This window comes from Strongylocentrotus purpuratus, unplaced genomic scaffold (genome assembly GCF_000002235.5).
Source record: "Strongylocentrotus purpuratus isolate Spur 01 unplaced genomic scaffold, Spur_5.0 spur5_scaffold_13, whole genome shotgun sequence".
In the NCBI taxonomy this organism is placed as follows: domain Eukaryota; kingdom Metazoa; phylum Echinodermata; class Echinoidea; order Camarodonta; family Strongylocentrotidae; genus Strongylocentrotus; species Strongylocentrotus purpuratus.
The window spans coordinates 10361124-10505302 of NW_022145598.1; the positions used below are offsets into that span (position 1 = coordinate 10361124).

General features: G+C 38.4%; 7 protein-coding genes across 7 annotated transcripts in view; 2 read left to right on the plus strand and 5 right to left on the minus strand.

Moving 5' to 3' along the window:
* Positions 1-20786: 20786 nt before the first annotated feature.
* On the plus strand, positions 20787-40292 carry LOC100891832. The gene is made up of 10 exons (XM_030982883.1): positions 20787-21328; positions 24214-24439; positions 32562-32747; positions 33655-33766; positions 34411-34590; positions 36366-36522; positions 37042-37208; positions 37759-37895; positions 38675-38841; positions 39302-40292. The coding sequence occupies exons 1-10, from the start codon at positions 21017-21019 to the stop codon at positions 39902-39904; spliced, it is 2247 nt and encodes a 748-aa protein (XP_030838743.1). The 5' UTR covers positions 20787-21016; the 3' UTR covers positions 39905-40292.
* Positions 40293-44721: 4429 nt separating this feature from the next.
* On the minus strand, positions 44722-52155 carry LOC105445756 (ubiquitin-protein ligase E3A-like). Its single transcript, XM_030983501.1, has 6 exons — positions 51940-52155; positions 50726-50830; positions 49932-50053; positions 47800-47997; positions 46568-46746; positions 44722-44981 (listed from the first exon to the last, which is right to left on the minus strand). The coding sequence occupies exons 1-6, from the start codon at positions 52126-52128 to the stop codon at positions 44722-44724; spliced, it is 1053 nt and encodes a 350-aa protein (XP_030839361.1). The 5' UTR covers positions 52129-52155.
* Positions 52156-54646: 2491 nt separating this feature from the next.
* Positions 54647-62002, minus strand: LOC115923176. The gene is made up of 4 exons (XM_030983502.1): positions 61851-62002; positions 58864-58945; positions 55543-55801; positions 54647-54819 (listed from the first exon to the last, which is right to left on the minus strand). Exons 1-4 carry the CDS (start codon positions 62000-62002, stop codon positions 54647-54649), a joined length of 666 nt encoding a protein of 221 aa, XP_030839362.1.
* An 8377-nt stretch (positions 62003-70379) lies between these two features.
* LOC115923177 lies at positions 70380-89899 on the minus strand. The gene is made up of 10 exons (XM_030983503.1): positions 89249-89899; positions 87924-88146; positions 76755-76940; positions 75690-75801; positions 74611-74789; positions 74228-74384; positions 72839-73005; positions 72216-72352; positions 71695-71861; positions 70380-70871 (listed from the first exon to the last, which is right to left on the minus strand). The coding sequence occupies exons 5-10, from the start codon at positions 74685-74687 to the stop codon at positions 70380-70382; spliced, it is 1197 nt and encodes a 398-aa protein (XP_030839363.1). The 5' UTR covers positions 74688-74789; positions 75690-75801; positions 76755-76940; positions 87924-88146; positions 89249-89899.
* A 10585-nt stretch (positions 89900-100484) lies between these two features.
* Positions 100485-102079, minus strand: LOC115922987. Its single transcript, XM_030982884.1, has 2 exons — positions 101955-102079; positions 100485-101144 (listed from the first exon to the last, which is right to left on the minus strand). Exons 1-2 carry the CDS (start codon positions 101961-101963, stop codon positions 100668-100670), a joined length of 486 nt encoding a protein of 161 aa, XP_030838744.1. The 5' UTR covers positions 101964-102079; the 3' UTR covers positions 100485-100667.
* A 36-nt stretch (positions 102080-102115) lies between these two features.
* Positions 102116-118394, minus strand: LOC115923178. The gene is made up of 8 exons (XM_030983504.1): positions 118309-118394; positions 112960-113145; positions 105144-105255; positions 104060-104239; positions 103680-103836; positions 103138-103304; positions 102494-102641; positions 102116-102121 (listed from the first exon to the last, which is right to left on the minus strand). The coding sequence occupies exons 1-8, from the start codon at positions 118358-118360 to the stop codon at positions 102116-102118; spliced, it is 1008 nt and encodes a 335-aa protein (XP_030839364.1). The 5' UTR covers positions 118361-118394.
* Positions 118395-132210: 13816 nt separating this feature from the next.
* The window catches only part of LOC115918557, a 24698-nt gene continuing 12729 nt past the window's right edge, over positions 132211-144179 (plus strand). The window contains exons 1-3 of the mRNA XM_030982885.1: positions 132211-132318; positions 134041-134263; positions 143805-143990. Of these exons, the coding sequence (XP_030838745.1) occupies positions 132295-132318; positions 134041-134263; positions 143805-143990 (433 nt within the window). The 5' untranslated portion in view covers positions 132211-132294. The remainder of the gene's footprint in view (positions 132319-134040; positions 134264-143804; positions 143991-144179) is intronic.

Here is a 144179-nt window from a genome sequence, read left to right on the forward strand (position 1 = left end):
CATCCGTATTAAAGAGAAAGCAAATTTCTACCGTTTCATTCAATTCAATTTGTAGACTTGTTTCTGCCAATACTTAACAGACGACACATTCAGTCAATTCTACTCCATTTTAAAAATAACAAAACCAATCACGACGGAATAATAGCAAATTCTATCATCCTTTCTTAACCATTTCTCCGTTTCATTCCATTTAGTTTCACTCTCTTCACAATTCTATTATCTCCTTTTCCATGACAAATACTTGACTTTACATGCAACCTATTCATCCATCTACTCCTGTCTTGGAGCTTACTAATTATAATATAATTTGCATAGTCATGAGCTACAAGGGTGAACAAACTTTCTGATGTGCACAGCTGATGTCGATGGTACTAGACGAGATTGTTATCTGCATGATTCAAGCGATGGTTTTACGGAAATGTTTTTAAATCAATATCTATTTCAGGAACTTTTCCTGAATCTTCTACATGTAGGTCTGCTTTAGTGTCGGGAGGACGTTGATTAATAACGACATTTATGCTCTCACCAGAGCATTCAAGTCTCATCTTCAAGCCTTTACCAGTTCACTTGTAACGAGTGCATGAGATAAATTCAAAGAGGAAATTAATATGATTTAGATATTCATGACGTGACTGGGTGAACAAACTTTCGCATCAGCCATCACTTGTGTTTGACCACGGTTTGACTGTACCATGTCTGCATAATAATTATGCAGTGCCCACGTCCTTAGTTTCGGTGCATTCAGAATATTATTTCACTCCCTTCCCCATGCATAATCATGCATGTTTTACTACGATTACTACGATTATCATCACATCCTTATTATGATCTTCTTCCTCTCCTCTTCCTCGTCTTTCTGTTCCTCCACCCCTTCATGTTTCTTCTTTCTACTCCCCCTTCCGTCTTTCCCCCTCCCTATTCCTCTTATTTTCCCCTCTCCTCCTCCTCGTCCTCTTTCTCATTATCTTGTCCTACATCTTCCTCCTTCTTCTCCTCCCCTTCCATAGGCGCCGGAAGTGGGGGGGCAGGGGGGCAGTTGCCCCCCCCCCCAGTCAAAAAAGTGGGGGGGGGGGGCAAAACGCATTTTTGCCCCCCCAAAACGCCCCCCCCCCCTCCAAAAAAAAAAAAAAAAGCAGTAAAGGAATAAACATGGTTTGTATTTTTAACCCAAAAGAACATAACAATAATAAAAACCTGAATTAAAGCACATATACCATTCCATTCAAAGAAAAGGAAAGTTCACAGGAATTAAATTTTTATAAACATTGCGCATGCTACCTATACGGTTTATAATAGCGATACGCGCATATCGTGGACATATTGTGCGAGAATGGGAAAACGTGTCTGTTTTTTTGGTTTTGTTATAGGGGTGAGAAGACATGAGCCCCTGAACGCTGGCGTACTGATGGGGGGGGGGGGGTATATCTATACGATACCAGTGATTTACACATGTTGCTGTTATGACATGATTTTCCGGTATTTTTTCTCCATTTTTTTTTAAGTCATACCTTTTTATGCGTTTGTTGGAAAATAAGAAATTCCCAAATTACAGTCGGGCGAAAAATACGCTTATTTAGAAGCCTTTATGACATGGTCTGCAAAGTGGCTGGGCTCGAGCCCCTCCCCCCTCACTTTTTGAAAAAGTATGTTAAAGAGAAAAAGAAAGAAAGACGGAGAGAAAAAATAAGTGACCTGCCAATGTCACAAATAAGGCATAAAAAATGCTCATCTGACCGTAATTAAATGCCTAAAACCCCAGAGCTTACGGGTGCTCCGCCCCCGGACCCCACCAAGGGCCCTAAGGCGGGCCCCTGGATGCTCATCTGACCGTAATTAAATACCTAAAACCCCTGAGCTTCCGGGGGCTCTGCCCCCTGGACCCCACCAAGGGCTCTAAGGCGGGCCCCTGGATGCTCATCTGACCGTAATTAAATACCTAAAACCCCTGAGCTTCCGGGGGCTCTGCCCCCTGGACCCCACCAAGGGCCCTATAAGGCGGGCCCCTGGATGCTCATCTGACCATTATTCAATACCTAAAACCCCTGAGCTTCCGGGGGCCCTGCCCCCTGGACCCCACCAAGTGCCCTAGGGCGGCCCCTGGTTGCTCATCTGACCGTAGTTAAATATTAAAACCTCTGAGCTTCTGGGGGCTCCCCCCCCCCCCTCTGGAACACGTCAATGGCCTTAAAGAGGCCCCTGGATGCTCATCTAACCGTAATTAAATACCTAAAATCCCTGAGCTTCCGGGGGCTCAGCCCCTTGACACCCTGCCGAGGCTGGACCCCACGCCAATTTACGCTCTACCTGATCGTTAATACTTCACTTTGAAAAACGTTCCGCGGGACCTGCATGTAACGTGTAAGACTGGTGGTGATGCAGATTTTTCGTCTGCCCCCCCCCCCTTCCGAACGTTTTTTCTCATTACGTCACTGCCCTCGGAAGGTGAGCCCCCTGGAATGTTTGCCCCCCCAATCCCAAACTGCTTCCGGCGCGCCTGTCCCCTTCCCCTCATCCTTCTCTCCCACCCCACCCCCCAATCTCCCCCTGCTTCTATGCCTCCTCCTTCTCCTCCTTCTTCTTCTTCTCATTCTTTCCCATCCCCTTCATATCACTCCTTCTTCTCCTCATTCCCCCACGCAGGGTTGTAAAAACAAAATACAACACAATCATTATTAGTGACACACAGGGTTTTTGCAGTGGGGACGCTCCTTTTCATAGCCATGTATACAATGTAAAATGTTTTCCCTTGTCCCCGTTTGCCAGAGATCGATAAACAGTCGATAAGTAACGAGGATAATCTTTACCTCAACTTCTCAAGCAAAATGAAGATACGCCTACTCATACAACTGTGACAAAGATACAAAGATGATTGATACGATGCTACGATAATATCAACAGGATGATTTCTTTCTATTTGCTGATACCCCCCCCCCCCCAACCCCCATCTTAGGGCAAAGACATGTAGTGACTAAAGAAAAATTCTATAGAATGATGCATAAAATAAGTTTAACGTTTGAGGGCAGCAAACCAACATCAAGTCTAGGAGGAGCGTAGTTTTATATACAGTCATGTAAGTCGTCATGTAGCTCACATTTTTGTTATAATTTATTTGCAAGGCAATCATGGGTGTAATATAAATGTCTAAAGTGAACACCCAATTCTGATTTGATAGGTTCACTGACAAAAAGAGAAAGAAGTCAAAATAATTTATCTTCCAAAATTGTTTTGTAGGTTTTAGATTTAGAGTCCATTGCGTTAATGCACGTATCATAAAAAAACAAACTGCTACCAATTGAAATAAACAAGTAAGAGGCGTGATGGCTCAGTGGTAGAGCAGCGGTCTCGAAATCGTGAGATCCCGGGTTCGAAACCCTATAATGTCGTTTAAGCCACTAATCTTTGTTACCAAGTCCCTCGGAGAGGACTTGAAGCCGTATGTCCCCTGCATGGTCGCTTACTTCCAAGCAAACACATGCTCTCTTTGCAGTCGGGTAAAACAAAAAAACACCCACCAAACCATCAACATGGCTTTATAACTTCCTCTTAATAATTGAAATGTGAAGAAACGATCATAACCATGATTAAATACGCAGTAGTATACTCAAAGTTTCTTAGGTAGTCAAGAGATCACGAGTTTAACATTTGAAAGACTTCCAATAATGAAGTATCATGATGATTATAAATTTGGCCAGTCACTGCAAGACAGTGATAGGATATCACTGGTAGTCCCATCTACAGTCCAAAAAGTATTTTATTAAATAATGATAAAAAATACAAGATCACCATACTGCAAGTCATGTCAAGTGTTAAATCGCTGATAATATAGTCGATACCGTTTACCGTTTGAAAACCTTCTAATAAATAATTTGAAAAACAAATGACTCACTGCAAGTGGTGAGGTGATGAAAGTCCCATTTACTATTGGAAAAAACTTATAATGAGCAGTTCTAAAAGCAGATGATCATGATATGCATTTTGCCAGTCACCGCAAGTGGCATATCAATTGTGTCCTAAAACATGGTTTTGTGGCTCTGCATATTATGAATAATTATGCTCTTCCTCTTAACAGGATGCACGAAACCTGATTTAATTGTAATCATTATTTTTGTAATTGCCTCTCCGTTCCTCTAACAATGGAGGGGAAAGGCTTTCCAAGTGGATGGATATTCATGGCAATACCATCGACAAACTTTGTGCCACGCAGACAATGGTGAAGTTACGGGTGGGCGCCCCCCCCCCACCCCCATAAGAAAATACATGAAATATAGGGGAAAGGGAGAAGGGACAATAGAAATGAAAAGGGGAAGATAAGAAGATGGAAAACAAAGGAATAGGCCCCTTATGCATCCCTTAATCGATGGCTTTGATAATTCGCATTCTATAATTACGAAGTGCCTCTCCCCCTAAAAATGCCAATGTCCTCCTCAAAGGCTGGATCAACGCTACGCCAACTCACGCAGCCCCCTTTCCAGTTTACCAATTATGCAACACTCCTCCTCAATAATTTTCATAAATCCATAACATGTTTCTAAGGAAATCAACATCTTTGAATACCTTTTTGAATGTAGTATGAGCAAATATGTTTGTGAAGATATTTTTGTATAAAGACATTTTTTCATTTTAAATAAAAATTCATTTCAATTCAATTCAACTGAAATTCCCGGCACTGCTAATTTGCAAAGAGCAATTTCTAACACACGTGACGATAATGAAAGACTAAGGTGGTAGATCAGAAACTGATTTTGATTCACCTCTCAATAAAAAGTTTCAAATAGTGTTTTCAAACGAAGAAGTAGTACATTTTAAGAAAAAAACAATAAATAGGAATTTAAAATAACGTCAAGCGCAACATTAAATCACCATGCAAATGTACATCTACATCTAAAATTCGAAAGATTTAACAAATAATTCGAAGTAAAGGATATTGAACTAAAAATTGTGTTTTTAAGAGAAGTAACAACAAAATCGCTAAGCACGTAATTTACAAATCTCATCAATGCATAATTTAATCCTTTTTTTTAAAACTTCAATTAATTCCCTGATATTAGCAAGAAATTGTTATTTTCAAACCAGTTACAGTAAAAGAAGTTAATATAAACTTTGAACTGTTGGTCCAGTATTTTATGAAGAACACAATATAGGAGAGATCTCATCAGCATACTTACAGAAAACGCAACGCAAAACTGAGGGCTCTGAAGTGTTGCGATGAGGAAATGAAAATGATGAAGAGAGAATTGTAGCATCTCCTTTTTCATGACCAAAAAGTGACTTATTTTATTTTATCGGGCGTTCTGACAAGGGCGGTCTTGGAACCCTTATCAACAGTGGAGTTCAAAACAAGTCATTAGTACCGGAACAATAGTTTAAGACTGGAACTTTGCGTCCTTGCCCGGAACGTTCCTTTTCAATTCCAAATGGAAATGAGTCTATTCTATTTTCCGTCTTCAAAAGCGCATTGGAAAATCGAAAGACGCCGAAAAAATATTTCCATCTTCTTTTGGAATTTTGCCAGTGGAATTGACAAGCCACGCGACACCATTTACTTAAATTCCACGCGACTTGGCAAAGGGATTGGTAGAATGCATATACCCTAGATATGAAAGGTTTATCTCATATTATGGTTACCCAACAAACGTCCTCGAGTTCCAAGACAAAAGATAACTTTATCAGTTTTGACATATCTTTCGGTGTCTTAAACGGGTGACTGTGAGCTCAGAACAAACATAATTAGGGTGCAAAATTAACAATCTCAAAAAAGTTGTCAAAAAGTCCGTTAAAGATTATCGATTTTAAGGCCGCCCCACAAAACAGATTATGAAGAGCACACTTACTGAGTGTGCATATTTCAATTTATAATGCATTCAAACCTCGAGTAACTTCGTGAATTTAGCAGACATGCAGCTTCAAAATGTCAAAATATTGCATCCATCGAAGTTATTCAATAATGATGTAATCAAGATAGGGAATGGACCTCCAAGGGATAATCATCCATGCATGGTTTTAATTATCTCAAAACGAATCAGAGCTGAAGTTTTCAGATTTAGGCTTTGTAAAGGCACAATCCATACGTGAACGCTTTTAAAAAAAGAAAACAGCTTGAAAAAGAGTCACGAGAGTAATTAAAGCTAATAAACATTTGGCTTTTTTAATAAATCCGACCTGGTTAATATTCTGCCAATTTTTAAGTAATTATTGTGCTTTTTTGTCAAAAACTGGACAATACATTACTCAAGTTGGGTTGAGAAAATGTCCGATTATTGGTTGGATACATTATTACCCTCGGGCTGGGCCATTTTACCCAATAGTTATTAAACATTAATATTGAGCGAATAAATGAAAAGAGTCAATAGACCTTTAATCACTATCAATATCATCTTAATCTTATAATGTAACTTGGCGGCAAACATTACACGCTCTTGTCTTATTTACCTATTACATATTAATATGAAGACATGTCATAAGTACACACAACTATAACATCTTTTGCTGATAATAATTGTTTAAACAGGGTCGATTTCTATTATAAATATGACATTATTATTGTGGAGAAAGAACACAATGATGAGCTGAATCTATTCATCATAATCAACTGAGTTCATTGACTGCACTTGATACAAAATTAAGATCTTTATAGAGATTTCTTCAAATTCTTTTAAAATTCATTATGCCGACTACGGTAGCAAGTATGAGATATAGCCTTATGACTTTAGTTTAGGCCAATTACAATAATTGATTTGTTTCTTGCCCGAATTTTCGGAAAATGAAGAAAAGAGTGTTCCACAGAATTTTTATTTCATATTTTCTGGTACTTCCATTAGGAATAACTATAGTTGGTCCATTTCTACACAATTTTCCTTGATTTAATTAAATTTGAACATGGGACTAACTATACTGTGGAACAAGAAAAGGTGAAAATAACATCGATGATTTTATTATCTCGTTGTCAATTTGTACTCAGATTGTTTTTCATTCGATTTCAGAACAATATTTTCAAACAATAAAATACCGAAGAAGAAAATGAAAAGAAAAGAAGAAGAAGAAAAGAAGAAGAAGAAAAGAAGAAGAAGAAAAGAAGAAGAAGAAGAATGAGAAGGAGCAGTTCGAAAAATGGAGTGGACGAGAAAACACGAATTAATTTACTTTGCCAAGTAGAAGGATTTAAATCATTGCAGACTTTATCTTTATACAAACACTTTAAAACTATCGCACTTTGCAAATGAAGTCGAGTCATCAAGGACGGTTCATATTGGAAGACTATACAATCACACGTTGAATACGTGCTGGAAAATTTCACGCTCCTTTTGTAGTTTTGAAAAGATCGCGATGTTTTGCGCTGCCGTTTACACTTGCGCTAAAACATTACCGAATTCGTTTAAGAATTAAAAACCTTATGCTGGGGATTATTAAGAAAAGCTTATCTGCATCCAAACTATGGATTTATTTGCTGAAAGTCAAAGTGTGGAACTTTATGCGCTTTTCAAAAAATTGCTTTTGCACCGTTTTTTTTTTCTCTCTCTCTTTTTTTTCTAAGCGATTACAGACGGTTGAAGGGATTCTTTCAACTTGGGTTCGTAAATAAGCTTATAATGTATGGCCAAGGGATGCTTAGTGAGGAAGGACGGAGGAAAACATGATTAATACTAATAAAGGTCTTGTGCTCACGATTTTATTGTATTTATTAGGAGGGAGCAGGGTAGGCTGCCTCGATGGACACAAATATCAACGCCCCCGCTGAGTAAAATGTTCTAGAATAGAATAGAATTAGCATTGGCCAAAATAGATTCTCTATAAGAGGGAGGGGGAGATGGAATTGGGGAAGTATTATATATTTCTTTAAATCCCCCTAAAAAAAAACAGAAATCGACTCTAAGGTATCCCGAATATGGTGTAGTCGGGGTTGCCCCATCCCCACATCCTCTACCACGTAGTGCAGAGTACAATGCAAACTTTGCCCTCGTTTGATGCAAGCTCCGATCTTTAAAATTTAACTACGATTTCAATTTTAAAACAATATCTTTCCATAATTTCGCACTTACACCTAATAGCCGGTATAACCATAACATAACATTTTCCATTGAAATAAACATTTAGAAAACTTGGATGAAATACTATTGCCAGATGCAGCTATTATGTTAATTATGATTAATATTCGACAACATCCATGCCCTTGGAATCCCGTGTAGTAGTAAAGTATAGCCTTCAGAAGGTGAGACCCTATTCATCATGCATTATGGCGCATTCTTTTTTTTTGCTTCTTTCCAATCATAGACCTATAAACAATAGCGTAACTAGATTTCAAGAAAAAGTTGAGCTCTGGTCTGCATTTTGAAATAAACGGTGTGGAATCGATCAGACAAAGTTGGTCATGTAGCATATAAGTATTGGTGTGTACTGCAAGGTTCTGGAATCATCAAAATGATGAGAGATTTGGCCAAATCTTGGTAAACGTAACATGTACTGTACACAGACAGACGGATATGGGACTACACAAATATGCGGCATAAAAATTAGGCCCAAGCTGTTGCATGTCTGAAGGCATATATGAAGAGCCATGGTTTTCAGAGAACATTTTTTCTCTGATGTTCTTCCACACTTGCAAAAGAACAATACAAACGTTTACAAATAATTTCCAACCTCTACCCAGAACTCAACCTTCTCTTTAAACTTGACGGGGGGAGGGGGGAACCGATGGTGATCCAACAAGAAAATCACTTTCCAACTTTGAGGTCCGGAGGGGGGGGGGGGGGGTCGGGGTCAGAGACAACTTGTTCCTTTTTAATTTATCCATAACTTGTAATTTTCGGAGATTTATCAGACTTTACTTTGAAAATATTCCTTAAAGTCTTCAGTAATTGTATATACATGGTTGATATGGCTATTTGAGTGTTGGAGGTGGGGGGGGGGGGGTGGTTGGTTGCCCCTCCCTCGGAGTTCCTATCCCTTCAAATACGCTATACTACCTAAAAGGCTAAACACGTTCGGCAAGATTTTGTTATTTCGTATTCTCATACTTAAAACATAACCAATTAAAAATTATCCATATATTCTTTTAACAATTATCCAACAAATTTGGAATTATTATTTCAAACTACACCCCCCCCCTTTCTTCTCGATATTTATTTCAGTGGTTCGTGAATGATAACTTTTACTAGCTGCAAATTAAACACACATTATATCATAAACGTGCCGGCACAAAAGCACATAATATGATATTCTACACAAAGAGCATAACGAGAAAATATAGGGGGAAAAAAGTTGCATGCATGCAAGTTCACGAACTTGCGACCCGTTGACACTACCATACATCTGGCACCTCGAGTACTAGTCTAAAATACAGACCTTGTCTGACATTTATGAAGAAAATGTACAATTAATATTGAAGGGACTAGCTAAAAATAGGAATCAATTGAATGATGAGACATGAACAAATCTTCACGAGCTTTTGAACTATATCAAAGTCTGATATGTGAATATTTGTTCGATATTGAACTCCAAATTATCATAATGGCTTTTAACAGGTCTGTTATTGAAAGCTGCAAAATAAATGAGTGATGAGATATTGCGAGACTCTCAAAATAACAACAGCTGTATTTCATACAATGTGATCTTCATGGGTTTTTTTAACTGGTAATGGTTCAAACTTCCAGAAAAGTCTGCGGTTGGGGGTATTCAGACTTTTGATATCGCAAGCAAATAGCATAAAAACATGTTTACCTTGAAATACTCTTCGAGTCTCGAGCCATTAAATAACAGGTCCAACATCGAAGCACTCATGCAGTTCGAAGTATAGAAAAACATGGTACAATCAAGGAGATACCTACGAAAGACCATTAGTGCCACGAAGAAAAAAAAACACACTTTCTACTAATCTGTTTAAACAGATTACGATATTTCTTCTAATCTGTTTAAACAGATTATAATCTGTTTAAACAGATTACGGTATTTCTACTAATCTGTTTAAACAGATTACGGTATTTCTACTAATCTGTTTAAACAGATTACGATATTTCTTCTAATCTGTTTAAACAGATTATAATCTGTTTAAACAGATTACGGTATTTCTACTAATCTGTTTAAACAGATTACGGTATTTCTACTAATCTGTTTAAACAGATTACAGTACTTCAACTAATCTGTTTAAACAGATTATAATCTGTTTAAACAGATTACGGTATTTCTACTAATCTGTTATAACAGATTACGATATTTCTTCTAATCTGTTTAAACAGATTATAATCTGTTTAAACAGATTACGGTATTTCCACTAATCTGTTATAACAGATTACGATATTTCTTCTAATCTGTTTAAACAGATTATAATCTGTTTAAACAGATTACGGTATTTCCACTAATCTGTTATAACAGATTACGATATTTCTTCTAATCTGTTTAAACAGATTACATTACTTCAACTAATCTGTTTAAACAGATTACGGATCCTACTTTTGTCACTTCCCCTGGCCTGCGCGCGAATTTTTTTTCCGTACTCGAGAGGGCAAATACCCCATGTGCGCATGCGCGTGGACTTGTGATTTCTCTGCTACTTCCCATACGAAATGTACATGTATTCGCATGTACTGTGCACGATTCGCGTTCTACGAGTAAACGATGGCATAGTAGTCTTCAAACACAGACTCTGATTTGCCAGTTTGACAAAACAATTACGCATATATCGTGCGTAGCAATAGTACTAGTATTCAAGTCTGAGTAGTTGTATGATTCAGACATTTTAGTGCTTACAGAAATGCATCCCAAATTGAATAGCATGGTATAGTAGTCTGCAAGCACAGACGCTAATCGGACAGTTTGACAACATAGTGTCTTGAGTAGTGCTTTATATTCAAATATGTGTAGTTTTATGATTCAGACCCTACTGGTGCGTGTATTGGAAAGGCATCTCAACTTGCAGAGTGGCATAGTAGTCTGCAAGCACAGACGCTAATCTGACAGTTTGACAAAATAGTGTTATTCAAGGCATTCGTTGTGTTAAGAGTTAACATCCTTCTGGCTCTCAGCAGACCATGATTATAAATAAAAGTAATACAGAGAGTGCGAGCATACTGGAGGGAGGGCTAGAGAGAGAGAGAGAGAGAGAAAGAGAGAGAGATATGGAGAGAGAGAGAGAGAGAGAAAGAGTGTGAGAGAGCAGTGGCACAATACATAGGCCTACCATGGGGTCTGGAATCATTAAACTACACAAACTTGCATAAAATCACTACTCATCAATACACAATATATTATTATGTCCTTGCAGACTACTATACTACACTCTACACATTGAGATGCATTTCTAACGCACGCACCAGTAGGGTCTGAATCATACATCTACGCAGACTTGAATAAAGTACTTCTCAGCACACTACTAGTATGTTGTCAAACTGTCAGATTAGCGTCTGTGCTTGCAGACTACTATACCATGCTATTCAATTTGGGATGCATTTCTGTAAGCACTAAAATGTCTGAATCATACAACTACTCAGACTTGAATACTAGTACTATTCCTACGCACGATATATGCGTAATTGTTTTGTCAAACTGGCAAATCAGAGTCTGTGTTTGAAGACTACTATGCCATCGTTTACTCGTAGAACGCGAATCGTGCACAGTACATGCGAATACATGTACATTTCGTATGGGAAGTAGCAGAGAAATCACAAGTCCACGCGCATGCGCACATGGGGTATTTGCCCTCTCGAGTACGGAAAAAAAATTCGCGCGCAGGCCAGGGGAAGTGACAAAAGTAGGATCCGTAATCTGTTTAAACAGATTAGTTGAAGTAATGTAATCTGTTTAAACAGATTAGAAGAAATATCGTAATCTGTTATAACAGATTAGTGGAAATACCGTAATCTGTTTAAACAGATTATAATCTGTTTAAACAGATTAGAAGAAATATCGTAATCTGTTATAACAGATTAGTGGAAATACCGTAATCTGTTTAAACAGATTATAATCTGTTTAAACAGATTAGAAGAAATATCGTAATCTGTTATAACAGATTAGTAGAAATACCGTAATCTGTTTAAACAGATTATAATCTGTTTAAACAGATTAGTTGAAGTACTGTAATCTGTTTAAACAGATTAGTAGAAATACCGTAATCTGTTTAAACAGATTAGTAGAAATACCGTAATCTGTTTAAACAGATTATAATCTGTTTAAACAGATTAGAAGAAATATCGTAATCTGTTTAAACAGATTAGTAGAAATACCGTAATCTGTTTAAACAGATTAGTAGAAATACCGTAATCTGTTTAAACAGATTATAATCTGTTTAAACAGATTAGAAGAAATATCGTAATCTGTTTAAACAGATTAGTAGAAAGTGTGTTTTTTTTTCTTCGTGGCACTAATGGTCTTTCGTAGATACCAGCATATCCCTTTGGTATAATACTCTGCACCGGCACTGCACCAATTTTTTTCACTCTACGGTCAATCTTATGATTGCAAAATTGGATAGTTAACAACAATTAGAAATTGACCTCAGTCTTTCAAGAAAAAAAAGACTGTATTATGATATTATGACCGTAAAATAGACCAACGCCAAATTAATTATGTGTAATATACGTTATATCCCATTCAAAAGAAACGAAAACAACTATGCATTTATATTGGAATATATTTTTACATGTTCACTCTTTTACGCAAGATGTGGCCGTTAAAACGATGGAAATAAATGGATCGACAAATGAATTCTTGGTTTTATTCTAGATCTCGAAAAATCAAGGAATTGGAATCACTATGATCACACTATACGAGTACGAGGTAGATCGAGTCAAGGCTATTGAGCCAATTATGAGCTACATAACAAAACAAAAAAAGGGAAAACAAGAGAAAGACCAGCCCCCCCCCCCCCCCGCGTCTTATTGAAATTAATCGCAATTATGGATATGAGAGATAGGGGACTGCAAATTTGGTATTGATTAGATTAAGAGGACTCTTTAAAATTATACATTAAAGGAGGGACCCTGCCCTGTATAGTCCTACTAGAATTCTAGATCAAGTGTAAACTAATTTTATGACGATTCAGAGGTGTCTATGCATAGGAATAATGCGATCTATAGGTCTAGTTGGGGGGGGGGGGGGGAACAAGGGAATAGAAATATCAATGCAAGCCAAGAGAGAGGGGGTTGAGAAGTAGTGAGGGAGAGGGGGAGAGGAGAGGGTGAGAGGGGGGGGGAGAGGAGGGATAGAGAGAGAGAGAGAGAGAGAGAGAGAGAAGGGGGAGATGGAGGGTAGAAGAAATACACCAGGAAGCATGAACACAAATCGGGTATGTACTGCAATAAGACGTCAAAGAGTTTCCTTCCTAATATTTGTTATGCCGCTTGCATTAATTTTAATTATGCAGCCAATACTATGGACAGGAAAATTTGGGTTTCGTTAGTTTTCGAAGGTTTCATGTCGAAATCCCTGACAGAAATACATCTAGTCATTTGGATTGAAGACAGTCATGACAGTATACTTCGCTTTATTAAGCAGTGAAGGCGTGAAGTATGGGATTGTCGAGTTACAAACCATGCAAACTGGAATGAATCGTGAATTGTTTGGGGTTATCAGTCTTGATTGGGGAAATCGTCACAAAATGTCAGTACCGTATAAGATTATCATTTGACAACAGAACCATCCAAGGGAGTGATTTGCGGAAAAACTCAACATGCTAAAGTAAATTCAGTCGAGTGGACACTTATTTCTACCTGGATCCCCCAACCCCCCCCCCCCCCCCCCCCCCTCTCTCTCTCTCTCTCTCTTTCCATCTCTCTATTTGAGAAAACAAATCCTTTCTTATAATACTATTTATAGAAAGATATAAAATGTCCTTGTTTTATAATAGGCCTATAGGTCGAACCAGGGAGGTGTTTACCCCTGGTCGAACTCAAAATAATGGCTTTACGTGTTCAGATTCAATCTATACACAAATAATAATGTATCAAGCTTATACTGTTATATGACAAGTTCTGTTCATTTGCCATTAAATGAAGGAATATTTTGTCAGATTTATCTCAAATTCCACGTGAAATAATCATACATCCGTGGCACATTCAGAGAAGCGCGCGAAACCAGTGCAACGCAACAAAGGAAATTATTTCACCACTTCTGCAACACCAGCTGATCGCCGGATACCACTCACACACACACGTGGCATGCATCGTCTGCAAATATTACAGGGGTGGTTTTGAGGTTTTTTTTACAAAATTAATACAAATAGTAATTTCAGTACTTACCAACTCTTAACAAGACAATCCTTCCTTGGCCAATATGATAATCGTGAATTCATAGACATCCAACCAATTCTTTAACTTGTAAATTGAAGAACAGCCTCTATTTCGGAGGTTAAATTTGGTATATTCGCCGTCCCGATTGGTTTTGCGTACTACCGGTGTATTTCGGAGCGCGCGCTCGCGTACCGACTTTCACTGCGCACTTGTGAAAACCATTTCCATAAATGCATATTCAGTTATAAGGATGCTCATTGGTCAGTTTGTTGGTTTTCTCCCTGAGTTGACGACAGTGATTGGCCCTATGCAAATTCGATGTAAATAATGTTGATATCAGGATGGGTGAACAAACTTTCGCACCATGTGCTTTTTTGCAGGTTCAACAAACTTTTTCTACGCAGGTTCGTGTGATCTTAAAAATCGTATTGGTCGTAATTCGGACAATAGTACATAAAATTCGCCTTTTAAGATTAAAAAGTCGTAAACTAAAGCGCAATATATCGTGACTCACATAAATCACTGAAAATTGAATCAGGGATGCTTTTCTTAGGCTTACACAATATGTTACGTATTTAAATGAAGGAACTGGAAAAGAAGAAGAAAGAAAGAAAGAACAGAGAACATCATGGGAAAGAGGAAGTGGACACAATTAATTTGAGAAAGGCACTCGAAGAAAAAAAAACGATAAGAAGAGAGAGAGAGAGAGAGAGAGAGATACATTATAACGAGACTCGCAAGATAAAATTGTTTCTTTTATATTTTCTAAATGGGCCCTAATGCTAGATCATTTCTTATTTCAATTTTCATTCATGAAATTTGTCAAAATAGGCCATTATTGTGTTTTAAATTTAATCAAATTATATACATAAGCCTTTGTAAAATCGTTTCATTCACCTGTTATGAAGAAAAACACATTTTAAAAGTCAGAACTCAGAACATTATGTGTTGCCTAACCTCACAACACGTAATGTATGCAATTCGCATTCTGACTTTTTAAATAGGCCCTACATTATTTTTATTCTTAACACATGAGTGAAATCATTTGTAATGAAGCACTTAAGATAGGGTTTAGGTTCATAACACATTTTTCATGGTTTGATCATGTCCCTGTAAACATGGTTTGATTCACAAGGAAGCATCAAAGTACAAGGCAGGGTGGATATGTGGTTTATAATTAGGATCTGCGTTTGTTTATGACCTGCAATTGAAAGTGACTTTCACCGAAATGGGTAAACATTATAGTTTACGTTTCAGTATTCACATAAATATTTTGATTGTAATCTTGACTAATTCTACCAATTCTCGTGATTCATTGTATACTCGTGTGGTTATTCTGTTACATCCAGCGATCAGGGTTAATGATCTTTACTTTGCTTACTTTTCTCCATGCCAGTGTTCACCTCTTGAGCTAAACATAGCTCCTACACTCGTTTCATTTCTCTTCAAATTACACTTTATTGCATACAGGATTATAGAGAGAGTTCAATCATTGAAAACAAAATGCAGCTTAGTTTTCACGTTTCAACGTATAGGGCCAAGGCTATAACTATATACCGTTAAATGCATCGATCATCAAGTAGTTACATAATACTTGATCTTGAGTTCAAAGCTACAGTATCGTTACGTAATGTAAGGAACCAAACCTTTCGACAGAGGCCTATTCAAAGACCCATGAGCTTCAAACACAAAAGAGCCCTTCACAATAGTGCAATCGTGGGGGGGGGGGGGGGGGGGGGGGGGACGTTCTCGAAAGCGTCTCAAGTCTAATTTCTTAGATATCCCATTGAAACGTGTGTTATAGAATTAACACGCGTTTCTATGGGATGTCCACGAACTTAGACTTATGACGGTTTCGAGAGACTGGCCCCTGGAGTAGCCAGAACATTATAGTGGAGCTCACGAAATACTCTCCGAGATCGGGGGGTGTGGGGGGGGGGGGGGGGTACTTGAACGGGAAGCCTAATGAGCCCCTTGATTTAATTAAGGCCTACTATACCTTATATACATACATAGGTTTTTTGTCTATGAATGCCATTATTAAACAACTGCGTGAATTCTGATGGAAGGAAAAGGACGAAACTCGAAAGGGATACTTTAAAAAAAAGTTAATGAGATAAGCTTTCAAAATTTGAAGAAGATGTTACTCGAGAAACGACAGCAAACTTCGCAAATGACTAGAGGGAAAGAAAACATTACAATCAAAGAAACGAATAAGACCAGGGATTTAATTGGAATGGAATACCACACACACACACACACACACGCACACACACACACACACACACACACATACACACAAACACCCCCCCCCCCCATCATAGTATAGAACTACATATCAAAATAGGTCAAGCTTAGACCACGAAGAAAGAAAAATTGTTAAAATAGTTTAGCTTTAATTATTGAGGGCATTTTATCGCCTCAGCATTAATATCTTTTCCAGATCGAAAAGCAGAAATCCTTTTATGTCCCTATTTTTCTTTTCGGAGGTTGATTAACTGTGTTCGTTTATTGTTGCCATATAGTTACTGACGAATAGGACACGTGGCTTGACACACTAGTATGGTCTAAAATTGAAACAAACCATTCCCAAGGGGAGGGGTGCTATGTATTGATTCAAAAAATTTAGGGGGGATAGCAAGAGAAAGAAGAACAGCAAAAGGAAGGGGAAGATGCAAAATCAAATAAAGTAGGAAAATCATTCGTTAATATTGTATATCTTACTACTACTACTACTACTACTACTACTACTACTACTACTACTACTACTACTCTTACTACTACTACTAGTAGTAGTATAGTAGTAGTAGTAGTAGTAGTAGTAGTAGTAGAAGTAGTAGTAGTAGCAGCAGCAACAGTATTAATAATTGTTGTGCTGTTAGTAGTAGTAGTAGTAGTAGTAGTAGTAGTATTAGTAGTAGAACGGTAATAGAAGAAATAGTAGTAGAAGTAGTAAAAGTAGTGGTGGTGGTAATAGTAGTATGTAGTAGTAGTAGTAGTAGTAGTAGTAGTAGTAGTATAGTAGTAGTATATAGTAGTAGTAGTAGTAGTAGTAGTAGTAGTAGTAGTAGTAGAAGAAGAAAAAGGAGAAGGGAAAAAAGAAGAAGAAGAAGAAGAAGAAGAAGAAGAAGAAGAAGAAGAAGAAGAAGAAGAAGAAGAAGAAGAAGAATGAGAAGGAGGAGAAGAAGAAGGAGAAGAAGTGGAAGAAGTGGAAGAAGTGGAAGAAGTGGAAGAAGTGGAAGAAGAAGTGAAAGAAGAAGAAGAAGAAGACGAAGAAGAAGAAGAAGAAGAAGAAGAAGAAGAAGAAGAAAGTCATGAGCAGGAGCAGCTAGGATATTAAAATAGTTAAGAAGGAGAGGGATATGTTTTTCATATCAAGAGAGGAGCGGACCTAAAATCTATTTCCGCCTCAAAGTTTTTTTTGAACATCTTCATGAATTTAATTCACAAGTTTACAGTTAATACTTTTTTTTTTTTATCATACATGCAGGTTATACATTTCTAACCACACTTTGATACCAGAAAATGCATGTACCTGCATCCGCATTATTGGTTCACTACCAGCATGTGTAGTTCGAATTTCCTGGAGGAAATATCATGGGGAGGATAATTACAAAGGGATGTGTATGAATTACTCATTATCAGAAGATCCAGCTGCCCGTGGCGTACCTTCAGTCCACCCGTTGAAGGGGTACTATATTGATCGGGGGTAGTAATCGGGGGAGGGGGACGTCCACGCCGGTCTCACTCAGAAAATTAAATGCGAAATAATATACAAGAGGAAAGGGTGCATGAGATTGGCCGTGTGTCTTCTTTTCTTGTTCTTCCCTTCTCTCTTTTTTCTTCTTCACAACTTTAAGTTTTACCTCCTTCCTTTTCTAGCCTTTGTTTTGCTTCACAACTTGAGGTTAGGGGGGGGGGGCATATATCCCCATGCGCCCTGTAGACCGACACTACCACCTGATGAGACTATACATTTCAAAGGTAACACTTAACTAAACAAGTATACCAGTGGAAATATACAATGTGCATATACGATCACCGGTCACGGGGAATGCCCCTGTTAGTTACATTGCGTAATGGGGGTCAACAAACTTTTCTCCGTTAGAGCAGTCGACAAACTTTTCCACTTTTTCCGGTAACTTCCCTACACGCCGAAGATGGCGTTTTTTTTAATATCAACGAACTCGAATGCCCAGAACGCGGGTCAATCGCGAACCGTTTTACGCGTTTCTTCCGGGTGTGTATGTGTACAGCAATATATCTCGAATCCCCGGATATCGATTTTCACCATCCTGGATCCGCTCCCCCCCTCCTTGTTGGCGCTAGCAACAAATCCCTTTTAGCCGCCATCATGACTATCACCACCACTTTACCCCATTTCCCAAGAACTTTCTCCGCCCCTATTTCACTGAACTTCAGAGCGGATGACATTGCTATTTTGAAAGTCACGAGCGTGGTTGTTTATGACCTTGAGGAGAACAAGTACATTGGCCCAACCACTTCCTAACAAGGATACACATTCGATAGGCGTTAATGTATAATTATAGAATATAGGCTACTTCGTTTGTATTCGCTGATCAGTGTCGAAAGTATAGATAACCAATGGGACAACTTTTCTTGTCATGCGCAAACTCAAAATATCTCTGTGACTTTATAGGTACTTTCGTAATGTAATCCTATGTTATGCACACAAAAATGTTCGTGTTTGTTAAATATCTCATTACAAATTATTTAATTGAAGGATTAGAGGGAGAATATCGGAGTGAGAGAGAGAGGAAGAGAGAGAGAGAGAGAAGGTGAGAATAGAGGGAGAGAGAGAGAGAGAGAGAGGGGGGAGAGTGTGAGATGTGAGTGAGAGGGAGAGAGAGAGAGGGAGAGAGACAGACGGACAGAGAGAAAACAGACACACAAAGAGACAGACAAAGAGACAGAAAGACAAAGAAAGGGGGAGAGAGAGGAGAAGAACAAAATGTAACTAGAGGAACACATTTTAAGCACGATCTTCTTTCTACCCATCACCAACCTGACCTAGATAGGGGTAACAACAGAGGGCGACAATCAAGAAAGACATCCGTGTTCCATTGGAAATAGGTAGAGCGGCATATCATGACTCTGCTACAGGCGGAGATTATGTTCTTTTGTCTTCATTTAGTTATTTTGCATCTACAAAATAAAATGTAACGTTAGTAATTACGCTTCCCATCTCCATTCGATCCCAAATTAGACATCACAATCTTAATTTAGTTAAATTGCCTTTATAAGCTAATTCCCAGCGAAGAACTGACGTACAAACTTTGCTCTTCGCATCAAGCTACAGTTTCTATAGTGATTCTGCGCTTCGCGCGGGAGGGGCGAAACAAGAATTACGAGTCGAGAACGGTACAACGGATCGTCTTCTTTCTCTAATAATTTAATGAAGTGTCAAAGCTTCCGCGCTTTGTGCGCGAGGGGAGTAAACTGAAAAATAACTTAGTTCCTGGCCCCGGGTTTATACGGTTAAATTTGTAGACATTGGCATTAATATATTTGTCGGTAATTGGTGGCTAGTTTTGTCGGTAATCGGTGGCCTCTACCCACCCCCCCCCCTTTCCCCACTGAAAAAGGTCTAGCGACGCCTCTGATAACAACACAGTCGAGATAATTTTTGCAAGTACTACTGGTGAAGCACCAGACCACCGTCTTTGTGCATTGTGCAGCAACGAAGCATATACAACGTCTCACGACGTGACAGATCACATTTCTCTAACTTCTAACCAATCAGAAGGCCTCGTTTGTGTCAAGAAGTGCCGGTGGACATTAAGGGGGGGGGGGGGGGGGGTAGGGGGGTAGTGAGCACATTTTTTTTTTTTTTTTTTTTTGGGGGGGGGGCCTTGGAAATTTGAAAATTTGCATGGGCCGGGCCCCTCGGCCCCCCCCCCCCCAGTTCCGCCACTGCTATTTGTACACAAATTACACGGATGTCCGGCGCTAAAATTAAAACCCGAACCATAAACAGGGGGAATCAAACAATTAAGAGCCCTCCGCGGCGGCACTTTGCAAAATTACTCAATTTACATAATAACACATATTCAATACACTTCACATGTATATATTGTAGTTATGTGAACCATAACCATTTTCGAGCTCATTATAGTGACGGACGGAAAAGGAAGACGGCAATCATTTTGTTTGGCGAATTGAATTAAGCTTTTCTATCTGTAAACTGATCAATAATGACTGAAACTCTACCTTAACCCTGAGCATTTGTTTATCTCCTCATCACTTTATCAGATCATGGAGATGATGCTATTTTTTGGCGTCGTCCTTATTGGATGTTTTACATTATGCAGCGGATCAGTTTCAAGACAAATTTATTGTCTGTACCTGTAGCCTGTTATCAAGCTGTTTGGGCGTGTCTCATTAAAGGGGTCGAATATATAGAGTCTGCGGTTAAAGACTATTAACGACACAGAAAATGTGCATGCGTATAATTATGTTCGTTGGATAACTGGTATTCCCCATCGACAACAACAACTATTGTGAAATGCAGGTTTGTCGGCCATTATATATCGGGCAGATGTAGTAATACCTGTACATGTACTAGGCCTATATATAGTAGCTTTGTGTACCGGTAGCATTTTCCCGCCATTTATGGTAACGGATGGATCCGGAGAACGGCAATCATTAATTTTGTTAGGCGGAATAAATCAAGTCTTTCTATCTGTAAATTGATCAATAATGCCTGAAAATCTACATTAATATTGTGCATTCGTTAATTTTTTTCTCGCATCGATTCCTCATCACTTACTTATCAGATCATGATCATGGAGACGATGCTATTTTGGGGCATCGTGCTTATTGGATGTTTTTCATCATGCAGCGGATCAGTTTCAAGCACATCGCGATTTTGTGTGATCGCAAATCGAGTGGGGAGCAGTGGGGTTGGAAGCCAACGCCTGCTTGCTTTCAGATCAAATGCTACAGCTTCTCCAGTTTCCGTGGAAGTGAGCTACGGAGATGTGGACCCCTCCTCGGCTGGGTGGAGCCCGTGGAAGAATCTTGGAGCTCCGTTGGCCAGTCCGCCGCTGTCCAACCCTGTATGTGAAATGACAGAACGAAATCAAACCCAGGTTTGTCTCTTTTATTACTTTTTTCAATTATTGAATAATAATTTTCTATCATGAAGCAGGTGAAGAAGTGGGGGGGGGGGGGGGGGGGGTCACAAGTTTTTTGTCTTTTTCTTTTTCTCCTCCTTCTAAATAGCTTCTCCGTCTTCAAGTTCTCATTTCCTTGAGACTTTAGCGCTAATAACGCATTTGTAAAACATGAGAGGTTCGATCAACAGCTTGTTCATGGTGTTATTTTTCTAATATTATTCTCGTGATGAAAGTGTAATGATGATTATGATCATTATTATTATAATTTTCAAAGCCTGCACCGTTTCCGCTGGCTCGAGAAATTGATGATTTAGAGAATCAAAGGCTTTTTTGAAATCGAGACTTAATAAAATACCCCCGATTTGTTTTAACCTAGAGTAAAACATAGTCTCGATCACTGTTCTCACAGATTCTCCGATGTATCTATTTTTAACAAAGGCGACTTGGTCTGGGTGAATTATTGATGATAAAATATTTTAAAGTCTCCGCGCTAAGGCTTTAGAACCAATCTTAAAGCTTATCTGCCGTAGTTTACTGGATGGATTAGACTGCCCTGCAAAGTCACTGGACAGGTGGTTATCTCATCAACTCAGCTCTCAGTTAACATAAGAAAAAGAGGATCATGGGGGACCAATGGTCACCGATTAGGCATTGTTTGTTACATAGAGGGCGCTAGTAGCTACAAGTAGTGCAGTGGGCCTTTAATATCGGCGTTTAAGAGCGTTATGGGTCTATAATTTTCTATAAACATTTTACTCTTGCCGTATTTTGCTATTAGGGTTATTATGCCTTGTCTCTGCGATATGGGCAGCTTTCCTCGTCTAAAACTGAAATTTAGGGTGTCTACGAGCAACGGTCCCAATATGTTCCAAAATTTACAATAAAACTCGACGGTTATTCCGTCATTGCCGATTTGTTTTTAGCCATGGCTAATAAAGAAGCCGTACATTCAGCAAGGGATAATTCTTTTTCACGTGAATCTTGTTGGTTGGGAGATAATTTTGGTATGTTATTTTGCTCCAAAAAACTTACAGTTACTAAAACTCTTGGTTCTTCTGCTTTGTATAAGTCTGAGTAGAATTTGTTAATATGCGTATTTACTTTTAAACTGTCAGTTAGAATTTCATCTCAACTTTTTAACCTGTAAATGGTTGATCGAGTTTTGTTTGCCTTTTCCAGGTTTAAAAAGAACTTACTGTTTTTCTCTCCGTACTCGCCCCAGTTGGCCCGGGACCGAACTATTATGCCATGAGTAATACGATCCATGTGTGTTTCGTAATCTAACTTAATCTTTTACTATCCACTATGGTCTAATGATCATTTCATCATAAATCATGATAATCATCAAATGGTTATTTGAACTTACAGATAGTACACGTACTGGAGAAAAGACCAACTGGCTATTGGCCTAAATTGTCATTAGACCAGAATGTTAAGTAGACACAATCATTGTTAGACCATGAGGATAGTAGAAAGTAAACCAAACGGCAATTTACCAAGCATTTAAATCATGAAAATATATAACTTGCCATGGATGACTCATGAGAGGTAACAAAACATTTATTTCCAATGTTTGGAATCCAAACAAATATGTAGTTAATTCATAAAGCTATCAAATACTTGATTAAAAATGGTTGTCATGTAATAAAAACATTAAACCAAATTTAAAAACAATAAATAGATAAAAGATATAAATTAATGTTTAAACAAAATTGATATAAACAGAATAATAGGAAAGAACTTATCTAACATTATTAGTTGTAGCAATATTTACATGTTCATTCTGGAACTTATTTCTAGATACGGTGTGAACTTAATTTGAAATGTGAAACAAAAATCAACAAAAAAGAGTTCTAAAATACATTATATATATATATATATATATATATATATACCCTGATAATATGTTTTCCTGATTGTTCCCGAGCGCTTGAGGGTGGCAAATTTATACCGTCCATTCTTGTTTAAAGGTACTATGTCCCATTTGCAGGCCAAAAAATTGAAAAGGTTAAATTCCAACAGCATTTGAAAGATAATACTAACTTAGAATTTCCCTTAAAAAGAGGGAGCTTGAACATGTCTTTAAGTGGAAAAATAACGACTATTAGTTGTCGAATCGACTTAAGAGCTATAGAGCCAGTAAGTAATATTCTGATTTTCAGACCATTGTACGGAATGGTCGTATGTTTTATGCACACAGATTCAATCAGTTTAATTTTGGCAATTACAAGAACTGGGTTATTGGTGTAGAGTGTAGACAAATGCTCATGTACCCTTTACAGCTCATTTTATGTATGTTATTACCAAAAAGCCAGTCAGTCACTCAATAGTGTCTGACAGTGAAGTCTAGCAAGTAACCGGTTTCCTTGCATAATTTGAATACTAGGACATTGCTAACGTTTAAATGTCACAGATAGGACATACATGACATATTCATAATTCCTTCAAAGTTCTACAGAATTTGATGTTGGCTGCAAAAGGTACATAGTATCTTTAATACACGAATATTAATGTCTTGCACACAAATAAATAATGCCTATTTAATGATCTATATCTGAATTATATTGTATGTACATCGAGCGAAACAATTTGTATTGACTTTTGATCAAGTCAGCTTTTCAAGTTCACTGCTCCCAACCAAATCCAAGATTTGTGTTTAATTATCTCCGACTGTATTGAACTGAAAGGCCGTCGAAAGTTTGAATCACATAAATCATCAAGTAAACTTATATTTATATTTTTACAATAATTTATTGTCACAGTTCCGAATTCAGTGATGTATATGGGACAAAGATTTATACCCATACCTTATAAATCGGGTAATAAAATGCCCTCGCACTATCATTATTCTAATGTAGATCTTTGTGCAAGCATCCGATGGGCAGGTCTACTCGGTTATTCAAGACACCCTTAATTTTTTGAACTTCTCCTCGTGGAAGAAAGTCGGTTCCAACTCCATCCCGGTCATCTTGCCCAAGCGATCCACGCTCGTAGATTCCGTATCTGCAGTCTGGTATCACAAGCAACTCATGGTTTTTGCTCGCTCGATCAGTACTACTACTTCAAGGCTGTATTGGTGTAAAGGTATGTACATTGAATAGAGAATGAGTAACCTTATAATGATAACAATAACGATGATGTTGATGATGATGATGATGATTATGATGATGATGATGATGATGATGATGGTATTGATAATACTTATGATCGTAATAATGATAATAATAATAATAGTAAGGACAATAATGGTAATAATAACAACAACATTAATAATCACATACAGTAGGCTGACAGTTGCACCATGTAGGAGAGGGGAAAGATTGGGCATTTGGGGGAGTCCTGAAAAGGACTGTCGGTACATTTTCTTTCCTGAGTGTTTGTGTAGGACTGTTGGTAGTCCTGAAAAGTTCGTATATGCTATTTATTGGTATCCCTACCATTATTCCGATTCCAAGCGGTAACACATTCGTTTAACAGTTGATTACGCTCGGTTGATTCAATTGTTCGGATTATTTAGCAGAGAGAGAGAGAAGTGAATATTCTCATGACTAACAACCATATAGTATTGTTTTTATTTGTTCATCATTTCTACAATGCTATGTGAACAGTATTTGATGACAACAGAGGGCACTCTCATTTAGCGTCATGTACGAGGCAATAACAGGCTGATAAATGATCATTAGTACCGGGTCTACCGTCTAAATCTAAAGAAAACTGAATATGAACCCGGGCCACATTCTCTCTCTCTCTCTCTCTCTCTCTCTCTCTCTTTATCTCTCTCTTGTCATTGCCTTCCTCCCCCTTCGCTTACTTCCATCTTTAATACTACGGAGTATGTAATGTGTACGTGTATGCCTCAATCACAGATAATATAATCACTAATATCACCGAAATGATTCTTCTCCTTCCCCTTCATCTTCTTCATCCTAGTAATTGCAGCAGTATCATAATGATCATCATATCCCTTCTATGAATATTCATGACTTTTCTAAATACATGATTGGTCAATTGGTGGTCACGTAATAAAACATAATTTCACTATTAAAAACCTATGAAATCCTGTTCAGTGATTGGTCAACATAGCATCACATGACCAAACATAACATTGCTATGATGTAACCGTGACGTCATCCATGGTATAGTGCAAACTATACCATGGATGACGTCATATAGATCGATCAAGATCAATGTGCTATCGGTCGCGGTCGCGGTACTGTCGTTTGTGCTGCTCCCACTGCACTCTACACTACTTCAGTGACAGTTAACATAATTATTATCATTAATATTTTTATGAAGGTTGGTGTAATATCCCGCAGGTATATACTGCCAGCTACGGCAGGGAGTACACACAGACATGCACGGAATGTAAGTGCTCGAAACGGAACGTCAAGATGTTGAATAAATAAACTCACTTCCTAAATACCCTAGTTCAAGATGTATCTTTGTTAACTACATAAAGATAGAGATTTTACAATGGCGACGAGACGGGATCCACTTTGTGCTCTACTGTTCGACAAAAAAGTGAACTTTTGACTTTTTTTCCACAGACGGTACGTACACGTACGTGTGATGGTGACTGAGTGTGTACCGAGTAACTTTTGTGCCCCACGTATTGACATTCATGTGATCCAGTGAATAGCCCAATATGTCTATGCCCATTCTACCACCGTTTGACCCTCACGGGGACAGTGCATCTTTGAGTCAGAGATGGGAACAGTATATAAAAAGATTTGAAGGAGCCATGGTTGGGTTCAATATCATCGGACCAAAACGAAAACGGGCCCTTCTGTTGCACTATGGAGGTGAACAGCTCCAGAATGTGTTCGACACCCTACCTGATACAGGGACTGACAATGATTATGAAAGGGCATGTGATGCTCTTAAAGCCCACTTCGTGCCGAAGAAGAACATCATTTACGAGACGATTTTGTTTCGTAGACTCACCCAAGAAGCTGATGAAAACGTTGCACAATTCTGCACCAGATTACGGAAGGAAGCGGAAAAGTGTCAGTTCACAGAGGTGGAACGTGAATTAGTCACTCAGATTATCACCGGCTGTCGGTCAGGACAGTTACGTAGACGCGCCCTTGAGAAACAGACATCTCTCGACACACTTATAGAGCTAGCTCGATCACTTGAGTTATCACATGAGCGGGCGGATGGAGTCGAAGCAGACAAGGTTACACAATTCCATCGCGTTTCTTCACAACAGAAAGGGCGTGCACGTCCCAACCAGAAATCTTCACAGTGTGGAAATTGTGGCTATGGCTATCCTCACACTGGAGACTGCCCTGCAAAGGGCAAACGCTGCAACACCTGTAATAAAATGAACCACTTTGCATCAGTTTGCCGCAATGGCAAACCAGTCAAGTCTGTCAGCGATGATAATGCCACATCACTCCCAAGTGCAGACACCTCGCAGAACCCTGTTGACACGATCCATGAGTATATGTTCGCAGTGTCAAACACCAAGCCGCCAACACATGTAGGTATAACCATCGATGGCATACGCTGTTCTATGATTATCGACTCGGGATGTTCGCGAAACATCATCGATGAGCCTACCTACAAGAAACTGAACGTGAGCCTTAAGAAATCTTCTATCCGCCTCTTCCCGTATGGTTCGAAAACACCCTTGAGTGTCCTAGGTGTGTTTACCGGTAGCCTCGAGTCACAGAGAAAAACCACTGCTGCAGAAATATATGTGGTGAAGGGCTCATATGGATGTCTTCTTGGGCGTAGCACTGCTGAAGATCTCAATTTGATCATCATCAACGACACCGCCAATGCTGTCAATGCAGAAAATGACTATACATCTGCATACCCAAACCTATGGTCGGGGGTTGGGAAGCTGAAAGACAAGAAGGTGAAACTCCATATTGACACCTCAGTTCCTCCAGTCGCACAACGGTTTCGCAGTACACCATTTCATCTGCGAAAACAGATTGAGAAACAGCTTGCTGAGCTACAGGACGCCGACATAATCGAGGATGCTACTGGGCCGACTCCGTTCCCAAGCCAAATGATCCACAGAATGTTCGGATTTGTGTGGACATGAGGGCGGCTAATAAGGCTGTCATCAGAGAGCGTCATCCTACACCTACAATGGATGAAATCATCACTGAGTTGAACGGGTCCAAGGTATTTTCTAAGTTGGATCTGAAATCTGGATACCATCAGCTCGAGCTTGAACCTGAGAGCAGATACATAACCACGTTTGCAACGCATGTTGGACTGAAGCGCTACAAGAGGCTGAATTTTGGCATATCCTCTGCGAGTGAAGTTTTTCAGAACGCCATTCGTCAGACATTAGAAGGCATACCAGGAGTCCTCAATGTGTCTGATGATATTCTTGTACATGCACCTGATGAAGCGTCACACAATGAGAGGCTGAATACACTCTTTCAACGTCTGCAAGAGCAAGGACTGACCCTGAACACGCGGAAATGCCAATTCAACAAGACAACGATTTCTTTCTTTGGCCTTGTATTCTCAGCAGAAGGAGCGTCGCCTGATCCTGATAAGGTTGACGCTATCCACCAGGCTGCACGTCCGCAAAATGCCCAGGAAGTGAGAAGTCTTCTTGGCATGGCCAGTTATAGCTCGCGTTTTATTCCCAATCTCGCGACAATCACTGCACCTCTCCGTAGCCTCATGACAAAAGGAGTGAAATTTGAATGGAATCAAGAGCATGAAGCAGCGTTGAAAGCGTTGAAGGATTCCATATCAAAAAGTGCAGTATCATCATACTTTGACACAGCCAAGCGTACAATTCTGTATGTGGACGCCAGCCCAGTGGGACTGGGAGCCATGTTGACCCAAGAGGGAAGTACAATCATATATGCTAGTCGTTCCCTTACACCAACAGAACAAAGATACAGCCAGATAGAGAGAGAAGCTCTTGGTATTGCTTGGGGTGTTCATCGTCTTCACACATATCTTTTTGGTCGGAACTTCACGGTGGTCACCGACCACAAGCCTCTGATCCCTATCTTTGGAAAGCCAAAGATTGTACCATCAGCACGCATTGCAAACTGGATGTTGAAACTCCAGCACTACGACATGGATGTAATCCACGCCCCTGGAAAGACAAACCCAGCTGACTACATTTCACGGCATCCCTGTAGTGATAGCGCTAGTACACCAATGCCAGATGTCGAAGCCTACATCAACTTTGTGGCTCATCATGCAGCTCCAAAAACCGCCAGTCTCGACGACATACGATCAGAAACAGCCCGCGATTCTGCATTACAAGCTACGATCGAAGCCTATCGCAGTGGAAAATGGGAGAATCTCAAAGGCTCTCATCGCGCTATGTGGAATGTTCGCAATGAAATTGCAGTCACTGAAGATGATATTGTGCTGAGGGATAAGCGTATTGTGATACCAGAAGCCCTTCATAAGCGTATCATCGATATCGCACACGAGAGTCACCCAGGTATTGTGCGTACGAAAGCATTGCTCCGCTCAAAGGTTTGGTTTGAATCGCTTGATAGTAAAGTGGAATCACTTGTGAAAGATTGCCCTGTATGCCAAACCGTACGCGATATCCGTACGCCTCTGGAGCCCCTCAAGATGTCACAAATGCCACCCGGTCCTTGGCAGAATTTAAGCATCGATTTCTGTGGTCCGTTACCAACAGGAGAGTATTTGATGGTACTCATTGATGAGTTTTCGAGATACCCAGTTGTAGAGGTTGTAGGTTCAGTGTCCGCTAGAGCTGTGATACCCGTTCTTGATAAAGTGTTGTCTGTATTTGGATTTCCGAAAGTCCTAAAGAGCGATAATGGAAGCCCATTCAATTCGAGTTCATTCGCCGATTACGCGTCTCACTGCGGATTTCAGCATCGTCGAATCACTCCTCACTGGCCTAGAGCTAATGCTCAAGCAGAAGCATTTAACAAACCACTCATCACAGCCGTGCGCGCTGCACACCTCGAAGGAAAGAATTGGAAACAACAGCTGTACATATACCTACGACAATATCGTGCCACACCACACTCTTCAACGCGAGTAAGCCCATTTCGATTGATGTTTAATCGAGAACCGGTTACGCGCCTCCCAGAAGTAGATGTTGCACATGACAACACATCATCAATGGTCAACGATGAAATTGCTGCCAGTCACTCGAAAGCGATAGCGAATGATCATGTAGCGAAAGCAAAGCAAAAATCCTACGCTGACAAGCGACTGCACACAGTGAAATGCGACTTCAAAGTAGGTGACAAAGTGATAGTGCGTAATGATGCACGAGGTGATAAATTCACACCCCCGTATAATCCTACCCCTCTAGTGATTATCAAGAGGAAGGGTAACATGATCACTGCTAAATGTCAATCAACATCATGGTGCGTCACACGCAATGTATCCTTCTTTAAGCGATCGCCTTCACAGTCACAGCTTACTCAACAGACGGACAAGTCAGAACAAAGTGACAAAAACTCAGAAACTGTGGTCCCAAACCGCACCAGAAGGCCACCAGCCTATCTAAAGGACTACAAAACCTAAACTGAATACTAAAACCATTGAAGAAGAACTTTTGTAACCAATGTTTAAAGTTGTTTTGTGAAATGCTAAGATGCTTTTGTTCATATCCTAAGGGATATTGCATTTATGTTTCATTATTCTGTTGTTATTAATCACACATGCAAGAAGATGTGTTTATTCATGTTCATTCATTTTGAGGGAAAGAATTCCTGTCATTTTGAGAGTTTAGTGTTCCATACAATACATGTACCAAAACAGTGTTTGTGTATTTGATACATTATGTTCATTTAAGCTAAAGAAAAGGAGGAAGAAATATGCTTTCTATGTTTGAAATACAGTCAGTCATTTTGAAACGGTATGATCTCTTATTAATTGATCTGTTTGTAACCATGGTAATACTCAATTTGTGAAGATATATGTACCAAATACATGTACCTGGAAAAAACATTTTTCAACCTGATATACATAGTTCTGTACACTGATCATGCATGTACTTCTTTGAAGAAAAACAATTATAGTGAAATTTTGTATTTGAAAGAAAGATACAAACACACTAAACCTTTATATTGATATTTTCATTTTGTTACTCTTGAAAGTGTCAAGAGAAAATACATGTATGTGTAACAAGTTTATTGTTTTATGATTATGAAACAAATCTAAAGAAAAGGAGGGATGTAATATCCCGCAGGTATATACTGCCAGCTACGGCAGGGAGTACACACAGACATGCACGGAATGTAAGTGCTCGAAACGGAACGTCAAGATGTTGAATAAATAAACTCACTTCCTAAATACCCTAGTTCAAGATGTATCTTTGTTAACTACATAAAGATAGAGATTTTACAGTTGGTTTGAAAAATACAAAACAAATATATCAGAACTGCCCATGCTCTATGAGATTTTCAGGTAGATAAGCATTGTGACATCACATCATGTTCAGTCAAAAGTAATGAGCAATGACAATGACAATGACAATTTATTCTCATGTCACCCTCATTGGGGTATTGGAGAAGTTTACAATCAGTTTGAATTTGTCAATTTAACTCTGTGAATTATACAATACAAATAGAATTAATGTTAATCCATACAAAATAACACTATCGACAATAGTGAGAAAAATTATGATGATAATGACAATAACAATATTGATGATGATGATAATAATAATAATAATCAAAAACGATAATTAATGACGAAATTAATGGAAGCAATTGAAAAAGAAATTTACTGGCACCAGTAAACTGATATCTGAATTAATGAATTACTGAAAATATTCTTGATATCAATTTAATAAATTAATATAAGACAAGAAAGAGAAACATCAAGTTAATTTTGAACTCATAACATGTTTTGGGCACATACTTAAATAAATGAAAACGAAGCATTATTTTTCGACAGAATTTTACTAAGTTTAAACGTGTTTGTACATCAGCTGATCCATTTTCAGTGTATTTGGTCTTTCAATAAAATATTTATCGATAAACAATTTTCTGTCTGAACGAAAGGTAGGGCATACAAACAAGTAATAAAAACTCATCCCCAAGCGATCGCAAATTGCACAGCGTATAATGATAACTATAATGATCTGTCTGGTTGCCTGACAAGTAGTAGGTGGTGGACGTGAGCCCTGGGCTGTTATAATGAAAAGGAATCAAGACAAATAGGCCTATTGACTTTCAACAACATGAAGCTAATAGTAAGCATATAATTACTTCAGATATCGGTTTGATTTTGATTCTATTTTGAGCCATTTCAATTAACAAAATATTTTTGTTATTGTATTTTTTGATTACCTCAAAATGCCGTCAATTATATAACACAAAATTATAATATGTATTTGCTATGAGGTCATTTTTTCATAACGCCATTCGCCCCCTTTTCGTTCTTATAATTTCTTGAATTTATGCAAGCATATTCTGGGTGGCCAAACGCAGGGTATCTCGAAGCCGGATTTTGAAAATCTGTCAAGGCGGGCATATTTGACACCATTTTATACCCTGCATGGTTATATCAGTATGGACGGCCATGTGGGCCACGGCACGCTTCAAGACATCTTCTTCTTTCATCAAATCTGATATGTTATGCACGCAGTGCTTGTGAGCCCTATATACACTATGAACATGACGGACAAAGAAAGAGGACAAAATATACAGTTCCTCAGGTAGACAAAGGAGCATCCCTTCACTGCTATTATGTAAAAATTAGTAAAACAGGTGAATATGCATGTGACACCTGGTCTACACATTTATATATAATAGCAGTGAAGGGATGTTTCTTTGTCTACCTGAAGAACTGTATATTTTGTCCTCTTTCTTTGTCCGTCATGTTCATAGTGATAGGTCGATTCCGTTATCCAGATACCTTACACAATTCGTAGGCATAATTTCTAGTATCCCATCAAGGTCACAGACATCTTCGTTTTCCGAAATTGCTCATGCGTGACCGTCCAGGCGCCATTTTGTCCTTTGAGGCAGTTATTAAAGCCTTTCTTCCCGCCCACCTATCTTCACTCTCCTACATGCTACAGACTTCTAACAAATTCCTCTGGATAGTCCAAGAGAGGCTCTTTCGTCTGTCACGTAAAAACACCGGCGCCAATGCATGAATAACGTTCTAATAGGATTGCAGTTCAAGTTTCTGATCTTTTTGATTATTTCTGCATATATTGTAGTTTTTAACTAATGTGAAATAAATGTATTTGAAATTTCAATTTGAATAGGCACTTCAACCAGCTGTACTTGGGGTCTTGTTGCTGGTACTGCGCTCATTGGAACAGATGCTACGCTGATCAAGAATCCTTTCACGGCCAAGTATGAAGGATTCGTGATATCTCCTAAAGGGAAGATGTACCGGACATGGCAGCACGCCAGTGGCAACAGCTTTAAAGCCTGGAAAGCAATGGCTTGTAAGATTTTGTTTATTGTGAATCATCCCCCCCCGGGGGGGGGGGGGGGGCGCAGTCAAATACATTGCTATACACACGCGGGCCTCCAGAAACGTGTAAAAAGGGTGGTTTCTGGTCGTTAAGGCGGGTGCATTCATGGCGTCAAATGGTCAAAACATCAGGGAGAAGGATGTTTGTTGACTGACTTAGTATACAAATAATACACATCAATGAGGGCATTTTAAAGTAAGTATTACCCACACAAGGTACCCTTTGAACAGTCTAACACGCCCGAGGCGCTAGCCGAGGGTGTTTAATTGGACTGCTTCGAAGATACCGACTGTGGGTAATTTTATTAATGCCCGAACACAACGATGTTTATTATTGGTTTTATAAGATAATGTTTTATTTGTTTTATGAAATGATGTTTTATAACATGATTTTACAAATGACCGTTCATAAATATTTACTAATGACCGGTCATTAGTAAAATTACGTGTTAGGCAAAATAAATGCCTGGTCACGTTTAGGCTCTTAACCAATCATTTGATTAGGATCCGCTTCATCATCTTATAATAACAACTAATGTTTGCAAAGTGGATTTAAACCCTTAGAGATACTGTGATGCATAGCAGGTGAATTAAATGTACACAAGTTAGAAGCACATTGCTTGAAATACATTAGTAGATCGGTCTATTCAAAGCCATACTGTACTAGAAGCACCAACGCAAAATTCCCTCTAGTGCCATCTCAGGTCAGCTGTAGCAGTATGGTCCCGGCACTCACTTATTTCCTGCATGGCTGCACTGTTGTTTCTCGCGTCGGTTGACCATGAGATGGCGTTGTGAAATAGACAGTACGCTAGGGCTGAAAGTTCAGCTGTTCAGTATCGCTTGAAACAAGAACCTAACCCTTATTTTCTTTTCAGCTTCACCTACCTTCTCTGTTGTCTCCAGACCTGTCGCTCAAGTAATGGGCTACAACATTTTTAACGGCAAGATCATGATTGGGGGAATCGGAGTGGATAACTACGTACACAGGTGAGCCTTTCTGCTAGCATTGTCCTCTTACATCTTACTACCTTTTCTCTCTATTTTGGTAAGATTGCTCAGTGAGGCGCTTGTAGATTGTTCCTCTGTGGCAAAACTATTATTGTAAATGATCAAATTCAGGACTATATTATTAAAGATGGATGCACATGTTCACATTCATCTCGTTCCAATCTTCACTGTTATAAGGACCTTTTCTGCTTCCATGTACCATTTCATGAAAACTTTTTGCAAAGCTGGGTATCGCATATTTACTGGAACTGCATCTAAAGAATGAAACAATATCCCATCTTTCATCAAATCAGCTAATTCCACAAAGAAATTTAAATTTCTTGAAAACAAGGAGATGTGGGTTGATCTAGCGCCACGTTCACTTGATCAGCTCTCTGTCTTCGCCTGGCTCAGGCGACCCCGGTTCGAAACTGAGTCGCGTCTTTTGGATGGTGACGTGAAATGTCGGTCCCAGACGTTAATAATCATATCTGATTGATACACGACTGGAAATAACAAATTACGTCCAAGAAGACTTAAACCTCCTTTCATTTCATTTCTTTTATTTGAACTTTTTTAAAGTTTGAGTTCCATATCATACATTATATATTTTGTAATTACACGCTGTGATGTGGTTGTTCCAGGTGCGCCCAGGCTACCTGTGACATAGTGGACAATCCTTGGAGTTACTGCACGTGGGGAAACTGGCATCAGACTGGTGGGAAGATTCCATTTGACAATGGAGGGATGCAAAACAACTTGGTCATGAGCAGGAATGTACACTTTGGGGTTGAGATCTTTGCAGTCCAAGAAACGAGTGGGCAGTGAGTATATCCAGAGACCTGTGATTTTCTGATTATTTGTATAATAGAAAACAATATGTGGTGGTCGATGGTGTCGAATCTGATTATATGGATGTAAATACCGGAGTTCCACAAGGATCGGTTCTCGGACCACTTTTATTTATCATATATATTAATGATATAATCAGTTCATCCAAATTACTTATGTTTTCATTATTTGCTGATGATACGGTTGTATATTATTCTCATTCTAATGTAGCACGCTTAGTTTCTATTTTAAATGAAGAGTTAATAAAATTGAATGATTGGTTTAAATGTAATAAATTATTTTTGAATTATGAAAAAACAAAATATGTAATTTTTCACACAAAGAAAAAGAATGTTCCAAATGTCACCAATCCTGTTTAAATAGCGAATGTAACTATTGAACGAGAACTAAGTGTTATTTTTTTAGGTACTAATATTGAAGAAACTCTAGATTGGAAATGTCATATTGATTATGTTTGTTCTAAAATTTCTAGAAGTATTGGTGTCTTATCTAGACTAAAGAATTTTCTCCCAAGGAACATATTAATGAATATTTACAATGCAACAATTCTTCCCCACTTAAATTATTGCAATATCATTTGGGGTAATACTTACAAAACAAAACTGTTTAAGATTTATATGTTACAGAAACGTGCATTTCGGTTAATAACAAATAGTCATTATATATCTCCAAGTTTACCATTATTTATTAAACTGAAAATTATTCCTGTATATGATTTGATCAAACTTAATACATGTATATTTATGTTTAAATTTCATAACAACCTGTTACCATCTGTTTTTAATAATATGTTCCACACAAATTCTTCTATTCACAATTACCCCACTCGTCAACGTCTAAATTTACATCACCCACTCTGTCGTTCAACTTCACTGTATAATTCTATATCATTTGTTGGGGTACGGGAGTGGAATTCCTTGAATTATGACCTAAGATCAAGTTCTACAATTACCAGATTTAAATCAATGTATAAACAAATATTTTTCAATCCATGGTTGAGTAAGTACTTCTCTTTCCCATCTTTTTTCTACTTTTATCTCTTTCTGCCCTATTTTCGCTTCCTTCTATTCTTTCTCTGTAACCTTCTTTATGAACGTGCGTGTGTGTTGATGTACGGGTGCGTACTTGTATTATTTAAGTCCTTTACTTTGTATTGTTAATTTATGTGCATTATCTTCTTATTGTTTGTTTGCAGGGCCCCGATTACAAGCAGATTTCTGCTTCTTAGGGGTCCTTACCATTATATTGTATATTGTATATTGTATTTTCATTGTAAATTGTTTTTATACTGGTTAAATAAATGAAATGAAATGAAATGAACCACGCGATGAAATATGTAATGACTATGATATTTGTCTTGAAAAAATAAAAATTTTAACTTTTATTTATTCAGTTGTAGGCCGGAAAACGGCACATGAGACCAATTTATTTAGTCAAATGTAATTAGCCCTCAAGACATGGATAGATTAGACTATTATCAGGCCACAATACCGACAGCACCTAAGAGACTAACATTTGTTTGGTCGAATGTACTCGACATTTCAACAACTTTAAGGCAAATGTACGCAAGGTCTCTTCCTTAACGTGCATCTTCATATAATCATCCGTTTTCGTTTCACGAAAGGTCGTGTAACGCGACCAACCGACTAGACGCGATGACCAGACGATTTGAAGGTAGCCCAATACACATCTGCTATAATGTGAAGTTCCCCACGAGAAACCATGATTGTTTGTCTTCATTTTGTAGATTATGGCAAACTTGGCAGCCCGCGAGAGATACATCTTGGAATGTCTGGAGAAAGATTCCCCAAAACCTGACGGGGGCAGCGTTCATCAATAACCCTTTCATCCGTCTCAACGAAGCTGGCTGGTGGATAGCATATGGTCTCAATTACAAACATCAGGTGATTATTTTATCATGCAAGATTGTATAGTGATCATTGGACATTGACTAACATTGGTTACATTTCATTAGAGTCTGTTCTTGATACGAGATGTAACTTGATCATGTGAGAGATGGGACCAGTTGTATGATACTTGCTCTTGTTGCTCCGCGTCAATTTGTTATGTTAAGCAACTTCCTAATTTCAACCCTGGACCCAACACTTAACCCTAACTAGAACCCTAAAGTCCTTTTGCAACCTAAGCTTGGAGGGATTCCTGCGTGCTGTATGTAAGGTGAGAGCTGTTTGACATAGCTGTTGGTCTACCAAACAGAGGGCCATATATTGCAATCGCAATCAACAGTGTGTCTCTGAGGCCCATCTTGTCTCCTGATATGACAAACTCCATAAACAAATCTAAGAGTGAATGAAAAATACAATACGAATCGGTATCCATTTGAGGAGATAAATTAAGCCAATACATTCGAACCTTTGGAGTGTTTCTCTCCTCTTTTAACTCATTCTGACCATTCCTTACAGGTTGTTCCGGTTGAGGCTTCACATTCCATGGACATCAGTCCAAAGAAGGTAGCCTGGTCCAAGAACATGGTCGTGTCCTGGTCCATCTCTAGTAACCAGGCTTCAAAAATGGACTGGATTGGTGTCTACCCCAAGGGATTAAACAACGATCAGTACCTAGACTACAGGTAGGCCTGAAAGCTCTAACTAGACGATTAGTTTGCTGGTATACATCAATCTTGTTCGTCGCTGTGTATAACAATGTCTTATGGATATTTATGTGGTTTAATATTCTTTATCCGACTGCTAAGAAAGCATAAATGCTTGTTAGTAAGCAACCAGAGGACCGACGGCTTCATGTCATCTCCGAGGGACCTGGTAATGAGGATTGATGCTTTACCAAAGGGCACTAGCGCATCGACTGGTTTTCGAACCCGGGTCGCCGGATTGCAATACCACTGCTCTACGAACTGAGCTATGACGCCTCCAAGACTGTGAGAGACTAGGTTGACAGAAGAAACTGACAGAGTTAAGCTCTGCTCAAGCCAAATTTTGTGTGTTATGTCCCTTAATATAGAAGGTAACTTTAAAAATCGTCCATTTTGGGATAAATTTGCAAATTTCTGGAGTTTTTCACTTTTCTTGATGAGTGGTCTACATAATGTTTCACCGTTCTTGAGTTTTCCATCTCTCATGAGTGGTCTTTATAAAACAGGTTTCTTTTTCATTATTCTCCAGGTATGTCCAGGGTGGCCTGAATCCTGGAAAGAACCCAGTCAACATAGGGAAGGTGTCCATGGCCTCCTACCTTCCGAACGGGGCTTATCAGGTTCGCTACCTGGTTAACAGTCAATTCATCAGCATTATGGAAATGGGTACGTTAAAGGCTCGTTTGTATGATGCTATTCCCCATATTTTGTATTAATGACATTGGAAGTTTTTTTCTTTTTCTTGGACACACCTGTTAAAAAGAAGTTCCTTATATTAACATAATGTAATTTCAATAAATGACGATTATGCATATATTACATGAGGATTTCTAGCAATGTTTTACATACCTAAAGAAGAAAAGTGCAATTTTTGTAAAATATAATATGTTCAAAACAGATAGAGAAAATTGAGGCAATGACATCATCAACTCGCTAATTTTGATACAGGCTATGTGGTACAGCAGGGACCCGTTTCACAAAGCCTTTTTTCAATGACAAATGACCTAAATCTGTGACAAATCTGCTGATAACCAATCAGAAGCAAGGATTTCAGTAGCTTATAACAAAGACTGTCACTTGTCACTTATGACAAGTTCTGGGAAACGCCCACCTGGTCTCAGCTGATCGGGCGCTTGACACGGGAATAGTCCCAGGCAGTGGACTAAAATTAAAGGGTTATGTGTATTCTTGATCTAGCATTTGCTCCTTACATAGTTGTTTACACTGAAATTCACCGTAAATCATCAGGAATGCCAAATGATCTTGCATTATGTACTTTTATCTTTGTCTACAAGCTAGAAGGACATATTAACCCGATGACTACTGAATTTTCTTTTTCCCATAGAGTTAACACAGGGACTACCCCGTTCATTTCGCTAATAACTTAATAACATATTTCATGCCAATTTCCACATTGCTACCCAAACTATACTTGTCTGGATCAGATGTAACCTTCTACAACGAATCCCACGAGTCGAAAAAGATGCAACTTTACCGAGGTATATACACCGGTCTGGATGTTCCTACGGATAACATTGATGCATGTATAAATGAGACTCTAGAGACTGTCCAGACGTTTGAAGAGTGCTTCCATGCGTTCAAGATGGGAAAGGTAATTACTAACGACTGTTCCCTCGGTGTTTGGAACGTCACCTTCATTAGAATTACAGAGAATTATCGTACATGGTACGTGCACTAGAAAAGATCGGGCCCAACACATGAAATCTGCAATTGCAATAAAATGATTGACACAATGTCATTGGATTTTAATTTATTGAGTGGACAATGTATTCCTAAATGACATGACACCGAGATCATACGTTTTGGGTAAGGCGTTTTGATTCTACGGTTATTTCTGTAAGGCAATGTTGTTATCAAGATTTGCAACATTGCTTGAAGTAGCAAGAAATGTTTGAATGACGGCTGAATTCCCATACACCCAGCATAGTGGTTGACGAGAGAATTCATTCACTTTATTGTTGTTGTTGTTATTATCATTATAATTGTTGTTGTTGTTGTTAGTGTGTTTACATTTTTATGCCTTTGTTTATGTTTATGTCTTTTTTCCCTAGGTGTTCCAAGGTCTACAACTCCTCGGCATAGCCCTTGAAGATGTTGCCAAGACTCTGACAAAATGTGATCTATTGTGGATCGCTCAGAAACTCCTGGGCTATATCACTGATCTCCTTAAGTGCATTCGGGGTAATTGTCTTAGTTTTGTCTTCGACTTTATTAAGGAGCTCCGGATTCTGTTTTTGAATAGGTATGAGATCTACGGGGATATCAGGGGTGCCGAGAATAGCTTTCAGCAAAAAGCTTATCAGCAAGGAGGGCTTTGTATCGGTAGATTTGTCAAGGCTTGTCTTCTGGTACAGGACTCCATGATGGTTAATGGTAGCTGGGACTCCAGGAAGGATGTTAAACTGAATGGCACCATTAGTGGAGAAGGGGTGAAGGTGATTGGAACCGGTAGAATGAATTGGGTGACTGGCACTCAGGCTGGCAGCAAGGAGGTTGTGAAGATGATTGGGAACAATAGTAGGGATGCCATCGTTAGTAGTGAGAATATGAAGCCGATCGGATCTGGTAGTAAGATGGGGGTGGAGCTGATTGAAAGTGGTAGAAAGGCAGGGGCGAATGTGATTGAAACTGGTAGAAAAGAGGGGGTAAATTAATTTAAAACTGGCGGAAAGGAGGAGTGGAACCTGATCCGTAGTATCCGTAATGTTGTGTTTTATGGAAAAGTTCATAGAAATCAATTTTTGGTCATTAAGATAGTCTTGCCAATTTAGCTGAAATAATAGTATCATAGAAGAGAAGACACATGGGGCAATATCTCTGTATAGGCATTTTCTTTTATGTACATATAGATGGACATGAACATATAATGAATGTAGATGTATTAATGCTGGTTCAGATTTGACGTTGCAAAACCACAGTAGGTTTTTTTGTATGATGACGTAAAGTGCAACACACTTTACATTACTCTATCTTATGACATTAAAAAATCCTCTGTGTGCTCATGCCATTATAATGCATGGCCGTCTAGAGGATTTTTTTATGTTGGGGACCGGGTTAAAATGCAATAAATTATTGAAAATTTATTGCATTTTCTGTTTTTTAATTTATTTATGGAAACTGTCCCCTACCCTAGCCCCCGCTGCGTACAATCATGGTTCAGTGACAAATCAATAGCCTCGTAACTGTGAGGCCCCATGATCAAAACCGTGTCGATGTGCTATATTAGTGCTCTTTTGTGGGACATTAATCCTCATTACTGTCATTTATGACTTAAGGGCGTAGGTCCCCTATTTGATAAGCATAGTAGCATACACATGCTTTAGCAGTCACGCAAAAACGCACATTGGCAAACTTTTATAAAATACTTGACAGAATGATATTATCATAATCTAATTCCTCATATCCAAACTTAAGACAACTTTAAGAACAATCTTTTCAAACGCAGTGTAAAATTTGCAGAAATTTATATTTTTTTCTTCTTTCTTTTAATTTGCGGATCCAGAAGATCTTGTGAATCACAATGTCTACTCTCACATTTGAGATGAAATAAAATATTTATGAACGAAATCATTTCTCACGGTAAAAGAGGTTTAAAAGAATCACCCTTTCAATATACAGTCCGTCCCAGATAAAACGAAACCGAAAATTATCGATGTTTTATCATAACTTAATCACAATTATAATTGATAAAATGACACATGTTTGGAAAGCTTAGATCCTCTTCTTTCATTTGATGCAACTCATAATAATGCATATTTCACGCGAGAGTGAATAAAATCATTTTGAAGAGAGGGAAAAAACTCATTTGGCGGAGGATATCTGAAGTTCTAACAGAAAGTCAAATTTCTAAAAAAATGAGTCTCTGCCCTTTCATATGACACCTCAGGAAAAAAGGAAAAATGAGCTGCCTGCAATAACAACAAACGAAATTAACAAAAGACTTAACTCCGTTTCGTTGACAATCAGCCGTAGACGAAAGTCTTCATGCATGGCTGATTGTCAAGGAAACGGAGTTAAGTCTTTTGTCAATTCTGCTTTTTGCTACGGCAGGCAGCAAGTGAAAACGAATTCGTTTAATCAAATTATGGAAATGCAAGCACTACTTTAAACAAACAGAACTTTGTCATTCCTTGCTCATTTTCCCTGATTGAGGTGTCATATGAAAGGGCATAAACCCAACTTTCTAGAAATGTGATTTTCTCTTTGAAATTAAGATACCGCCCGCCAAACGATTTTTAAGTTTCCTCTCTTCAAATTGATTTTCACTGATGCGTGAAATATGCATCATAATGAGTTGCATCAAATGAAAGAGGGGGATCTAAGCTTTCCAAATATGTGTCATTTATAAATTATAAATGTGATAAAGTTATGATAAAACATCGATAATTCTCGGTTTCGTTTTTTCTGGACGCACTGTATAGCCTGAAAAAGTAGGCTGGATTTCCCAAAAAAGAAAGAAAGTTTTCCCCTCCTAATAACTATTCAATTAAATCATATTTTTATTCATCATGATAACGAATATAAAAAACAGAGTTCATGGAAATTTTTACAAAGGCAGGACAATTTAGTAAACCTGTATGTTTAAAACCTACATGCTTCTAAAAATATCAAATTTCTGTTGACCATATGGCATCCAAATTTTGTATTCCCCCCGTCACCACATGAAAGAAAATGACAAAATCTTGTCCCAAAATGCTATTTACATTCAAACATAATTATATTATTATTTAAATTATAATAATCATAGTGAAGCAACCGCGCCTATGTCTGACAAAACACTTTATTTGTATTTGTATTTATTAACATCTATTTCCTTCTCAACAGTACAATATGAAACACAATGTATATATATACATGATATATGTAACAATTATTTCAACATAGAGTATACAGTAAATAATTCAGATACGGAAGGAGGCGAAAACCCGGAAAGCATAGCTTGAGTTGGGAACGCCCATAATAAATTAACACAGTTACCGAAAGAACTTTATAGACATTATTATGAAAATTACATTTTATATAACAGAAAGTTGATAGGAAAGAACAAAAATAGTAAATGGAACAGAGAGAAGGAAAAAAATGAGGAGAGAATTAAGTATAGGAAGGCATGTTCACTTATAAAGAGAATGTTACCTCAATTGGGCTGTGCATGTGTCTGTGATTACATAATAAAAAAACGAAGTACTACAATTTTAAAATAGACAGCGGGTACATATCATTACAAACAAGCAAAATCATCAAACAAACAACAGCTTTATCCGACAGCATTGTCCTGGGAATATACATATATGGTACTAGCAACAGCTGAGGCATGTACGTAAGTGATCAAAATACAAACATGTCATTGAATTGAATTCCACAAGAGGTCATTTCACACATAAATACAAGAGAGGGTATCAATATCGAGCAATTAAATACATTTTTGCCTTACGGGAAAAAGTCTGCAAGGAGAGCGATTTTTGTAGAATAGATGGTAAGGTGTTCCAACATTTTTTGGCCCAGAATGTCAAATTGAAATCTTCGGGTTCTATGTTTAGGGAGATGAATGTTGGCAGCGCTTCTCGTATTATACGTATGGGTTTCAGAGTTGCATTGAAAATTGATAAAATCACTAAATTGTGATGGGAAGATGTTATTCATGCTTTTATTCATGCTTTTATACATGAAAATACCCTGTTGGTGCAAGTTGATATCACTGAATCTCAAGAAAATAATTTGTTTAAAGATGGGACCAGTATGGGAACGATAGTGCATTCCGGATATTATACGAATAATCTTCTTCTGCAATAGTGTAAGCTTTTGTATTATTCAATAAAATCTGATAATGTATACTTTTATCCAGATCTATTATCTTTAAATTATTTTAAAAATAATTCCATAAATTGGGGTAAAACAAAAATATTCCCCCTATATGAGCGACAGTGTATTCGTGTATTGTGCCAGTGTGCTCTGCTGTGCCATAGGGATGGAAAAAACTATTCCAATGGATGAGCATGTTGTATGGGCAACCAGAACTTGTCTAACTTTGTCTTTATCTTTTTCTTATCCTTAATATCATCCTCATACTCGCGTTTTGTTTTGACATCGTTACATTATTTACGTTGTGGTATACCGAAGCGCACTCAACGATGATTGAGGAAACTAATAACAAAACTTAAAGGAGCTACACAAAGAAAATTCACTAACAACTCATAATTATAAAAAATTACATATGGATGGAAAGATTTTCTCTTGAAAAACACGAACAATTTGCTGAGAAATCATATAGATATCATGGAAAGGCGTAAAATGCAATTTCCCAAGACCCTCCTTAGACCCCCGAACGCCCCTGAACGTAAGTCAAACACACAAGCGTAGCGAGCTCTGAATTGTGACGTCACACACTGGACGAACAGCTCAGTGCCGTGTAGCAGTATGCAGCTAGCCAGCCGTGTCCCGTATGTGACGTCACAAATATTGACGCTCTACAAAGCACCGCTGAAGGCAGAAAATCTGGATCTCAAAACTAACATTTTTGAGAGCTGATTACTGCGGGCCCCAAACATATTTTGAAGAGGGAAGTTGTTGTATTTGATCAGTAAGGCTTTCCCTTCGCAATGATATGAATTTTGCATCAATTCAAAACACTTTTGTTTCTTGGGGTGACTCCTTTAAAGGATAAGTCCACTAAAAAAAAAGGTGCTTTTAATAGATGCAGAAAAACAGGTGAAACAGAGCAATGGGCAGCTGGAGTTTCTGATAATGTGTAATACACACACATCCTTTGTAATTATCATCCCCATGATATTTTCTCCAAGTAATTTTAACTATACATGCAGGTAGTCAACCAATCATGCGGATGCAGGTACATGCTGATTATGTATCATATTGCGTGCATGACATTTCACAAAATATTTTATGAACTTGAAGAATTGATACTATTTTCTGAATATTATATAATCATAATTATTGATTTTTATATAAATACTTTATCAAAATCCGAATTTTTCATGATTTAACTGAAAAAAACCCTCTATATTAGTGCATCTACACAAAAACATATTACTATCAATATAACTTGAATGCTGGTGTGAGGAAATAAGATTCTTGGGGGGGGGATGTGAAATTTATGTTATCAATATAACGATAACAATTAGTGGATAGTGAGGCAATGACGTCACAGAATCATTAATGAGTTGCCCCTTTGTCTTGTGATTTTCAAAGTTTTTCATGTCATTAGAAATTCATAACTTTCTTATCAATTTTCCGATTTTGCTCAAACTTTTTTTGACTGGTTAGTCTAATTTTTCTGCTTCTATATTGAAAGTAAGTTATTTTTAGAGTGGACTTGCCCTTTAACCTTTTTAAAAACTACCATTTCCTCAACCTCAGAACATGTACTTGAAGGAATAGTTATTAGAATGTATTTTGAAAACAAAAATCGACTGAAGGTTCTAAATAATAGAAAGTCTCATTTTGTACAAAACTGCATTTATCGAAGTGCTAGACCACGTTCTTTATAAAATCCATGCCCTTTCATCTCTATTAGCTTCATGAGTCGTTCTTTGAGATGCTCTCTTTTGCTGTACATCGGGAGATGAAGCACGACGTAATCGTGACAAGTATTCACTTCAGGGCACATATCCTTCGGGGGGTTCCCCCTACAATCTCCGTCTCCTCCCATAGGCCACATCTTAGGACTAATCTCCTGGAAACCACCAATGGGGACATGGTCTGCACCCGTCAAGATTCCTGAAAACAATTTGCATCGAAGATGAATAATCGGTATCCATTTTTCTTAAAGTAGAGTACTGGTAATGGAAACGTAGTGACCACAAAACTGGTAATTTATCATCATAAAATGTGTGTTGGATACTAAGATGTCAAATGTCAAATCAATAAGTTTCGGGGCAGAAACCGTTGAATGACTTGTTTAAATCTTGTAACTGCCTACCGCCCTCTCTCGGTTAAATAAGAAAATCTGAAGGTATTCTAATCCCCCCGGTCAAACTAGTACAGACGGGCTTTAAAACATCCTGTTTTAACAGGGTGCTACGTTCAAGACAACGATAGTGTCACTGAGACAAGATGATAGTAATCTAGTCATTTCTAGAAAATAAAATATCATTGAAAACAAAAAAAGGTTCAAAATTCGGAAGGTTCATATTTCGGAAATTGAAATAGGGCTCATAATTTCCATGATTCTGAATGTTTCTAATTCCGAAAATTACATAGAACCCTGCATGATTTGTACAAAATTACGAATTTTCGTGAAAAGAACCCTTCTTCATTTTCGGAATTATGACTCCACCTGGTATGGGAAAAATGTTTTTTTCTGAATTTCAAACTTTCGGAATCATGACTTTCGTAAAAACGAGTGCCATCCGAAATAATCAAAGGTATAGTGGATCGATCATGAAAGCATTGTGCCCTAAAAACGGAGCGAGAGAAATGGCTAGATTACTATTATCTTGTCTCAGTGACACTATCGTTGTCTTGATAGTAGCACTGTCAAAACAGGATGTTTTAAAGCCCGTCTGTACTAGTTTGACCAGGAGGGATTAGAACACCTAGAGTGGTCACTAACAGGTGGCTATCTCAGCTCTCAATAAACATAAGAAAAAGAGGATCTTGGGGGACCAACGGACACCGCTTGGCCATTGTTTGCTATATAGAAGGAGCAAGTAGCTTCAAGTAGTAACAGTGGGGCTTTAAAAGGGATTAACAAAAACGCTGAAATAACGGATCTTCTTGATATTATCAATTTTGTAAACAGTACTATGCTATAGGCACGTCTATTTATATACATTTAGGCATTTGTCGGTCAACGATCACCAGTGGAGAGTTGACTTACTCAGGAAGTCTCTTTTATCATCCTCAGTGAGATCATTATGGAACACTGACCAAAACATCTTGACCACGCGATCGCCTTTCTTATAACCGGTATCTCCAGTCGGTCCATGAACAGCTTCGTCAATGTCATAACCAAAGCTCTGTGCAGAGAAGAGCAAATTAAAAAAATAACAACAAACAACGGGCAACAATAATAACACCTAAGAAAAGATAATTGTTCTGTGCCACTAAAAAAATGAAACACAATTTCAAATTTAGTTCTCAAGAAACAAATTTCAAGTATACAATTTGTATTATCTTTGTTTTATCTTCTATTAAATCTAAAAAGCACTTAACAACTTTGCATTATTCAAGAAATAAAAATAAAGATTTTTTGTACATCCATTTTCTGCATCCATGTTGTCCGAAAAAGATTAATTTTCGACTTTTTTTTTAGTGCGTTGATGAGAGATTAGAAAGAAAAAAAAATGTTGAAGAAGAGGAGCTCACTTTTTGAAAGGCCTTCCAATCATATTCCCTTCCTTGGAATAATGACATCAGCTCTTGTGGTGCGAAACGTTGGTGAAGACGGAAACGACCGAACATGCTCCGAAAACTCTCACTGAATACATCGAACTGGGAGGATGCTGTGTAGTGCTTGGCGTAAAGATCAATGTACTCTCGACTGGGATTCATAAAATAAAAGGAATATTTTCATTGAAAGCCAACAAGACTTAAGGATTCATTTTAGGGTTCGGTTGAAAACGGGAGTAAAGAAAACACGGCCTTTATTAAACATCTCTCTTATTGTTCAAAATTATTTCTCAGGATACCATAATTAATAAAGGGGGTTTAGACATTTTGTGGTGGTGGTTATTTTACCTGGCTGCTAAGAAAGCATAAATGCCTGTTAGTAGGCAACCAGACGGCCGACGGCTTTAGGTACTCTCCGAGGGACCTGGTAATGAGGATTAATGCCTTACCAAAGGGCACTAGCGCATCGACTTGGTTTCGAACCCGGGTCACCGGATTACGGGACCACTGCTCGACCAACTGAGCTATTGCGCCTCTTGTAGTTTAGTGCTTAATTACAAGAAAGAGACTTTTTAACTTACAACTTAAAACTATAAACTCCAAATGCTATGTAACGTTTGTTTTGAAATTATATTTTGCGTCAGTATAAAATGTATATTCTAATAATTCTACTTAATGTAGAAAATTTCATAAACAATAATAAGGGATGTTTTATAAAATAACATTCTGAGACAAATTGATCCACAATCAACTAATGTAGACGTGTTGTGGTCTAGTGGATAAGTCATCCGACTGCAGATCTCAAGGTACGGGGTTCTAGTCCTGCCGCGGCACTAATTTCCTTTGGCAAGATGTTAATCTACATTTGCCACTCTCCACCTAGGTTTTAAATGGGTACCCGGTAGGATACGAAAGTTAATGCGGTTACATGAGCAAGTGTGCGCTTAAAATGACGCCTGGCTAGAATGTTCCCCAGGGAATGGAGAAAAAAATAATGTTCATACATTGTGTGCGGGCAAGCCTGAATCAGATGACCGGGGTAATAATATATCTGTAAAGCACTTAGAGACATCATCGATGTATTCAGCGCTATGTAAAAGCAGAATTTTTTTATTAATACTTCCGCGACCAAAATGTCTAATATAGAAGCTTATAAACACATTTCAACGGTATAAATCTTTCTGACGGGTCATGATACACTTACACATTTGCTGTGGTCACGACCTCGTCTCTGCCTCCTGGTTTGAGTTCGATGTCCGGTTCGTTCACAGGTCCATCCACTGTAAATCTGTAGTCGGAAAGCTCATCGTCACTCGCCTCTAGCAATGTTTCCATGCTCTTCGCCATCCCGGGATCAAGTAGTTCCAGATCTTTGAAACTGGACTGGCCAGGCTGGGATTGGCTGAATATTGTTAAAGACACTCAGTAGTCACCTCTCATGGAGAATTCGACACCGTTCGGGTGTTTACCCCAAAACAGGTGTTGTCAATCACCCGGGTTAGCCTTGTGTTTTATGACCATTAGACCTTATGTAATGCTTTGCTTTCCCCCATTACCCGAAAACTCTCGAGTATTATCCGAGAGATTAGGGGAGAATTCTTGACTGGCCAACGGTTTTGCTGTGTGCAGATTTGTACTCCCATTAATGGTATATCCACCAAGTCTGGTGTCAGCGAAATATGGCCTTCTGCACATGGAAACTGCCGATACGGTCCCTTTAAGATACGAGTCGTATTATTTCTCTAGTCACCTGTTGTAATAAGCTACAGTTGATAACTAAATTGTTCATACCCTTACCAAGTTTTGTAATTGTTTAAAGCTTATCTGTACTAGTTTATATGAGGGATTAGACCACCATGCACGGTCACTAGACTGGTGGTTATCTCATCAACTCAGCTCTCAATTAACATAAGAAAAAGAGGATCATGGGGCATCAATGGTCACCGATTAGGCATTGTTTTCTATATAGAGGGAGCAAGTAGCTGCAAGTAGGACAGTGTGGCTTTAAGTAAAAATTTGATTTGTCCCAATTTATGTTTCTTACCTTAAAAAGTATCCAAAAAATACCCTAATTCAATCTGTTCACCTTTCATTCTTGAGATACGAAAAACAAAACAAAAATATCAAATTTGAAAGAGGTACGAATAATTTAATTGTTTACTGTATTGTAATCAGCAATACATCCTCAAATATGATTTAAAATGTAAATGAGATATACTACTCTCTCTTCTCTCCCTCTCTCTCTCTCTATACATTTTCTCTCCCTCCCTTTCTCTCTCTTTCTCTCTCTCTCTCTCTCTCTCTCTCTCTATTTCTCTCTCTATCTATCTCTACCCTCTTCCTCTTTTTCTCTATCTCTCTTTCTATTCTCTTTCTCTCTCTCCTCTATATATATATATATATATATATATATATATATACATTTTCTCTTTCTCCCTTTCTCTCTCTTCCTCTCTCTCTGTCTCTCTCTTTCTCTTTCTCTATTTCTCTCTCTTTCTCTCTCTCTGTCTCTCTCTTTCTCTTTCTCTATTTCTCTCTCTATCTATCTCTACCCTCTTCCTCTTTCTCTCTATCTCTCTTTCTATTCTCTCTCTCTCTCTCTTGCGCGCGCGCTCCCCTCTTTTTTTTTCTTTTTCTCTTTCTCTCTTTTTCTCTCTCTCTCTCTCTCTCTCTCCCTCTTCCTCTCTTCCTCTTCCACCTCTCTCTCCCTTTCTCTATTCATTAGCTAGAGCTCTTCCATTCAATGTATTCCAGATCAATTTATTGACATACATGAAGTCATTCTTTGGTGTGTTCTTTTTAAGAGCTTGTGGAGTTTGACAACGAGCTATCTCTCAAACAAACTCGGCAAAACGCGTACGGAAATCTTGGGAAACAAGTCCGGCCAAGCTCGATCTCGTGTTAGTTCGCAGAGAATTACAATCATATTGAAATGTTTACATTTTTCAGAAAATGTAACAATGAGCTCTCCAATGCAGGAATGCAAATGAAAATCAAACAAATTGGCAACAAAATTGGCAAAAGAATGAGGGACTTTATACCCCTTGCCCCAAAATATTAGACACACATAACTTACTTGCTTTCCTTCGATTAAACTAACAATTGTTAATTGGGTGTATATAGGGAAGGGAAAGAGCAACGTTGATCTGGCGCTGCTCAGTGGCTGCCGGGCTCACGATCAATTGGGCTAACAGAATTTCCGTTTCGGTTTAATGAAATTTGGAGTGGACTATTAGGCTATTATTATTAATATATTATTATTATTATTAATATTATTATTATTATTATTATTATTATTATTATTATTATGATTATTATTATTATTATTATTATTACCTAGTTTCAAGCAGTTTCTTGTAGAAAAGAAGTGGAAACGGCATTGTGACGATGACCTTATTGTAGAACATCAGAGCAAACAGCTTGCCAACTGATCGCAATTTGTCCAGGTCCTTATCGTCCTATATGATACATTTTAAATACAGAAAAATACAAATTTCGATTGCCAGGTGTTTTGATCAGTACAAATATTCCTGCACGAAATACAGATTGATTTGGTATGCTTTTCCTTGGCCAACAAACATTATGTATATGGGGGTGTGCAAATTGTTGGTCTGTTCTCATGGTAATGCAATGTATATAGTTTATACATTTCTGGTTATAAAGTCAATATATTGATCCCGTTAGGACACTAGCTTGCCTGCTTGAGTATCGAACCCACTCACTGAACACTGGGCCACAGGTCCTGATTACTCATGGTCGAGTAATCAGATTAGAAAACCAATATGTTCATAAACGGACGACGGTTTCGACAGGTTCCCAGAAGTAAATGTGGGGGATAAGCAAGGAGGGCTTTCAAAAAAAAAATGGGGGGGGGGGGGGGGGGGAGGGGGTTCAAAATAGGTACTTATATAGCGTTGGAATTGTAGATTAAATCAAGCAAATTGTTTAATGTACATGTGGAGGTTTCTATACAGAACACGTATTTTAAAGATAAAAGGACAGGCAAATGATTTCGTGTTTCCCTGCCTCCGGCATGTTGATGCCAGTAATAGCTACAATCAACTTACATATTGAGATTAGTAATAATGGGTACTCAACTCCCGAGATGAACATTTAATTTCAATAATAACCTTGTTAAACCACAATGTCGTACACGAAGGAGAATCCTTGAGTTTCTTGAAGATGGAATGCTTCTCAACATTGAACAGCTCTTCGAACAGTCGGGAAAAGAATTCCTTTAAGAGAAATGAAAAGGAAAATACACATTTAAACATAATATCTAAACAATCCCAAAGTATCCGAAATCGGAAACAGCAATTAATTAAAACTAGTTTTCTTAAATTTAAAAATTACGGTCCAGTAAAGATTGCAATATTAAAATTGAAATATCTTAATGTTAATTTAGGTTCTTCATCTCGAATTTTATATAGAAAAATCAAAATAACACACGTACAGTATAACTAATTTGAAAGTACAACGAGGGTTTCGGTAGAAGTTGTATTAAGTCTCGTTTAGCCTTATTAAATCCGAGGAAACCGGTTACAAAGCGACTTGACCATCATATTTTATAATATTATCCAGATTAATGAACAATAAATTAAGGCATTTTCAGTGTTGTTTCCTTCTCCAAAGCCTAAAGTCACAGCAACTAAAATATTTCGTTTTGTTCAGACGACATCGCAGAATAAATGTTGGCCTACGTCTTTGAAATTAAGCATGTCTGCATGTTCTAGATAAAGTTATGTTCACACGACCGCAACACTATTTTCGAAAATCAACTCAAGTGCAGCCTAAAGATAAAGTTGAGTTGTGTTCATACGATTGCATTGTGAAAAAACGGTGTGGAATGGATCAGAAGAGGTTGATCATCTAGCATATAAGTATTTGTGTGTATAGCAATGTTTTGGAATCATCAAAATGATAAGAAATTTGGCAAAGTCTTGGTAAAGTTACAAGCACTGTACACAGAAAGATGTATAGTTATGGGACTACGCGAGCACGTGACCTAAAAATCCGTCCCGATTTGTACGAAGTTACATGCCATATTTATAACATGAATGCATTTGAAGAGCCATGTTTTTTAGGGAACATGGTTTATCTGATGTTCTTCCACATTTGCATAATAAGAATGATAACGCTCACAAATGTTTGTTCACCTCTTCCCAGAACTCAACCTTCTCTTTAAATACCTTATTGTATGTCCGATATCAATAATTTTCAGATGACACAATACGTCATTGTCCTTTTTACACGGTTCGATAGGTGACACGCAAAACGATTAAAAGTGCCTTCGGTTGATTTTTCGATAGTAGTTGAGATCTCGTGAAAGGGTGTTCAGATTTACCTTCATGGGGCCACCAGCATCTACACCCCAAGATTCGTTATCCTTGAAATGGACCGCCAACGGGAGCAAGAGAGACGTTTCATCTTTACCTTTAACCTCCGAGATCGCCGATTCAACAACTTTCTCTTTGTCGTTGTCGATTTCGAATTGAAGCTGTGCTACTCTCAGGTTTAATGCAGCTGGGTTCATTGTCAGATTCCGAAAAGCTTCCTCCAAATGGCGCTAGAGAGGGGTTCATGGGTAAAAAAAAATTATTTGAAACGAAATAAGCCTTCCATGCATGCAACCATCGATGGTCATAATGATAAGGCCTCACAAAAAAGATGTTGTATTGCCCTTTAGGTGCCAAAAACATGGGTCGGTCGGTCAGAAAATCTTTTTATTTAAAACTCCCTCTTTAGGCTGATATTTCTCAGTTTTGCTGAAATACATTTTTTTCTAAAATACAGTTTAATTTTTTTGTTATTTTTTTTTGCCAGTATTCCGTAACGTGTTTTATAATGCAAACAACTATTGGCAAGTCCAATCACTCAAGTAAGAAAGATAAGCGATTTGGTAAGACTATAATAATGTCTCAACACACACGCAAAAAAGAGAAAATGAAAGCAAATACACAGAAAGATATAGAACAAATATAATTTGGGTTATCTGAATATCAGATGGACTAAAACGACATTTTTAAGTCGTGTAAGTTCATTTTGGGTTATTTATCCACAAAGTAAGAATTAATGAAAACTAATTCACAAAGAGAAAGTTTTAGATACATTCTGGTTTTGTTTTGATTAAACAAATATTTATTACTTACTACATGTATAAGTGACATTCTTAACCACGCCTTTATATATATATATATTTTTTAAATACAAATCATTGAGAGTTCACTTCTTCACTACGACAGGTTTCATTTTTGTTCCTTCAGATCAAGAAATAAAATTAAAACTGAAATTGCCAATTCCTCTTTTACTCACATTTTCATAAAGACATTTTGAATAAATTAGTTATGGTTATGAAAAGTAGAATAATATGGATAGTGACCATTGTATGAAATTTCTTTAAATTCACATCTAATTTTCATTTATCGAGAAATCGAGAAGATTTTTTTTTTGCTGCTTCCATGACCTCACCATGTCTATGAATAGAACTTTAAACATACCTTACATGCATCTTCAAAGTCAATACACAGCATCTTCCACTTCAGAGGTACATCCAGTAGAAAAAGCAGGTCACCTAATGGAAGGGGACCCTGAATAAACGAAGGGGGGGGGGGGGGGAGAGGGGGAAAAAAGGAAAAATATTTTCAATTACATAAGCGGACGAGAAGAGAAAACTCGATGGCGGTAGTCAATATAATCTCAAATCCAAGGATGAGATAAGAGGATTCCACCCCTACCCCCGGCTTTGAGTTAACCTGTTTTTGGTTAAAAATCATCATAATTATGTTTCTTTAGAATAATCTAGAATGAGTGATTAATGTTCAAGTAATCTTGATACAGATTTGATACATTGTCGATAATATAATTATATCACCCCCATCTCTCACATGATGCAACCGTAAGCCTACTGCATAATTTCATGATTGTTTTTTTTTGTAGTGTAGTGTAATGTTCTCAAGAAAATATGAAGCATAAGATGACTAAATAAATACCGGGAGATGGGGTTGCAATTGCTGTTGATGATACTCAAGAAGATTATTCGCGATCTTCCTGTTTGTTTCTTTATCTCCTGATTGAAGGATGTAAAACTGATTCGCTCGGACCTTGCACCCAGGCGATTCATTGATCTGTATGTGAAATGATCCATAAACGTCTTTCAATCTCATTACATCATTATAGTGAGACAATTTTGCATTGAGCAGTTCCATAGAATCGTAATTAAAGGGAAATCCTACCTTCATATCAAAGTACTCTCGAGGAAAGTAGACAAGTCGGAAAAGTATAGACTGGTGAAAGTTTGAATGAAATCGGACACAAAATGAGTAAAATTAAAAAAAAAAAAAAATTGCAATCACTACAGGCATTCGCTCTTTAAATTGGCTAAATCGGTAATGTCTCGAGGATGTAGAGGCGGATAACTTTCCCTTTTGTTCAATCACACAACATGACTAAAATGTTACGTTTTCAAAAATGTATGATTCAGGAGGGTTTATCATCATTAGAGGACTTACAATAATATGCTATCCATAATATATTTTGAGTAGTGTCCCAAGGAAGAAGACACCAAGGAAAAAAAAACTGAGATTATTTATATGTTTGTACATGACAAACGGAAGAGTTATCCGTCACAACGTCATAATCCACTGACTAAACTGCCGATTGAAGATACGCATAGACTGAATGATTTCATATTTCAAACATTCATAATTTCTTTATCATTCTTCTTATATACAAATGAACTAATTACAAGGGTAGGATTTCTCTTTAATTTTACTAATAGAGACTCCATAATGAGTGCTATATTTTGCACAATAAACCTCAAGAGGGTAACAGTAAAGGTTGCTTACCAGAAGAGTTAAAAGATAAAATGTTCAACCTATTCCCAACAGTTTGCCTCAGATTATCACGTTGCTACTTTGTTACGATCTGTTATTTCTACATCATAGTGCATTTCACACCTATAAATATTCAAATTACGACAACGCGTCGCATGAAAACAAACATGAAGTAAAATAGACAGAACAACCATTAACAGTTATTAATTGAAAATTAAATCATTTCCGTTTCCCAAACATACGAACCAGTCTCAATATCTCAAAGTATGGGTAATTATCAGGTGGTTTCGACGCATTATTGTCCAGATAAAACTTCAGCTCATTCCTGAATGCCTGTACGAAGACCTTGATCACTCTGGCTAAAAGATCAGAATCCTTATCCCACCAACGTTCTGTCAAGGGAAAATAAAATATTAATCGAATGGTCCAATGATCTAATTATTCAAGACTCATTCTATGCTTCAAATCAGTCTAAAATCAACCACTTGAAGTCAATTTTATAAATTTACGACTGAGAAATTCATTTTCCCGTAAATTTTTGCACGCGAAATTAAAACAGTTTGTCTAAAGGTCCTGGTCTCTGTTATCAAGACTCATTCTGTGCTTTAAAGGCCCACTGCACTACTTGTAGCTACTTGCGCCCTCTATATAACAAACAATGCCTAATCGGTGACCGTTTGTCCCCCATGATCCTCTTTTTCTTATGTTAACTGAGAGCTGAGTTGATGAGATAACCACCTGTCCAGTGACCTTGCAGGGCAGTCTAATCCTTCCTGTAAACTACGGCAGATAAGCTTTAAATCAGTCCAAACACAACTATTGTAGTCAATTTATTTTGAGTTTCTTTAAATTCACGATTGAGAAATGTATTTTAACCTGCAGTAATTGGATAAATGGAAATAGTAGACCCCTAATATAAGGACTAAATATTCGTAATTGTACGTAATAATTCCGTATTGACTTTAGACACCGGAAATAGGGGTCCTTTCAAAGGGAGGGAACATGTATATGCGTACCCTAAATAACACTGAGTGCGGGGAAGGGGGGAGGGGGAGGGGCTTGCCTTACTATATAAGTGAACATTATGCTTCAAGCCACTTTTGATTTGTCATTACCAAGCACAGCGATGTTTCTCTTCGAAGTTTGATACATCAAGGTCAAGATTACTGCCATTTCTTTGATGATACGACCACCCCACTCTTCATCCGGTCTGTCGAAGGCTGGACACTCGAGTAGGATCGGAACTACTAGGAGAAGATCGGGTTCGATTTCATCATCGCATAATTCTGAACGCATTCCCCTTCTCATGTGCTCGAAGAAAGCTGCTGCTACCTGCATTCCCCTCCTCATGTGCTCGTAGATAGCTCCTGCTACCTGCATTCAACATGAGCCAAACGAATAGTGAGAATGAGATTTTTGCTCCCGAAAATTTGAAAATCACGCTGGCCGAAAATTCGCTCAGTGGAGGGGGGGGGGGGGGGGATTGCTGTAGCAACAAACATAGTTGACAAAAGACTTAACTCCGTTTTGTTGAAGATCAGCCATGCATCAGGTCTTTCGTCTTCTTTGTGCATGGCTGATCGTCAACGAAACGGAGTTAAGTCTTTTGTCAACTCCATTCGTTGCAACGGCAAGAAGCCAGTGAAAACGAACCCGTTTGATCAAATTATGGAAATGCAAGCATTACTTTAAACAAACTGAACTTTGTTATTCCTTGCTCATTTTTCCTAATTGAGATGTCATATGGAAGGGCAGAAATTGAACTTTCTAGAAATGAGATTTTCCCTTTAAAATTCAGATACCGCCCGCCAAATGACTTTTTGTTTTCCTCTCTTCAAATTGCTTTTAATCACTCATGCGTGAAATATGCATCATATGAGTTACATCAAATTAAAGAGGAGGATCTAAGCTTTCCATATATTTGTCATTTATTAATTATGATTGATAAAACATCGATGATTCTCGGTTTCGTTTTTTTCTGAGACGCACTGTATATAGGTATAGCACACCAAAAATAAGTACAACAAACACATTTTATTTGATGATTGCAAATGATCAAGCTTTATGAAAGCTTCAACAAAAAAAGAAGCAGAATTGAAATCGGTCAATGCGTTGTGATTTTATACAATTTTTTTGATATCGCAAAATTACCGAAAAACCTGCCAGAAATGGTCAAATTGGCAAAAACGGCAAAATTCGACAAAGTTGATAACTCGGACACAAATAATAAATTAAATTATCAGACACTAAAATATCATCTTTGTGGTAAAAACTACAAAAAAGAAAATTCATATATCTATTACCGTTTTGAAAACAGAAGCAAACAAAATAAGTAATTTTTGCCATTTTTGCGAATCTGCAGATATGAAAAAGTTGTGAAAATAACTAAGTCCGCCTAATTAATATGCGCATATGTAATCGAATCATAACCGAACATGATACATCAATGAAACCTATGTATATCACACAGGTATGGAAATATTTATTTTTTTGAAGAAAAGGAAATTATGGATATTCATCAAATATGCAAATTAGGTCATTTCAGCTAATTATATATATCGTTGGTGGGTGACAAAACCTCAATTTTTTTAGATTTTGATTTTTTGTTGCATAATTTGTACCTAATGGCCTACGACACCACCTGATAAATCCACGGAACGCTTCCTGTCTCGGTTTTTTTCTCACAAATTACACACAAAAGACGGTGTCACAGCACTAAATCTGTTGAGACAGGAAAGGTTTTTTCGCTCTCCTGAAAATTCAAGATTTCGACGAAATAGGAAAGTCAAACTGTTCATTTTGTGGCATTTTATAAATCATACATTTATATATCATATTTACACCAAATATTAACATTAAATTCCAAATATTTTTGCAATGCCAATAAAATATGGCGATAGAAATTACTTGGATCACCGTTACAGCTTTTTTCCTCATATGTGTCACAAATTATTCAGAAAAAACGATCAAATGATAAGAATTTGCAGATTTTCAGCTACATCACAGTATAGTTTTCTTTTTAAATAATGTCAGATTTGAGGATTTATGACGATTTTCCGAGAAACCATTCAACAACAAATTGATTCAATGAGTGAAACACATGAGGATATTGCATTTTTGTAGGGGAGTTTTATATATTGAGGTGCATTTTCACCTCGCAGAATAACAGTCAACAGGCGATCAGCGGGCCATGTCACACATGGCTGAAAAGACAATATTCTAATTAATAATTTAATATATTTCCCACATGCCTATGAAAATGAAACTACACAGAATTGTAGTTAAAGGTATGCTTGAAAGATATGTGAAATAAAAATTTTAAAATTATTGTTCAGTATTTTTGAAATAAATTTACGAAAATGGCTATTTCTACCAACTGACTGCTGTTGTGTGTGTGTGTGTGTGTGTGTGCGTGTGTGTGTGTGTGTGTGTGCGTGGAGCAGACTGTGTGCACAGGCAGTGTGATAACCCTACTATATAGTGCAGTATATATATATATATATATATATATGTTCTAGGACACCTAACCCCTTGACAACCACCATCCAGATAACCATCCCTAGGGTAACCACCCCCCTAGGACAACTACCCTCTAGGACGACTACCCCGGGGCAACTACCCTCTAGGATGATTACCCCCAGTTAACTACCTCCTAGGACAACACCACTAGGACAACTACCCCCAGACAACTACCCCCGAGGACAACTACCCCCTAGGGCAACTACCCCTAGGACAACTACCCCCAGACAACTAGCCTCTAGGAGAATTGTCGGGGAGGGGGTAGTGGTCTTAGAGGATGGTTGTCGAAGTGGGTAGTTTTCTGGGGGTAGTAGTCCGGGGGATAGTCGTCCGGGGGTAGTTGTCCGGGGGAGTTGTCCTAGGGGGTAATTGTCCTAGGGGGTAGTTGACTGGGGTAGATATCCGGGGGTGGATGAACAGGGGGTGTCCTAGAACCATAATATATAAATATAAATGCGGTAATGTATGTTTTAACTCAAAATCTCCATCGTATTTAAATCATTCAAATTTACCACTTTCTCAATGTAATAATGAAACTTAATTTGTTACGTTTGAAGGAAAAAGTCTGTCCTTTTATTAAAGTGGGAAAAATATTTAAATAATATTTGTACGCGGCGAATTGGAAAGTTGTAGCATCACAAATCTTGACCGAATTGCCGATTTGACATGGGAGATTTGACACATTGATTTCAGCAAGTGATCAGATTTTTTATTTCAGAAATGTTAACTAAACTCATTCAAACACAAATGGCTATATGCTCGACTTTAACAAAGTCATGCGATCACAATGAATCAAGAGTTATTTTATGCATAACATTAAATGTTAACCAAAGAAGATGAAGTTTGCAATAATAAACTAAAATATAATTGCGAGTTCGGTATACATGAATATTACAAACTAAAGTATTGACACATACCTGTTCTAAGAGCCTAATGTTGCCTTTGAGAAGGAGAAAGGTTTCCTTCAGTGAGTCCATTTGCAAAGCCGCATATTGGTCTCTTCAAATAAAATATAAATGTAGATAACAATACTTTGATTAATATATAGAAAGACCTAGATATAAATGATGTGGCATATATACTTTTGGTTTGTAACAGCCATGCGGGGGCTATAAGCTAAACGTATACTGTGTAAGATTCATTTGACAATATTCAAACAAAACTGAATAACTTTTAACTAGTACAAGTATGCAATGTCGTTATCATATATCATCGATATGAATCCTCTCTGGGGTATAGACAACATTTTCTATGCCACGGCAAGCTTTGATAATAATATTACCAAGGGAGGATTCATAATCACCAGTGATGTTTTTCCTTAAGGCGTTGCAATCATCATTACCCCCAACAATTAACAGGTACCCACTTACACCTGGGTGAAGAGTGTCAATTTTAGATTAATGTATTGCCAAAAGATGTTGGTGCCTGGCTGGGATTCGAACCCTCAATCCTTATATTGAGAGTCAAGTGAATGAACCACCATACCACGACACCACCATGCACAGTTGATATGTGAAAGGTCATGTCGATTCCAGAGGGACCATGTGGCACCCCTCCCCCTTCCAAATAATACAAAAAGATGCCTTTTCCTTTTTTTCCTTGACAGAATTGATATATTTCAAGACTAATAACTCATTGAAAATGCTCTTTTAAAAGGTAGAGGAGTAGAAATCAACTCGGGAGTTTCGAATATTAGATATCACTTTGTTTTGAATTTGAATCAATTACAAGAAGGGGCGGCCGAGCGACTTCCAAAGTGGAGGGGGGGGGGCACCAAGAAAAAAGGGCACTTTCTGGAGAAAAAAAAAGGGCACCTACAAAGGGAAATCTCAAAGCGAAAATATACAATTTTGTTGGTATTGGTATATACCCCTACATTGTGATTACAATTATTAGGGATGATTTAAGTATTTGTTTCACTTTTTACACCATACAAGATATTGCTTAAGCATCATGCTTTGCAGTTGGGTTTGATTGTCTACAAAATTGTCTGCGAGCGAGGAAAATTTCGAAGAGGTGTGAGGTCGCAGTGCGATAAATTACATCTTATAAAGAGGAAAAAAAACAAATCTTAATGGGGTTATCAGCACATTCTTATAACAGAAGACTGAAAAGACCTTTGATAATTAAGTAAAATAAGTTTATCATCTATAAATGCGTGCGAGCGAACTTTGGGGGAAATTGCTCTTATTCGCTTGGAATTAGCTAGGACGCCTTTAATGATGAGAGGAAAAGGGGACACTTATTATGAAAGAAAAGGAGCATGTGCCAAAGTACAAAGAGTACATATCAGAGGTGAAAATGGGGCACTTCTTACACCCCTGAAAGGAGGCACTCACCAGGGATGAAAAAAGTGAGTCATGAGAATAGTAAATGGGCATTTGTCGACGGAAAAGGGGCCTCAATCAGATCTTGATAGCGGCATTTATAAGAAATGAAAAGGGGCATTCATGAAAAGGGGAAAGGTCCCTTATTAGAAAGGAAAAGGGGCACGTATCATTGTTAAAAGGGAAGCTATCAGAGGTGAAAAGAAGCACTTATTGCACTTGAAAAGGGCCAATGACCAGATATGAAAAGGGGCACTTATGTGAATAAAAAAGGGGCACTTGTAATTAACGAAAATTAGTTGAAAGAAAAGGGGCACCGGACATATTTTAAGGGGGCATTTTTGGAGGTGAAGGGGGCACTTATCTGAAGTGAAAAGGAGTAACTTCTCGTACCTGAAAAGGGTCATTTATCAAAGAAGCGGCACTTATGAGAAGGGGAAGGGGCTCCTTTTTTTAATGGGTCACTTTTCATTAAAATAAGGGGCACTTATTAAAAAGGAAAAAGGGAAAATGTGAAAATATAAAATGCGCTTATCCGAGTTTAAATAGAGGTAGTTATTAACAGGGGAAGGGGTACTTCTGACAAAGTAAAAGGGGCACTTGTCAAAGTAAAAGAGGCACCTCTCAGATTTAAATAGAACAATTATCAGAGGTGAAGGGGGCACTTATCAAAAGTGAAAAGAGGCACTATTCGTACCTAATTAGGGGCACTTACTAGAAATTAAAAAGGGCACTTATGAGAATGGAAAATGGACACTTATTGCAAAGGAAAATGGGAACATGTCGAAGGAAAGGGGGCACGTGTCCAAAAAAGGGGCACTTATTAGAGTTGAAAATGGGAAGAGGCACTTTTACAAATTAATAGGGGCACTTGTCAAAGTAAAAGGGGCACTATTCCTATGAAAAAGGGGCAATTCTTAACAAGTTAAAGGAGCACTTTTCCTATGTAAAAAGGGGGCACTTTTCTTGTGATTGAAAAAGAGGGGGGGGGGGGCGCTGTGCCCCCCGTCTCCCCCCCCCCTTGGGAGAGCCGCCTCTGATTCCATGTTATAGTGGAATCCGCTCCAAAGAGTGGTTTGCATTACTCTCTTGAGAATGGTTTCTCTAACATGATTCCTGACAGAGTGCAATCCCACTCCTGTACAATTAAAGAGTGTGACAACCCCCTTTATAACACGTGGTTTATTTAAAATACAGGGTAGTAGTCCAGGGAATGTTTACAATGTACAAATGGTCATGAAACAGGATCTTCGATTTAAACAAAACAAAACATTGATAAGAAGTTAAAGTACATAATCATTTTAAATAATCACACTTTCGTACAAGCATAACGCTTTGGAAACAGAAAGTTCATCTGATGCAAAATAGAAGTCAGCGATCACTTGAAGATTTGAATGAAAATCATTTGATTTATCATTATGATGCAGTATTAAGACAAACTATTTTAAATTGATTATTCCAAGATGCATAATTATGTATGAACCAAAGTGCAATGTTGGATATAAAATATATGAGACGGAAACTATATGTTTTGTAATACAACATGGAGGAAAGATGGTCAGTTAAAGTATCCTTACCTGAGCCCAATGAATCCAGTAACTCGGAATGCTTCTACCAGACGTATTGGTGTCATCGCTTTAAATAGTTCGGTTCGTTGCTTCTGAGTTAGATCAGTTCCATGATCCAATCTGAAGATACTGTCAAGTATTAGCTTGGCATTGGTTCCCATGGTTACTGGTTCCTGAATATATCCAGCTGAAGGTATTTCAAAATTGAAATTGAAATTGAAAGCAAAGTATTTATAACTTTCCATGTTTTCAACGACAATACAAATGACCCCAAATATCCACAGATCTTTTACTCATGGAGAAGTTCCACTTTGAGCATCTTAGAATAATAACCGCCAAAGTCCTAGATGTGCTTCATGAATACCTTTTGTTTGTCCTCTTGAAAATAATACTTCCACCTGCGCATCATAGAATGTACCGTTGGTGCATAAATGAATAATGTTACATAACTTTCATGAGCGCATATCCAGTATTCATCTCTGTGAGTTTTACCCTTTTGGTACAAATGACCTTTTCCTGCCCATGCGCAGATTGTATCTATGAACTGGCTTATCCATCGCGTGTATCCAATACAGAATATTTTATCTAGCCTTTATCAATGCATAGGCGGATCTATTGGGGGAAGGGGCTACCCCACTCCGAAGTCGGTCTCTACAATACACACGCTAGGTTTCCAAGCAGTTGTGGAATTTCGTCGTTTCAAACCGTATCCGGACACCTACCCCCCTGGACATCCATCTCCGGATAACCACCCCCAGTCAACTACCCCCTAGGACCCCTAGGATAGTTGTCCCGAGGGTAGTTGACCTTGGGGTAGTTGTCCAGGGGATAGTTTTCCGGGGCTAGTTGCCCTAGGGGGTAGTCGTCCCATACGGTGGTTGCCCTAGGGGGTAGTTGTCCCGTGACACCTACCCCCGGGGTATCCACCCCGGATAACCACCCCCAGTCAACTACCCCCTAGGACAACTACCTAATTGGACAACTACCCCCTAGGGCAACCACCGTTTGGGACGACTACCCCCAGTCAACTACCCCCTAGGACAACTACCTCATTGGACAACTAACCCCTAGGGCAACCACCGTTTGGGACGACTACCCCCAGGACAACTAGCCCCGGACAACTACCCCCTGGACAACTATCCCTAGGTTAACTACCCCCGGACGAATACGGGCTAACTCATTTTACCCTAACCCTAACCCTAACCCTAGCCCTAAACCTAAAACTAACTCTAACCCTAAATCTTGCCCTACACCTGCAAAAACTGACCGTCTTTGCAGTTGGGCAGAGTTGTCTTTGGTCCGAGTTAGCCCGACTCCCCTAGAACCGTTTCAAACATCTACCCCCCCCTCCCCCTCCCCTCCGCCTGCACCTTTCTAATAATCCTAGACTCTAGAGCAATCTCTGCGATGGAGGTAGAGTGAATCCCTGCAGACTGCAACAACAATTGATATTCCTTATTCTATTTAGACAATAATTGTATAACAACAACAAAAGATATATTAAGACGGTGTTAAAAATGAATCCTACTTTGCACATTAATATAAACGTAATTATTGTACGTACCGCGATATGACCCTTCTCAGTCAGTGTCCTGCCATGTGAATATTATAACGATTAACGAAACCAATAGGTGTAGCCTATAAATAGGCAGGGCTGCATTGCGCTCATACAATAGTTCATAACACCAAGGACAGCGCCGTATGTTAGGTACGAAGTTCATTCCCACCGATCGTACATACAATGCGGGGAATCCCCGGCTCGTTATAGTGGTAGGATGGTAGTAGTAACAAAATGTTACTATGCAGGGGCAGGGTGGTAGTTTTTTGTTTTTTTTTTGGTCTTGAAATTTGAAAATTTGACATTTTGTTCCGTGGGGGAGGGGGGGGGGGGGGGGGGGGGCTAAGGTCATGTTTTTTAGGTCAGCCATTGGCATAATAATAATAATTTTCGCCAAAAACATACAAAAGACATACACATAAAAGAAACTCAACCCCCCTGCGTACGCGCCTGGGTGAACCGGTCGGGTCCACCAGGGAGGTGAAAGAAAGGAGGCGAAACTCTTGTAATTTATTCAAACGCATTCGTGAGTTCTAAAGCGTAACAATGGGATGTGTAACATTCCACTTGGCTTTGAAGTTCCGTGCTCCGAACCGCGCTTCCACTGCGGGGACTTAAAGTAGATATTCATTGATTTTAAATCTAGCTTTATTTTCATTATTGCAAAGTTGAAACTTTGATTCGACAAGGTTATCAAAATTCAATGCTTGGAAACATTCGAAGTAATGATTATTATAAATTACAAAACGCTTAAATACAGCCCCGGCATAGCACCTGAATAGCTCTCCGAACGCTGCTGAGATGTGTGAGATCACAGCAGGGACATGATTTGCACAAGCAGACGATGTCCCATGACATCTCACACATTTTCAGTGCCTGTGTTTTCATCTTCTCTTGAGTTCTTTCTCTTACTTCACTACCGTCAGGCTAAATGTATAATCTATTGCCTTACTCTAAACCCCGCGCATGGTTTTATTTTGATGACAAATGCAGCGATACAAAAATAAAGGAATCTGTCGCTTGTAAACAAAATAAGACGCCATTGTATATTCAGCTGCACACACCGCGGTATGTTCGGCGTTTCAAGAGGGAACAAATGCCGTTCTAAATATCAATCCGGGGGCTTTTCAATTTGAAAGTCTGGTTTCTTTGATTGTTAATTAACCCCTATCCTGTGTATTTACAAGCAAAAGATTTTAGTTATCGGAATCGGGTCATATCCCCTTTTGATCGGTTTGACAAGCCATTACATTTATATACACTAAACTCATTATAATTTGACAAATAATAGCTTTGCAATTATGTTCATTCTTTATGGGGTGTCGTCTGCTTGGGCAGTATTGGTCCCTGTTGTGACGTCATTAAAACATCGTTATTTTTCTGGCGAATCTCTCGTATATCCCAGCTGCTATGGAGGTGGTTGTATTTTTATTTTTATAAATCACCCGATATGTAGCTGACCTCAAACTTGTACGATGGCCATCTGTTAGCTTACCAGTTTCTAGTGATACATTAGTTGACATATTTGTGATTTTCTTTGAATTTCACCTTTAAGGAAGCCAGGCACCAGTTTTACATTTATTACAAAATATTAAATTATCGGCAAAATTTCAGTGTAAATCAAAAACTTTTATGGGGATTGTATTGGGAATAGTGCATCAAACCAAGAACTTACCAGATTTAAAATTTAGTACTTAGTATTTAGGGTCAAAGGAGAGCGGCTTCTCTATCACGTCCCTGGGTCCACCGTCCAAATGTTATCTCGTCACTGTAGCTTCGGGAAACTTGACCCCTGTTGACCCGTAATTTGGAGGGGGAGGCAAAACATGAGGTTTTAATTTGATTTGATTTGATTTCAATACTATTTACTCCTTTACATTTGTTTTCTAAATTCATTCATTTTTCAATTTACATCAAGTTGTATTTTCATCGGATAGGGTCTTTAAAGGCATCGTTTAACAATGTTAAATCTGAGATACACGGCCCTATGAGTGTCTGTGATATGGTATTGTAAAGGGTTAGGAAATTACCCTGTGACCTGTAGAGGGTGGAGTGCTAAGACAAGCCGGCACTCTTTGCTTGGCCCTCTCACAGGTGAGTTGACCAAACTTGAACCACTGTTATGTTTAGTAAATATTAATATTGTTATGCTAGAGATTTGTTATGTACATATGTGTATTGTGTCAAAACGATTTCAGTAGTTATTTTGATGTATCATGTGGGTTGATATGATTATACTGGAAACGAGGATTTAATGTTAAACTGTGTGATGCTTAGCGCTTTGATTTGTTATATGCATTTACATTGTAGTACATGGTTATGTACACTAATAAGTTGAACGCGCGGTACCAAAATTGGGTGTAGTGCGTGCGCGCTAATGTTGTGCCTGGTCCCAGGGCCAGGACCAGGACCAGAGCACGCTCTATTAGTATAAGTCTTGGTTTAGGAATGAGGTCAGTAAGAACGGTAGGGAGCATAGAAAAGAAGTGCTTATAATAGAAGTTGAGTGTTTAAAAGTATTGCATGTTGTTTGTATTTTGGTTGCTAAGCTAGGGGATATTAATTATGGCACTTCAAACAGTGATGATCGAACTTTGTCTGACTATGTAGCCATTCGAGGGTTTCTAGCGCCCTCTATCATTGTAAACCGTATTTCTCATTTTGCAGATTGCTATAAAAGAATATTGTTACATGTTAAATTGAGATGGAATAATAGGAGTAAGAGCAATGTTTAGGGTTAGACCAGGAGATTATTGGAGTTTGTTTGGAAGCAAGAAAAGTATGGAAGATACATATTTGAATTGGATTGGTTGATGGAAGTTGTATTTGATGCAGATATACGGAGATTTATAGTTTCCAGGATTTATCAATGTTTCAGGTCTTGGGATATTCTGATATTTAAAAGCAGAGATATTTTGTCTTTGTTCCATTATTGTGATATATTGTTAGTTTCATTATTCATTCTTTAATATGTGCTTACTGTGAAAAGGGGGAACCAGGATAGCCCTATTTAAGTTTATGTTTTTACGATATTTGCATTGTCTTAATATTACAATGTACAAGTTAAAGGTATAGTTTATTGAACAAGAATTAAGTAGTGATATTGAGGTGACATGATAAGGTTATTAAACCTAGCTTGGTGTGTTGGTTTATCCAAATATGTGAATGTATTGCTTTATACGAGGTTTATATTGACTGTTACTTCTAGTTGTTTAAGTTTAATGTTGAGAGTTTCAGCTACATTGTACTGTGGCAATTGGTTTTTAAAGGGCAAATTTACTCGTTTAATATTTGATAACATGACATGTTTCGGGGAATGCATGATCTCCATGATTATCGGCATTAGTGATATGTAATGTGTATGTTACTGGTTACTTCTAATAAAGACTCTTTGCTTGGCCCTCTCACAGGATCTGTCTGTCATTGATTTCGAGTTCTCGACCACCTCACAGTATAATATTGAAGCCCTAAAAGATTGCGCTTCAAAATGATCAAGAAGAGCCTCAAAAATGTAAAAATCTTTGAATGACCGGTTTAACCATACTCGTTTTCCACAATAGACTATAGTGTTATGAAAACCGTTTAGCAAACGGTTTTCAAAATTTGTTATTCCAATCATAAATATCTTGATAATCAGACATGCGATCGGCTTGTTAAAGTCATGGGGTTCCTGACTGACCTAAAGCGTTATAATTATCATTGTAGCAGAATCTGAGACAAAGTTACTGGATCCCTTTAAGCATACATTAGGTCATATTCTGAAAACGTCCTACTCTCAAAACAGCAATCACCAGTTTGTAGAATATCTGCAGATGAACAGGCCATTTCGCCCAGCTGGACCAAGTTAATATGCCCACGAAACTTATGTATCTTCTGAAGTAAACATCGGTCTATTTTAAACTTAAAATGGGGAGGGGATATGACAAACACACAGACCAGTCGAAGAAACATTTATTATGAATTTCTCATATTCCCCCTCTCCAGGCAGGCCTTATTTGTGACACTGGCATGTCACTAATTGGCGGGGGTCCAGGGGGCTGAGCCCCATGAAGCTCAGGGGTTTAGACACTTAATTACGGTCAGATGAGCATATTTTAATACCTCATTTCTTTCTCTCTTTCAGTCTTTTCTCTTTAGTTAACATACTTTTTCAGGAACTTGAGGGGGACTTGAGCCCCCGGACCCCGCCGTTACGCAGATCCTGACATGACGGTTCTAAAAAGCATATTTTTTGCCTGACTGTCAATTAGGGAATTTTCCAACAAACGCATAAAAAAGAATATTTTACAAAATAATTTGTTTTTAATCCCGGAAAATCATGTCATTTCAGCAACATTTGTAAACCACTGGTATCGAATAAGAAATACCCCCCCCCATCAGTACGCCAGCGTTCAGGGGCTCACGTCTTCTCGCCCCTATAATAAAAAAAAAAACACGATTTCCCACCCTCTCACAATATTTCCACGATATTCCTGCCTACTCTCCTTTTCTTTGAATGGAATATAATTTGTATGTGATTCAAGTCATTTAATTATTTCTTATTTTTCTTTTTGGTTATAAAACACTAACCATTTTTAATTCTTTACTGCTGATTTTGTTTCGGGGGGCGGAGGGCGTTTTGTTTTTCTTTTGTTGGGATGGGGAGAAAATGCATTGTGCCCCCTCCCCTCACTTTTTCGATTGGGGGCGTCCGCTCCTACACTCTCCCCTTGCTTCGGTGCCTATAAATAGGTGCCAGGGGTATGGTCAGAACATAGGACTTTAGAAAACAAGTTATTTTCATGAAAGAAGAAGAAGAAAAGAAAAAAATAGGAAGAAGAAGATGATGATTGTGTCATCTAGGAATAGCATAATTACCATGATTACAGTGAGTTTTATCGATACAAATATAATTTAAGGGGAAGAAGGAGCGGGAGCAGTAGGAGGAGGAGCAGGAAAGAACAATAAATAAGAAAGAAAGACATTTTTGCTACCAAAAATGAGGAACTCTTGTGAACGAAAAAAGGACACCGACAAAGCTTAACTTCAAAAGCGCAATTATTTATTCTCTTTATTCTAGTTCTGTTATCTCTACGAACACGAAAAAATAAATAAATAAATAAATAAATAAATGAACAAGTCATGATTTCCAAAATAGCCAGGAAATATACATAATATAAAAGGCATACATTCTTTACTACATAACAGGTATTTAATCATTTAGTGCAATTGAATTTATTTTATAAAAGTTAATTGTGTAAAAAAAGAATTGAAAGCAAAACAAAAATACTGAAAGAATGAAAGGGGAAAGAGAACAAGAAGTACGAAAGAATGAAAATTGCTACCCAAAATGAGGAATTCTTGTGAACTAAAAGAACAAAACACACACCAAGCATGACTTTATAAACGTAATTATTAATCTTTATTCTTATTCATCAAGGAATAACACCATCAGAGAGAGTATTGTTATATCAACGACCAATACATGATATACAAAACATAGATTCTCCACTATATACATACCCAGGTATGTAATCATATAATGCAATTAAGTATATTTTATAAAAATGCAATATGTAAAATAAAATTGAAAGCTTTGCAAAACAGAAACACTGATTAAGCGAAAGACCTTTTAAGATAGAAACATTCCTCAGGCACAATATTTAAAATGTCAGAAAACAGTACTTTAACATAGGATTACCTTACACGAACTATACAGAACATGTATTGTGATCAGTGGCACTTATAATTATATTTGGACTAGGAAGGAGGGGGGACGTGGGGGGCAACCACATGATTAAGAATCAGTATCAACCAACTTTACCCCTCCTTTCTACCAGTGTCAATCAGATTCAACCCCTCCTTAATTACTACCACTTTCAATTAGATTCACCCTCCTCTCTACCTCTTTCAATCAGATCACCTCTTTCTTTGTTTTGATTTATTGATTCCTGCATTTTTCATACAAAAATAATCAGTTACAATATGAACATTTTAATAGTACTTTTTTCTTTTTCAAATCACAATGAATAACGCAATTTATGCCAAAAAATGTTGGGAATGATTGACATAGCAAATGCAAAAGAGCTGCAGCGTAAGTTTGCGCTTGAAGTGCATGCAGCTCTGTAACTTATGAGTACAGCCACAACAAAATATGATAATATAAACAGGCAAAAAACAACAGAAACTCAATGGCAAAAAAATGACAAAAAATGACTTGCTTCAGGAAACAGAGAGACAGATAGAGAGGAATAGAGGAATAATTGGTGTGCGGCTAACAGAAAAGGCACATGTTATTTAAATACCGAGTAAATAAGTCTTACTACATGAAAGGTTTTCGTTGCGTTATAAGAATCAATTTACCCCTGCTTTCTACCAGTTTCAATCACATTCAGCCTCTCCTTACTACGAGTTTCAATCAGATTCACCAAGTTCTTTATACAAGTGTGACAGTGTCTATCAATTTACTCCCTCTTTTCTACCACATGATATATATAACAATTTTGTTGTTGCTCTATTGGACGCAAAGTTACAAAAATATCCAAATAAGTGAGGGAAATCAACTACCCCGCCCCACATCCAATTGATACTCTAGACTGTAATACATGTGAGGACACAAGCAAATGGATTTATTCTGCACCTCATTCCTCTAAAAACGTACATCCTTGCTTGCAATACATTCTAGGAGTCTGACACACATATTGCTTTATACAGAAACACGAAAGACAACGTTGCAGTAGGACACTTACGGCACACAGCATTTCAGAGCAAACTATCACAACACATGGTTTTACATTTACTTTTATGATCACTTCCATAAAATACAAAATTACAAAAACATGTGTCCTATTACTAATGCTACTGATCCAAAGAGCAAATGACCAAAGGCTGAACCTTGTAATATCCCATCACCCGCCCCCCCCCGAAAAAAAACATAAACTCATTTTCATCTTATGAGAGGCCTGACAATGACTCCTTCCTTTCTGCCACTTTCAATCAATTTACCCCTTCTTTTTACCAGTTTCAATCAGCTTCACCCCCATCTTACTACCGGATTCGACCAGCTTCATATTCTTAGTACTACCGGTGGCATTAAGCTTCAAAGCATTCATACTCGTACTGTTCCCAGTCATCTTCACAACCCCCTTCAGTTTAACATACTCCAAACTACCATTGGCCATCAGGGAGTCCTGTACCAGAAAGCAAGCCTTGACAAATCTTCCGATACACAGCCCTCCTTGCTGATAAGCCTTTTGCTGAAAGCTATTCTCGGCACCCCTGATATCCCCGTAGATCTCATACCTATTCAAAAACAGGATCCGGAGCTCCATGATAAAGTCGAAGACGAAACTAAGACAATTACCCTCCATACACTCCAGGAGATCTGTGATATAGCCGAGGAGTTTCTTAGCGATCGAAAATAGATTACATTTTGTCAGGGTCTGGGCAACATCTTCAAGGGCTGTGCCGAGGAGTTGTAGACCTTGAAATACCTAGGAAAAAAGAGGCATGAACATAAAAAAAATATATATATATATATACATAATTTGTATAAACATACTAACAACATAAAAAAAATGATAATAATAAAAACAAAAAAAAATAAAAGAATGACGACTCTCTTCAACCACACAGCTGGATGTATGGGAATTCAGCCGTCATGCAAACATTTCTTGCTGCTTAAAGCCCCTTTCACACTGGATCTGCGTAGAGTTGCGAAGTGTTGCGTATCGAGTACGCCGAGGCTGCGTCTTCATGAAAAATGTTGCTTTGGCGTATTTCCTGCGTAGGTTATGCGTAGGCTAGCGTACATTTACGTAGGTCTGGCGTTAAGGGTACGTAGTTGCGTATGTACGATCTTGGACGCCTTTATACGCTTTTAATGATTCATCGGACTGGCGCAGGGTAGCGTACTATTATGTAGGCATGGCGAACATTAACATTGTTCTGCGTTGACTTGCGTACAAATGCGTACTTTCTGCCTCTAGCGTCTACGCCGAAAGTACGCGAAAATTAAACATGTTTAATTTGTTGCGTCCATCTCGCGTACCTTTTTGCGTCCCTCAGCGTATAGTTACGTAGGCCAGCGTAGGTCAGCGTACGCTCGGCGTAGTCGATTCACAATACTACGCAACTCTACGTATGGCCCGGTGTGAAAGGGTCTTGTTGCAAAAAGATGGAAATCTTTCAAACAACATCGCTTCACAGACATAACCGTATAATCAAAACGCCTTACCGAGATTTGATGAGCTTCGTGTCATTTTATTCAGGAATACTTCATACCCCAAAACTAAGTGAACAGTCGTTAGTAATTACCTTTCCCATCTTGAACTCATTGAAACATTCCTCAAACATCTGTATGGTCTGTAGACCCTCATTTATACATGCATCAATGTTATCCGTACTAGCCTCCAGACCGGTGTATATACCTCGGAAAAGCTGCAACATATCTGACTCGCGGGATTCGTTGTAGAAGGTCACATCTAATCAAGACAAGTATAGTTTGGGTAGAATGTGGAAATGGACATGTAATGTGCTATGTTCTTCTGGCTTGTTTAAAAAGACAAATGTACGAATGCTTTATAAAAGTTAGTGAGATGGTAACGTCATCCCCCACTTTTTGCTATCCGTCTTGTACATATATTTAACAAATGTAGGTATGTAAAACACTGTTGAATCCACATGAAATTGGTGCATGATCGTCATTATGTATTTTTACATTATGTTAAAATAGGGGAATTCTTTAAACATGTGTGTCCAAGAAAAAGAAAATATTGCAATGTCATAAACAAAAAAAATGGGGAATAGCCTCGTATCTGAACGAGCATTTAACGTACCCTTTTCCATAAGGCTGATGAACTGACTGTTCACCAGGTAGCGAACCTGATAAGTCCCGTTTGGAACGAAGGAGGACATAGACACCTTTCCTATGCATACTGGGTTCTTTCCAGGATTCAGGCCACCCTGGACATACCTGGAGAATAATGATAAAGAAACTTATTTTATAAAGACCACTCAAGAAAAGTTGAAAACTCGCAAATAGTAAAACCTGTATAAAAAGACCACACAAGAAAAGTGGAAAACGGAAGAAAAGCGAACATGTATATAAAGACAGCTCCAGAAAAGAGGAAGACTCAATAAAAAAAGGGAAAACCCCCAAAACAGTGAAACCAGTTCATTAGGACAAATTTGTAAAAAAATGGAAAAAACTCCAGAAATGAGAAAAAAAAATCAAGATGGATGTTTTATAAGTTGCCCTCTAGGACATCACACACACAATTTGCCTTGAGCAAAGCCTTGCTCTGTCAGTCTCTGGCCTCGGCCGGAGAAGCTAAATCACATAGCCTATATAGGCAGTATCCTGCTAGCCTAGTCTCACAGTGCAGACACTGCTATGTTCAGCAAAGAACAAGGTTATGTGCCAACAAACTAATCGTCTGGTTAGAGCTTTCATACCTACCTGTAGTCTAGGTACTGATCGTCGTTTGCTCCCTTGGGGTAGACACCGATCCAGTCCATTTTTGAAGCCTGGTCGCTAGAGATGGTCCAGGACACGACCAGGTTCTTGGACCAGGCTACCTTCTTTGGACTGATGTCCATGGAATGTGAAGCCTCAACCGGAACAACCTGCAAGGAATGCATGGTCAGAATGAATTCAAAGATCGAGGAAAGAAACTCTCAAAAAGGTTTGAAGGTATCAGCTTCATTTACCTCCAATTAAGATTTCATTTTTCATTCACTCTAAGATTTTTAAGAATGTTGTCATACCATGAGCCAAGATGCACCTCAGAGATACACTGTAGATTATCACATGGCCCTCTGTTGGGTAGACCAACAGCGATTTCGAACAGCTCTCATCTTATAGATTGTGTGATTAGTGACCTGACAAGTGCTCCTGCAACAATCCCTCCAGCCTTTTTATTTCGTCAAAGGTTTAGGGTAAGGGATAGGTTGCAACAGGCGCGGATCCAGGATTTCTTAGGGGAGGGGGCCCAATTTGTTTTATTTTTGCTCCCGAAAATTTGAAAATCGCGCCGCCCGAAAAGTCGCTCAGTGGGGGGGGGGGGGGGGGGGGGGGGTGGTAAGCGGACACTTTTTTTTTTCTGGAGTCCAAAAACAAATCGCAACGACTGAGCCAGCCGAAAAGTCGCTCAGTGGGGGGGGGGGGGGGGGGGAGGGGGGTAGTGAGCACATTTTTTTTATTTTTTTTGGGGGGGGGGGGGGTCCTTGAAAATTTTAAAATTTGCACCCCCAAAAAAGGTAAAAATTGCGTGATTTTGCATGTTTTTTTTCGGCCCCCCCCCCCCCCCCTCCCCCTGGATCCGCCACTGGATTGCAATTGGACTTTTAGGGTTCTAATTAGGGTTAGGTATTGGGTCCAGGATTAAAATTATGAATTTGCTTAGCATAAGAATTTGACGCAGAGCAATTGTCACAAGAGCAAGTATCGTACAAGTGGTCCTATATCTCACATGATCACATTATCTCTTGTAACATGAACCGACTCTAATGATTTGTAACCAATGTTAGTCAATTTCCAATGATCACTATACAATCTTGCATGATAAAATAATCCGTATCCGGACACCTACCCCCTGACATCCACCCTGGGATAACCACCCCAAGTAAAATACCCCCTAAGAAAACTACCCCCCCCCCGACAACTACCCTCTGGACAACTACCCCTGGACAACTACCCCCAGACAGTGGGTAGTTGTCCGTAGGGTAGTTGTCCGGGGGGGGGGGGTAGTTGTCCTAGGGGGTAGTTGTCATAGGGGGTAGTTAACTATGGTTGGTTATCCGGGGGTGGATGTCCAGGGGGTAGGTGTCCTAGAACCAAAATAATCACCTGATTTTTGTAATTGAGACCATATGCCATCCACCATCCAGCTTCGTTGAGACGGAGGTAAGGGTTATTGATGAACGCTGCCCCCGTCAGGTTTTGTGGAATCTTTCTCCAGACGTTCCAAGACGTATCTCTCCCGGGCTGCCAAGTTTGCCATAATCTACAAAATGAAGATAGGCAATTATGATTTCTCATGGGGAACTTCACATTATAACAGATGTGTATTGGGCTAACTTCAGATCATTCGTCTCGTGGCATGAGCCGCCTGACGTAAATTCTAGTCTATCCATGTCTGAAGGGCTAATTACATTTGGCTAAATAAATTGGTCTCATGGGTCGTATCCCGGTCTTTAAATGAGAAATGTTAGGTCCCTGGATATACTTACTGCCCACTCGTTTCTTGGACCGCAAAGATCTCAACTCCGAAGTGTACATTCCTGCTCATGACCAAGTTGTTTTGCATCCCTCCTTGGTCAAATGGAATCTTCCCCCAGTCTGATGCCAGTCTCCCCACGTGCAGTAACTCCAAGGATTGTCCACTGTATCACAGGCAGCCTGGGCGCACCTGATTATCGCAATCACACACAGAAAATATATTTAATGATAATAACAATAATAGTTACTAGCATTCAGTATTTTCAAAAATTATGTTTTCAATATTTTCTTAAATTGGTCTGTAGAATTAACTGATTTGAAGAAAGATGGGATGTTGTTCCATTCTGTAGATGCAGTCCCAGTAAACATGCCACCCCCAGCTTTGCAACAAGGTACATTGAAGCAGAAAAACATCCTTAGAGTAGCGAAGATTGGAACGACACTTTTTGAAAATATAGATCCATCATTAGTATTGACCTGAATTTGATCATTTATAATTAAAGTTTTGCCACAGAGGAACAATCTACGAGCGCCTCACTGAGCAACTTTACCGAAAAATATAAAATAGAGAGAAAAGTTAAAGATGTAAGAAGAGAATTTGCTTACTTTTCTCATTCAACAACATTATTTTACTCTTTTTTTCCTTTCTTTTCTTTTCTTTTCCCGGTTGGTTTTATAAGGAATGACTGCCCTATCACTCCCCTAGCTTGGCTACGTTGCCTGCAACCATCATCTTAAAACATATTTGCTGCAAATGTTACTATAATGAAGTAAAAAATATCTGCTTCTAATACTAATCCTATATAGTCAACAGAAAGTGAAAGTGAATTGTTAACTTTGAGGTAAATGTATAATATTTGTGTTTTATGAGTTGGTCGGATTGATCGTTAAAAAGTCAGAGAACAGCGCAGTACGTAACACGTGGTGCTGCTTCATTTTCAAAAAGTGACAAGACAAATTGCGCGTAATCACCCATGATATGAATATCGCCAAAGAGTACTTATGTGCTGTGTACAAAAAATATCATGTTTTCTTTTAGAGTAGTTTACTATGAAGATGATTTTGTGGATAATTTTGAGGATGTGCCCACCTGTGCACGTAGTTATCCACTCCGATTCCCCCTATCATGATCTTGCCGTTAAAAATGCTGTAGCCCATTACTTGAGCGACAGGTCTGGAGACAACTGAGAAGGTAGGTGAAGCTGAAAGAAAAAAGGGTTTACGCTCTTGTTTAAAGCGATACTGAACTAATAAACTTACAGCCCTAGCGTACTGTTTATTTCAAAGCGCCATCTCATAGTCAACTTTCCAACAGCGTGCTAAAATAATAACCTTATAACTAACTTGCAGTTCGCAGACAGAGACTCGACGAGAGAACCAACAGCGCAGCCAGGAAATCAGCGAGTAACGGAACCATACTGCTACAGCTGACTTGAGATGGCATCAGAGGGGATTTTGCATTAATGCTTATAGTACAGTATGGCTTTAGATAGACCGATTTACTAATTTATTTCAAGCAATGTGCTTCTAACTTGTGTACATTTATTTCACCTGCTATGCATAACAGTATCTCTAAAGGTTTTAATCTACTTTGTATACATTATTTATTATTATATGATGATGAAGCGGATCCTAATCAAATGATTGGTTAAGAGCGTACACGTGACCAGGCATTTATTTTGCCTTACACGTAATTTTACTGATGACCGGTCATTAGTAAATATTAATGACAGGTCATTTGTAAAATCATGTCATGAAACAAATAAGACACCATCTTATAAAACAAATGATACACATCGTTGTGTTCGGGCATTACTAAAATTACCCACAGTCGGTACCTTCGAAGCAGTCAAATTAAATACCCTCGGCTACCGCCTCGGGCATGTTAAAATTTTCAGAGGGTACATTGTGTGGGTAATACCTTCTTTAATATGCCCTCACTGCTGTTTATTAATTTTATATTAAGTCAGTCAACAAACATCCTTCTCCCTGATGTTTTGACTAGTTGACGCCATAAATGCACCACCCGCCTTAACGACCAGAAACCACCCTTTTCAACGTTTATAGGGGCCCGCGTGTGTATAGCAATGTATTTGACAGCCCCCCCCCCCCCCCGGGGGGGGGGGGGAATGATTCACAATAATCAAAATCTTACAAGCCATTGCTTTCCAGGCTTTAAAGCTGTTGCCACTGGCATGCTGCCATGTCCGGTACATCTTCCCTTTAGGAGATATCACGAATCCTTCATACTTCGCCGTGAAAGGATTCTTGATCAGCGTAGCATCTGTTCCAATGAGCGCAGTTCCAGCGACAAGACCCCAAGTACAGCTGCTTGAAGTGCCTATTCAAATTCAAATTCAAATACATTTATTTCACAAATAACAGAAACTAGAACTGCAATCGCTTTTAGAACGATTGGCATGCATTGACGCCGTTCTTTTTCCGTGACAGACGAACGAGCCTCTTTTGGACTATCCAGAGGATTTTGTTAGAAGTCTGTATTAGCTAGGACAGTGAAGATAGGTGGGCCGAATGAAAGGCTTCAATAACGGCCTGCAAAGACAAAATGGCGCCTGGACGGTCACGCATGAGTGATTTTGGAAAACGAAGATTTCTGTGACCTTGATGGGATGCTAGAGATTATGTCTACGAAGTTTGTGAGGAATCTGGATATGGGAAGGGACCTAGATAGGGCTCACAAGCAGGCGCGGATCCAGGATTTCTTAGGGGAGGGGGCCCAACTTTTTTTTTTTTTGCTCCCGAAAATTTGAAAATCGCGCCGGCCGAAAAGTCGCTCAGTGGGGGGGGGGGGGGGGGGGGGGGGGGGGGGTACAGAGCACAATTTTTTTTTTTTTTTTTTTTTTGCTCCCGAAAATTTCAAAAACGCGCCGGCCAAAAATTCGCTCAGTGGGGGGGGGGGGGGGGGGGGGGGTAGTGAGAACTTTTTTTTTTTTTGATCCTCAAAAAAATTTCAATTTGCACCCCCCCCTTGAGCGCCAGGGGGGGGGGCCCAACCCCCCAAAAAGGTAAAAATCACGTGATTTTACATGATTTTTTTTCTCAAGGGGGGGGGGCCCGGGCCCCCCGGGCCCCCCCCTGGATCCGCCACTGCTCACAAGCACTGCATATCAAATCGGATTTGGTGAAAGAAGAACATGTCTTGACGCGTGCCGTGGCCTAAATGGCCTTCCATACTAATATAATCAAGCAGAGTATAAAATGGGGTCAATAATGCCCGCCTTCACAGATTTTCAAATCTGGCTTCGAGATGACCTGCGTTTGGCCACCCAAAATACGCTTGCACAATTTTAAGAAAATACAAGAACGATAAGGTGGCAATGGCGTTCAGAACAATGACCTCATAGCAAATACGTATTATAACTAATTGTTACATTGTTACATTTGACAGCATTTTTAGCCAAGAATTTTAGATAATGCAAAGTACTTAATAAGTTTTTATTTGAAATAGCTCGAATTTGAATCATAGTAAAAGAAGCATCTGAAGTTATTAGATGCTTACTATTTGTTTCACGTTTCCAATTCTAAAATTTCTTGATTCATTTTAATATACCTGATTGTCCTAGAAAACAGAAAGTAATCATTTGAAATTATGCAAACTACTACTAGGAACAAGATGAGGAAGAAGGGGAGGGAGATCGGAGAATCATTTCAGAGATAGCAGTATTTTCGCTTTGATATAGGTATAAACATGCACATTTTACATACTCCGTGGTAATGCCTTAGTCACACCTTTGCGTATTTGGCTTACGTATTGCTGCGTATTTACGGCAAGCCGTTTTAGGCACTGGTTTTGTCAGCGCTGGAAGAAGTGGGCACAGTAATGTGCAACCAGACGATGCCCATTGAAACCAGTGCAAGCAGAAACATGCCACCCGACAAGCAGGGAAGCAAGGACGTTGATGCCCGACGTACGACTACCCACTTCTTTCAATGTGACTCTTGTACCAAAAGTAATGAGAAGAAAGGATCTTTGCAGAGACACAAGCGGGAAGTGCATATCCTGACGTATCGTTGAGACCAATGCGATTACCGCACGGGTAGAAAGACTGAGATGGAGCGGCATCAGGGAGCCCATGATGTAGCTGTGGTAGTGCTGTAGCCGAACCGCCGAACCGAACGGAAGTTCGCCGAACATGGCACTTCCGAATCGAACCGAACCGAACCGAACACAAAGGCCTGGTTCGGATGTTCGGCAAAAAAAAATGTAAACTTTTTTGCAAGCTAATAAACTTTTCATTTTGTACCTAATTTTCATATTATGATTGCTCATATTATATTTACTTTTTTCCCATTTTCCGCCCTTGTGATTTATGCCTATCCAGTGGTGGGCGCAACTTCACTGGCGCCATTTAAATCCCAAATCCTGACCACGCTACGTCGCGATCGCAAGCCATAAACAAGAATACATGTGCGTGATCAAAACAAGTTCAGCTCAATTTGCTCAAACCCATTGAACAAAATATTAATATTTTAATTGTAACCATATCGGACAAATTCTACAATATAAAAAATGAAATAAATATATATTATAGTATGGTATTTATTTATTCAGGAAAAATAGCAATTTTATATTTTTCCTATTGAAAATAAAAAATTATAAAAAACAGTTCTTGGCGAGCCTGAAAGTCTATATTCAAGATGGCACCTTTTATGACTCTAACATTAGACAACAACCGTCTCGGAAAATCTTTTAAAAACATCATTTATTGACAAATTGAAAACATGATTCTTTTAAAATTGAAAATAAAACACGATTCAAGACGGAAATACGAATGTAAGTAGTATTTTTATTTACAAATAATTACGTTTAGAGCAGTTTTTTAATGTGAAATTTGTGCTGGTCGGAAGCAGTGTGCAGAAGTCCTCCGTGCCGGTCAGGCCCGGCAGGGCGGGCGGCCTGCCCAGTCCCGACCGCCGTGGCTATAACGTTGCTTGCTTTTAAATTACCGAACCCCGAACCGAACCAAGTTCGGGGGAAAAATTGCCGAACTTTGCCGAACCGAACACGAACATAGCGTCTGACTTACAGCACTAAGCTGTGGTTCCCGTGAGAAAACACAGCTCAACGCGTGTTTATTCGCCAAGATGCAAACCCACTTCCACGCCAATTACAGGGACCTCTGAAAAAGCTGATGCATCGTGGCGTCTTGTAATAATGGACTCGCGGTCGCCACCACGTGATGATCCAAGATTAGACCGACCTCGAGGGAGGTCACCATGTCGTTACCGCTCATCGCGACGAAAATCCAAATCACCCCAAAGAGACCTACCGAAATCGTCATGTCCAAAGACCCCGGTGTCTCCACATCATGATGGATCGGAAGCTTCCCCTCGACTTAGCCGACAATCTACGCCCGAACTAGAAGAAGAGTTGGATTACGACGAAAGGTCCCCTTCACCACTTGATTTGCGATATTCATCTAGGAAAATGGCGTCGGAGACTGCATGGGCTAGTGAGTGGACTGAAATTGCTAGTAAGAATGCTGAAACTCAAACTGACACTGATAGTTCTCGCAATGTGACATGAAAGAAACGTGGAAGTTAATAAATAAAGCTATATGAATTCATTTAAGACTCGTGATACAAATATTGAACACATTCAAGTTAAAGGGAAAGTCCACCCTGAAATTAAGTTAGTTTTAATAGGAGTAGAAAAATGAGAGAAACAAGTCAGTGAAAGTTTGAGCAAATTCCGATTAAAAATAAGGAAGTTAGGATTTTTTAAGTTGTGATCAATCAAACACGAATTGGCAACTCTATGACGTATCATGCGAGCTCAACTTCCATTTGCTCAGTACTAAAAAAATCTAAAATTTTCATTTTCCCTCAAGAAAAATTTCAACCATACATGCACCGTAAATATAATAATTGCAAATATGTTTCTATACTCCCCCTGCAAGGAACAAATATATATTCCGTCATCAATAACGAAGAAAACATGATTTTATGGAATATTATGCATAAAGCTAATGAAGGAGAGCTCGTATAATACGTCACAGAGTTGCCAATTTGTATTTGATTGATCACAACTTCAATAATTCATAACTTTCTTATTTTCATTCAGAATTTGCTCAAACTTTCACTCACCTGATTTTCTTATTATTCTGCCTCTATCGAAACAAACTTATTTTGGGGGTGGACTTTCCCTTTAATAATGGACGTATTACAGATGATTTATGCATTGCTCAAGAGTTTAATAATTATTTCGTTAATATAGGTGCTTCTTTGAGAAATAATGTTCAAAATACTTTGATTGGAAATAATAATCATATGCAATATTTAGAAAGCAATAATGTAACTGCCTTTTTAAGCCTATTACAACTAAAGAAATTATAGATATTGTTTGTGACTTGAAAAGCAAATCAAGCACTGGTTATGATGAAATTGATATTGTCATCGTTAAAAGAGTTGTTCACATCATATGCTATCCGCTGTGTCGTATTTTTAATGAATCTATGAATCAAGGTATTTTTCCGGAAAAGTTAAAAATAGCAAAAGTTATTCCTGTATATAAAAATGGATCATTCGAAACAATGAGTAATTATCGACCAATATCAGTCTTGCCAGTATTTTCAAAAATCTTAGAAAAATGTTTTTATAATCTATTATAATAATAGATTGATATATTGTTTGAACCTATGTAATTTATTATCGGATAGTCAATATGGTTTTAGAGCATATGAAAACGTTGTATCATCCGCTCAATCTGACTTGCGTGCATAGAAGAAATCAGCATTTTTCCATGAAAAGTGAAGTTTTCTAAAATGTGCGTTTCTTTCCAGCAGTGGGGCGCCCGGAAGTCACTCGGGTAAGATTTCATAAAGTATAATATAAAAAGACCATATGCAAATTTTCTGTACTTTTGTCGGAAAAAATACATTTATCCAGCACAATGTCGTCTCTTTTTGCGTTGGAAAAGAGCAAACAGTGAGTTTCAATCACACTTTGGCCGCTCTCGCAAGCTCTCACTCGTTTCACTGTGGTCAAGCGACTTTGGGGCAAGCGGTTAATGAAAATACTAATCGTTAGCTTTCTTCTGGTATTAAACTTGTTTTGATTGATTGTATAATTTTGTCGGAATAAAGGAAACAAAAAGGCTCGACCAATAACTTATCAGTGTCTGAATTGACCTTTTGACCTTGAATTCCCTGATGCAAGCGCACTAATGACGTCATCTTCGCCAAATCGGCGTCTTTTATCGTAAAATGCTACACTTTCACAATGTTTATACATCTTTTTTTTTTTTAACTAGTAGTAAGATTTAACATCTTTTGTCTGATATCACTGAAGTTGTGGGTGTTATTTAATGAGTAATTTTAAAATAAGAGCCATTTTACTGTTTTAATTTACTGGATCGTACCATTCAAGTCGCAGGGTAGAAAGATACAGTTTCCAACCGCGCCAGATTTAATTTACGTTCCGACATTCTGTCAAATGGGTTCGTGTTGTTAAGAATCCACTGCTTTCTGCTCCAACAAACGTCTACATGCGGAGTCGTTTATCAACTAAATTATTCAAATTTATGGATGCTTCCTAGCTTCCCAGGTGTTTGTGTTGCTGTTGAAGCATTTCATTCACCTGCTATCTTTCTTTGTACTCCAATTGTTAGAATACAAAATGCATTTTGGTTTTATAGTTTCATGCAATAAGTTAGTCAATAAAAGAGTATGTTCTGCACAATAAAAACAATGTGTGTCCCTATTGTACAATGTAATGTGTCCCCTCATTTTGTAATAGTTAATTTACCCATTCACATAATGGAACTACCTGCCCGATGAAGCCAGTGGCCTGTGACCCCTGAGCACTCAACACCGTGTGGGAGTCAGTTTGTGATCAACTTCTTTTATGAGACAAATACAAGCAAACGTTTCCATATGCTGGTCACTCCACATCCTCTGCACTAATTGATTTTGTTTTTTAAAGTTTCAAATGCCTTAGATAATAAACAAATTATGTTAGGAATATTTCTCGATCTTAGTAAGGCATTTGATACGTTGGATCATAAAATTCTCTTAGATAAGTTGTTCAATTATGAAATACGAGGTGTTTTGTTAAAATGGTTTGAAAGCTATTTACCAAACCGAAAACAATATGTTCTTTTTAATAACATTGAATCTGATTTTAAAACCATTGGATGTGGAGTGCCTCAAGGCTCGATATTGGGACCCTTATTATTTCTTGTATACATGAATGATATTACTCAGACTTCACAAATATTACAATGTATATTGTATGCCGATGATTCAAGTTTATTTTTGTCTGATAACGATGTAGATAGATTAGTGATAAGATTTAATGATGAGCTTCAAAACATTTCTCAATGGTTGAATATTAATAAATTAATCTTAAATGTAAAGAAAACTAATTATATAATTTTTACAAACAAAAACATTAGAACTGATAATATTGAAGTAAAGATTAATGGAAATGTTGTACAGCGTTGTAGTTCATTGACATTTCTAGGAATTCAAATTGATTATAAAATGTCATGGCACGTTCATATTGAAGCAATTTGTAATAAACTCTCGAAGGTAGTTGGTATTTTATACAAATTAAAACAATTCCCTTATAAGATTTTATTAATGATATACAATGCAATGTTTTTATCACAATTGAATTATTGCAATATTGTTTGGGCAAATTCAAATGATTATTGTATGAATAGATTATATAAATTACAAAAGAAGGCATTACGTATTACCTCAGCCCATACAAAACCTATTTTTGTCCGTTTTAAATTTTTTAATGTATTTGAATTGAATGACTATAATATTGTTATATTTATGTTTTTATGTCATAAAGGTATTATTCCTCCTAGTCTATCAAACAAATTTCTTTTAAATTCTGAAGTACATTCATATATAACTAGACCATCATCTCATTTTCATTTACCACTTATCAAAACTTCTGTCTCTAAAAATTCAATTTTCTTTAAAGGACCAATTTTATGGAATGAGTTACCTCCTAACGTTTATTCAAGCCCAACTATGAATACATTTAAAAGAAGATACAAACAATTACGTTTTTGTGAATAGTATTGTATTAGTTTTGATATATGCAACCAGGTGTTAGATGTTAGGTGTTAGATGTTATGTGTTAGGTGTTAGGTGTTAAGTGTTATAGGTTAAAATTGTCGCTAGGAACCAGCCCCACACAAGACTTAAATGTTCTTTCTTGCTGGTTCCTCATTCGTATATATATTTGTATTTTATGTTTGTCTTTCGTTATGTTATTTGTATGTACTTAACTTATCTGTAAATATCAATGTTTTAATCATGTATGTTTTTTATATGACGAATGAAATAAAATGAAATGAAATGAATTAACAATTCAGTCAGTACTGCATGAACTTAGAACCGCTGGTTCCGGTGGGAAGGATATCCGAATGCCATGGACGTTATTTTCTGTAAATGTGTTATATGCCAGTTTGTAAATTGTTGTTAGATAACGCTCGGGGACCGAGCTAAGAAAAAGAAGGGAGTTGTGTCACGAAATTGGTTTTATTTCGTAGATAGCTATGTTTCGGCGTAGATGGCGGAACTCAAGTTAAATATACGATGCTTTAGTCACGTGTCAATTTCAAGTAATGTTTGATCGTGCATGTTTTCGACGGTTTTAGTCTAATTACTTTTTTACCATGAATAATTACTGGTTCTCTCCTGTTTAGTTTTATAGATTTAAATTAGTGCTTTCATTTGATATATGGTTTATTTCGATCTGATATTGGAAAGTGAAGTTATACCAATGTTTATGTAAATATTAGAAACCCAACGAGAATAACAAATACTTAATAAATGTGTATATAGATCAAGTGTCTCACTTGTCAGAGAGTTTCCTGTCTTAGTCTACATAATTGCCGTCGCCCACTGGGCACATTTACACTGTAAAGTAATCAGACTACGTTTGGATATTTTGCCCATTAAAAGTTGCGTGCAAACGAAATGATTGATATGATCGTTTGCATGTCTTTCCATGAGGAAACCTTAGATTGATTTCTGATCTTAGGTGACGACCATGGTCAGAATCTAGGTTGTGTTTGTTGGGTCTTTTGCGTTCTAGTATTAGACAAAACCGGGGGTTGCTCTTTCGGTGGTCCAGTGAGAAGACGGCTGGTAGGGACTACTGTGTAGCAGAGCCAGTGGCATGGTCGAGTAAGCTGACTGTACAAAGACAGACGGTCTGGTTGTTTGGAGGTGCATGAAGCAAACTGGTGCGGCCAATTGGAGTTGCATGCACAAGCAGACTGGTATAGACGTCTGGAAGGTGCATGAAGCAAACTGGTGCGGCCAATTGGAGTTGCATGCACAAGCAGACTGATATAGACGTCTGAAAGGTGCAGAAGCGGACTGGCCTAGTCGGCTGGTGGTACACGACGGTACAACGGTTGGTAGTAGACGGTGGTGAAGTACAGACCTGTATTAAACGGTCTGGTAGTGTCGACTGGACGGTGGTCGAGAGGTGGTGCAGAGCAATATATCAGAGTGGTGTCAACGTCAACGGGGCAGTATATCTCTGCCAAACGGATCCACGGCGAAATTTATACCGGACTGGGAAAACCTGCCAGCAGGAGGCATCCTGACAAGATAAACTGCTGGGAAGAACATCGACAGGAACCGGTTTCGTTACAGTATGAAAATGTCTGTTAACAGTTTATGTAACATCCGAAACGTGCTACAGCATAACAGAAAGTGCTGTTAAATTGGCTGAATAATTTTTATGAGTCATTTTTATTGAGATTGTTTCTGATAAATTACAATTAAGGATATACTAAAGCAGCCAGGAATCCCTTGCACCACAAAGTTTGGCTTGAATATTTATGTTTTATAAGTCAATTTTGCAGAAAATTTAGATATTTTACGGAAAATCTGATTTTTTGCATCATGTTTCTTCATATTTTTATATTTAGATCTAAATGAAATTATCAAAATACTGTTTTTAACAGGAGTGTGCATTGTGAAATCGTAACTTGCACATATGATAGAAAATTAGTTGATATTTGCCAACTATGTTTTAACAATCAAATAGTGTAACGTCCGAAACACCCTTCTTGAGTTTACACAACATTTTTGGATTTGAAAGACGAGATTTGTGTTTTGACTTGTGTTAAGACTTATAATAACTTATTTCATAATGATTTATTCACTCCAGATACCCTCAAATATGGATTATCATCATTTATTTTGTATTTTTTGTTTCGGACGTTACAACTGTTAACGGAAAATTGGTTTTAACTATAAAATAGTATTGTAATGATGAATTGCAAATTTCTTTTTTTTTGGTGGGTAGCCGCCATGAAATGTTTAAGAAATGTTACGAAAGATAGGTTCTGCAGTTCATATATGTTCTGCTACTTCGAATTGAAAGTTGTTTCGGAAGTTACAAAATTGTTTACGGAAAATGAGACAACTTTTTCAAATTTTGAATATATTTATAATATATGCGCTACTACAATTACATTATATTTTCTTTTAATTTAATGACTTGGAGTAACTAATAAGCTTATTCAAACCATAAACAATCTCATTAAATGATTGTTCTAGTGGGTTAAATGAGGGCCTCCATTGTTTACGGAAAATGTACCCTTTTAGTTCGGCTCCAACCAAAATGGTATGTCAATTTTGTTACAAAATTCCGTAAACAATTGGCTGTTCAGGGATACCTCATGCACATAAAGCAATGCTGACATTTTTTCGTTAAGCTATGGGAGGTTAACCTAGGTCCATGCTACAAGAAAAAGTTGTAACTTATTTCTAATTCTTTATCTTTGTAAAGTTTCAGGCCGTCAAAGGGTCATTAAGCTATTTGGTCATAGTTTTAAAAAAAACAGTGCCTTTAACATTTATTCTTATTTCTTGATATCAAGAAATGAATTCTTGATATCAAGAAATAGGAATAAACGTTAAAACAGCTTGCCATTAATTCGCAGCAATACGCAAGCCAAATACTGAAAGGTGTGACAGAGGCATTAGAAGGAAGTAAGCGAGGGGAAAAGGAAGGAAATGTCAAGAGAGAGAGATATATACAATGTATATATAAAATGGCCCAGGTTCATTTTCAGTTTAGTGTACATTATTAGACCCAGTAATGATGATTATTTATCTGCCATGTTATTGCCATGTGACGCTTCATGAAAATAGTACCAGAGTTCCGTCTTGTGTCATTAAATATTGTTCAATAGCATTAATGAGACGATGAACAAACAAGAATAATAACGCAAGGTCGTTAGTCATGAGAATGTCAACTTTTATCTCTCTCTGCTTAATAATCCGAACAATAGCATTAATCGAGCGGAATCAACTGTCAAATGAATTTGACGAATGTCAAACGAATTTGGAATCGGGTTAATTGAAGGGACTTACATGTAAATAGGGCTCACAAGCCCTGCATGCAAAACGAAAGGGATTTCGGTGAATGAAGGAAACGACATAAAGCGAGCCGCGGCACAAAATATGGCCGTCCGTACTAATATGATCATCCCGCGGGCATCAATGGCGCCTTAAATTTTTCACTTGACACAGTTACATTAAGTATGTATTCTATTGTGCTACAAGAGCTCCTAATATGCTTGATTTACAGTTAATTGAAAAAGTGTGCTTTCATTTTTTATTTAAAGATATTCACAGATGGTGATTTCCTGACTTCTAATCGTAAGTTATTTCAGAGTTTTGGGGCTGCACAAGCAAATGCTCAATCACCTAGCCTTATTTTTGTGTTGATAGATGGGATCTATCGGGTGTTGTGGTTTATTCACTTGACTCTAAATCCATAGATTAAGGGTTTGAATCTCAGCCCGGTATTAATGTTGTTTGGCAAGACATTAATCCACATTTCCCACTCTCCAGCCAGGTGTAAATGTGTTCCCGGCAATGCTGGCGTAATGACAATCGCAGGGTCTGCAGGAAGATTAGTATTAATATTGATGTAGCTACCCTTGGTTACAAATAGAAAGGGCAATATAACAACCGTAATACAATATCATCATTATGACATCATCATCATTATCATCATTAAGCTTTTAGAAAATTGTTGTATTGTCCTCTGTGACCGACCCCTAAATCTTTAAATCTCACAGTCAGCTTTTTATTAAAGTTTTTTGTATACCGTTTTTCAGCAGAAAAAAAAGTTTAATGAATAACAAAATATGTATTCAAGCATCAAAAACTGTAAAAATATCAGCCAAAATAGGTTTTTTTTTTTTAAATCGACCAAAATACCCAGGGACTGGCACCTAAAGGGCAATAAAACAATTTGGTTTAAAGGCCTTATTATCAGGTTACCCATCCTCTGTTTACAACGAACATACCTTTACACCAATACAGCCTTGAAGAAGTACTGATCGAACGAGCAAAAACCATGAGTTGCTTGCCATACCAGACTGCAGATACGGAATCTACGAGCGTGGATCGATTGGGTAAGCTGACCGGGATGGAGTTGGAACCGACCTTCTTCCACGAGGAGAAGTTCAAAAAATTGAGGGTGTCTTGAATCGCCGAGTAGACCTGCCCATCGGATGCTTGCACAAAGATCTACATTAGAATGATAATAGCAAGAGGGCATTTTATTACCTGATCAAGACTTTAGAGTATAAGGGAAACGTCTCAGATTTAAAGAGGCAATAATAAGAGGTGGTAAGGGGCACTTCTTGTACCTGAAAAGGGGCAGGCACTCATCTGAGATGAATAGGGATACTTGTGAAAATAGAAAAGGGCACTTACTACAAAGAAAAAGTAGCTCTTGTCATAGGAAAAGGGGCACCTATGAGATTTTAATAGAGGTATTAATTAGAGGTGTGATTAAGGGCATAAATTTATGAAAAGGGAAGGTGGCTCTTATTACAAAGGGGGGGGGGGGGGGAGTGCATTTATCAAAATAAAAAGGGGGTACTTATCAGAGCTGAGAAGGGGCACTCTTCAAAGATAAAAAAGGGCACTTGTTAAAGTAAAATGGGCACCTCCCTGATTGAATAGGGCAATTACCAAATGTAAAGGGGCACTTATAAGAATGTGGAATGGGCACCTATTTGAAATTTAAAAAAAATGGGTTGCTTATCTAAAGTAAAAGGGGCCACATTTTCTTTGTAAAAAGGAGCACTTTTGAGGGGGGTTTTGCCTGACCATGAATTTTGGAAATTGTCATTTTCCAACCAAACGCATATAAAACTATAATTTACACGAAAGTGAGAAAAAACCCGGAAATTCATGTCATTTCAGCAACATTTGTAAGTCACTGGTATTGAATTAGAAAATAAACCACATTTGAATTGTATTGGTGGGGCGGTCGCTTGGTAAACTGATGGGGGCAGCAGCCCCCCCCCCCCAGTACGCCAGTGATCATGAATAAACTCATCCATTAAGCCACAAGATATAGGACAAAATAAATCCACCAAGTGAATGATTTTTATAAGCACTAAATAAATTCTCAAGAAAAAAGAGATCCAATGTCAATTAAAAAGAAAAAAAGGGAAAGGGAGGAGGGCAGAAGACACAAAAGAAAGACGAGGAGGAGAATAATGGGGGAGGAGAAGGAGCTCTATGATCTCCTCCCCTCCCCCTTATTTCATCCACTGCTTTATGATAGAAAATGATAATTCAATGAATGGAATCCGAAAAGGTAATAAAAGAGACAAACCTGGGTTTGATTTTGGTCTGTCATTTCACACACAGGGTTGGACACCGGTGGACTGGCCATCGGAGCTCCAAGATTCTTCCACGAGCTCCACCCGGCCGAGGAGGTGTCCACATCTCCGTAGCTCACTTCCACGGAAACTGGAGAAGCTGTAGTATTTGATCTAAAGGCAAGCAGGCGTTGGCTTCCAACCCCACTGCTCCCCACACGATTTTCTATCACACAAAATCTCGATGTGCTTGAAACTGATCCGCTGCATGATGAAAAACACCCAATAAGCACGATGCCCCAAAATAGCATTGTCTCCATGATCATGATCTGATACAGTCAGTGATGAGGAATCGATGCGAGAACAAAAATAACGAATGCACAATATTAATGTAGATTTTCAGGCATTTTTGATCAATTTACAGATAGAAAGACTTCGGATCCATCCGTTTCCAGAAATGGCGTGAAAATGCTTCTGGTACACAAAGCTACTATATATACTGTAGGCCTAGTACATGTACAGGTATTACTACATCTGCCCGATAGATAATGCACGACAAACCTGCATTTCACAATAGTGTTGTTGTCGATGGGGAATCCCAGTTATCCAAAAATAACGAACAGAATTATACGCATGCACATTTTCTGTGTCGTTAATAGTCTTTACCCGCAGACTCTATATATTCGAACCCTTTAATGAGACACGCCCAAACAGGCTACAGGTTCAGACAATAAATGTGTCAAAAGCATAGCTAGAGGTAGTCTTTAAACAAGGCCTCGTGTCTGATAATGATATTCATATAATAATAATAATAATAAGATATTTGTATACTGCAAATTGCAAATTGCCTCTAAGCGGTTTATTTGACAATGAGCGACCGAAAAGAGACTAATGGGGAAACCCTTCTTATAGTGTCCTTTCCCTTTTGACAAGTGCAACCCATTTTTTTAATAAGATTCCTTCACTTTCTCATAAATGTCCCTATCACCTCTGATAAATAGCTATTAAATTATGTTTAGTGCCCCTTTTCCTTTGCAATAAGCATTCCATTTCCATTCTCATAAGTGCCCTTTTCCTTTCTGGTAAGTGCCCCATTACGGGTACGAGAAGTACCCCGTACCACCTCTGATAATTACCCTATTCGAATCTGACAGGTACACATTTCACTTTGACAAGAGCCCCATTGTCTTTGTAATACTTGCCCCCTTCCCATTCTGATAAGCGCCCTTTTCCTTTTTATAGATGCCCCTTTTCAACCCCAATAACCCCCGCCCCCCCAAAAAAAAATTGCCATTATTCAGATCTGAATATTTTCTTTTAGAATAAGTGCCCACTTTTCATTCTCATATGTGCCCCTTTTCATTTCTGGTGAGTGCCTTTTTCCAGGTGCGATAAATACACCCTTTTCACCTTTAATATTATTTTGTAGCCCTATTTTACTTTGACTCGTGCCCCTTTTCCTTTTTAACAAGTGCAATTTTTCCCTTCTAATAAGTAACATATTTCCTTCGGATTCGTGCCCATTTACCTTTTTGTTTGAGCCCCTTCCTTCAACAGATGCCCCATTTCCCATTGTCCCTTTTCGCGTGCAAGAGAAGAAGTGGCCTCATTTTCATCTCTGATAATCGTCTTTTTTACTTTGAGACAACACCTTTTCTTTTCTAATAACTGTCCTTTTCCCTTCTGACAAGTGCCTACTTTTACTTTCTTCATAACATGCAACCCTCATTTAAAGCGACTTAGAGTCCCCTTTTCTTTAATTTTCCCTGGAACTCGCTCGCTACGCTAGCTCACAATTATAGTTGTTATAATTAATGTTACTTATTACATAATTTGTCAGTCTTTCTTCAATTACATTATGCTTAAAACTCATTTATGGTTTGTTGTTTAATTCTCTTTAATATAAAGCCAAACAACACAAATGAAGTGTTTTTCGTCCACGTCCGCCTGCTCTTTGGATACCGCCTTCTTTTTTTAAAAAACTATTTACTATTCAGAAGAAATAGAATAAGAAAAAAAAAAGCCTGTGATTTACATTTTGTTTAAATAGCTTCTAAAGTGATACACATCATTTGTTTTGTCATACATTGAACCAGTACACTAACCGTCTTAGCACAATATATGCGAATAAATAGGCTTGTCCAGCTATATTGAGCTGGCAGCCATCTCTTTAAAAAAATTGCAATTTTTTTTAGCAAAATAGTAAATAGTAATACCCCCCCCCTTTTTTTTTTTCTAAGTCCGGCCAAGAAATACCTTATTTATGTTATTTGGCCTTAGTTTGGTGTCTTGATAAAATTCGTTTTGGTTTTATATAGCCATTTAGGCAGTCTAGTCGTCAAACATTGATTTTTCACAAGTGCGCTATTTTGTTGATTTGTTTGGTTTTCCAAATATGAACGGCTTGGAATTTTAGCTAAGCTTTTGACACAGCTTCTTCTTTCTTTTACAATTGACTATTTTGCCACACACAATGTTATAAATTATTGTTTATATATTCTTATATACAATTACATGTCATATAGGTTTGTCTGTACATGTAGCCCGTTATCAAGCTGTTTGGCGTGGGGTCGAAAATAGAGTCTGTTCTCAAAGACACGGGAAATGCGCATGCGTATGTGCGTTTTTTTGTCTTCTTCATGTTTGGGAATCCCCATCATCAACGATTGTGCAATGCTGGTTGCCTGGGTGAATCTAGGTGTGGGAACCGTTAACATGTATTCTATCTTCCAAACCATACACCACCGTCAAGTGAAAGAGGGCGACATTTCTATTAGCGACACGGCCAAAGATTGAATGTTCGGTCCTCGCTTCGCCCGGCTCAGAATAATTCTCATTATTTATGAGTAATAACTTGAGTCTCGATCTTCATGGCAATCGTTTAACATCTGCAGGCCATTTATCCCCCTCTCTCTCTTCCCCCCTCTCTCTCTCTCTCTCTCTTTCTTACTCCTATCTCTCTCTCTCTTCTTCTCAATCGGAGTGAACCTCTCACCCTCCACTCCCTAATTGGGCTCTATCTACCACCCCTCCCCCCCCCCCCTCCCCCCACCACCACACCCATTCTTGCACAAGCCGCTTAAATGTCATGCGGGGGCTATAAGCTTAACGTTTACTGTGTATGATTCATTTGAGAATATAGAAACAAAACTGAATAACTTTAAACTAAAACAAGTATGCAATGTCGTTTATATATATCATCGAAATGAATCCTATCTTGGGTGTACACAACACTTTGTATGCCACGGCAGATTTAAATATTTCACGATAACAATATTACCAAGGGAGGATTCATCAGCATCAATGCTTTTCTTCCTGAAGGCGCTGCAAATAGTATTACCCCAACAACTAACAGGTGCTTACACCTGGGTGAAGGATGTCAAATGTAGATTAATGTCTTGCCAAAAGATGTTGGTGCCTGGCTGTGAATTAACCACTATACCGACGACACCTCCACAGTTAATTTGTGAAAGGTCATGACGATTCCAGAGGGACCATGTGGCATTCCTTCCCCTTCCAAGTAAAACAAACCTGATGCCTTTTCCTTTTTTTTCCTTGTCAGAATTGATATATTTCAAGACTAATAACTCATTTAATTTGCTGTATAAAAATGTAGAGGAGTAGAAATCAGCTCGGGAGTTTAGAATATTAGAGATCACTTCGTTTTGGATTTGAATCAATTCCAAGTTATAGTGGAATCCGCTCTAAAGAGTGATTTGCGTTACTCTCTTCAGAGTGGTTTTTCTAACATGATTCCTGAAAGAGTGCAATCCCACTCCTGTACATTTAAAGAGTGTGACATCCCCTTTGTTTACATGTGCCGTGCCACAAACCCCTCTTCCCACCCATTGGAAAATCCTGGATCCGCCACTGTATATCAACTCATTCAATTCACTTCAATGTGGTTTATTTTAAATACAGGGTAGTAGTCCAGGGAATAATTGCGCAAGGTTTACAATGTACGAATGGTCATGTAGTTTGTAGTAGTATTTATTTCCGTATAAAAACATCGTAAAAATGCATAAAATACGGTGGATAGCCCACATTCAGCTAACCCGACATGGGAAAGCTGGTCTTCCGTGGGGTCTGGAACAATAACATAAACAAAACAGAACATAAATACATATATGAACAACAGTAAATACATTTTGAAAAAGAAAAAAAAAAGTAATATAAAATAAAGGAAAAAAAAAAATCATTAAAAACAAGTAATCATAACAAAATAAGGAGGGGGGGGGGGACCATGTGCTACTGTAACAGTTCTGCAATCTTAGATTTGAATGTATTAATACAAGGGGAGGATTTGATATGAGGAGGAAGTGTGTTGTAGGCCTTTGCGTTTCTATACTTGAATGGTCTTTTGAGGTAATTTGTTCTCGGTTTGGGTAATTTTATTTGAGCTCCAATTCGGGAAGGGTAGGAATGGGTTCTCAACTCAAATTCATTTCTTAAATCCTCGGGGGTTAGATTATTCATAATTTTATACATAAGAACAAGGGAATGAAACAGCATCTTCGATTTAAACCCCCAAAAAAAACATTGATAAGAAGTTAAAATACTTAACCATTAGAAATAATCACACTTTCATACAAGCACAACGTTATGGAAACAAAAAGTTCATCTGATGCAAAAAAAAAAATAGAATTTAAGGATCAGTCGAATGTTACCGAAAATTAGTTGTTTTAACATTATGATGCAGTATGGAATACAAACTATTTTAAATTGATTATTCCAAGATGCATAGTTATGTGTGAATCACAGAGCAATGTTGGATATAAAGTAAGGCGAGGCTTCAAAAATATCGACACCAGCAGGCTGCCGCCTCACGTATTGGCGCATCGAGGCTGCAATTACGGCCAAAGCCTGGCTGGGGCAATTATTTTTCACTTATTAGCCCAGCCGGCTTGCGCCAGGCTGGGATCTGAGGCTCGGTTTCTATTCGAAAGGCGGCAGCCGGCGCATGCTTTTGAATGCCATTTCCTACCGCCATCGGTAGCCGGCTGAGCTAATTTAAAAAAATGCAGCCAGGACGCACAAGTGCAGTTAGCTGCCGCTGGCTGGTATATTTATTTTTGACGCCTCGCCTAAATGAGACAGAAAATATATGTTTTGTAATACAAACATAAGGGTAAGATGGTATCCTTACCCGAGCCCAATGAAACCAGTATCTCGGAATGCTTTTATAAGACATCTTGGTTTCATCGCTTCAAACAGCTCGGATCGTTGCTTCTGAGTTAGATCAGCTCCAGGATCTAATCTGAAGATGCTCTCCAGTGTAATCTTGGAATTCATTTCCATGGTTACTGGTTCCTAAATATATCCTGCTGAAGATGTTTTAAAATTTAAATTTAAATTGAAAGCAAAATATTTATAAATTGTCCATGTTTTAAACGACAACAACAATTAATTGCATTTTCCCCCGGTCCCCAACAGGAAAAAACTCCTCTTTGGGGCCCTGTACTATGGTTCAGGACATGCCCAAATAGAAGAATTTTTTATGTTAGTAGTCGGGGCAAAATGCAATGAATTATTGATAATCTATTGCATTTTTTTTTTTTGGTTTGTAATTATGGGGGCGGCGACGTACCCTAGCCCCCGCTGCGTACAGTCATGGTTTAGTGGCTAAGCAATGGCCCCGTTACTGTGAGCCGCTAGGATCAAATTTAACCGTGTTCATGTGCTATATATTAGTGCCCTTTTATGAGGCATTGATCCTCATTACTGTCAGTTATGACTTAATGACGTGGGTCCCCTAGTTGATTAGCATAGTAGCCTACACATGCTTTTTCAATTCAATCCAAGGTTTATTAAAAACATTTGTCGCAGCCCAATGGCTGAAGTGGTCATGTGTACAATAAAAACACTCAATGCATATTCAAACATAAAATACAGCAGTCACGCAAAACAAACACTAACAAATTATTATTAAATAAGATCTGAGAATGTATACTATTATCTAGATCTTCTAGGAATAAATCATTGTCAAAATCATTCCATAAATTGGGGTAAAAATAATTATTCCATCATTATGACCAACAGTGTAATTATTAATTCCATATTCCCTTGTTCCTTATTCTATTTGGACAATAATTGTATGACTGATATTAACGACAACAACACAATATATATATTAGGACGGTGTTAAATGAATACCATAAATCCTAGTTTTCACATTAGTATGAACGTAATTATTGTACGTACCGCGATATGATGATTTTCAGTCAGTGTTCTACTATGGGAATATTGTAACGATTAACGAAACCAAAATGTGTATAAATAGACAAGACTAAATTTCGCTCATACAATAATTCCTAACACCAAGCACAGCGCCGTATGTTAGGTACAAAGTTCATTGCCACCGATCGTACACGCAATGCGGCGAATCCCCGGCTCGTTATAGTGGTAGGATGGTAGTATAGTAACAAAATGGTACCATGCAGGGGCAGGGTGCTAGTAGAGGTAGGTTTGTATTAGCCTTTAGGCCATTTATTAGAAAGACATGTTTCGCGTCCTGATTTTTTGAAAAATAGGAAGGAGGAGGCCCTTTTTATATATTTCTTTATCTAAAATGGCATTAATTAAGCACGGTTCGTAGCCTCAGCTATACAGGTGAACCGGTCGGGTCCACCGTCCAAATGTTCTCTCGTCACTGTAGCTTCGGGAAATTTGACCCCTGTTGACCCGTAATTTGGAGGGGGGGGGGGGCGAAACATGAGGTTTTAATTTGCCTTTGTGCAATGGCGAAAGGGTAACTACTTGTTATTATGTTTACTACATTCATTCAGTTTTCCATTAACATCAAGTTGTATTTTCATCGGATAGGGTCTTTAAGCATACATTTGGTCACATTCTAAAAAGGGGCCTACTCTCAAAACAGCAATCACCAGTTTGCACAATATCTGCAGATGAACAGGCCATGTTGATGATGTTGCCCTGCTAGGCCAAGTTAATAATATGCCCACGAAACTTATGTATCTTGTAATAAACATCGGTCTATTTTCAAGTTAAAAGGGGAAGGGGAGGTGACAAACACACAGACCAGTGGAAGAAACATTTATTATAAATTTCTCATATTCCCCTCTCCAGGCAGCCAGGCCTTATTTGTGACACTGGCAGGTCACTAATTGGCGGGGGGGTCCAGGGGCTAGGGGCTGAGCCCCATGAAGCTCAGGGGGTTTAGACACTTAATTACGGTCAGATGAGCATATTTTGATACTTCATTTCTTTCTCTCTTTAATTCCTTTTCTATTTAACATACTTTTCAAAAACTTTAGGGAGACTTGAGCCCCCAAACCCCGCCGTTATGCAGGTTTTGACATGAAGGCTTCTAAAAAACATATTTTTTGCCTGACTGTAAATTTTTTAATTTTTTAATTTTCCATCAAACGCATAAAAAAGAATATTTTACAGAAGTCCCGGAAAATCATGTCATTTCAGCAACTTTTGTAAATCACTGGTATCGAATTAGAAATAAACCACGTTTGAATGTTAAATGGGGGGGGGGGGGAGGGGGGACTGCCCCCCCCCCCATCAGTATGCCAGTGTCCGGGGGCTCATGTCTTCTCACCCTTATAATAATAATAAAAAAAACACGATTTCTCACCCTCTTACAATATTTCCACGATATTCCTGCTTACTCTCCTTTTCTTTGAATGGAATATAATTTGTATGTGATTCAATTCATTTAATTATTTCTTATTTTTCTTTTTGGTTATAAAACACTAACCATTTTTACTTCTTTACTGCTGATTTTGTTTCGGGGGCGGAGGGCGTTTTGTTTTTCTTTTGTTGGGAGGGGGAGAAACATATAGAAACGTTGTATCATCCGCTCAATCTGACTTGCGTGCATAGAACAAATAAGCATTTTTCCATGAAAAAGTGAAGTTTTCTAAAATGTGCGTTTTTTTCAAGCATTGGGGCGCCCGGAAGTCACTCGGGTAACATTTCATAAAGTATAATATCGAAAGACCATATGCAAATTTTCTGTACTTTCGTCGGAAAAAATACATTTATCCAGCACAATGTCGTCTCTTTTTGCGTTGGAGAAGAGCAAATAGCGAGTTTCAATCACACTTTGGCCGCTCTCGCAAGCTCTCACTCGTTTCACTGTATTCAAGCGACTTTGGGGCAAGCGGTTAATGAAAATTCTAATCGTTAGCTTTCTTTTGGTATTAAACTTGTTTTGATTGATTGTATAATTTTGTCGGAATAAAGGAAACAAAAAGGCTCGACCAATAACTTATCAGTGTCTGAACTGACCTTTTGACCTTGAATTTCCTGATGCAAGCGCACTAATGACGTCATCTTTGCTAAATCGGCGTCTTTTATCGTAAAATGCGACACTTTCACAATGTGTATACATCTTTTTTTTAACTATTAGTAAGATTTAACATATTTTTTCTGATATCACTGAAGTTTTGGGTTTTATGTAATGAGTAATTTTAAAATAAGAGCCATTTACTGTTTTAATTTACTGGATCGTACCATTCAAGTCGCAGGGTAGAAAGATGCATTTTTCAACAGCGCCAAATTTAATTTACGTTCCGACATTCTGTTAAATAGGTTCGTGTTGTTCAGAATCCACTGCTTTCTGCTCCAACAAACGTCCACATGCGGAGTCGTTTATCAACTAAATTATTCAAATTTATGGATCCTTCCTAGCTTCCCAGGTGTTTGTGTTGATGTTAAAGCATTTCATTCACCTGCTATTATTCTTTGTACTCCAATTGCCAGAACGCAAATTTCATTTTGGTTTTATAGTTTCATCGGAGTCGTTTATCAACTATATGTATTCAAACTTATGAATGCTTCCTCCCCAGGTGTTTGTGGTGTTTATGCATTTCATTCACCTGTTAAAATTCTTTGTACTCCAATTGTTAGAATACAAAATGCATTTTGGTTTTATAGTTTCATAAGTAAGTCAATAAAAGAGTATGTTCTGCACAATAAAAACAATGTGTGTCCCTATTGTACAATGTAATGTGTCCCCTCATTTTGTAATAGTTAATTTACCCATTCACATTATGGAACTACCTGCCCGATGAAGCCAGTGGCCTGTGACCCCTGAGCACTAAACACCGTGTGGTAGTCAGTTTGTGATCAACTTCTTTTATGAGACAAAATACAAGCAAACGTTTCCATATGTGCATTGTGCCCCCCTCACTTTTTCGATTAGGGGCGTCCGCCCCCACCCCCCCCCCTTCCCTCGCTTCCGGCGCCTATAAATAGGTGCCAGGGTATGGTCAGAACATAAGACTTTAGAAAACAAGTTATTTTCATGAAAGAAGAAGAAGAAAAGAAAAAAATAGGAAGAAGAAGAAGATGATGATTGTGTCATCTAGGAATAGCATAATTACCATGATCACAGTAAGTTCTATGTTATCGATACAAATATAATTTAATGGGAAAAAGGAGTGGGAGCTGTTGGAGGAGGAGGAGCAGGAAAGAACAAGAAATAAGAATTAAAGAAATTTTGCTAAGAATGAGGAACTCTTGTGAACGAAAAAAGCACACCGAAAAAGCATAACTTTAAAAGCGCAAATATTTATTCTCTTTATTCTAGTTCTGTTTTTTTACGAACGCAAGTCATGATTTCCAAAATAGCCAGAGAAATACATAATATAAAAGGCGTACATTCTTTACTACATAACAGGTATTTAATCATTTAGTGCAATTGAATTTATTTTATAAAAGTTAATTATGTAAAAAAAGAATTGAAAGCAAAACAAAAACACTGAAAGAATGAAAGGGGGGAGAGAAGTACGAGAGAATGCAAATTGCTACCAAAAATGAGGAATTCTTGTGAACGAAAAGAAAAAAACACACACCAAGCATGACTTTAAAAGCGTAATTATATTTTCTCTTCATCAAGGAATAACATCATCAGAGAGAGTAGTGTTATATCTACGAACAATACATGATATAAAAACATTCATTCTCTACTACATACCCAGGTACTGTATGTACTCATATAATGCAATTGAGTATATTTCATAAAAGTGCAATATTAAAATAAAATTTAATGGTTTGCAAAACAGAAACACTGATAAAGCGAAAGACCTTTTAAGATAGAGACATGCCTCAGGCACAGTATTTAAAATGTCAGAAAACAGTACTTTAACATAGGTTTACCTTACACGAACTATACAGAACATGTATTATGATCAGTGCCACTTATTATTCTATTAGGACTAGGAAGGAGGGGGACGTAGGGGGCAACCACCCGATTAAGAATCAGTATCAACCAACTTCACCCCTCCTTTCTACCAGTGTCAATCAGATTCAACCCCTCCTTACTACCGCTTTTATTTAGATTCATCCTTCTATCTGCCTCTTTAAATCAGATTCTCCTTTTTTTTAATTTGATTTATTGATTTCTGCATTTTTCATACAATAATAATCAGGTACAATATGAACATTTTAATAGTACTTTTTTCTTCTTTAAATCACAATGAATAACACAATTTATGCCCAAAAATGTTGGGAATGATTGACATAGCAAATGCAAAAGAGCTGCAGCGAAAGTTTGCGCTTGAAGTGCATGCAGCTCTGTAACTTATGAGTACAGCCACAACAAAATATGATAATATAAACAGGCAAAAAACAACAGAAACTCAATGGCAAAAAATGACAAAAAATGACTTGCTTCAGGAAACAGAGAGACAGATAGAGAGGAATAGAGGAATAATTGGTGTGCGGCTAACAAAAAAGGCACATGTTATTTAAATACCGAGTAAATAAGTCTTACTACATGAAAGGTTTTCGTTGCGTTATAAGAATCAATTTACCCCTGCTTTCTACCAGTTTCAATTACATTCAGCCTCTCCTTACTACGAGTCTAATCAGATTCACCAAGTTCTTTATACCAGTGTGACAGTGTCTATCAATTTACTCCCTCTTTTCTACCACATGATATGATAACAATTTTGTTGTTGCTCTATTGGAGCTACACAAATTAAAGTTACAAAAATATCCAAATAAGTGAGGGAAATCAACTACCCCGCCCCACATCCAATTGATACTCTAGACTGCAGTACATGTGAGGACACAAGCAAATGGCTTTATTCTGCACCTCATTCCTCTAAAAACGTACATCCTTGCTTGCAATACATTCTATAAGTCTGACACACATATTGCTTTATACAGAAACACGAAAGACAACGTTGCAGTAGTACACTTACGGCACACAGCATTTCATAGCAAACTATCACAACACATGGTTTTTACATTTACTTCTATGATCTCCATAAAATACACAATTACAAAAACATGTGTCATATTACTGATGCTACTGATATAAAGAGCAATAGACCAAAGGCCGAACCTTGTAATCTCCCCTCACCCCCCCCCCCCGAAAAAAAAAACACATAAACGCATTTTCATCTTATGAGAGGCCTGAAAATGACTCCTTCCTTTCTGCCACTTTCAATCAATTTACCCCTTCTTTTTACCAGTTTCAATCAGCTTCACCCCCATCTTACTACCGGATTCGATCAGCTTCATATTCTCACTTCTACCGTTGGCAATAAGCTTCAAAGCATTCATACTCATACTGTTCCCAGTCATCTTCACAACATACTCCAAACTACCATTGGTCATCAGGGAGTCTTGTACCAGAAAGCAAGCCTTGACAAATCTTCCGATACACAGCCCTCCTTGCTGATAAGCCGTTTGCTGAAAGCTATTCTCGGCACCCCTGATATCCCCGTAGATCTCATACCTATTCAAAAACAGGATCCGGAGCTCCTTTATAACGTCGATGAAGAACTTAACACAATTACCCTCCATGCACTCCAAGAGATCTGTGATATAGTCTAGGAGTTTCTTAGCGATCGAAAAAAAATTACATTTTGTCAGAGTCTGGGCAACATCTTCAAGGGCTGTGCCGAGGAGTTGTAGACCTTGGAATACCTAGGAAAAAAGAGGCATGAACATAAGAAAAAAATGTATATACAAAATTTGTATAAACATACTAACAACATAAAAAACAATGATAATAATATAAAAAAAATAAAATAAAACAATGACGACTCTCTTCAACCACACAGCTGGATGTATGGGAATTCAGCCGTCATGCAAACATTTCTTGCTGCTTAAGCCCCTCTCTCACTGAATTTGCGTAGAGTTGCGAAGTGTTGCGTACCGAGTACGCCGAGGCTACGTATTAATGAAAAATTTTGCTTTGGCGTATTTCCTGCGGAGGTTATGCGTAGGCTGGCGTACATTACGTAGGTCTGGCGTTAAGGGTACGTAGGTGCGCATGTACGATCTTGGACGCCTTTATACGCTTTTAATGATTCGTCGGACTGGCGCAGGGTAGCGTACTATTATGTAGGCATGGCGAACATTAACGTAGTTCTGCGTTGACTTGCGTAAAAATGCGTACTTTCTGCCTCTAGCGTCTACGCCGAAAGTACGCGAAAAAATTAAACATGTTTAATTTGTTGCGTCCATCTCGCGTACTCTTTTGCGTCCCTCAGCGTATAATTACGTATGCCAGCGTACGCTCGGCGTAGTCGATTCACAATACTACGCAACTCTATGTATGGCCCGGTGTGAAAGGGTCTCGTTGCAAAAAAGAAGGAAATCTTTAAAACAACATCGCTTCACAGACATAACCGTAGAATCAAAACGCCTTACCGAAAGTTGATAAACTTCGTGTCATTTTATTTAGGAATACATACATACCCCAAAACTGAGTGAACAGTCGTTAGTAATTACCTTTCCCATCTTGAACTCATGGAAACACTCCTCAAATATCTGTATGGTCTGTAGACCCTCATTTATACATGCATCAATGTTATCCGTAGGAACACCCAGACCGGTGTATATACCTCGGAAAAGTTGCAAAATATCTGACTCCTGGGATTCGTTGTAGAAGGTCACATCTAATCAAGACAAATACAGTTTGGGTATCAATGTGGAAATTGGCATGGAATATGTTCGTTATATGTTCTTCTGGCTTGTATAGAAAGACAAATGTACGAATGCTTTAGGAAACTTAGTGAGATGGTGATGTCATTCCCTCAGTTTTCTCTATCCGTCTTGTATATTATATTTAACAACAATATCCCTTGTTTTCTGTAGGTATGTAAAACACTGATTGAATCCTTATAAAAATTGGTGCATGGTCGACATTATCGTAATTACATTATGTATAATAATATGGAAATCTTTTTAAACAGGTGTGTCCAAGAAAAAGAAAATCTTGCAATGTTATGAACAAAAAATATGGGGAATAGCCTCTTATCTGAACGAGCCTTCAACGTACCCATTTCCATAACGCTGATGAATTGACTGTTCATCAGGTAGCGAACCTGATAAGTCCCGTTGGGAACGAAGGAGGACATAGACACCTTTCCTATGTATACGGGGTTCTTTCCAGGATTCAAGCCACCCTGGACATACCTGGAGAATAATGATTAAAAAAAACCTGTTTTATAAAGACCACTCAAGAAAAGTGGAAAACTCGCAAATAGTGAAACCTGTATAAAAAGACCACTCAAGAAAAGTGGAAAACGGAAGAATAGTGAACATGTATATAAAGACCACTCCAGAAAAGAGGAAGACTCAATAAAAAAGGGGAAAACCACAAAACAGTGAAACCAGTTTATAAGAACCAATCCTGAAAGATGAAGAAAAAAAAAACTCCAGAAATAGGAAAATGTACCCCAAGATGGATGTTTTTATAAGTTCCCCTCTATTTTAAAGGACATCACAGACAACATTTGCCTTGAGGAGAGCCTTGCTCTGTCAGTGTCTAGCCTTGGTCGGAGAAGCTAAATTACAGAGCCTAAGCAGTATTCTGTCAGCCTAGTCTCACAATGCAGACACTGCTACGCACAGCGACGGACAAGAGTTTCTGCCAACAAATTAACCGTCTAGTAAGAGCTTTTAGACCTACCTGTAGTCTAGGTACTGATCGTTGTTTCCTCCCTTGGGGTAGACACCGATCCAGTCCATTTTTGAAGCCTGGTCGATAGAGATAGACCAGGACACGACCAGGTTATTGGACCAGGCTACCTTCTTTGGACTGATGTCCATGGAATGTAAAGCCTCAACCGGAACAACCTGCAAGGAATGCATGGTCAGAATGAATTCAAAGATCGAGTAAAGAAACTCTTTAAAGGTTTGAAGGTATCAGCTTCATTTACCTCCAATTAGGATTTCATTTTTCATTCACTCTAAAATTTGTAAGAATGTTGTCATACAATGAGCCAATGGACAACTACCCCTGGACAACTACCCCCAGACAGTGGGTAGTTGTCCGAAGGGTAGTTGTCCGGGGGGGGGGGGGGTAGTTGTCCTAGGGGGTAGTTGTCCCGGGGGTAGTAGTCCTAGAGGGTGGTTGCCCAAGGTGTTAGTTGTCATAGGGGGTAGTTAACTATGGTTAGTTATCCGGGGGTGGATGTCCAGGGGGTAGGTGTCCTAGAACCAAAAAATCACCTGGTTTTTGTAATTGAGACCATATGCTATCCACCATCCAGCTTCGTTGAGACGGAGGTAAGGGTTATTGATGAACGCTGCCCCCGTCAGGTTTTGTGGAATCTTTCTCCAGACGTTCCAAGACGTATCTCTCCCGGGCTGCCAAGTTTGCCATAATCTACAAAATGAAGATAGGCAATTATGATTTCTCATGGGGAACTTCACATTATAACAGATGTGTAATGGGCTAACAGATCATTTGTCTCGCGGCATGAGCCGCCTGACGTAAAGTCTAGTCTATCCATGTCTGAAGGGCTAATTACATTTGGCTAAATAAATTGGTCTAATGGGTCGTATCCCGGTCTTTAAATGAGAGATGTTAGGTCCCTGGATATACTTACTGCCCACTCGTTTCTTGGACTGCAAAGATCTCAACCCCAAAGTGTACATTCCTGCTCATGACCAAGTTGTTTTGCATCCCACCATCGTCAAATGGAATCTTCCCCCCAGTCTGATGCCAGTCTCCCCACGTGCAGTAACTCCAAGGATTGTCCACTGTATCACAGGCAGCCTGGGCGCACCTGATTATCGCAATCACACACAGAAAATATATTTAATGATAATAACAATAATATTTACTAGCATTCAGTATTTTCAAGAATTATGTTTTCAATATTTTCTTAAATTGGTCTGTAGAATAGCTGATTTGAAGAAAATTTGGATATTGTTCCATTCTGTAGATGCAGTCCCAGTAAACATGCCACCCCCAGCTTTGCAACAAGGTACATTGAAGCAGAAAATCATCCTTAGAGTAGCGAAGATTGGAACGACATTGTATTGAAAATATAGATTACAAATAATGACCTGAATTTGATCATTTATAATTAAAGTTTTGCCACAGAGGAACAATCAACAATCGCCTCACTGAGCAACTTTACCGAAAAATATAAAATAGAGAGAAAAGTTAGTGAGTGGAAGAGGAGAATTTGCTTTCTTTTCTCATTCAACAACATTATTTTACTCTTTTTTTTTCTTCCTTTTCTTTTCTTTTCTTTTCCCGGTTTGTTTTATAAGGAATGACTACCCTATCACTCCCCTCGCTTGGCTACGTTGCCTGCAACCATCATCTTAAAACATGTTTGCTGCAAATGTTACTATAATGAAGTAAAAAATATCTGCTTCTAATACCAATCCTATATAGTCAACAGAAAGTGAAAGTGAATTGTTAACTTTGAGGTAAATGTATAGCATTTGTGTTTTATGAGCTGGTCGGATTGATCGTTAAAAAGTCAGAGAACAGCGTAGTACGTAACACGTGGTGCTGCTTCATTTTCAAAAAGTGACAAGACAAATTGCGCGTAATCACCCATGATATGAATATCGCCAAAGAGTACTTATTTGTTGTGTACAAAATAATATCATGCTTTCTTTTAGAGTAGTTTACTATGAAGATGATTTTGTGGATAATTTTGAGGATGTGCCCACCTGTGCACGTAGTTATCCACTCCGATTCCCCCTATCATGATCTTGCCGTTATAAATACTGTAGCCCATTACTTGAGCGACAGGTCTGGAGACAACTGAGAAGGTAGGTGAAGCTGAAAAGAAAAAAGGGTTTAGGGGAGCCTTCCAAAGTTGCGACTGTGCCCGGACGCGTCGGGGCGCGATGAATAGAACAGTGGCGTCCCAAGAGACGCATTGAGGCGCAAAGGGGCGCGAAGGGGCGCAATAGTCACCCTCACCTGATTCTTGCATATGAAAAGAAACCGTCTATTGTTAGTATAAACCCGCTCTATTCTTCTTGCGCCCTTTTGCGCCCCACCAGGCGATGGAAGATTATCTCTCCCGTCATTGTTCTCGCTCGTGATGCGCGGTACAGCTTAAACTTGATATACAGAAAGTATTTGTCGGCCAAAGCCTGTCTTCCCCTCCTCCGGTTTTCGTTCTGATAAACTTTCCATTGTTTGTAAAAAAAAAAATGATGTATTCTTCTCGCGTCGCGATCTATTCTTCTCGCGCCGTTTTGCGTCGTAACGGGCGGGGTATTACCTTTCCAATCATTGTGGCGAAGCTTTGCGATGTACATTACTACAGCACAGCATGAACTTCTCTGGTGGGATCGTCTTTGTTTTGGGGGGCAATCAACACACTCGTTCATCTTGATCAGAATACATTATGATTTATTTTTGTTGGGTTTAATACGCCTCCTTTTAATTTTTGTGACGACTGTATGAAATGTGAAATAAAGATGACTATGTACGATTAATGGTTGTTTAATTGCGAGCTTAATTGTCCCCAACAACAAAAAATAAAAGACGAATGATGTGAACGACTACATGTATGCGGTTATAGTCGGCAAATTCATTACTGTTTGGGTCGCTTGTCTATGTTTGTAATTTGAATGATTATCAACATATTTGTATAATTCCCACATCGCGATATGATTCTAGCGTCGTATAATGGACAAAGGAATTATCTTTCTCTCTCGTCATTCATATTCACGCTACGCGTTGCACATCGCCACAGCCTGAGCTTGGAAGAATTTATATTTTGTCAGTCTAATCCTTTTTTTTTCTCCTCCCATGACTTGGTTCTAATAAATTGAAGGTTTGCTTATTAGGGATAAGAAGGATAACATCAAACAAACGATTTACTCAAGATGACGCTCTTTTCATTTCACCTCGCTGTTTGATAAAGTAGAGTTTTACGGAGCGAATACAAAAGAAAAGTTCGCTCTAAGGCCAAATAAAAGTTTTTTTTATTAGTGTCCTGTTTTTTCGAAAACTAGGAAGGAGGAGGCCCTCTCTTTTCTTTTCTTTTTCTTTCAAAATGGCCGCTCAAAATGGCCGCTCGGTACATTTTCCCTGACAGTCGGGCTATTTTTCAAAATGGCCGCCGACATCTTTTAACTTTTTAAACAAATCAGTAATAGATCCATTTTAGTATTGTTTTTCATATTATTTAACCAAAAATAAAAAAATAGGAGGCGGCCCCCAAAAAGGAAGCAGGCGGGGACGCTAAACATGTATATTTTGTTAAGTGGCCTCAGGGAAAAAAAAACATAAAATGCCGTGGCAGGATTTCACGCCCGAGATATGCCTTCGAAAATTGCCCGTCCAAAATGCGTTTTAAATCATAATAATTCCATAGCTCTTTTTAAAAGTGGAATAAATAGAAAAAAGAGTCCGGGAACTATATCGAGATTATAAAACATGTGTGTCATGAAGATGTAAACAAAAAAGTGTAGCCTGATGGTGATAAAGTTGAGCAGCAATTGGAAATGCAATACAAAACATTAATCAGTTCATGATGATAATTAATCATTCGACACAACATTCGAATCATTTATTCGTAGATTTTTATAATTAAGTGGCGAAAGTGAAATTTTGAAATCTTAATGCACAGATACAAAAAACATACCAAACATGTTTTGATTCTTATTCTAAAAAAAAAAACCGGCAAATTTTAAACGATCTTTTTAAAAGGAGGGAGGCGCTATAGCCCAGTGGTAGAGCAGAGCAGCTCGTAACCGGGAGCTCCCTGGTTAGAAACCAAGTCGATATGCTATTGTAAGGCATAACTCAACATTACATTTCGTTCGGAGAGGATCTTAAACCCGCCGCACAGTGGGCCAGGGAGGAACCAAAGTGCGTCAAAACTCATGTTTGGGGATTTATTTTTTATAAATCCAGAGGAAATGTTTGGATTTCCAGGGATTTGCGCTAAAATTTTATTACCAACATTTTCTCTGATGTCTAAGCTTTAAGTTGATACCAGATTTGGCTGCCCGATTCTGCCCGTTATTATGTTAGAGCCGTTTTCCTTGCAACATTGCCCCGAAAATGTGTTTATTTCGGTCCGCGGTGTCAGAATAAGTGTCACGCGCCCCCTCGCGCCGTGATTTATGACCACGAATCCTTCATGATTCAGCCGCGGACCCCCAAAACCCACATTTTTCGGGGCAATGTGGCAAGGGAAATCGGCTCTAACATAACAACGGGCAAGATCGGGCAGCCAAATTTGGTATCAACTTAAAGCTTAGACATCAGAGGAAATGGTGGTATTAAAATTTAAGCGGTACACTGCGGAGATCTAAACATTTCTTCTGGATTTATAAAAAACATGGATAATTAGTCCATTTTTCAGTGAATTACCCTATAATATATCATGAAGATTGTGTTTCTATTAATTTTAACCCATTCATTCAACGAAATTAACTATCAGGAATATGTGAGAGCAATTTCATATCAATAACTTAAAAACTTCATGTTGAATTGAAAGATTTATAAAATAAGTCACTTTTGCACTAAAACTGTGAATATGTAGGATTTTGCTGTTTGAAGTAGTAAATTTATACCCTTATTGTGCATAACGGAATTAAATATTTCACTGAGGTATTCCTCTATGTATTACCTTTCAACTGGGCAAGAAAAAAATTGAAAAAAAAAATCACCCAAACTTAGTTTTGGCGCACTTTGGTTCCTCCCTGGCCCACTGTGCGCCGGTCCCCTGTTTGCCTAATTCAGAGCATACACATGCTTCATATAGCAGTCAGGAAAAAAAAAGCGAACGGTACAGGAAGCTACCTTTTATGGATAGGCCTAAATTGAAGGTTTGGCTTAACTAGGGAGAAGAAGGATAACATCAAACAATAGATCTACTCATGATGACGCTCTTTTCATTTCACCTCGCTGTAAGATAAAGTAGAGTTCTATGGAGCGAGTACAAAAGAAAAGTTCGCTCTAAAGGTAAAAACATAGAATGCCGTGGCAGGATTTCACGCGACTATTGTTTGATCGCTATAATTGTCCGACTTGCTATAGATTCTTGTTTAGCTACACATATGTGTGTGTGTGAGAGAGGGGGGCGGCGAAGTGAACGGCCGGACCAAAATGGCAGAGGTCAATCAGGAGGGCTCCGCTCGCTAGTTATAAGGACCGCTAATTCATTGGACAACTATTCATGAAGACCGCTATTCGTAATTTGAGAACATGGTCATTATGTATAAGGGTCATGAATTCGTAATACGACATCCCCCCTCCCCAAAACTAAATAAATAAATAGAAAACATGAATAGATTAATAAACTTAACTAATGATACAATAACAAATAATGCCCGGTAATTGGGAATAGCCGCCTATGAGCGGAACAATGGGCGCAACAACTATTAGCTGCTCAAAGAGCTGTCTTTTGTCATTGCGTTGCAAAAACAAAGTGCTTTTAAAAGTTACATGTACTATAATATCCGTATGCTATATAACACCCAATGTGAACATGACGTGTTCAGGCCTTATAACTATATACAGTGCACGTTAAAACAAAAGACTTTACTAGCGCTAGCTAACAAATATGAAACGTCAAAACGTCACGAACATTGAAGATAACAAATTGTTCAGACAAATGACACCACCAATAAAGTTTCTTCGCGAAGAAATATTCGATCGAATTTCATGTTTGGAACAGATAGGCGATTTCGAATTGTTCAATCTACCGAAACGTTTTGATGATGCAGGCTCCCGACAATACGACTATCATTTGTGTAATATCTTTAATTTGCAGATGTTTGTTTGTTTTGTATGACATATTTATAAACGCCCTATAATCTTATTTCAAGCAGAATCTTTCAATCTCTTTGATTATAAGTATCATTTTTAAATCACGGGTATTTAAATACAATAGCTGATTTTGCGAAGATTTAGAGAACCTACGATGATTAATTATCTCTGTTCACTTTGATGTGTATTCCATATGTATTGTTATTTGTAGGTTTATTTGCATTTTTAGTTTTGTATAAGATGTAATTGTATATCAGTCTATTTTGTGTGTATAGCGCTTAGAGACTTCGGTGGTAAGCGCTTTATAAGTAACGTTTTTATTATTATTATTATTCTATTCTTTAAATCGATCTTGCATGAGTGCACAAGAACAGAGTGATGATATAGATATATGACCTATTTTGATCGGATGACAGAACAAAATAAATGTAATATGAAACAAATAATGTGTCAAAACATACAGAAGGAATACAATTATACATATCGTTTTTGTTTTGTTCGTGAAGACATTAATATAATACAAGTAGTGAACACATTAATGAACAGAAATGAACAATCATAACAACGTGAACGCCTACACAACTTCGATATTTTGGAGGAAAATAACAATCAGAACAACAATCTAAATCAATGTCTTGTACGTAAAATAATAATAAAACATATCAGTAGCCAAAGTGAAAATTTTAGAGTCAAATCTTTCAAGACGAGAGCGGACACACACGCGGGGATTACATGAATAACTAATGCGTAGGAACGGGCGCGAAAGCTTTTCAAATTCACAAATTCACAATTCACAAAAAGCGCTTCGCCTTTAAGCGCACCCCTCCCCCCCCCCCCCCCACCCCGGATGAGTGTTATGTAGGGTACGCATATGCATTTTCCCTCCTTTTGAAAACAGTCCCCTAAGTCCGGTGTGTAAAGTCAATACGGTCCGGATTTGTGTGTACTAGACGAGCCGGACTTTGGTGCGTGAAAAGTACCCCTTTACCAGACAGTAACAATGAGTCTCCAAACAATAGCCAGATTTGATATTCATATTGTGAGCATGTGCTTAGTTAAATCGGGATTCCCTGGTTATATTGAAGACGTGGGCTAATATCTGTTTGCCCAGTAATTTCTCGCTGATTGTTTGACCAACATTAAATTGCTATTGTCCAGCTGACTTTTCTAAAGGCTTTTCTACCCTCGGCGCTAAAGGGATTGCGGAAAATTTCAACACTATTTGTGTTTCTTGATGACCCAGTAGAAGAAGAATAAGGGCTACCCTGCCCCCCCCCCCCCGAAAAAAATGTCCCAAAACAACGCAATCATTATTAATTCCGTTTACTACTTGATACCAACACGTGCATGATGGATCCCCCGGATGGATCCTTATTTAGACAGTGAGACAGTTCTGTTACGAGAAGCAATTCAACCAATTGCCATGGCTTGTATATGTTCTAGAACGCACTACGCTCTTTCGATAACACGTGGCCCCTATTCAGCACTATTATATACGTATTTTAGTTATTCTTAACAATGACCTAGATCTAAAACTGGCCGCGGATGTAACCCCCCCCCCCCCCCCTTCGTCGCAAAGAAATATTCGATAAAATTCTTTGACACAGAATGATAAACTAATATTCTTGAGATATGTTTGGGGTGAAATTTCAAACATCATTTCCTGGTAACTCTCTTTTTTTTTAATGCATGCTCTATTCTTACGATTTAGGCATAATTTACTATGTTGATTTGCAATTGATAATCTCCCTGGGAGTTTTGCGATATCCCCGATGATACGGGTGCAGTGTATTTAATTTTCTTCGTAACATTAGTGTTTTGCAAAGAAAGAACATTCTGAAAATGAGCGTCTTCCTTCTAACGAAACATATTGATGATGTTCCCGACAATACGGATATCATTTGCATTAAAAAAATCGTAATACAGATAAAACGCTTTTTAAATCCAATTCAAGGAGAAACTATGACATTCTTGATTAAGTATCATTTTCAACATCACGGATTTTAAAATACGTTCTCTAATTTTAAGAAGATTCAAAGGATCTATGTATTGAAATAACAGACTGATGATATTATTATATGATTTATAATGATCATACGACAGAACTGTTTACAAGATGCAACAAAAATTGTTTTTTTAAAAAACAAGAAAATCGAAACATGCGATAACATCGCTATAAGGAAATATAAAATTACAATTAAAATGTCAAAACATGCACGAGGAAAACAATGTCAGAGAGAGTGGGGTAAGTATAAAAATAAATTTGTTTTTTTCGTGAACAAATCAATTTGTATTAAAATTGATACAGTATATTGAACACAATCATGAACAGAACAGGAGGAGATGAAAAAATGAACAATCATGCCAACGTTAACGCCTACAGAACTCCGATTTCGAGAGGAAAATAAACAATCAGAACAAACATTGTAACCAATGTCATGTACGTAAAATAATATTAAAACAAATCAGTAGCCAAAGTAATGCTTTTCAGAGTCAAATCTCGCAAGACGAGAGCGACACACAAGCGGGCACTACATGAATAACTAATGCGCCGGACCGGGCGCGAAAGGGCGCGAAAGCTATTCAAAGTTTAAGCTCCCATTCACAAATGTCAAGTGCTTCACCGGGGCGCGCCCCGGCGGGGTAATTTCGTAACAATGAGACTCCAAACAATAGCCAGATTTTAATGAGCTGGCAACCAACTGAAGTCCTCTCCTATCCGACGCAAAAAGGCGCTAATGGGCGCATAAAGGCGCCTCCTTTGTTCTCATATCCTGCTCTGCGCCCCGACGCGTCGCGACACAGTCGCAACTTTGGAAGGCTCCCCTTACGCTCTTATTAAAAGTGATACTGAACTGATAAACTTACAGCCCTAGCGTACTGTCTATTTCAAAGCGCCATCTCATAGTCAACTTTCCAACAGCGTGCTAAAATAATTACCTTATAACTAACTTGCAGTTCGCAGACAGAGACTCGACGAGAGAACCAACAGCGCAGCCAGGAAATCAGCGAGTAACGGAACCATACTGCTACAGCTGACTTGAGATGGCATCAGAGGGGATTTTGCATTGATGCTTATAGTATAGTATGGCTTTAGAAAGACCAATTTACTAATGTATTTCAAGCAAAGTGCTTCTAACTTGTGTACATTTATTTCACCTGCTATGCATAACAGCATCTCTAAACGTTTTAATCTACTTTGTATACATTATGTGTTATTATAAGATGATGAAGCGGATCCTAATCAAATGATTGGTTAAGAGCGTACACGTGACCAGGCATTTATTTTGCCTTACACGTAATTTTACTGATGACCGGTCATTAGTAAATATTAATGACCGGTCATTTGTAAATTCATGTTATAAAACATCATTTCATGAAACAAATAAGACACCATCTTATAAAACAAATGATACACATCGTTGTGTTCGGGCTTTACTAAAATTACCCACAGTCGGTACCTTCGAAGCAGTCAAATTAAATACCCTCGGCTACCGCCTCGGGCACGTTAGACTGTTCAAAGGGTACCTTGTGTGGATAATACCTACTTTAATATGCCCTCACTGCTGTTTATTAATTTTTATATTAAGTCAGTCAACAAACATCCTTCTCCCTGATGTTTTGACTATTTGACGCCATAAATGCACCACCCGCCTTAACGACCAGAAACCACCCTTTTCAACGTTTATAGGGGCCCGCGTGTGTATAGCAATGTATTTGAATGATTCACAATAATCAAAATCTTACAAGCCATTGCTTTCCAGGCTTTAAAGCTGTTGCCACTGGCATGCTGCCATGTCCGGTACATCTTCCCTTTAGGAGATATCACGAATCCTTCATATTTCGCCGTGAAAGGATTCTTGATCAGTGTAGCATCTGTTCCAATGAGCGCAGTTCCAGCGACAAGACCCCAAGTACAGCTGGTTGAAGTGCCTATTCAAATTCAAATTCAAATACATTTATTTCACAAATAACAGAAACTAGAACTGCAATCGCTTTTAGAACGATTGGCATGCATTGACGCCGGTGTTTTTACGTGACAGACGAACGAGCCTCTTTTGGACTATCCAGAGGATTTTGTTAGAAGTCTGTATTAGCTAGGACAGTGAAGATAGGTGGGCCGAAAGAAAGGCTTCAATAACGGCCTGCAAAGACAAAATGGCGCCTGGACGGTCACGCATGAGTGATTTTGGAAAACAAAGATTTTTGTGACCTTGATGGGATGCTAGAGATTATGTCTACGAAGTTTGTGAGGAATCTGGATAACGGAAGGGACCTAGATAGGGCTCACAAGCACTGCATAACAAATCGGATTTGGTGAAAGAAGAACATGTCTTGACGCGTGCCGCGGCCTAAATGGCCTTCCATACTAATATAATCAAGCAGAGTATAAAATGGGGTCAATAATGCCCGCCTTCACAGATTTTCAAATCCGGCTTCAAGATGACCTGCGTTTGGCCACCACTGAATACGCTTGCACAATTTTAAGAAAATACAAGAACGATAAGGTGGCAAATGGCGTTCAGAGCAATGACCTCATAGCAAATACGTATTATAACTGCGCGGGAACCCAGTAGTGCGAATTTTGTTACATTTGACAGCATTTTTAGCCAAAATTTTTAGATAATGCAAAAGCACTCAATATGTTATTATTTGAAATAGCTCGAATTTGAATCATAGTAAAACAAACATCTGAAGTTATTAGATGCTTACTATTTGTTTCACGTTTCCAATTCTAAAATTTCTTGATTCATTTTAATATACCTGATTGTCCTAGAAAACAGAAAGTAATCATTTGAAATTATGCAAACTACTACTAGGAACAAGAAGATGAGGAAGAAGGGGAGGGAGATCGGAGAATCATTTCAGAGATATCAGTATTTTCGCTTTAATATAGGTATAAACATGCACATTATACATACTCCGTGGTAATGCCTTAGTAACACCTTTGCGTATTTGGCTTACGTATTGCTGCGTATTTACGGCAAGCCGTTTTAACATTTATTCTTATTTCTTGATATCAAGAAATGAATTCTTGATATCGAGAAATAGGAACAAACGTTAAAACAGCTTGCCATTAATTCGCAGCAATACGCAAGCCAAATACTGAAAAGTGTGACAGAGGCATTAGAAGGAAGTAAGCGAGGGGAAAAGGAAGGAAATGTCAAAAGAGAGAGAGAGAGAGAGATATACAATGTATATATAAAATGGCCCAGTTTCATTTTCAGTTTACTGTAAACTATTAGACCCAGTAATGATGATTATTTATCGGCCATGTTATTGCCATGTGACGCTTCATAAAAATAGTACCAGAGTTCCGTCTTGTGTCATTAAATATTGTTCAAATAACATTAACGAGACGATGAACAAACAAAAATAATAACGCAAGGTCATTAGTCATGAGAATGTCAACTTTTATCTCTCTCTGCTCTAATAATCCGAACAATAGCATTAATCGAGCGGAATCAACTGTCAAATGAATTTGACGAATGTGGAATATTCACAGATGGTGATTTCCTGACTTCTAATCGTAAGTTATTTCAGAGTTTTGGGGCTGCACAAGCAAATGCTCAATCACCTAGCCTTATTTTTGTGTTGATAGATGGGATCTATCGGGTGTTGTGGTTTATTCACTTGACTCTAAATCCAAAGATTGAGGGTTTGAATCTCAGCCCGGTATTAATGTTGTTTGGCAAGACATTAATCCACATTTGCCACTCTCCAACCAGGTGTAAATGTGTTCCCGGCCAAGGGTGTCGATTTGTATCCGTGGTTGGGGGGGGGGGGGGGGGGGTGATAGGTGCCAAAATATTTTCGGCAATGGATCAAGCAATCAAGACGTAGAAGCGTGTGGCAAGTTGCACCCCTCCCAAGCGCGTAGCCAGGATTTCATTTTAGGGGGCGGTAGTGAGCACGCGAAGCGCGGTCCCTAGGGGGTTGCGTGCAGGGAGGGGGAGTTCCCCCCTCCCCCGGCGAAGCGCGAAAGCTTTGACGTTTCACTAAATTATTAGAGAAAGAAGACGATTCGTTGAACCGTCCTCGAGTCTTCATCCTTGTTTGAATCAAGTTCCCCTTCCTCCGCGCGTAGCGCGGAAGCTCTGACGTTTCACTAGATTATTAAAGACCGAAGACGATTCGATGTACCATTTTCGACTCTTAATCCTTAATGTTTGAATCAAGTTCCCCTTCCCCTTCTGACGTTTCATTAGATTATAAAAGAAAGAAGACGATCCTATGTACCATTCTCGTCTCTTAATCCTTGTCTGAATTCATTTTCGCCCATTCCTGCGCGAAGCGCGGAAGCTTTCACATTAGAGAAAGAAGACGATTTGTTGTATTGTGTCCTTCATGAATTCAGTTTCTCCCCTACCGCGCTTCACTAAATTATTAGAGAAAAAAGACGATTCGTTGGACCGTTCTCGACTCTTAATCCTTGTTTGAATCAAGTTCCCCTTCCTCCGCGCGTAGCGCGGAAGCTCTGACGTTTCACTAGATTATTAAAGACCGAAGACGATTCGATGTACCATTCTCAACTCTTAATCATTGCTTGAATCAAGTTCCCCTTCCTCCGCGCATAGCGCGGAAGCTCTGACGTTACATCAGATTATTAAAGAAAGAAGACGATTCGATGTACCATTCTCGACTCTTAATCCTTAATGTTTGAATCAAGTTCCCCTTCCCCTTCTGACGTTTCATTAGATTATTATAGAAAGAAGACGATCGTATGTACCATTCTCGTCTCTTAATCCTTGTCTGAATTCACTTTCGCCCATTCCTGCGCGAAGCGCGGAAGCTTTCACATTAGAGAAAGAAGACGATTTGTTGTATCATGTCCTTCATGAATTCAGTTTCTCCCCTACCGCGCTTCACTAAATTATAAGAGAAAGAAGACGATTCGTTGGACCGTTCTCGACTCTTAATCCTTGTTTGAATCAAGTTCCCCTTCCTCCGCGCGTAGCGCGGAAGCTCTGACGTTTCATCAGATTATTAAAGAAAGAAGACGATTCGATGTACCATTCCCGACTCTTAATCCTTAACGTTTGAATCAAATTCCCCCCCCCCTTCCCCGCGCGTAGCGCGGAAGCTCTGATGTTTCATTAGATGATTAAAGAAAGAAGACGATCCTATGTACCATTCTCGACTCTTAATCCTTGTCTGAATTCATTTTCGGCCATTCCTGCGCGAAGCGCGGAAGCTTTCACATTAGTGAAAGAAGACGATTTGTTGTATCGTGTCCTTCATGAACTCAGTTTCCCCCCTACCGCGCGAAGCGCGGAAGCTTTAACTTTTCAATAAATTATTGCTCTTAATCCTTGTCTGTATTCATTTTCGCCCATTTTGCGCTTAGCGCGGAAGCTTTCACGTTTCATTAAATTATTCGTAAAAGAAGACGCTTCGTTGTATCGTGTACTTTGACGTTTCATTTGATTATTACGCTTAATCCACGTCTGAATTCAGTTGCCCCCTAACAGCTTTGCCCTTTTCACTGAATTATTAGAGAAAGAAGACGATTCGTTGTACTTTTCTCTATATTAATCCTTGTCTGAATTAAGTTTCCCCACTGAAAATAATTTGTGTTACAAATAAGTTGTGACATAATAATCTTTCTCCAAAAATGAAAAATCTTTTAGGAAATATCAGGAAATGAAATGAGTGAAAAAAGCAAAAAATAAAGAAACAATGACGCGAATTTTAAAAAGGGTGAACGGAAACAACATAACAACTAGAGAAGTTGTGGGTATAATGGTCAAATAATCAAGGATGGCGGCAAGAGCAGGTGTATGAACATTTAGTATTATTTGAAATAATTATTCAAAATTAAAAGTAAAATGCAATTCAATATCATTAAAACATACCGGTACGATATACAAAATCATTACAAGAATGTACAGAAATCGAGACATTTCAATGATAAATCATTACAATAGATATTAACATGAGCATATTAACTGTTATTATACAGGCGAATCAAATTTGGAATAGAACTATTTTGCATGCGACTGGTTTTACATTTAAAATCCGAAATTTTCTTTGAATTTCTAAGTGTTCTAGTAAAAAAAATTGTGGGAGAAATTGTTTAAATTGATCAGTGAGTGATAACGTTTTTTGAAAGAAAGTAACACATCAATATTGGCGTCTTTCATGTAATCTTTGTAATTAAGATTGTGCAAGTGAAATTGCATAGTTATCATAATCCCTACGAAAAATTATCCGCAACGCTCGCTTTTGTATTCTCTCGAATCTCTCGTTTTGGTTTTGCGTGAGTCCTCCACTCCAAACAGGACTGGCATATTCAAGTAAAGGGCGAATATAACCCACAAAAACAGTAATAAGGTCTTCCTTTGGAAGACCATATTTCACCAGAGAACGTAGCATGTATAGTTTGGCACTTGCCCTTTTTTCGATGTCTTTTATGTGAGCATCCCACTATATTGATGGTCATCTTGCGAGTAATAACCATGAACTACTCTCATCGGGCTCTCATCCTTAATTTTTCTCTTCATTTTTTTTTTTTTTTTTTGATGGTGAGTTATTGGGGGGGGGGGGGGGTTGATTGTACAGGCCATCCCCCCACATGAAATATTGGGGGGGGGGATATCCCCCCCATCCCCCCCCCCCATCCCCCCCCCGGGATTGACACCCATGTTCCCGGCAATGCTGGCGTAATGACAATCGCAGGTCTGCAGGAAGATTAGTATTAATATTGATGTGGCTACCCTTGGTTACAAATAGAAAGGGCAATATAACAACCGTTTACAATAATATCATCATCATGACATCATCATCATTATCATCATTAAGCTTTTAGAAAATTGTTGTATTACCCTTTGTGACCGACCCCTAAATCTTTAAATCTCACAGTCAGCTTTTTATTAAAGTTTTTTTGTATACTGTTTTTTAGAAGAAAAAAAAGTTTAATGAATATTAAAACAAAATATGTATTCAAGCATCAAAAACTGTAAAAATATCAGCCAAAATAGGTATTTAAAAAAATCGACCGAACTACCCAGGGGCTGGCACCTCAAGGACAATAAAACAATTTGGTTTAAAGGCCTTATTATCAGGTTACCCATCCTCTGTTTACAATGAACATACCTTTACACCAATACAGCCTTGAAGAAGTACTGATCGAGCGAGCAAAAACCATGAGTTGCTTGCCATACCAGACTGCAGATACGGAATCGACGAACGTGGATCGATTGGGAAAGCTGACCGGGATGGAGTTGGAACCGACCTTCCTCCACGAGGAGAAGTTCAAAAAATTGAGGGTGTCTTGAATAACCGAGTAGACTTGCCCATCGGATGCTTGCACAAAGATCTACATTAGAATGATAATAGTGAGAGGGCATTTTATTACCTGATCAAGACTTGGGAGTATAAGGGAAACGTCTCAGATTTAAAGAGGCAATTATAAGAGGTGGTAAGGGGCACTTCTTGTACCTGAAAAGGGGCAGGCACTCATCTGAGATGAATGGGGATACTTGTGAAAATAGAAAAAGGCACTTACTACAAAGAAAAAGTAGCTCTTGTCATAGGAAAAGGGGCACCTATGAGATTTTAATAGAGGTATTAATTAGAGGTGTGAGTAAGGGCATTGATGAAAAGGGAAGGTGGCTCTTATTACAAAAGGGGGGGGGGTAGTGCATTTATCAAAATAAAAAGGGGGTACTTATCAGAGCTGAGAAGGGGCACTCATCAAAGATAAAAAAGGGCACTTGTTCAAGTAAAATGGGCACCTCCCTGATTGAATAGGGCAATTGCCATATGTAAAGGGGCACTTATAAGAATGTGGAATGGGCACCTATTTGAAATTTTAAAAAAATGGGTTGCTTATCTAAAGTAAAAAGGGCCAAATTTCTTTGTAAAAAAGGAGCACTTTTGTGGGGGGTTTTGCCTGACCATGAATTTTGGAAATTGTCATTTTCCAACCAAACCCGAAAAATCATGTCATTTCAGCAACATTTGTAAGTCACTGGTACTGAATTAGAAAATAAACCACGTTTGAATTGTATTGGTGGGGCGGTCGCTTGGTAAACTGATGGGGGCAGCAGCCCCCCCCCAATAAGTACGCCATTGATCATGAATAAACTCATCCATTAAGCCACAATATCTAGGACAAAATAAATCCACCAAGTGAATGATTATTATAAGCACTAAATAAATTCTCAAGAAAAAGAGATCTAATGTCAATTAAAAAGAAACAAAGGGAAAGGGAGGAGGGCAGAAGACACAAAAAAAAAAACGAGGAGGAGAATAATGGGGGAGGAGAAGGAGCTCTATGATCTCCTCCCCTCCCCCTTATTTCGTCCACTGCTTTATGATAGAAAATGTTAATTCAATGAATGGAATCCGAAAAGGTAATAAAAGAGACAAACCTGGGTTTGATTTTGTTCTGTCATTTCACACACAGGGTTGGACAGCGGCGGACTGGCCATCGGAGCTCCAAGATTCTTCCACGAGCTCCACCCGGCCGAGGAGGTGTCCACATCTCTGTAGCTCACTTCCACGGAAACTGGAGAAGCTGTAGCGTTTGATCTAACGGCAAACAGGCGTCGGCTTCCAACCCCACTGCTCCCCACTCGATTTGCGATCACACAAAATCGCGATGTGCTTGAAACCGATCCGCTGCATGATGAAAAACACCCAATAAGCACGATGCCCCAAAATAGCATTGTCTCCATGATCATGATCTGATAAGTAAGTGATAAGGAATCGATGTGAGAACAAAATAACGAATGCACAATATTAATGTAGATTTTCAGGCATTATTGATCAATTTACAGATAGAAAGACTTGATTTATTCCGCCAAACAAAATTAATGATTGCCGTTCTCCGGATCCATCCGTTACCAGAAATGGCGTGAAAATGCTTCTGGTACACAAAGCTACTATATATAGGCCTAGTACATGTACAGGTGTTACTACATCTGCCCGATATATAATGCACGTCAAACCTGCATATACAATACAGGCGCGGATCCGGGATTTTCCAATAGGGGGGGGGGGGGCCGGAAATTTGAAAATTGCGCAGACCGTTTTTTTTTCACTCAACATACCAATACTGACAAGGTCACATTAGAAGCACTATACCGGTACAATTTTTGATATTTTCATCGGGGGGGGGGGGGGGGGTATAGCCTTTTGTCCGAAAAAGTAATTTTCTGATTTCACAATTCGGCTAGTGAGCGAAGCGAGCGAGGAAAAATTTGAGCATATTATTTATTTTTTAAAAGTGTTATTTATCACCAAAATAAACGAGAAAAAGATTTCAAACATTCGTATTCGGGCAGCTCGCAGTACCCCTCCCCCCTATTACGCGCGAAGCGCAGAAACTTTGATGTTTCATGACATTATTAGAATAAGAAGAGGATTCGTTAACCCATTCTCGTCTTTTAATCCTTGTCTGAATTCAGTTCCTTCCCCCTCCCGCGCGAAGCGCGGAAGCTTTGACGTTTCGTTAAATAATTAGAGATAGAAGACGATTCGTTGTACCATTCTCTATACTCTTAATCCTTGTCTTAATTCAGTACCCCCCCCCCCCCCTCCGCGAAGCGCGGACGCTTTGACGATTCATTAAATTATTAGAGATAGAAGACGATTCGTTGTACCATTCTCTATACTCTTAATTCTTGTCTGAATTTCAAAGATGTTTTTTGTCTGCTCCTTTTTCTCCCTACGTCCTCTTCCTTTCCTCTCCTCTCTATTTTTTCTCTATCCCCCCCCCCTGGCTACGCGCCTACGGTCAGATAAACAAATTTTGATACCTTGTCCGACCCGAGAAGCTCAGGGGTTTTAGGCATTTGATTACGGTCAGATGAACATATTTTTATTCAGATTCAGATTTTCAGATTCAGATTAATTTTATTGGTCTATTTGGAAATTCATTTGTTGGCATTACATAGGCACATGAACAATATACAATAGAAAATAATATACACAAATAGATATTAGATAATATACAGTAGCAAATGTACAATGACAAATGACAAATTCATATGGAAACATGTACAATGACAAATTCATATGGAAACATTAACTCGTTTTTACATAGTTGAATTTCATAAGAAAAGTAGAATAGATAAATAAATGGACTTCCAACACTATCAAAAATGTACGATTGCGTAGAATTTGGAAGTAGTATTGTTGTTATATTTTATTATCATCATTTTTATCAATATTATCATCATCATTATTATCGTTATCATAATTATTATTGTTACTAAAAATGCATGAACTTGAAATAAAAAGTAGCCTTGAAAGTGTCGCAATAAATCATGTGTGAGTGAGCTTGAAGTTTAATGGTGTAGGTTTGTTTGATACTGTATAACCTTTACTCTGTTTTTAATAAGATATATCTCCAATCAAATCAAACTGAGTGATGTTATCGTACAACTTAACAATATCAATCTTCTGTTCTCCTAAATAAGCCTGGGAAACTTGAAAATTGCATTACAATGTGAATTCATTGTCAGTGAAAATGTAATACAATACACAACAATGGGCAAATAATTGTTTCCAGACCAATGATTTAAGTAAGAAGAACAGGGGCGGATCTAGCTTTTTGCTAAGGGGGGGGTTTGACCAAAATAATGACGATGCGGAGCATCGTCCACGAGCCGCGAAGCGGCGAGCCGATTTTTTTGGGGTGTTTATTTGAACTCCGTAAGTGATGTTTTCCTGGCATCTATTAACACAATGGAGACCATAAAAAGCAGTGCATGATAACATCTTTTTAAATCAAGTAACAGTAAATACACAGTTATATCCAGAGTTATCATGTGTTTGGTTAAGTTACCAGATGAGTTGAATATCTTCTCACAATATTTGCACTTGAAAGGGTTTCTCTCCAGCGTGCGTTCTTTTTTTTTTTTTTTTTTTTTTTTTTTGGGCCGCCCAAGGGGAGGGTTTAAACCCCCTAAACCCCCCCCCCCCCCGTAGATCCGCGCCTGAAGAACTTACATTTGATATTGAAACTGTTGCCGTTGTATATACATCAGGCGCGGATCTAGAATTTCGTAGGGGGGGGGGCAAAATTTGAAATTATGCGAGCCAAATATTGGTTCGTAATGGTGACCAGCAGTGACGTAATTGGGGGTGGGTGGGTGCAGGGAGGGGCGAGTTTCCCCCTCCCTCCTCCGCGAAACGCGGAAGCTTTGACATTTCAATAAATTATTAGAGAAAGAAGACGATTTGTTGTACCGTTCCCCAAAAATAATCCTCGTCTGAATTGAGTTTTCCCCCTCCCGCGCTAAGCGGAAGCTTACGTTTCATTAAATCATTAGAGAAAGAAGACGATTTGTTGTGTCGTTATCCCCTTTTTTTTCTTTTTTTTCCCCTCTTTTTTCCTTTCTTGTATCTCCTCTTTTCCTTTTTTCTTTCCCTTTCCTTCCTTCTCTTTTATTTTTTGATTTGGGGGGGGGGGGGGCAACAGCCTGGGAAGCAAGTCCTTTTGCCCCCCCCCCCCGATCTACTTCTTCCCTCTTTTCTTTTCTTCTTCCTCTTCTTTTTTCCCTTTCTCTCCTCTTTCCCTTTCCCTTCTTTCCTTCTCTCTCTCTCCTTTTTTTTTGCGGGGGGGGGGGGGGGCAAGGCCCGCTCGGCCCCCCCCCCCACCCTGGATCCGCGCCTGGTCGGGTTAGCTCCGTTTGGGGTGTTAGGAAAGTTTCATGAAATCAAGACTGTGGATAAATCAAGTTAGGCTAAATAATATGATTACTAGTATCCTGAGGTTTTGAGAATTCCGATGTCATGGACAAACGAAAATCTTGAAAATTTTCATTGGCTAAAATTGTATAGTTTCTGGGTGCCTGGAGATGGTAGGTCCATAAGTTCTAATAAAAGCTCCGTTCACATATGCCTTCCGGTCACAAAATCGTATCTTATTTAGCTAAAAATCTTGAAAATCTAACTTCCTTACTTATTTGGAAAATATATCGTGCAATATTGTATATTTACGAAAAGCTTGAATGTGGTATATAACCTAAAGGATAAATCCACTTCAAAATAATTCGCTTTCAATAGATGCAGAAAAACAAGAGCAGCAGAGCAAAACAAATGAGTAAAATCGGATAACTAATAAGGAAGTTATGATTTTTTTTTTTAATATGAAAAACTATGGAACAATGGAAATCACAAATTGCCAATTTGGTAATCAGTTTGTGACGCCATTTCCTCACTATTTATCAATTGCTTTATATATTTTTTTATCCCATTAATTTCCCTCTTTATCCCCACAACTTGATTTCCCAATGCCTTTGCCCAGGTAATATGATTTGTATTGTATTGCAGGCATGACATTTCACAAGATCTTTTATAAACTTTGAAGAATTGAAACTATTTTAAGAATATTGTATATTCATAATTATTGACTTTTATATAATTACATTTTTAGAATTCACATTTTTCATTTTGTTTACTCTATATTAGATTATTAGTGCATCCACACAAAAACATATTATTATCAATATGACTTGAATGCTGGTGGTAGGAAATGAGATTATCAAGGGGAAAGTGAGAAATGTATATTACCAATAGAAAGAAAATAATAAGAGGATAGCGAGGAAATGACGTCAGGCGCGGATCCAGGGGGGCCGAGCGGTCCTTGCCCCCCCCCCCCCCGCAAAAAAAAAAGAGAGAGAGAGAGAAGGTAAAGAAGGGAAAGAGGAGAGAAAGGGAAAGAAAGAAGAGGAAGAAGAAAAGAAAAAAAAAGGGGGGGGAGAGATCGGGGCCAAAAAATTAAAGCCTTGCCTCACAGGCTGTTCCCCTCCCTCCCCCCCCCCCCAAAAAAAAAGAGAGAGAGAGAGGGAGAGAAGGAAGGAAAAGGGAAAGAGGAGAGCTAAAAGGGAATAAAAAAGAGGAAGAAGAAAAGAAAAGGGTGAAAAAAATCATTTGTTGTTAATCCCGCCAACAACGTGCGGAGCGGGGTGGGGGTCGAAAGGCCCTTGCCCCCCCCCCCCCCCCTCCACCGGTCAACCTATAAGAGAGAAAAGGAAGGGAAGGGAAAGATAAAGAGGAGAGAAAGGAAAGAATTTCGTGAATTTCGTCGTGAAAAACTGACGATAAAATTCACGATATCGTCAATTTTATCGCCAATTTTTTCGCGATTTAGTCGATTCGCGATGTCCCTTCAGGGCCACCATACTTTTACCCTTTTCCATCTTTCTTTTCTCCATTTTTTCTTGAGGTTGTCCTAGTCTTTTCCCCCTTCACCCGCTTGTCTTCCCTCCTTTTCTCGCATTTGCCCCAGTTAGTTACATTGCGTAATAGGGGTCAACAAACTTTCTCAGTTTGAGAGGTCGACAAACTTTTCGACTTTTTTCCGGTAACGCCGAAGATGGCGTTTTATCAACGAACCCGAACGCCCAGAACGCACGTCAATCGCGATCCTTTTTACATGTCTAATTTTTCCGGGTATAGCAATATTCATGTATCTGACCCCCCCCCCCCCCCCCCCCCGAAATAGATTTTTCACAATCCTGGATCCGCCCTCCTGTTGGTGCTAGCAACAACTCCCTTTAAGCCGTTATCATGACTACTACCACCACTCTCTCCATTCCCCCAAGATCATTCTCCGCCCCTATGAACTTTAGAGCAGATAACATTGTTATTTCGAAAGTCACGAACATGGTTGTTTATGACCTTGGGTAGAACAAGTACATTGGCCCAAACACTTCCCAACAAGGATACACATTTGATAGGAGTTAATATATAATTATAGAATATAGGCTACTTCGTTTGTATTCGCTGATCAGTGTCGACTAAAGATAAATATGACAACTTTCCTTGTCATGCGCAAACTCAAAATATCTCTTCGACTTCATAGGTCACTTTCGTAACGTAATCGTATGCTATGCATACAAATCATACAATCGTGTACGTGTTTTTTTTCAAATATCTCATTACAAATTATTTAATTTCAGGATTAGAGGGAGAATATCGGATTGAGAGAGAGGAAGAGAGAGAAGAGGAGAAGAGAGAGAGAGAGAGGGGGGGGGGGAGTGTGAGATGTGAGTAAGAGGGAGAGAGAGAGAGAGAGAGAGACAGAGAGGGAGAGAGACAGACGGACAGAGAGAAAACAGGCAAACATAGACTAAATACAAACAAAGAGACATAAAGACAGAGAAAGGGAGAGAGAGGAGAAGAACAAAATGTAGAGGAACACATTTTAAGCCATCACCAACCTGACTGAGATAGGGGTGACAAGAGAGGGCGACAATTGGGGGGGGGGGGGGTAAAGAAAGCAATTTTACGTCATATCACTCCAGGAAGTGTCTAAAAGTCCGTCTAATGTGGTTCTAAAATTCCAAATGATTCCTACTCTGGGAGGGGGTCAGAATACCCTCCCAGACCCATCCCCGCTGGGTCGCTCCGCTCCCTCGCCGCTTAAGCATCGCTATGTCACTTCATCGTTTTACATGATTCCCCCCCCCCCATGCTATTTTGTGCCCCCCCCCCCCAGTAAGAAATTCCTGGATCCGCCACTGATGCCCATACCCCTTGAGCTTCGGTGGCTCCGCCCCTAGACCCCTGTCGGGGCTTTTCCCCTAGATCCTACCTTGAAAAACGTTCATTGGGGCCTGCATGTAAGAGTGGGGTGATGCGGATTCTTTTTTCCTTCCCCCCCCCCCCAAAAAAAGAAGTTTTTGCTTATTACCCACTGGTGAGACTGAGAGTAAGTGCTGCCGAGGACCGAAGTAAATGACAATCAACGATGTGGTAGGTGAGAGTAAAGTTCTGACGATGAACGTAGAAACGAGAGGTGACGACGTGGATAACAACAAGGTAAAGTTCTGATGATGAGCGTAGAAACGAGCGTCGGAGGGAAAGACTGAAAACCTTTAAAAACTGAACTGATACAACCTTGCAAATTGCGAGGTCGATGATATTGTCAATGATGGCAATGGCGATGTCGATATCGGGATTGGTGCCGACGATGTCGAGGATGGCGCTGACGATGACGAACTGACGATGTGAATGGTGAGAATCACTGGCGTACTGGGGGGGGGGGGGCTTGGGGGCGCTAGCCCCCCCCCCAAATGAATTAAACCATGACTTATTTTCAATTCCATACAAATGATTCATAAATGTTCGTGATATCACATGATTTTTCAACAGAATGCGCGTTTCTCCTTTTCTGTTACAAACTGACACATTCCTATTACAAACTGACACATTCCTAAATGACCAGGAAGAGCATATATTCGTTATAGTCAATAATGGGCCATCAATAGTAACACTAGTAGAAAATCAAGCACTGCCGGGAGATAACATGCTACCCACCACTCGGGCTGTGCATGCATAGATTTGCGAACGTACGTCATGTAACATCCAGGGGGGCCGCCCCCCCCCCCCCCCCCCCGGCAAAAAAAAAGAAGGAAAAAAAGGAGGGAAAAAAGAAGGAAAAAAAAAGAAGGGGGAAAAAAGAAGGAAAAAAAAAAGGAAAAAAAAAAAGAAGAAAAAAAAAGATGAAGAAAATAAAAGAGAAAATATATCAAAGGTATCAAGATATGCTCATCTGACCGTGCGGCTGGATGCTAATCTGACCGTAATCTATTGCCTAACACCCCTGAGCCTCCGGGGTCTCCGCCCCCTTGACCCAACACCAATTTGTGTCCTGCCAGTGTCACAAATAAGGTATCAAAAAATGCTCATCTAATATATTGCCCAAAACCTCTGAGTTTCCGGTGGCTCCGCCCCCTGGACCCCACGCCAATTTGTGTCCTGCCAGTGTCACAAATGAGGTATAGAAATAAGCTCATCTGACTGTTATTTATTGCCCAAAACACCTGAGCTGCCGGGGGCTCCACATCCTAGAACCCACGCCAATTCGTGACCTGCCAGTGTGACAAATAAGGTATAACATATGCTCATCTGACGATAATTTAATCTACAACACCCCTGGGCTTCTAAGGGCTCCGCACCCTGGACCTTACACCAATTTGTGTCCTACCAGTGTCACAAATAAGGTATCAAAATATGCTCATCTGACAGTAATGTATTGCCCAGAACCCCTGAGCTTCCGGGAGCTCCACCCCCTGGACCCAACACCAATTCGTGTCCTGCCAGTGTCACAAATAAGGTAAAAAAAATATGCTCATCTGACCGTTATTTATAGCCCAAAACCCCTGAGCATCCGGGGGCTCCGCCCCCTGGACCCCACGCCTATTCGCGACCTGCCAGTGTGACAACTTAGGTATAGAAATATGCTCAGCTGACGATAATTTAATGTGTAAAACCCCTGGGATGTTTGGGGCTCCACCCCCTGAACCCAACACCAATTTGTGTCCTGCCAGTGTCACAAATATGGTAAAAAAAAATATGCTCATCTGACCGTTATTTATTGCCCAAAACCCCTGAGCATCCGGGGGTTCCGCCCCCTGGACCCAACGCCAATTCGCGACCTGCCAATGTGACAAATAAGGTATAAAATATGCTCATCTGACGATAATTTAATGTTATAAAAACCCTGAGATTCTTGGGGCTCCGCCCCCTGGACCCAACACCAATTTGTGTCCTGCCAGTGTCACAAATAAGGTATAAAAATATGCTCATCTGACCGTTATTTATTGCCCACAACCCCTGAGCATCGGGGGGCTCCGCCCCTGGACCCCACGCCAATTCGCGACCTGCCAGTGTGACAACTAAGGAATAGAAATATGCTCAGCTGACGATAATTTAATGTGTAAAACCCCTGGGATGTTGGTGGCTCCACCCCCTGAACCCAACACCAATTTGTGTCCTGCCAGTGTCACAAATAAGGTAAAAAAAATATGCTCATCTGACCGTTATTTATTGCCCATAACCCCTGAGCATCCGGGGGCTCCGCCCCCTTGGACCCCACGCCAATTCGCGACCTGCCAGTGTGACAAATAAGGTATAACATATGCTCATCTGACGATAATTTAATGAATAAACACCCTGAGATTTTTGTGGCTCCGCCCCCTGGACCCAACACCAATTTGTGTCCTGCCAGTGTCACAAATAAGGTATCAAAATATGCTCATCTGACAGTAATGTATTGCCCAGAACCCCTGAGCTTCCGGGAGCTCCACCCCCTGGACCCAACACCAATTTGTGTCCTGCAAGTGTCACAAATAAGGTATAAAATATGCTCATCTGACGATAATTAAATGTATAAAAACCCTGAGATTCTTGGGGCTCCGCCCCCTGGACCCAACACCAATTATTGTCCTGCCAGTGTCACAAATAAGGTATAAAAATATGCTCATCTGACCGTTATTTATTGCCCAAAACCCCTGAGCATCCGGGGGTTCCGCCCCCTGGACCCCACGCCAATTCGCGACCTGCCAGTGTGACAAATAAGGTATAAAATATGCTCAGCTGACGATAATTTAATGTGTAAAACCCCTGGGATGTTGGGGGCTCCACCCCCTGAACCGAACACCAATTTGTGTCCTGCCAGTGTCACAAATAAGGTAAAAAAAATATGCTCATCTGACCGTTATTTATTGCCCATAACCCCTGAGCATCCGGGGGCTCCGCCCCCTGGACCCCACGCCAATTCGCGACCTGCCAGTGTGACAAATAAGGTATAAAATATGCTCATCTGACGATAATTTAATGTTATAAAAACCCTGAGATTCTTGGGGCTCCGCCCCCTTGACCCAACACCAATTTGTGTCCTGCCAGTGTCACAAATAAGGTATAAAAATATGCTCATCTGACCGTTATTTATTGCCCAAGACCCCTGAGCATCCGGGGGCTCCGCCCCTGGACCCCACGCCAATTCGCGACCTGCCAGTGTGACAACTAAGGTATAGAAATATGCTCAGCTGACGATAATTTAATGTGTAAAACCCCTGGGATGTTGGTGGCTCCACCCCCCTGAACCCAACACCAATTTGTGTCCTGCCAGTGTCACAAATAAGTTTTAAAAAATATGCTCATCTGACCGTTATTTATTGCCCATAACCCCTGAGCATCCGGGGGCTCCGCCCCCCTGGACCCCACGCCAATTCGCGACCTGCCAGTGTGACAAATAAGGTATAAAATATGCTCATCTGACGATAATTTAATGAATAAAAACCCTGAGATTCTTGGGGCTCCGCCCCCTGGACCCAACACCAATTTGTGTCCTGCCAGTGTCACAAATAAGGTATAAAATATGCTCATCTGACGATAATTTAATGAATAAAAACCCTGAGATTCTTGGGGCTCCGCCCCCTTGACCCAACACCAATTTGTGTCCTGCCAGTGTCACAAATAAGGTATCAAAATATGCTCATCTGACAGTAATGTATTGCCCAGAACCCCTGAGCTTCCGGGAGCTCCACCCCCTGGACCCCACGCCAATTCGTGAGCTGCCAGTGTGACAAATAAGGTATAAAATATGCTCATCTGACGATAATTTAATGAATAAAAACCCTGAGATTCTTGGGGCTCCGCCCCCTGGACCCAACACCAATTTGTGTCCTGCCAGTGTCACAAATAAGGTATCAAAATATGCTCATCTGACGATAATTAAATGTATAAAAACCCTGAGATTCTTAGGGCTCCGCCCCCTGGACCCAACACCAATTCGTGTCCTGCCAGTGTCACAAATAAGGTATAAAAATATGCTCATCTGACCGTTATTTATTGCCCAGAACCCCTGAGCTTCCGGGAGCTCCACCCCCTGGACCCAACACCAATTTGTGTCCTGCCAGTGTCACAAATAAGGTATAAAATATGCTCATCTGACGATAATTAAATGTATAAAAACCCTGAGATTCTTGGGGCTCCGCCCCCTGGACCCAACACCAATTCGTGTCCTGCCAGTGTCACAAATAAGGTATAAAAATATGCTCATCTGACCGTTATTTATTGCCCAAAACCCCTGAGCATCCGGGGGTTCCGCCCCCTGGACCCCACGCCAATTCGCGACCTGCCAGTGTGACAAATAAGGTATAAAATATGTTCAGCTGACGATAATTTAATGTTTAAGACCCCTGGGATGTTGGGGGCTCCACCCCCTGAACCGAACACCAATTTGTGTCCTGCCAGTGTCACAAATAAGATATAAAATTATGCTCATCCGCCGATAATTCTGAGGGCTCTGCCCCTAAACCCAGTGGCAGATCCCTGTGAAGAAAACGTGTAAAACGTTAATTTAACCTTTTTTTGGAGATGGGTGCGATTTTTCAAATTTTCGAGGGCCCCCAAAAAAATTAGTGCTCCCAACCCTCACCCCCCCCCCCACTGAGCGAAATATTGGCCGACACAATTTTCAAATTTCAGCACACTGAATTTCAAATTGATTTCAAATTTGGGCCCCCACCCCTAAGAAATCCTGGATCCGCGCCTTCGTTGGGCCCAGTGGGGAAACTGAATTCAGACAAGGATTAAGAGTAGTGAACGGTTTAACGAATCGTCTTCTTTCTCTAATAATTTAATGAATTGTCAAAGCTTCCGCGCTTCGCGCTCGAGGGGAAAACTGACAAATAACTGGTTTTATAGGGTTAAATTTGTAGACATTGGGACATTGGCAATAACATATTTGTCGGTAATTCGTGGCTAGTTTTGTCGGTAATCGGTGGCCTCTACAACCCCCCCCCCCCTTCCCCACTGATAAAGGTTCAGCGACTCCCCTGATAACAACACAGTTTATACATTCGAGATAAGTTCTAAAATTCAAAATGCTTGCTACTCTGGGAGGGGTCAGAATCCCCTCCCTGACCCATCCCCGCTTGGTCGCTCCGCTCCCTCGCCACTAAAGCCTGGCTTTGTCGCTTCATCGTTTTACATAATTTCACCTCATGCCATTTTGTGCCCCCCCCCCCCCAGTAAGAAATTCCTGGATCCGCCACTGATGCCCCTACCCCTTGAGCTTCGATGGCTCAGCTTCGTTTTTGCTCATTACGCCACTGTTGAGACTGATAGTAAGTTGTGTCGAGGACCGAAGTAAATGACAGTCAACGATATGGTAGGTGAGAGTAAAGTTCTGATGATTAGCGAAGAAACGAGAGTCGACGATATTCATATACAAAAATATACAACCAAGGCTTTTATCACAAAAGCGATGATGAAGCAAAGTCCGTCAAACTGTCAATTTAATTGATTTATTGCCGAAACAACACACTACAAAAGAAATATCACTCAATGCTGAATGGTGTAGAATCGAGGAGGACTAACTTAGCTTAGGTCGTCTCAGAACCGTGATCTAGTAGCGACTCTGACTAATATAAATTATGGTGGGGAAATCCAAAAAAAAGACGGCTCCGGCGTACCGGCCGCTCTGAATAAACTTTAAGCCAATCGATTTGCTATAAATTTGACCAATATCAAGGTTTTCGTACACGGATAGTTAATTCCTTGGCTATCTGTACAAGCTAGTGCTAATTGATGAAGATAATATCCACAATTTTAACCCAAGGACAAACTCTTATCAATTAAAAACTTCTTTATATAATCAATCTATGAATACCAATTAATAACCTAAGAGATGGCATTATTTTAACATCGCTTGATACTCTAATGGACGGTGCTAAAATTAGAACCCGAACCGTAAATGGGGGAACCAGACAACTTTAAAATAGAGCCCTCCGCGGTGGAACTTCGCAAAATTACTCAATCTACATAATTAACACATATTCAAGACACTTCACATGTATATATATTGTAGTTATGTGAACCATAACCATTTTCGAGCCATTTCTGGTGACGGACGAATGTGGAAGACGGCATTTATTTGTTTGGCAAAATAAATCAAGCTTTTCTATCTGTAAACTGATCAATAATGACTGAAAATCTACATTAAACTTGTGCGTTTGTTTATTGCCTCAATTCCTCATCACTTATCAGATCATGGAGACGATGCTATTTTTTGGCGTCGTGCTTATTGGATGTTTTACAATATGCAGCGGATCAGTTTCAAGCACATCGCGATTTTGTGTGATCGCAAATCGAGTCGGGAGCAGTGGGGTTGGGAGCCAACGCCTGCTTGCTTTCAGATCAAATGCTGCAGCTTCTCCAGTTTCCGTGGAAGTGAGCTACGGAGATATGGACCCCTCCGCGGCTGGTTGGAGCCCCTGGAAGACTATTGGAGCTCCGTTGGCCAGTCCGCCGCTCTCCAATCCTGTGTGTGAAATGACAGAACAAAATCAAACCCAGGTTTGTCTCTTTTATTACCTGATGAATGGGGGGGGGGGGGGGTCACAAGTTAAGGAGAGGGTAATATAATTATGAAAGTGACATCACCTTCTTCCTCTACTCCTCCTCCTTCTTCTTTGTCTTCTTCCCTTCTCCATTTTCCCTTTCTTCCTTTTCTTATATTTTCTTCTTCTTCTTCTGCTTCTCCTTCAAGTTCTCCTTTTTCTTTCGAATTTAGCGCTAATAACGAGAACACAAATTTAAATAAAAGTTTATACAAAATTAATATAAACAAAAAAATGGGAAAGAACTTATCTCACGTACAATTAATTAAAGCAATAATGACATGTTCATTCTTGAACTGATTTTTAGATATCGTGTGAATTCTAATTTGAAATGTGCAACTCAAAACAGTTTTTACATTGATTTAAAGCCCCACTGTCCTACTTGTAGCTACTTGCTCCCTCTATATAGAAAACTTCCCCAATCGGTGCCTGTTGGTCCCCCATGATCCTCTATTTCTAATGTTAGTTGAGAGCTGAGTTGATGAGATAGCCACCTGTCAGTGACCTCGCTGTGTGGTCTAATTCCTCCTAGCCACCCCGAGTTTTAAGACTTCTAAAAATACACGTCTATATTGAAATAGTATGATTTCCTGATCGTTCCCGATCTTTTTTGGACGACAAAATTAAACTGACTATTCTTTTTTAATATCATGATTATAAATATTTGACGCACAAGTAAATAATGCCTATTTATTAATCTATATCTGAATTATATATGTTTAGGGAGCAAAACAAGTTGTTTTGATCCTTGATTAGGTCAGCATTTTCAAGTTCACTGCTCCCGACCAATTCCAAGATTTGTGTAAAATCATCTCAGACTGTATCAAGCAGTAAGGCCATCGAAAGCTTGAATCACATAAAACATCAAGTAAAGGTACACTGTTGGCCATATTAATGGTGGAATAATTATTTTGACCCTTATTTATGAAATGATTTTTACAATGATTTATTCCTAATAGATCTAGATAAAAGTATACATTCTAAGATTTCATTGAATAATAATTTGTGAGTGTTTGTTTTGCGTGACTGCTAAAGCATGTGTATGCTACTATGCTAATCAACTAGGGGACCTACGTCCTTAAGTCATAATTGACAGTAATGAGGATTAATGCCTCATAAAAGGACACTAATATAGCTGATCGACACGGTTTTTATTCTGGGGCCTAACAGGAACAAGGACATTGCTTAGCCACTGAATAATGACTGTACGCAGCGGGGGCTAGGGTACGTCGCCGCCCCCACAAATACCGAAAAACAAAGAAAATGCAATAAATCATCAATAATGCATTGCATTTTTTCCCGGTCCCCAACAGGAAAATTCCTCTGTAGGGCTATGCATTATGGTTCAAGGCATGCCGTCATAGAGGATTTTGTATCGTCATTACTGTTAGTTATGACTAAAGGACGTAGGTCCCGTGGTTGATTAGCATAGTAGTACACACATGCTTTAGCACTCACGCAAAAATAAACACTCGCAAATAATTATTCAATAAAATCTGAGAATGTATACTATTATTTAGATCTATTAGGAAAAAAATCATTGTCAAAATCATTCCATAAATTGGGGTAAAAATAATTATTCCACCTTTACGACCAACAGTGTATATTTTGACAGGATTTCCACCCATGTCTTGATCAGGTACTAAAATGCCCTCGCACTATTATCATTATAATGTAGATCTTTGTGCAAGCATCTGATGGGCAGGTCTACTCGGTTATTCAAGATACCATCAATTTTTTGAACTTCTCCTCGTGGAAGAAAGTTGGTTCCAACTTCATCCCGACCAGCTTGAAAAATCGATCATTGCTCGTCGATTCCGTATCTGCAGTCTGGTATCACAAAGAACGTATGATATTTGCTCGCTCTATCAGTACTTCTTCAATGCTGTATTGGTGTAAAGGTATGTACATTATAAAGAATGGGTAACCTGATAACAATAATGACGATGATGAATGATGATAATAAAAAATAAAAAAATAATGACAATAATACTAATAAATAGACATTGACTTAGTCACGCAGACAAATTGGGTGACATAACACATGTATAAACTCAAAGGGAGATTTGGTCTTTGAGAGAAAAAAACCCTCGTCCTCATTTAGTACTCAAGGATGTAGAAACAGTAGATTTGATTATGCTAACTATTACTCGGTTCAACCCTGTTACCATTAAATTAGTGACAGGAGTTGGCGAAAAACAAAACCGTCGTTCATAAAGTTAAAGTTCCGTTTATGTATTATTATACGAATATGTCGAATCGTTAAGAGCAGCAAGAAAAACGATGTTGACTCGTGAGGAGAAAATGTGCAGATGAGAATTGTAAGAACTAAGAGGTATTCTCCGAATCTGACCATGAGACGAAAAGGCTAGATTCACGACCCGACCAAGCATTATGTTTTGCAAGCGGCTTGGATGGGCCTGTGATGAGGATAACGAGTAGAAGGAGCGTTAATCCTAACCAGAGCACTTGTGGTCAGATGTTTATATTTTGGCGAAAGCAAAGAGAAGTGGAAGAAAGTTGTGTAGTAATGAGATCGACAGATCGAGAGAGAGAGAATGTTGAAACACTACACTCATTTGGAGATTTGCTACACTAGGCCGATCACTTAAAAACACGGAGTCAATGAGAAATTCGGACTTTGAAAAAAAATCCCAGCTAGCTCCATCATATTATACGTAAATTAATCAAGTAGAAACCATAATGGCAGATTGTGTAGTCTTCACCTTAAAACGGGCCACGACTAGGTGCCCTCTTCTAATAAAAAAATGAACCCCTTTACATTTGCACAGTAGCAACAATATGACAACTTTCTGGCATAAAGCTATATGACTATTTTTCTATAGGCCTATCTATGAAAATCTATACCACAAAAAGACAGTAAATCTTCACCACTTAATCTAACGTACTGTAAATAACATTTAAAAAACCTACCCAAATCTGGTTATATAAGGTACTCTTTTTATTTTTAAATAATTTTTTTCATTTGCCACAAATTTACAAACATATATTCAAGATAATTCAAATTTATAACATGAATAAAATTTACTACTCAAGATACAAATATTTGTTGAACTGTCGAGTTAACAGAAGACATACATATTTTCAATAATGGATTTCTGATATTCATGAACAACAAAGATGGAAGAAACAATATAAAAGAGACATATTATATTTTGATTATTAGGCTATATACAACTACTTTGTTGTGACCACTGCTCATGATTAAAACAAAAATAGAAATACACAATTCAGAAGAAAAAATCTTTTTATATGAACAAATTCCTGAATTAAAACCATTTTCTTTTTTTGACCTTATCACTTATCACAGTTCGAATCTGCAATACACTTTTCATTTTTGAAATAATTTATAATCGAAACTCTAAAATTATCAAAGTCGGGCTATGTTTTCTTTATTTTGCACGTATACACCATCAGTTGCCCCACAATCGGTATTAAATTCAATGCATTACTATTTGAACCTCTTAAACCAAATAATTTATCTTGTAAAATAAAATGAAAATATTATTCTATTTCCGGTTCTAGTATAAATCCAGTGTTCCAACCTATTCCAAATATGTTTAACATGCGTACAATCACATAGCAGATGTATAACTGTCTCGCTCTGTCATTACAAAATGTACATTCTTCTCCTGGGACTATATTAATTTTAAAGAGTAAATCATTCGTATATAATATTTGCTGCAAAACCTAAAACTGAAACCATCGTAAGCCGACATCAATGGTACAATTAAATCTAATGGAATAATATGTCTTCCAACTCTTGTTATTCAGGTCGAAAAGGCATTTCCATTTAAGATTTTTTTTTTTTTTAATTCACCTCTCCTTCTCTTTAATAAATTTGCATAGATATGTGAACATCCATTTTATTGTGTTGTTTTTTTAATTTAATTTTTAACTATAATTCAAACATTTTGAACCACAAAATAAACACCTAAACTATAAACAAGACCAAATAATAATACGTTTCATAACCAATGCCATTGTATCTGGTGAAAGGGGTTGTGGCACCCTGTTAAAAAAGTACATTGCTAAACCCTTCTCTAATTGCATCGCATAACCCACGATTTTCATTTTCATACAAGATAGAATGTTACGAGTTTGTCATATTGATTTGAATGAGACAGGTGTGAATATTTGCTCTACATTTCTATGCCAGTTCGAAATACCGGGAGAGAATAAGTAAGAAATCAATATTATTGCTGTGTACGTTGAACCTGTTGTGGTGGGTTTTTGTTGTTTCTTGTTACAGATAATGAACGAGCTTTCGAGTACTTGTGAGGCAGTAACATTCAATTGAATCTTATGGGACGATTCTGCATTTAATAATGAATGATACCTTGTCCTCACTAGAGAATACTTTACAAAACGACTGTCGAGAAGTTGAGTTCTCTCGATTTTTATTTTTACTTTAAAGTTAATACTGAATTGCTTGGTCGCCAGTGCTGAACGTGATGACTCTATTTATTTCAATTATCGAATCATTATTGGTTCTTTCGTAAGAAAGCGTTTTGTACTGATACAGCGCTCTTTGATGATATATAGAGAAAGATATGAGATCATATAGATTGGTTTCTCTTTTATTCTGTGAAGCATAAGTAAAATTGTAAAATGTCAAGTAAGGGATCAGGTATTGCAAATCTGAATATGAAAGTTAGAAACGGGTGTATTGAAACTAACATGCCATTGAAGCTAACTGCAGCTATAGACACCGCTTATCGTTATTCATATTAAAGATGCATAAAAAACACAAAATATAAGTGTATGCAAGGTATTCTGTTCTCTACACAGATTGATGCACGTGTAATACGTACATGGATATTTGATTGTATTATGTAATCAATATATCGGGGTAAAAAAAGTATCAATCGGCAATCTATATGACACAAATCAAGATAATATTTTTGTACCAATCTTCTGCTTGTGTTATATATGTATGGAACTTATGTGTTTCGTATATTGTTGTTGCTTTTGGTTGGATGCCAAAAACTGATGTTGAGTACTTACCGTATCTATTACATAATCTGCTTTAAAAAAAACAGATTTACATATAGTGAGATATAAGATCATTTTAATAAACCTTTTCATTATTATTGTGGTTGCGTATGAGAAGAAATTACAAATCTTCTTAAACAAGGCTTAAATCATGTACCTTCGGGACGAAGGGACGAAGAGAATTTGGTTCTTATCAAAAAAGAATATTGTTGTCTTTTTAAAATTTAAAAAAATACAAAAATACAAAAATTAAAAATTATGCCAATGGCTGACCTAAAAAAGGTGACCTTACCCCCCCCCCCTCCCCCCAACGGAACAAAATGCCAATTTCTAGACCAAACAAAAAAGGTTTCCTCTTATCCCCCCCCCCCCCCCGCTTATTCAGCGGCTGGCTGAGTTGTTGCGATTTTTTTGGGACCCCCCCCCCCCCAAAAAAAAAGTGTCCTCTTACCCCCCCCCCCTTCCGCTTATTCAGCGGGTGGCTGAGTCGTTGCGATTTTTTGGGACCCCCCCCCCCCCCCCAAAAAAAAAAAAAAAAAAAAAAAAAAAAAAAAAAAAAAAAGTGTCCCCCCCCCCGAATATTCAGCGGCTGGCTGAGTCGTTGCGAAATTTTTGGTCCGATTTTAACCTCCCCCCCTTGAAAAAATCCTGCGTACGCCACTGGATGTGAGGCCTTGGAAGGACAAGAAATCATATAGTTTTATTTTTCTTCAATTCCCAGAGGACAATTACTCCCCGAAGAATATAAAAACAATTTACTATCAGGATGGACTTCCCCTTTAATCGTCTGGGGATAATTTTCTTGGGGGGGGGGGGGGGGTCGTTCACGGGGATAGTTGTCCCTAAGTGGTAGTTTTTCTTGGGGTAATTTTCCGGGGGTGATTGTCTAGGGGTAATTGTCCTGAAACTGGTATATACGTATTGCGAAAAAAAAGAGTATATAGTTCACGAACAGCTTAATTGCACGAACGATGTTGTCGAATCACTTTTTGTAGAATTGATAAACCATAATGGTAAATATCAATTGGTGTCATATATGGACCCTACACCCTAAAGTCTAATTTGAATCTTGTTATGACATGTTCACAAATCTTTGTTAATTATTAATAATGGGGGACTGAAATATTGATATAATGATATATATATACTTCCCAGAATACGTCACAAGAGTTCATAGAAATACTTATGTTTGTACTGAGACTACCATGGAATAACTACGTAATTTGAAACTAAATTGAAGGCAATTAAATTTTGCTTTTCTTCATACAAATAATAAATACAAAAATAATGCAAAAAATAAAGTCTACATTTAAGCAAACGTTTATAACATGTTTTTTTCATTTTGATGTTTGTTTTGTAATCCCCATTTGAATTATTCCTATTCTACAGGTCTAAACGTAAACCTATATACGAATATAGATATTTATCAAAGCACTGTCCCGCCCCAGACTGTAGAGCAAATTTGAATTTACAGAAGGTCAAAATGAAGTTCTTTGTCGTCAAAATATCCAAACACCATTATAGAGCACATGATCGTGATAATGCTAACAATCTCTCTTTTTCCCCAAATCGGGTAGATAAATCATTAATTACCAAAGAACAGCCGTTAGCAAATCAGTGTAAATTTCCTTTATATTTTTGAAAAATCATAGAACCGAATATTATGGAAATGTGCTTTGGATAATATGTTACCTTTTTAGTGGCGTGGTATATTTTATTTGAGATCTCTCTTTATTAATCTATGTTTCAAAGAATAGTGTCACCATTATTTTTTCCTGTTTTTATCGATCAATCACCCAACAAACTTAATAATGTCAATAAATATTGATAAGTGATTGTCGAGGAGGTATTGTCCTGAAACATGTATATATGTATCGCGAAAAAATTAGTATATAGTTCACGAACAGCTTATTTGTACGAACGATGTTGTTGAATCAATTTTTGTAGAATTAGTAAACACTAATGGTAAATATCAATTGGTGTCATATATGGACCCTACACCCTAAAGTCTAATTTGAATTATTTTATAACATGTCTACAAATCTTAGTTCAAAATCCACTCTTTGCCAATAAAGACTACTTTTTAATAAGGGACTTAAATATTAATTTAATGTTACGTACTTCCCCGAATACGTTTCAAGAGTTTATAGAAAAACTTATGTTTGTACTAAGATTACCAATGGATAACCACGTAATTTGAAACTATAATTGAAAGGCAATTACATTTCGCCTCTCATCATAAAACAATAAATACAACAATAATGCAAAGAATAAAGTCTACATTTATGTGAATGTTTATAACATGTTATTCATGTTGGTGTTCGTTTTATAATCCCTATTTAAATTATGACTATGTTACACGTATAAACGTAGACCCAAGACGAATATAGATAGTTATCAAGGCATTGTCCCGCACCAGACTATAGGGCAAATGTAATTGTACACAAGATCAAAATGAAGTTCTTTGTCGTCAAACTGTCCAGACATCACTATAGAGCACGTGATTGTGATAATGCTAACAATATCTCTTTTCTTCCCAAATCGCGTAGATGAATCATTAATTACCAAAGAACAGCCGTTAACAAATCAGTGTAAATTTCCTTTATATATTTGGAAAATATGTTACCTAATATTATGGAAATGTGCTTTGGATAATATGTTACCTATAGTGGCGTGATGTGTTTCATTTGAGACCTCTCTTTATTCATCTTTGCAGGCGCGTACGCAGGATTTTTTTTCAAGGAGGGGGGGGGGGGGGGGGGGTTGTAAGAGGACACATTTTTTTTTTTTTGGTCTCAAAAATTTGAAAATTTGACATTTTGCTCCGTTTGGGGGGGGGGGGGGTAAGGTCACCCTTTTTAGGTCAGCCATGGGAATATTTTTTTTTTATAATTATTTTTAAAAAAAATATTTGAAAAAAACATAGAACCGAATATTATGGAAATGTGATTTGGAAAATATGTTACCTTTTTAGTGGCGTGATATGTTTCATTTGAGATCTCTCTTTATTATCTATGTTTCAAAGAATAGTGTCACCATCATTTTCCCTGTTTTTATCGATCACCCAACAAGCTGAATGTAAATAATTATTAATAAGTGATTGTCCAGGAGGTATTTTCATGAAACAGGTATTTATGTATCGCGAAAAAGGGAGTATATAGTTCACGAACAGCTTATTTGTACAACGATGTTGTTAAATGACTTTTTGTAATTGGTGTCATAAAGCCCCCCATCCCCTCTCAAGTATTATTTGAATCATGTTATAACATGTTTATAAAAATTAGTTCATAATCCACTCTTTGCCAATAAAGACTCCTTTTTTAATGAAGGACTTAAAAATTGATTTAAAGCTAAAGACCAGTTATGGTCATGCAATTGCATAGTAAAAGAAACGTTGTGAAATCGATCAGAAAAGGTTGATCATCTAGCAGTAGATGTACTGCAAGGTTCTGGAATCATCAAAATTATAAGAATTTTGGCCAAGTCTTCATAAAGTTAGAAGCACTGTACACAGAAAGATGTATATGGGACTACACACACGTGCGCGACACGTGCATATGTATCTCTCAACAGTATATAGATATACTAATTTACCAAATATATCAATTAGTAGGCGGTTTCCCGTCAAAATTGTTATCGTCATGTAATATTCAAAACATATTCTTTCACATGATTGGAAATAAGAGCTTCCATTTCATTTTTTGAGATTGGGGCGTTTCCAATACTGGTCTTTACCTTTAATGATATGTACTTCTCAGAATACGACTCCAGAGTTTATAGAAATATTTATTTATTTACAATGAAAAACCACGTAATGAGAAACTATAATTGAATGCAAATACATTTTGCTTTTCTTCATAAAAATAATAAATACAAAAATAATGCAAAGAATAGAGTCTACATTTATGCTAACGTTTATAACATGTTTTTCATGTTGGTGTTCGTTTTATAATCCCCATTTAAGTTATTTCTATTCTACAACTCTAAACGTAAGCACAAGACGAATATAGAAAGTTATCAAAGCATAATTGTCCCGCACCAGACTATAGGGCAAATTTGATTGTACACAAGGTCAAAATGAAGTTCTTTCTCGTCAAAATATCCAGACACCGTAAAACTAGACGAGGGCGTCACCTCGTGTTTCAATACGAATACCGGAGTAAAACAAGGGTGTGTCATTAGCCCGACATTATTTAATATGTTTTTAAATGATGTTGTAGATATTTTTGATACCTCAGTTAGTGAACCAGTAACGCTACATGACAAGGACTTGAACTGCATAATGTATGCAGACGATCTAGCAATTATTTCTAGATCCCCTCAAGGAATGCAATACTGTTTAGATAAATTCACTCAATATTGTAACTCTTGGATGTTGAATGTTAATGTCACCAAAACTAAAATAATGATATGTAATAAGTCAGGCAGGTTGAATGATAAGAGTGATTTTGAAATAAACGGGGAAAAACTTACCTCGGTAAAGGAAATGAAATATTTAGGCATTGTTTTTAGTAATAATGGATCGTTCAAAATGGCGACAAGGGACTTAGCGGATAAGGCCAGGAGAGCATTATTTAAACTTTATAAATCTTTCGGCAATTATACGCCCAGTATTAAAACCTTATTACACCTGTTTGATGCAACTGTACAACCAATTTTGCTTTATGGATACGAAATTTGGGGTGCTAGTGCAATAGACATGAAGAAAATTCTTCAAATAGAAACAGGGAAAACAGGACTGTATTATAAAAACGATTTTGAGAAAGTACACATTCAGTGTTGTAAAAATATCTTAGGGGTAAACCGCAAATGCAGCAATTTAGCAGTTTCAGCTGAAATTGGAAGGCATCCTCAACTTATTCAAATTGCAATAAACATGCTCAATTATTGGATACGAATACGGAGTTTGGATGAAAATGGCCTTGTCTATAAATCTTTTGAAGAAAACAAAAAATTAGTAAATAACGAACAAAGCTGTTGGTTAATGTCAATTCGGGATATCTTTAGTTCACTAAATATTTGTAATAATGGAAATGAGACCGTATTGGACCCTGAAAATATACAAATTTCTCATAAAGATTTTGTCGAGTTATGTAAACTCTGTTTGGAAAGGAGATTTGATGAACAATTAAAACTAGACTTATTTGATGATAGGGATACCCGTAAAGGAAATAAACTCAGAACCCTCAGACAATTTAAAAACTCAATCAAGCAAGAAAAGTATTTATCTCATATACCAAATATAAATTTAAGAAAAAATATCACCAAACTACGTCTAAGCGCGCACAACTTACCCATAGAAACAGGAAGGTATAAAAGGCCAGAAAAAACTCCCCCGAATCTACGATTCTGTGAAGACTGTAATATGAATCTTGTAGGAGATGAATTCCATATAATTATGAAATGTGACAAGTATAAAGATTTACGAGTAGATTTTATAGAAACAATTAGTAATCTGGAAGAAAATGTTTGTAATTTGGATGGTCAAGAAAAATTCATATTTATAATGAGATTAGACAATGAAGTTGTAATAGATAGTTTTTCTTTGTTCACCAAAAACATAATTGCAATGAGGGGTATTTTTTAGATACTATATGTTAAAACAAAGTAGTCGTGTACAATCTTATGCTTTTGTTTTAGTTCTCATTTACATATTTCGTATTGCATGACTTATTGTTTATTTAGAAAGGTGTTGTAAATGTTTTATATTATGTTTTATATATCGATTGTTGCATTACATTGTAAAGTGATTATAACTATGTCTATAAACAGAATATTGATGTACATCAATGATGTTTAATAAATACAATACAATACATGTTAATACGGGAGTAGAATAACAGGACAGTGGTCTTGGCTAATCCCTCACATCCACTTATTCACAGTGTTACACAAATCTTTTTCATATGTATCATTTGTGTATTGTATTATTTTATTAAGTACTTGGCATCACATGTGCCTGGTTAGCTAAAAGCGAACCGAATTACTGTATTCCTCGGTTCTCTGCTCCCAGCCTAACTGATTGGGGATGTGCAGGTGGACAACTACACTGGGGTTTTCCCATACTCTTATACGAATAGTGCAGCAAGTTCTTAACGTTCAAAGGTGTTGACTCCCCTCTACGAGGGACCTTCATTGAACGTCCTATCAGAAGGACAGAATGTTTTGTACTGTAACGTAGTCTGCATATATGAAACAGGGGCAGGGGCACGTTAACACAACTCTCTAGCCTCAGTCGTCCGCCTGGGCTGAATTTGAACAATACTCATGATCTTTCAAAAGACAGACAGAGGATTTTACCTGCTTAACCAACTCGCCTCCTCCGATTTTCTGTTCTTGTAAAACAGATTGTACTGTTTATTTCTGCATACATTGTAGTTTTTAACAGATGTGAAATAAATGTATTTGAATTTTGAATTTAAATAGGCACTCCAACCAACTGTACTTGGGGTCTTGTATCCGGTACTACGCTCCTTGGAACAGACGCTACGCTGATCAAGAATCCTTTCACGGCCAAGTACGAAGGATTCATGATATCTCAAAAAGGGAGGATATACCGGACATGGCAGCACGCCAGTGGCAACAGCTTTGCAGGCTGGAAAGAAATGGCTTGTTAGAACTTCTTTTTTTTATTCCGAATTATTTAGCCCGGGGGGGGGGGGGGGGGGGGACATTGTTGTACACACATGCATCCAAACAAAATGTGTTAAAAGGGTGGTTTGTAGTCGTTAAGGCGTGTGATGCATTTATGGCGTCAAATGTTTGCAAAAGGATGTTTGTTGAGTTTTTTTAAATTGCATT

Bases quoted from the DNA above. Each gene is read 5' to 3' on its own strand.
- LOC100891832 (XM_030982883.1), top strand. From the start codon at position 21,017: ATGATCATGGAGACGATGCTATTTTGGGGCATCGTGCTTATTGGATGT. The intron at 33,767-34,410 runs GTGAGCCTTTCT...TGGTTGTTCCAG, and splicing joins GTGGATAACTACGTACACAG to GTGCGCCCAGGCTACCTGTG. The intron at 36,523-37,041 runs GTGATTATTTTA...CATTCCTTACAG, and splicing joins GTCTCAATTACAAACATCAG to GTTGTTCCGGTTGAGGCTTC.
- LOC105445756 (XM_030983501.1), bottom strand. From the start codon at position 52,128: ATGAACCCAGCTGCATTAAACCTGAGAGTAGCACAGCTTCAATTCGAA. The intron at 46,747-47,799 runs GTAAGTGTATCA...TATGAATCCCAG, and splicing joins GTCGTGACCACAGCAAATGT to TCGAGAGTACATTGATCTTT. The intron at 44,982-46,567 runs GCTCCTCTTCTT...AATTGTTTTCAG, and splicing joins GAAGGCCTTTCAAAAAGTGA to GAATCTTGACGGGTGCAGAC.
- LOC115923176 (XM_030983502.1), bottom strand. From the start codon at position 62,002: ATGGGAACCAATGCCAAGCTAATACTTGACAGTATCTTCAGATTGGAT. The intron at 55,802-58,863 runs GTATGTGTCAAT...TGTTGAATGCAG, and splicing joins ACATTAGGCTCTTAGAACAG to GTAGCAGGAGCTATCTACGA. The intron at 54,820-55,542 runs GTAATGACAAAT...TTCCCTTGACAG, and splicing joins GAGAAACATCGCTGTGCTTG to AACGTTGGTGGGATAAGGAT.
- LOC115923177 (XM_030983503.1), bottom strand. From the start codon at position 74,687: ATGCAAAACAACTTGGTCATGAGCAGGAATGTACACTTCGGAGTTGAG. The intron at 74,385-74,610 runs GTAAGTATATCC...TTCATTTTGTAG, and splicing joins GTCCAAGAAACGAGTGGGCA to ATTATGGCAAACTTGGCAGC. The intron at 71,862-72,215 runs GTACGTTAAATG...TGTCTTGATTAG, and splicing joins CATCAGCCTTATGGAAAAGG to ATGTGACCTTCTACAACGAA.
- LOC115923178 (XM_030983504.1), bottom strand. From the start codon at position 118,360: ATGGTTTTTGCTCGCTCGATCAGTACTTCTTCAAGGCTGTATTGGTGT. The intron at 103,837-104,059 runs GTAAGTATATCC...TTCATTTTGTAG, and splicing joins GTCCAAGAAACGAGTGGGCA to ATTATGGCAAACTTGGCAGC. The intron at 103,305-103,679 runs GTGATTTTTTGG...CATTCCTTGCAG, and splicing joins GTCTCAATTACAAAAACCAG to GTTGTTCCGGTTGAGGCTTT.